The 144,179-nt window shown below is 38.7% G+C and overlaps 2 long non-coding RNA genes across 3 annotated transcripts; one reads left to right on the forward strand and one right to left on the reverse strand.

Annotated features, from left to right (window-relative positions):
• Positions 1-14,656: 14,656 nt before the first annotated feature.
• On the forward strand, positions 14,657-66,855 carry LOC125742675 (uncharacterized). Of its 2 annotated transcripts, none has more exons than XR_007398165.1 (3): positions 14,657-14,900; positions 15,346-15,407; positions 66,191-66,855. It is a non-coding gene; the product is annotated as an uncharacterized LOC125742675 (long non-coding RNA). The 2 variants fall into 2 exon arrangements; XR_007398166.1 differs by lacking the exon at positions 66,191-66,855 and adding an exon at positions 55,794-56,596.
• LOC125742676 (uncharacterized) lies at positions 62,127-81,566 on the reverse strand. The gene is made up of 3 exons (XR_007398167.1): positions 81,357-81,566; positions 77,276-77,387; positions 62,127-64,124 (listed from the first exon to the last, which is right to left on the reverse strand). It is a non-coding gene; the product is annotated as an uncharacterized LOC125742676 (long non-coding RNA).
• Between the last annotated feature and the right edge of the window lie 62,613 nt (positions 81,567-144,179).

Consider the following 144,179-nt stretch of genomic DNA (forward strand, 5'->3'; position numbering starts at 1 on the left):
TTTAACATAAATCCATCCATTTTCCAAACCGCTTATCCAACTGGGTCGCGGGGGGTCCGGAGCCTATCCTGGAAGCAATGGGCATGAGGCAGGGAACAACCCAGGATGGGGGGCCAGCCCATCGCAGGGCACACTCACACACCATTCACTCACGCATGCACACCTACGGGCAATGTAGCAACTCCAATTAGCCTCAGCATGTTTTTGGACTGTGGGGGGAAACCGGAGTACCCGGAGGAAACTCCACGACGACATGGGGAGAACATGCAAACTCCACACACATGTAACCCAGGCGGAGACTCGAACCCGGGTCCCAGAGGTGTGAGGCAACAGTGCTAACCACTGCACCTCTAACGAGCTAAGCCAACCCAAATAAAGCATTAAAGTTGTCGCTAAGTCATTTACCTACTAAACCTGTAAAATATCTCTTTTAAATCATATTATTTAATTGTTTTCCCTACAATGATCTGGGACCTCACTTCAATGAAATCCTAGTTCATCTGCGTTGCTGTATAAACACTGCAGAAATAGCTATCTAGCCTAACCTAATCTAACACATTTTTTTAGGCCAGTAGTTATGCAAAAATATCAATATGGCATTACAGACTGATGGATTCGATAAGACCACAGACATGCTTTGCACAATATTTACCTAATAACCTAATGTATGGTTATCATAAAAGGGAAGTAATTAGCTGATCTAACACCTGGATAATACCAGGTATGTGAGTACAATGGTCAGTCTATGAACCAGATATTAATTTGGATTAATGTATTTTTAATGGTTTAAATATTATTCTAAACCCAATTTTTCTTTGGGTCACTGTAGACACACCTTCAAATGTTTTCATTGAGCAAGCACTGTTATTTAATCCAGTCGTATGTATTACTTTTGTGAGCTTGATGCTTGAAACGCCATTAATATAGTATTTCCTGTAGTATTTCCTAATGCTTAGAAGATAGGGATAAGCTTTAGGATTCAGAACCATACCTTATAATCCGTCGTTTAATCATTCCATTCTCTATAACCTTTCTCTTTTAAACAGAATCAAATGTTTCTTTTTTTCTGCCAGGGGTATTATATATACACAAAAAAAATCATGGTTAAAATTCCAATAACCTTTTAATGACTGAGGCATTTTAAGCAGTTTTCTTTAAGCCAGTACTGTGGTAAATCCCAAAATTGGACTTTCCTCTGCCCACCTACTGGTGAATTTTGTCGGAAGATGTTTTCTCAGTCATCGTCTGGTAAAAACCGGCATGCCTACTGAGACACGGTGATATGTGCACTTCTACACAAGTGGGAGAAGGTGAATATGCAGTATGTGCTTCATATGGGCCAGTGGGTACAACCAAGACAAGCTCAAGCAAATCAATCACACCCAGCTATGCCCACGATAAAATATCTCTGTCCTTTGTTAGCGCAGGAGGCTGGAGCGAGAACCACGGGGAATTGAGCTTATACAAGCTAAGGCAAGCAAAGTCAAATCAAGGCAGGAACAAGTCAGGTCAAGTGGGTTTCATTGTCACCATCCATGTGTCGGTATACCGTGACACCAGATAAGGCCCCCCAAGGACCGCTCTGCGTGTGTGGAGTTTGTATGCTTTGCCTGTGTTGCGTGGGTTTCCACTGGGTACTCCAGTTTCCCGCCTCAGTCCAAAAATAAGCAGTTGGTGAGCCGGTGTGAGTATATGTACCCTGTGATGGATTAGCATCCCATTCCAGATGTTCTCCTACCCAGCGTGTCTTGGGATAAGCCTTGGGCTCATTATAACCCTGTACAAATGGCTGGTAGTTCTCTCAGTCCAGACTTTGTATAAAAGTGTAGTCCAACTCAAGAATTCAAATGTTAAACATGTAATATAAATATGGTAGTCTATTGACATAAAATGCATAATTACATATTGTAATGTTACTTGGGCTGATAATTTCCTATTAGTGTTGTAATAGTATTATTTGTGATGGTAGTTTCATATTTGGATTAAGACGATTATTGCCATCAATAAAATTAGATACTGCAATTAACTGCTATTAAATTAGCATATTGATATGCATTTCCATGCATAAGGATGGTTAATTATTTTAGTTTAGAAACAATGAAGGCAGTGCCACGGTTAAGCTATTGTAGTCACCGAAGAATCACTTTTATAAGTCTATAACCATTTTTAATTCAACAGTTATGTAACCTTAAAACAGATATGCAGTTTCCCATGTGAAACGCTTGGAAATCAATACCCTCAGCAACACAGCTGTTGTTGGTGTACATTGGTTTTTCATTGAGTGGGGATAATTTTCAGGTTTATTTAAAGATGCTGCTTCTTATCTCAGCAGGTCTGTGGTCACTAGACAGAGACTCAGACAACCTTTGACCCTTGAATTTTGACTAAAACAGCCCTTATCTTTCTTTTACAAATGCATTAAAACAACGGGTGTCACACTTGAACACTGAACCACAGTAACTATTAATGCTGCCTTAATAAAAGTTGAATAAAACTACAGATGCTAACATTTATCATTTTTGTTCACTTTTCCCACAAACATCAACGGACGCACATTTTACATTCATAGAACACAAAGCCTGATTCAGGATTAATTAAGGAATCAGCCTGACTGATTTCATTTATTGTTGTCTTGTGCATAGTCGTGCCTCTATAGAGAGATTACAGATTTAATTAATTATACATAAGCAAGGTCTTTCTTGCATGGAAGATATAGAAAACATGTTGAAAGGAACAGTACCTCTTCCTATTATGTTTTAATCAGTCCTCTTTGTTTTCACTATCTTATGTAAACTTGTAGAAAATATAGCTTGCTTATGCGTTGAAGTAAAACGTTGCAGAAATGGCGAATTTCAGCGGTCATGAACCACAGAGGCATTACCTTCAGGCAGATGGGAAACAGGGGCGTATGTTTTCCTGAGCTCTGACCTGGAGGGAGCCCAGAGTCTACTGATCTAGTGAGGAGATCCCACCCCAAAGTCAAAATATAAAGAAAGGCCCCAAGGTGACATGTTGAGAGGGGGCCCAGGATTCCTTGCTATGCCCGTACTGGGAATAATGGCTTGGTGGGAGCACAGCAGAGGCGGTGAGACGAGCCGAGACCCAGCCCAGCACCTGATGCTACCCTCGTTTTGAGGTACTTGAAATGAATGAGTGAAAATATCTGCCTATATAAACCGATGTAAGTCTAATGCTTTGCATAATTCTGTCAGGTGACTCATGGGTCGTCATTTATTTAATTGCAATAAAATAATTATAATAATTACAATACGATTATTTAATTGCATTGTTTGAATACAAATTATAAGTATTATAATTATAAGTTATCATATAAGTATGATATGCCAGCAATGCACACACCTCAAATATACTTGAATGCAGGGAAACCATGAGAACATTTAACTAACCGTATCACAGAGGGCAATTGTTGTCTGAACTGTAAACTCCACCGATGATTATAAAAAGCACTTCTGTTTCTGAATTATATAATTTGGAAAGTTAGTAGTTTCAGCCAGAATGACAAGTTTCACAATGCATAACAATGTTGAAATGCAGTAAAATACCAAATCATAGATCAATGGCCATTCATTTTCACAGAGACTTAAACACAAACCGTACAATATCAACCAGGAACGAACGGCACAGCAGACGATACAAATCGAAGAGGAATGCTGTTGATGTACCATTTTAACTTTACTTTCTCCTCACCCTAATTTAAACTTGTTCTTTCGTGTGGCCTTTTCTAATTGGGTCAAGCACAGCCAAGTTTTATCTGGCCTACTTATTTCCTGCCAAGATAATCTCATCTCCCTTCTGGCAGATGTCTGTGCAATGCTGCATATGCAGCCTCTTCAAGTCATTCACAGCCTCAGACTGCTATTCTAATTACGCTTATAAATTATCCATCTACTGCACTGGCCTGACTGTATTAACCATTCTTTCAATGGTGAGGTTTTTGAACCCATAATAATGCGCATTTATCAAAATGAGGTTCAACGCAGCCAAGCCCTGCAGGAGATGAGCAGCAGCGCTAGTTCAGCCCTTCTCACCAGTTCCAGTCCTACCTGATTCTGCATGTGAAAAGACTGGATATTTTACACACCATTGGATGTATATCACTCATTGTAAAGCTGTATTTTTAGGTATCTTCTGTGATATTTTTTTTTTCCTCCTTTGCTATCTTAAACTGTTGCTCTCTATATAAAAAAGGACAGGCATTACACCTTTGAGTGCTTCTAAAATATCCCACGAGTGCTTTGCTATCTGTTCCCACAGGCACTAGTGTAGGTTGACTAGTTGGGCTGATCCAAGCTGGGGGAATTACATCTCCCAGCTGGCCTGGGAAAGCCTGGGGATGCCCCAGAAGGAGCTGAAAGAAAGAGAGGTCTGGTGACCGGCTTGGTGTGCTTCTCCTGTGACCCTCACCAGGAGAACTGGCCTGAACAGGCACAGCTGTTCAGTGCATCTGTAAACATTCACCAAAGGGTTAAAATGACTCAAAGTCAAGTGCATGTGTGTCCATGTGAATATGCCTGGTTGGCTGGGCTTGATTGTTGTTACCGGTATAGTCTCTGTTTCCTTTGCTCTGGTACCAGAAGGTGAACGTGGAATTTGACCATTAGGGTTTGCGATGAAACAGAGGATTTTTATTTTATCCCACCTTCTTGTCTAGATGTTTAGAGGGTGTCAAAATGTTTGGGGAATTTTATTTTTGCGGTGTGAATATTGTCTTTGGAGAATGAATGGTGCTCTTTCCAGCATGATGGTAAAATGCAGAAATGGGAAGAAGTCATTGACTTTTAAGTTGCAAGCCAAGTCCAAAGTCAACAAACCAAAGTCTTAGTATGACCTTTTTTTTATGCCCCATCTCCTTGCCATAGCTTAGGTCACAGTGCAGAGACAGCCAGTGTGCAGTGGCCCTGAAACTGGAAGGGTTAAGGGTCTTGCTCATGGACCATGTGACTGTCCTGCCAAGGCTGGGGCTCAAACCAGCAATTGTCTGATCAGAGGCCCAGAGGCTTAGCCTGCTGAGCCACTCATCCCCCCTGATTTGGCTCCCTTACAAAGAAAACTGATGATCATTTCACTTGCCTGCAATGCAGGTAATTTGGGGGCCATAGGCTATTGTCTATTCTGCCTATAGCTAGAGCTGACGATGTATATAATATATATATATATATATATATATATTTTTTTTTTTACTCTGGCTGGACCCCTTTGTATGGATCGGACCCTAGGCAGCTGGCTAATTTGCCTGTGCCCTAACTGTTATCGCATTTTTAAATTTCCCTGATTAATTATAGCCTTTAAATTGAACACAAAATTCACTTAAAACAAGTATTCAATAATAAACAATGATAAGGAAATCAAGCCATAAGTCAGTACCCTGAACATTTCCCTATACATTATTCTGACCTACGATGATATTAAGCGAGGCAGGTGATGCAGGATTAGGGGAAAAAATTTCGTCAAATGGAATTAGTTTTGCAGGCAGTTCAATGAAAATGCCAAAATACCGACTGTGAATGGGAAATGGTGAATGAGCACAGTAAAAGCACAGGCATTCTCTGAAAAAGTGAACAATGGATGTTACCATGTACCCACTGGGATAAACTGAATCAAAACAGAAATGGAACTAGTGTTTGACAGTCCAGTGTAGGCACAATGCATCCTGTTTCCTGGTAACGTAATGGGATGCTGTCAATAATCTGCTTCGCAGGAAAAAAGTGTATTGTTTTGGTTTTGACAAGAAAAAACAAACATTTATTTTTACAATGAAGGTTGCACTGTACTACCAGTGTTTCGTGTCTGTGTGTATGTACCAGCTGATACTTGTAAATCAACAACAGAAATTGTATGTGTTTTTATTAGATATTTGTTATTGCTATGAATATAGTGAGGTAAAATGGAAAAAGAAGTATTACACACCAGAGGAAAAGGCAATATTCCCTGAGGATTATGGCCCTGATTATTTGTTATGGCCAGTTTGGACGTGATGTTCCAGTGTGGACACTATGTGTGTATATATATATATATATATATATATATATATATATATATATATATATATATATATATATATATATATATATACTGCTTATCATTAAAAGGTAAATGTTAGAGAATTCATGTAAATGCATTTTCAATTTAAAAGTTTCTACTTTTATAGTCGTGAAATTGTAGCCCTCAGGGCTTGCAGCACCAAATCGATTTACGATGCAACCCCGACATTTTTTTATTGCATATTCTTATGAACTTTTGTCAAAAATACTTTTGTGTTCATTCAGAATCTTACGTTTTCTTTTAATGTGCATTAGATATGTATATACAGTATTACCAACATAAACAAATTATTTGTCAACTTACCATTCCATTCATTCTACTACATGCGGTAACATTATCATAACGACTTCTACTTCTGGACAGTGAAAGGATTACAATGCGCCCAGAGCCTTTTCTTGGAAACGCAGGGCACTGTTAATATATAAAAGCCGATTTTCTTACAAAAAAAAGTCCTTATACAAAATCTGTATATATTTCTGCCTTCTGCTAGACCTAAATCCCAAACTCCCATATCACCGATGATTGTCCTGACAGCAAGTGCAAGGCTGCTGATTCTTGTAGTGTTACATGGTTTACAGAAAATCCATAAAAGTGACATTTTGTAAGTTTTATTTACTCTTAAAGAAATTTACAGGTTAAGGATCAATGTACAACGTTCCCATAAATTAAAAATAATGTAGTGAAGCGTATTATTCATACATGTATAACTCGCTTCTAGTTTCTCTGTAGAATCCAGTGCTGTTCTACCTGCTAGGGAAATGCCAGGTGCAATCAGGGTTGACATTAATTAAGGCACCTGTCAGCACTGTGCCGGTGATCAGTCCCTATGATTGCGCTCAATCCTGCACTCTCTTGCACTCATTCTGGAATTGTTGTCGGTGTGATTGGATTTTTGATGACGCCGATGACAATATTGTGGATTATATTTGATGACTGTCACGGAGACGAGAAACTCACGGGATGGGTCCTGGTGCTGAGATTAATTCCAAAAGGCAAAACATTATCCAAGTTCAAGGTTGAAAGCCAGGAGCAGTAAGATCAGGTGCAAATAGAGTGCGGGGAGAGAATCCAAGGTCAAAAATGAGGAACAAGCTAAGAGGACAAGCGCCAGCGAAACCAAAAGTCAACCCACATTCTGTGTAAGTAAGGGATGTGGCACAGGTGCATGTAATCTGGGACCAGAAGAGTTCATCAGTATTCAGGTGTGGTGAATGGCTGGAGATTCCATGCAGGAAAATATTCCGTCTGAGAAGGCGTGACACTGACATAAGTGACATAAGTGTGTAAGCTTAAGCCATAAAATATCACCAGCATCCAAACATTCTCCATAACTGCTTATCCAATTACTGCTTATCCTTGGTCACAGTACAGCTGCTTATCCTGGACCTCAGCTACCCTGGAGCCCATAGATCTCAGGAAGCCCTGGAACATGAGAGAGGATGGGATGTCATTCCATCATGGGTCACATTCACACACTCAGCGATACATTACAAAACAGATTATAGGCACCAGTCCATCTGCACTTATATCTTCATTCTGGGAGAGAAAGCATCGGATCCAGAGAAAATCCACACAAACAGAGAAGTTAGCCCTCAGCTCTGATGGTTGCAGGCCACAGGATTAGCCATAGTGTCACCGCAGGTCATCAGCACTCTGTCCATTATGCCTCATGGAGAGTAAGGCCACACTGAGTCACTTTGGTCCATTTAAACCTATTTAGTTCCTTCCATTTAAACGTTGCCCCATATAATCAGCCGTATGCTGTTAAAGTTATGACTTCACAATGAACACTAACAGCTTATAACAGGGACCTCTGGTATGTGCTGCCATTTATACACACTATAATTAATTTCATTTTTATGTGCATAATGCTCAGGTGTATTAAAATCAAGCAAGGCTTACATGTGGTAATAATGGAATCATATTTTTTTTCTTGCAGTTTTAGCAGCATTTCAGTGGTTATCTGTGAAATTATCAAGCTTAAATGGGATTGCTTGTACTTCCTCGTTTATTTTTTCCGTCCATAAGAACAGAGATATTTTATTTGGTTACAAAAATACCTTTCCTGAAACCATATATACGCCGTACCAGACCTACTATCCATTTTTATCTGTCCCGTTCCTAGTCGTGTTTAAGGTGTTTGGTCGTCTTCATAGCCACAGTCCATCTGTGGACTGTCATGAATGCCGTCAGTTAAACCTGTAGCTATTTTGTTTCGCAGTTCTTGCTCCCCAGCTCGCTTTCACTCCGTCTTTCACTCTTTTCCTTTCATGATGTGTCACCTGATCAATGAGCACTCAGCAGCTTAACCCCCAGCAGCACCTTCCCACCATGGGTAGTCCTCACATCCGCAGTGACCATCCTGTCAGAAAAGCCACACTGACCTCTCAGTGCGAAACGATGCACATGTACCATCAATTTTTATGTTGAACTACTTTTGTGAAGTTTTACATTACGGCTTGTTACGGGGTCAGCGGAGAATCTTCCAGTTTTCATGAATTGTCTCTGTTTCTTTTCTTTTTAAAATCCCGCTAGGAAATGTTTTCTGTCACAAGCTGTGAGACAAGCCACTTGTAAAAATGTTCTATAATAAAAATTGATTGATTAATCCTGACGGTGAGGCCATTAATCAAGAATAATGAGCGATTATTCAACCAAAACCCACTAGCCTTCCTCTGCAGGTACCTGTAAAGAGAATCTTTTAAAGGTCAGATAATTTGTCCATCGTTTGCGAGAGGGTAACTACACAGCTAACTTCCCTTTAGCTTATCATCAATCTTCTGAACCTGGGAGGCCTGCAAAGCTGACTGTTATTCTTTAAATGTTGGATTGGTTGCCAGAATTTTATTATCTGACAGGCACTCTTTAAAGAAGAAGACCCGTTCGTTCGATATATTTCATTATCCAGCTTCAGCTTTAACAGACCTGGAAGTGAAGTTTACTGTCTGTAAGACACCAAGCAAGGAGGCAAGAAGGAAACATCTGCCTACTGTCTTCCTCCACCTGGTCCTGCTGTGCTCCTTCATTGCTCCACCAACACAAATCTGTCTCCTGATGAAACTTGAGGAGGGTGTGGATGTTTCAGGGAGGGGCAAACTCTGGGGACAGGCCCGTCTTCTGAGCTGTGATTCATTATTCAGGATTATAAAAAGGTTACTGTGTGTTAATTGAGAGTGACTGGAATCAATGGTCCAGCATTTATAGCTTTTCCTACCTGTGCGTTTAAGTCAGAAGGTAAGTAGTTCTGTCGCATGTTGTTTCGTTTTCGTTTCTTGTTCCTGCATCCCATGACTGCGTCCCGCGGATCAGTTCATCACTCGAAGAACCCGAGGTGTTACATTCTCTTATTAGTGGGTCTGGCTCTGGCTGAGGTGCTTTTCCACAAAGCATCCACACCTGCAAGCATAAAAGGCAACAGAAGCCAGAGCCAAGATGGTGCAGTGAATCTCGCTGTGCCACAGTGCACACAGCTGTCAGCAGAGGCTGGTGGAGGAAGCCTCATGAGCTGTAATGAGCCTCTAGATTCCATTATGCATTGTAAGGCTGCACTCTGGGGGTCTAATAAACGGTACCATGTGCCTTATAAACCAACCTTCTGATCACCCTACACTTTGATGTCTCTGATGTTACACAACGTTCACTGGAGGACCAGAGCTGACATCCTCTTTTTGTATGTTAACATCTATTGTTATTACAAATGTGGCTGGTTGAAGGGCAGAGCCCTGTCATGTGAGTAGGTATAAGGTATAAGGTGAACATAACACCAACTAAAAATACCCAAGCAAACATAAGACAACAAAGCCCAAAAGGTTGTGGTCGTACCCTAAATCATCACGAAGACTATACACTTCCACCTCTTCCCTGAAACTGCCCTGACCACCTGTCTGACCCTTCATCAAGTCCTAACAAGCGGATTAGTCCAGTCTGTGCAGGGTTTCAGAAGCAGATGCGGGCACAAGGCTGGTGATTGATTGCTATGGAAATGCAAAAACCTAAGCTGAGGCTTGCAGCCTTTCTGTGCCTCTCACCAGCTCCGCATCTGAAATACAGTCGGCTTGAATGCCCTTTTGTTTTCCCCTGATTTGGGATATCGAATCCATTTCAATCGACTCAGGTCGTTTTACGCATTGTAGGGCAGGAGAGTAAGCGCTGATTAGAAGCCTGGCATAAGCTTGGATAACAGGCAGGTCCCTTCCAAGTCTGCAGGAGGCAGTGATCCAGTGGGTATTAACAGAGGACTGCTAAATAAAATCCAGCTGAGTTACACATGCGGTCAGTGACAGAAGCCAAGCTAAACCTGCAGTGACAGGCATACTGAACAGAATTCTGTGCAAACTTCAAAGTGTGAACTATTTCAGCTGAAGTGTTATATTTTCAAAGACAAAATCAACCTAAATAATGAATATACAGTGTGACTGGATATTATGTACTTTTCTGTACATCTGTGTAACATATATACAGGAATTTATGCAGTAAAAATAACATAACATTACTGTCACCATAAAAATGTATTATCTCCATGTAAGAAATGATGCTTAATTGTACAATAACTAAATAATTCTTACATCATAAAACCAGAATCACACAGAGTTTCTGGGGTTCTGGTCTTCCCTCTAAAATACTGTAGCTACATTAATGCATGAAATTGCCAGAAATTCAGTGTATGAAACATGAGTCACTGTCATAAACTGAGCCGTAGCAAGAGGCATTTCATTCATTTCAGTTTTCAATTTCAGTTTTACGATCAAAGTTCCTTAAGCCCAAACAGTGATGAACATCATGTTCTAGTCCTTTATCTTCGTATGTGAAAGTTACTCATTAAATATTTCTTAATATCTCTCAGCGAAACAATTACCAGAGCTGAATACATTATTTGTATTTGTCGTGCTTATTTTGTTTCACCATGCCCTTAAAAATTCTCCCTGAAACACTATTCAGTGTTATACTTATATATTAATTATAAAATGGCATGTAACTGTGGAGGGGTGGCATGGTGGTGCAGTGGTTAGCACTGTTGCCTCACACCTCTGGGACCCGGGTTCGAGTCTCCGCCTGGGTCACATATGTGTGGAGTTTGCATGTTCTCATGTCGTTGTGGGGTTTCCTCCGGGTACTCCGGTTTCCCCCCACAGTCCAAAGATATGCTGAGGCTCATTGGAGTTGCTAAATTGCCCATAGGTGTGCATGTATGTGTGAATGGTGTGTGAGTTTGCCCTGCGATGGGCTGGCCCCCCCATCCTGGGTTGTTCCCTGTCTCGTGCCCATTGCTTCCGGGATAGGCTCTGGACCCCCCACAACCCAGCAGGTTAAGCGGTTTAGAAAATGGATGAGTAGATGGATGTTACTGTTGAGTTTCAAGTGGATAGACTGCAGGAACACAGCTTCTGTTGACCGACAATTCTGCACTTCGGTCAAGTATAATCAGCTGGGACACCACACATGTAAAGGTGAAATTTAAACATATAACATGAGAAAATATTCATGACTCTTCTATTCAACTTTAATTGCAGATAGGTGTGGAATCTATGTATGAGTTCAAGATATGATTTGATGAAGAGGTGGTATTCGATGGGATGGATAAAGAAGGTAGCTTATTATTCAAGTGTTCATTTGTAGGCACATCAACCAAAAAGGATGGTGTCTGCATCATTGCATTGCAGAGCATGAGGACAGAGAGGTCACCTGTTTTGGTAAAGGAAAGATGCTAGGAGTTTGTCATGGGTGTGAGCATGGATGGGAAATGTGGAGATTTATGGTTATGAGAATAAACAACTGAAGAAGAGACAGTAAGTAGGAGAGGTTAGTCAGCACTAGGAAATGGTGCACATTTGTGTAGGCATCTTGAGGACATAGACAGAGTTTTCTTTATGTTGTGGATTGTCTCCTCAGGAACAGAAACTTGTTATTAGCTAATAGTATCAAGCAATGCAGCCACTGTTACCCCCCGCCCACAGTACAGGAAAAGGATGATGTTCCTAGTTTTAATATAATTTCAGGTTTGGTCTCCTTCATTTCTTTCTGATTATGCTATAATTAAGGAATAATAATTTGAATTAAAATTGTACAGTACTGTATATGCACACATACATATACATATATATATTTCGCACAGATGGCGTACAAATCCTGATAGGTTTCTTGTGAAATTCAATATTTTCCCAACCTGTTAATTTGCAAATGAGGCTGTCAATAGTTTTAACACCTAGAGTTAATTTTATCACTCCTCACCGCGTCGTCTTCCAATGCCAGCATGTAGATAATGCTGATTATTTCATATGCCCCTGCAGCTATTTCGAAATCACCATCAGTGTTCATTTGCATTTTCTCCAGGTTGGAAAGAGCTGTAAGCAAACAATATGGGCTGTTTAATTAACATGTTAGAAGCATCTTCATTTGCAGGCTATTTGGGGGAAATTAAACAATAATGGAGGCACTCATGTCCCTCTGTTACAATCGTGGCATAAAATCATAACTGATCGAATAAACTGCCATCTGTCACCTTCATGTAAATTAGGCCGTTCTTTTGTTTTTGTAGTTGGAACTATGTCTCTGGGAAGTTGGGAACATGTTATCGTAAAATTCTGAAATTCGTCCTTCAAGATATATTATCCAAAGGGAGTCACAAATAACCGATTTGGTGTCTCTTAAACAGCTGGACTTCCTAAAATGTTTTCTATGTACAGAATATCTCCACAACTATATTATAGTACATTGTATAATACAACATATAATAGAATATGGTGGACCCCTTCAATCCCATATAGGATAAGTGGGTATACAAAATGGATGTTTTATATGTATATATATATATATATATATATATATATATATATATATATATATATATATATATATATATATATACAGCCATCCATCCATTTTACAAACTGCTTATCCTACTGGGTCACAGGGGGTCTAGAGCCTATCCTGGAAGCAATGGGCACGAGGCAGAGAACAACCCAGGATGGGGGGCCAGCCCATTGCAGGGCACACTCACACACCATCCACGCACACATGCATACCTACGGGCAATGTAGCAATTCCAATTAGCCTCAGCAAGTTTTTGGACTGTGGGGGGAAACCGGAGTACCCTGAGGAAACCCCACGACGACATGGGGAGAACATGCAAACTCCACACGCATGCAACCCAGGCAGAGACTCGGACCCAGGTCCCAGAGGTGTGAGACAACAGTGCTAACCACTGCACCAACATGCCGCCCGAAATTTATAATCTTTCCATTAATCTTCATAATTGTGTTAAATTAACATTTTAGATCATGTTACTTTTTGTTACAGGACTGCAGGATGCATTCAAATGTTGCATACTGCAGAATCACATGGCATTTAAATTACGGAAGATAACAAAATGATCTGCTTCTTATAGCCACCTTATAATAATTACAAAAAATAACAACAACAATCATAATAATGGTAATAATAATAAGCCCCTGTTCCATCTAAGAAGAACAAGGGAATCTAGCAAGAAACTGATAATTTACATTAATTTTTTTACAATGACAATAGTTTTCCCTTATCTAAGTTTCACAATGAGAACTTGTGTTATCTCTAAGTGTTTGAAATGAGCTTTGTGATTCACTGCTAACAAACGCTTTGGAGTAGATGTCAGTAATTGCATAATGGTAACGCTTTATTATTCCCATGTCTGCATTGTTTATTACTGGAAAGTGGCTTCCAATTTTCCAATATCCAATCTGTTAGGCATATGGGAATGTATTGGAGCAATTTAGACAATGTATCTGCACAGAAGTGATAATTAGGGAAATTAGTGTGTTGGTCCCTTGCTTAGAGCATCAGATCTTTAGCGGGATACAGCTGTTGTACCCTTTAGCAGGTCACTTATCTGTGTGGGCTTCAGGAGGAATCCAGTTTGATCCAGTTGTCTTTATGTGTATTAGTCAGATCATTCTCGCTTAAGGCGTTCACTGAGTAAACAGAAGGATAAATAAATGATGAAGCGTAACACCAATTCAGCCATTCAACCTTACATTTCATTCAACATGCTTTAATTCTGTCTAAGCGTTTTAATGGGATATAGAGTAAAATGAGCTTAAAGATTAAAGAGCACAATATATTGCATAATAGAACAACGTAATATACCACAGGAAACCATGCTGGGGATATAATCCCCAGTGTAGGATTGTACACATCAAGTGCAGTATTGTACACATCTAAAATATCTGAGGCATAATGGAATAAAAACTTAATTCTTTATAAATAATTTTGTTTTATTTAGAAAATGAATGGCAGTAATATTCTAGTTTCTTCTCTTTTGAAACGAAGACTAAGACAAGGACGAATGAACAGTATTTCATAGAAAACAATTATAGATTATTTTCAAAGGGGCAGAAGCATAAAGCAGCCGAATAATATACACAGCAGAGGTTTCTATTATGATTTTCATGAGTTAGAACAGGCCGCATGGGTGGGAGAGCCAGTCCAATGTCAATATACAATTATAATTAATTACTGTGAAAAAGGTGATGGGCGATCTAAAGCTGAAACCAAAGCAGGCAGAGACCTGTCTTCCTTTGTGTTCAGCTGGATCTCTTTAATCATTCCTGTCATCCACAGTGTCAGGAACTACCCGTGCTTCATTAACCATGAGCGGTGCACATAGGACTGATGCGTCAGTCCGTTGCATTGGGATAAACCTTCTTAAATCTGCAGTTCAGATACTCATGGACAGCTGATGTATAGACAGAACAGGAAAAGTCAAGATCCTTATTTTCATGTCTTTATTTTCGTGAAAACTCAGCAAAGAAGGGTATGACACGAAGAAGAGGATACGTCACACTATATGTACAGTATTTGTGTAGGTATGTATGTATGCAAATATATGTATATGCATATACAGTAGTGTGATATATAGTGTCCTGTTCATTCCTGTATTTGTAATTTGTTTTCAAAGTGTTTACATTCACTTTTCTGAATTATAGTAGTTGACCAACATATCCATGGAATTTATTGGTGAATTATTATTGTACGGTTCAGAAATATCAGTCGAGTTCCCAGAACTGAAAATAAAAATCATCTGATTATTGTTATAATGGGGAATGGACTAATGGGGAATGGACTAATGGGGAATGGACTAATGGGGAATGGACTAATGGGGAATAGACTTCAGCACAGATTTCCACCCGTGGTGTATGACAAAGAAGGGGAACTTGCTTTTCATTCTGTAGCAGATGCCACATGTCTCATCCAGAACACAAGTCTGACATTTTGCTAAACCTTTAGAGATATTCTTCTTGTCCTCCTCAGCCTTGAATCCCAGTGAACAGAGCAGCAGCTGTAAAGGAATGATGTAAGAAGAGAAAAATGAGGTAAGAAGCTCAGACCAGAACAAAACAAGAGGCAAAAAACGCAAACAGTGGTTTTACAGAGAACCAAAGTGCCGGTATTTTTGCATTTTCTTTAAAACAATCTCTAAAGGTATTTGTTATACAATAGAAAACCAAACCTTGATCTATTGATCTCTACAGTATGGGTGAAGATCCTAAGAGTAAAATGGGTTGATAGATGTTAGGAAATGGACTGACAGGTGAAAGGTGTTCAGTTGATTTGTCCTGGCACTTCAGTCCTGCTGGAGAAACTGCAAAGGCTTGGGACAGGCTACACTTTTAGATGCTGCTTAAAGTTCTCAGTGGTTTTTCTGTGTTAAACTGACTTCATCAGGAAGACAATTTATCTCCTGACAATAGCAGCACACCCCCTGTTCCGGATCAGGTGTCATCCAGCTGAGCAGTAGGTGCTCATCATCTCAGGTCTGAAAGCTGAATGGTACCAAATTGGAGAAGTAACTGTTTTTGCCACTGACTTTTTTTTTTTTACTGAGTCTGATTGGCTGTTCAGCATTCATTTCAGGACTCTGGAGCCTGACGACCACCTTTGCTGCAAAATCAACCTTGTCTGATTGACTCATTTACTTTAAACTCGTCAAGGATAAATTTTAGAGATGCATGAATCTGCAACAAGTTTAAGGAAGATGTCTGTTAAAAAAAAAAACGTTTGCCTGCCAGCATAGTGCGTGAATTTCTCTTCAGGTGTGCACAGCATGATTGCTGTTCAAATATATGGTGCACAACCGGCTGCCACTTGTCAGAAATAGCACCACACAAAGGTTACTTTAAGGCTTAAATTGGAAGCACGCTGCCTGATGTTGATAACGAATATTAAAAGAGGAAACCAAAACCCATTTTGTGATTGGCCTTTTAAAACAAGACCCAGTCCGTGAGATTGAGAAGGAACACCAAACCTTTATAATATATAATCTCTATAAGAACACTAATAATAATAATAAAGATAATAACAAAAATGCTAAGCATCTTTTTTCCCCATCGCCCATCTCTAGAATGACTGACCATATCTGACGTTACTGCATTTCCATGTGCAATTATCTGTCCATAAACAAGACAAAGATTTGCATTGTAGCTCTGATTATAGCTTGGTTATTTGTGCTGCTGAGACAGGCCTTAGAGCCTGGCCTTCCCTGTCTTAATTATCCATGTGGACATGAAGGGGGAGAGCTTGTTATACATATTTATCGACACAGCAACTGATTATTCAACATTGCTATTATCTATTATATGACTGCTGTTGTTTTATATTGGATTCAATGCTTGCTTTCTGCAACTTTTTTTGAAATGTTGGATTTGTTCATTATGAAACAAACAAAAGCAACCTTTGCTATGAGGATATGTGAGGCCGCTATGATTTTCTGATAAAGGCAGAATAGTAATTGACTGCTGCTTATTATTTGCTTGCAAAAGGCATTGCATAGTGTTCAGTTGTACAATACCACATTTCCCCTAATATTTTTTGATAACACAGGAAGTGGCATAATTTTTTTCATTGACTGTAAAAACACCACGTCTGCTTTTGTGTTTTGTGCAGAGAAACACAGAAATATTTGGGTTTTTTTTTCTTCTTGTAAAAGCACAGGAGATGAGTTTTTTTATTTTTTTGCCTTAGCAAGTCTTCAGTTAGATAACTGATAAAAGCCACATTTATCTTTTAGTTGTTTTGTAATTGAGATGGATCTTCACAAAGAGGATTTTAATGTAATTACTGAAGTGTCATTGACTGTGTTCAACTGATGCTGTATCATGATAGAAAGTGCCTAATGGTCTATCGATTTTTAATTTGTGGTATATTAATGCACTCTTACGAAACAAGGACAGTTGTTTCGAGTGCTGTATAATTGTCACTGGAAATGAGCAGAGAGCGATATATATTATCCAAATGGCACTTATTAGTAATTGATTATGGTAACTATATGACACATTGTGTGTGTGTGTGTGTGTGTGTCTGTGTGTGTGTGTGTGTGTGTGTGTGTGTGTGTGTGTGTGTGTCTAAAATCCAAAAGAAATCATTATTTTCCAAGTGCTTTTCTGGAGTTACAATACTGGTATTTTTTGACAATATTTAATTCAAGAGGATTTACTTACTTAAAACCAAGCCAACACATGAAATCTCAGTAATTTTCCTTCGAATTTATGGAAAGAAAACCTTAATCAGGTGAAAAGCACTTGCCGTTATGATAGAAGCTGGGAAACTGCACAAAGCATTGACCCATTTTACAGTGAACTTACAGTGAATTCTCCATCGTTTGGTTGCAATATATTATAAATTTATAAGTGTACTGAAACATTTTTTGAGATATTATGTGTATCAGATGGCTCATGTTTAAAAGGAAATGCTAATGCATCGTATAAAAATGGTCAAAGAACATTTCCCTAAGGTTTCTCTTTAGTTTTTATCTAACAAACTACTGCATCATGGTAAGCATATTCAGGCTCTGGTTCCTGTGACCTAAATAGAACATCCCAGAGACACAAAAAGCTAAATTTATGCTAGTGGGATGTAAACTGCAAAATTTCAAGAGGGTTCCCATACATAAACCTGTGAGCTGGGGCTCCCAGTACAGTATAAGATGTACAGTAAGCGATTCTCATTTTAATTGAATAATGTTTTCTCAAAGTAACCAGACTGAATTCTTTGAAAAGAATATTTTTGATGAGGAAGGAAAAGCTTCATTCGGTATGTGTCATATAACAGGCATCACTTGGTGGGGGCGGGGGGGGGGGGGGGGGGGGGCGCAGATCCAGGGCTTTTCTTCGGCAATGGCAGCCAATTTAAAAAGCCTATTGGGTGAAGGTGTCGGGCACAGTCCCTGGGGGGGGGTGTGCATATCCCAGATTTGGGTCCATGGCTCTTCGTTAATCTAATTAAGGTGTATTATTTTGACATTTTAAATAAAGATTTCATTGCGTATTCAGGAAATAGCTGTTTTGATGATGTACTTGAGGGAAAACAAATCAGCCATCATTAACTCTGCAATATATATACATACATACATACATACATACATACATACTGTACATATACTTACACACGCACAAACAGACACACAGACACACACACACACATATATATATTTATATACACATACATACATATACTTACACACGCACACAGAGACACACACACACACACATATATATATACTGTGTATATAAGGATCATGTCACATCCCATTTGATGGTGTTTCTCAGTTATAATTCTGTATCTGTACTGCATGAGAAACTGCCTGCTGTACTGGAGCTTATAGAGGAGCATCTGGGGATTCAGCACATGCTGCGTTACGCTTTGGCTGCTGCTCTATGCTGTTCTAAATAAGGGACATTTCTCATGAAATTATCAAGTGTTTTTTTCTTCTTAAATGATACATACATACAGTACATACATACATACATGCATAAATATATGCTTACGTACGTAGATGACTACATACATAGCATGCTGGTATCCCCTAAAAACACGCATGCTAAGTGAGCTGGTGTCTCTGAAGTGTGACTAGTTTTGGCCTGTGATGGAAGGCATAGCATCTGGGGTTTAGTCTGCCTGCCCCAGTGTTTTCTGGGACTGGCTTCTGGCTCACTGAGACCACCCATTGGATATATGGTTATGGGAAAATGAATGAAAATGAATGAATTACAAAATTGCCATTGGCAATCTCAGTCAGTATAAATTCCCACCAGCTCCCAGCTGTCTTCAGATGACAGAAGTGAAATAAGGTGAGAAAATCACTTTTTTTTTTTTTCCCCCAAGTCTGCAGCGCGACCCACGCAAGGGAATCTGAGCCAGTTCACTTTTCCTGATGCTTCTTGCCGCACACAATGTTGGGATTACGTCCATGTACACCTCGCTTTGACTGCCCTATGGCGCAGAGGGTCATACGTACCTTGATCCCAATGGCAAATCCAAAACACCATGAACAGAACACACAAAAAGATTCATTTATATCACTTGGTCACTCTTTCATGGAATGACTTGAGTTTATTAATTTAACCAGCTATTTGTTTTTCTTGTCATAATTAACAAATTGACCAAATCATGCACAGCTGAATGGACAGCAAACGGATGGATTCGTTGCCACTCCAGGTATCGAAGACTCGCAAACATTAAAGTGTTTATCCTAATTTAGCAAGTGAACCATGAATTGTCACAGACAGGAAAATGTTCTCTTTCTTTCATATGATGCTGGCTCGTGACTTAGAGGAGCGCATTAACCAAACACAGGGTTTAGAAGAGAATAACCAACTAAACTCTTTCCAAATGGAGAAGGACCAATAACACCACCTCTTACTGTATATGATTTACAAGAATTATAAACAAATAAATAAAATTACTTCCTTTTGAACTGTCTTGCTAAAACTGGTAATCTTTGGACAAGTTAGAATCCCCCTTGTCATCCCAACAGGAATCCGGGGGTGGCGCAAGCAGTGGGCTTTCAGGGCGTATGCCCCCAAATGTCACTGTCACAATGGCCATTTCCATGCTACAATGTGTGACAGTTTCTGGGATAAACCCAGGATATTCTATAACCCTAATAACAAAATATAACTTTTGCTTTATGCTTTAGAAACGCAATATAACTATCTTACCTAAAGTTTGAAGGCACACTGAATAGCTTTGGGGGCGGCATGGTGGTGCAGTGGTTAGCACTGTTGCCTCACACCTCTGGGACTCGGGTTTGAGTCTCCGCCTGGGTCACATGTGTGCGGAGTTTGCATGTTCTCCCCATGTCGTCGTGGGGTTTCCTCCCGGTATTTTGGTTTCCCCCGACAGTCCAAAAACATGCTGAGGCTAATTGGAGTTACTAAATTGTCCATAGGTGTGAGTGTGCCCTGCGATGGGCTGCCCCCCCCCATCCTGGGTTGTTCCCTGCCTCGTGCCCATTGCTTCTGCCCATTGCCCATTGGATAGGCTCTGGCCCCCCCGCGACCCATTGGAAAATGGATGGATGGATGAATAGCTTTAGGATGGGTAATTCCTCATGAAGGTGAGTATGTTTGAGCTTTATACACTTTTTTCACTTTCAGAAGAATAGCGTACCGATGGATGCAGGGAGACTTTATGGCTTTGGGGGGTTTTACTCTAGCATATCCACCAAGTCCTTTCTGTTTTCTTAATTTTCCCTTCAATAGAATTTTAATGATTAGTTGCTGTTACAACCATTACTGAAACATTTTTTATATGTTTTGCAGTTGTATTTGCCACTTGTGCATGTATAGACACTATGTTGAAGAAGCGCTACTTGATTGCTGTCTTTGAAGTTACATGGGAAGGGGGCTCTCTTGGCTTTTGGGTCTTCAGTACATCGACTACATGGCATGTTTCCTGCCGGTGGTTATAAACATGACAGTTACTGATGAACAGACGGTGAATGTTCTGTACTGGAGATGGTACTGTGTAAAAATGCATAAATTCTGTTAAATGGAATTGTTTCTTTGTACTTAGATTATTCCTGTCATAAAAATTTTATTAATAATGTTTCATGCCAGGTTTACCACTCTACGGACCAACATGAATTATTTAACCGTTTAACATTTCATTATTTATTTACTATTTAAGAATAAGCTTTAGTTGGTGTTTTAACTATGCATGACATCTTGAATAGACATCTTGTTATACCAGTGATTTAATGTTTCTTAGACACAGTTCAGATATCAGATAAGGAGAATTAACAGAGGTTATTTATACACTTTTCTGATACATTTAAATGGTCCGGTTACCATAAATAAACACATATCTCTACATATACATATAAATTTACAGCATATACTTACATTTTTCCTCAGTGAGACAATAATGTGCAGGTATTCGCTGGACTTAATGCAAGTGTAAGTGCCCACAGAAGCACATGTTACTAAGCTTTATTTATTTATTTATTTTGGTCTTGTGCTTGTCTGCGCTTGTCAACTGAAGGGTAGCCAAGGTGCTTATTAGGTTCCAAAGCACAAGTGCAACAGGTATATTTTTCTGGCACATCCTTGCCTAATAACATTGCAGCCTACTCACTCAGATACCTTACTGTAAGTGCAGAGCCAAGGCAATTACAGAGGTTAGACAAGTAGGTCTTAATTATCACTATTTAATCTGGCGCCTTGCATCTGAATGGTATTTTCCTTTCTTCTTCTGCTCCTCCTTGCTTTGTGGGAGTGAAATGATCAGACAGCGCGGCTATGCAAGTAGATTTATGACGTGCCACCCGTGTCTGCACTTCAAAGCAGCTCTCCGCTTGCTGTAAGGCTCCTCCATGCATGGCTGCCGCATCTGCAGACAAGCTGCTACAGGATCCCAAGTTCTCACACGCCTCGTTCCAAATCATACAGGCTATCCAAATTTCGTAAACCTGCACATATTCTACGTTTTTTAAATTTTTATTTTTTTTATTGCAATACCACAAAACCAACAACGTGTTGCATAATTCTAGATATTGATATAATTACATTTTACAGAGCTGGAAAGGAGCTGATGAAAGAAAATCAAAATTGTGGCCAATATTTTGTATGTTAATCTTCATGGGGTTCTGCTTAGTGCCTTTGAACATAATTGTATACTTAAGAATAGATACATAATACATAATCATCTCTGTCAACTGGTGAACTGTAAGTTATCTGTGTTCCTCCAGCAAGAGTGAAAATTCAAGTTCAGTCAAACTTTATAGCTATTTTAAAATATGCAGGCATAGAACTGAAATAAAGTAGAATTTATTCGAGATTCAAAACAGCTTTACACATAAGACGGCATAAGACACACAAGACAATAATAAATTTATTTTTTTTATTTAAAAAATAAAAAATATGCTGAGTAATATAGTTCTGAATAATAATTCATGCAGTGACTGCTGAATGACATTTATGCACTCTGGATCATTTTATGCTACTAATTAATCATTTTCATATTATTAAGCAGTTTATATTTTGTTGCATGATGTATGATTAAAACATTCATGTGCACAATGTTGTTAATCGACCATAAAGCGAAAGTCGGAAACATTGTGTGGACAAAAACTTGGATGAAGTATAACTGGCTTGCAGTTTGCACACGTGGGAATTTTGTTTCAAATAATCTGCAAAAACAAACCTTTAAAACTGTGATTTTATTGTTTGGGCTCTGGCTTCTGCAGTCAGCAGTGACCATCGCTCATCAACAGCCAGGCTCTGGAAAGCAACGCTCTGCAAAACATCTGTGCTCTCCATGGACTGATTGTGTCTTCACTCATGGCTGTAATATTGCTTCATTGCAGCGAAATACATGTACTAATTAATGCCTGTCAGAATTAATTCTGCTCCCTGTCAAGAGGCTGAGTGCTGGGCCTAGGTAGGGGATTCAGACGATAATCAGGGAAAATTAAGGAGACTTAATGGATGCTGCGTTTAATTTTGTTGAGCAGTGTTCTATATCCTTTTTCCATCTGTAGCAACCTACTGCCAACCTTTTTTTTTATTTTAATTACTAGAACATTAAAAAAGCTCATTAAAAATTCGGAAGCCATTTGAATTGATTATGGAAAATATCATGATATGTTGACTTCAATATTGCAACCCTTACCTAATCATTTCCTGATCCAAATAAAACAGAACATGTTGGTAATGCTTGTTGGCATGGTCCTCAAGAGACAAAAGGTCCTCAGGCTGATCTCCGTCATGAAACTTCCATCTTCTGTTAATGGGTAACGTCCTGCTCCCCCTACAATGATAATTAATTTTCTATATCAGATCTCTTTAACTTAAATTGTGTGCATGTGTGTTTAAAGTATACATTTAATCTGTGGCCTAACAAAACATGATCCTACATGCCCCTTATACAATACTTAGGTAACAGCAAATAAGAGTAAATACAGAAAAAAACTACAAAGGTAAATCTACCAATACCTCGGCACCATCTCTAGGTCACATGGTCCAGGACACTGCTTTCAGTGCCTTCTTATTCCATTAATTTTTATCTTGCACTATTGCATTTGTAAAAATATCTGCAGTATTCATGGAACGATGAGATCAAGCAAAATCATCTTTATATCTCCTTTTGGTTAATGCTCTTTCTGCAAGTCTCTGTCCTTGTGTAAATCTCAGAAACAGAGGTGAAAAGGTTTGTCTTCAGGGAAACCCTATATCTTCTTGGAGAAGTGGATAGGAAATAATATTTTAAGTGTAGCAGCTTTGCTATCTGGGGTGCAGTTATTATTGCGCAAAATGAAAAACTAAACATTTTAGAGTAGCCCTTCTTTCACACCCCTGTGTAAATCTTGTTTTCTAAGAAGAAATCTATAATTGTAAGTTCTTGCTGGGTTTGCGCATCTGTGCCATTGACACTGCGAATGTCCGTAAAGCATGATGATGGTCCTAAAAAAATGTTCATGCAAGTAACAGAATATAGAATGACAACCAGACAATGACAACCAAACAAGACCTGTACTTCTATCTTTCCCCATTAAGATAACTAGAAAACTATCATCAACGATAACAGCAACAAATTACATAAAATTCATAAAAACTCTTTAGATCTAAGTCATGTAAAAAATGTTTATTTGTCAATACTCACATATGATCTTAACTGCCAACAAATCACCCGTCAGTGTCTGGCATGTATCAGGCTTACTCAAAATCTCCATCTTTCAACCCCCATTGACCCTGATCAGTGGGGGAGGAATAGGACACACCCTGGATGGGATAGCAGTCCATCACAGGGCACATGCATGCAGTCAAATTACATTGGCAATTTAGCCCAACCGTGCGTCTTTGGACTGTGGGGAAAAATCAGTTTACCTAAAGGAATGTGTACCAACCAGGAGAACATGCAAGCCCCTCATAAACAGAGCAGAGGTGGGATTCAAACAAACAACCTTGGACTTGTAAGGCAACAGTACTACCAATTAAATTACCGTGCTGCCCCACAAGAAAGCAATCAGTTTTAAAGATGGGAACAATAACTGTTCTCAGACACTAAAAGAATGACAGGCTATGCACTGAACGTTTGGTTTACAGTAAGCTATAAAACAAAACTCTACTGTATGTAAAGCTTATCATGTACTTCTAGCTAGCTGTAGGCTGAGAAGGTGGCATGATGCAAAAACAAATGCAAACTGAGATTTTTTTAATATTAACTTTATGTTTTATTTATTGTGTATTCTTTTGCAACATTTATCAATATTAAAAATAATAATAAATTCTAATAGTTTGAGGAGTTCTGTTATGTCAAAATCCAGTTTATAGTAATATTGTATGTAGATTTTCATAGATATTTTTTGATAACATTAAAATATATATTAAAAACTATGTGGTATAGCTTGCATGTATTAAGCTTTCAAAATACCCTCCATGAATGGGAAAGCATTTGTCTCAATAGTAACTGGTACTTAAACTATTCAGTTGACAGTAGAATAAACTTATTAGTGGCAGCTAAACACTCTTTTAAGTGGAGTTCTAAACCTGTTTATCTTAATTAAACCAATTACCTCTGTTGCTTGCTTTGGGATCGATATTTAGAAATCATGTTCAGAAATTGACACATAAAAACAACACATGCTAAACATATAAGAGCACTCAGAGGTAAAAGGTAAATGTTCATAAAGAATGGTATTGATTTTATTATTTTACTCTATACTTTACTATAAAACAAAGACCATCATTTTGTTAGTCATTTCTTACTTGAGATTATATCGGCAATTCATCCATCCATTTTCCAAACCACTAATCCTACTGGGTTGTGGGGGGTCAGGAGCCTATCCCGGAAGCAACAGGCACGAGGCAGGGAACAACCCAGGATAGGGGGCCAGCCCATCGCAGGGCACACTCACACACCATTCACTCACACATGCACACCTATGAGCAATTTAGCAACTCCAATTAGCCTCAGCATGTTTTTGGATTGTGAGGGGAAACCGGAGTACCCGGAGGAAACCCCACGACGACATGGGGAGAACACACAAACTCCACACACATGTGACCGAGGTGGAGACTCGAACCCGGGTCCCAGAAGTAGGAGGCAACAGTGCTAACCACTGCACCACCATGCCGCCCCCTATATCGACAATTGTCACTCAAAATTAGCATTTTTTGACAGTTTGTTGTTTAAATCAGACATGTTTGGTGGGAAATTTAAAGCAGACTTAAAAACAGGTTTCACTGCAGTTAGTATGTTCCTGGTATTAATATAAATTTCAGCTTGAGGCTTGTTCGTGGACTTCAAGAGTGAAGACAAAATCTCTACATTGCTGAAAGAATGAGAAGAATACAAATGGTCCCTTATGTGCTGATGTGAAGTCAGCATGTCTGTAAACAGGTTAAACTCAAAGTATGTACAGTACAATATATGGGACAGACCTTGCTGCCGGGACAAGGGAGTGAGGACTATCGAAATATTGTATCACTTCATCATAACGAGATAAAACAATTGCTATTTTTATGCCTGCATGGCTTTATTTAACGGCCAGGGAGCTGCTGGATCCCTGGGCCGATGGGATCCGCGTCGTACTGGGTGAAGCGGCAAAGCGAAGTGTGACATCAGCTGGATTTACTGCTTTACATGAGCAGGATGGAGAGTGATGAATTAGCCACCGAGACAAGCATTTGTCATTGGGCACGCGGAGCCTTATCACGCGGAAACAAAGCAAATTACTTAGAGTAATTCACCAATAAACAGTGGGTGATTAAAAACGACGCAAAACTAAAAAAGTCGACATCCACAGCTTGACTGAGTTTTCTTAATGTTACTGAATAGTTCGATTTTAGCAGGTGGAACTTTGTTAATTGCTTAGAAAGCTGAATTCGTTCATTCATCCATTCATAGTTCCATCCATCCATTTTCCAACCACTTATTCAGTACACACACACACTATGGTCAGTTTAGAAACACCATGTCACTTAACTGCCTGTATACGCATATTTGTAAAATACTTGTATTTCTCAAGTGTGTTATGCATTTCCAGTAGTCTAATTTGCAAGCAGTCCTTAACTCCTCGGGTGCTTGAAGTTTGTCTACGGTTTCACTTGAGTCAGACTGACTTTTCGCAGTACACTGCTTTTGTTAAATGTACATATGTACAGTACCGAGTATCACAGAATGTTCCACGTCTGTCACCTGATTTGAGCTGGGATCTCGTGTTTATCATCTAAATTTGGAGAAGGCCTGGCTTCCAGGCTCTCATAGCTGGTCTTGTCCTTGAACATTTTTCACAGCAGTCTGGCAAAGCAATGTTCTGTGTAATCCGAGTGAATTGTACCAATGACAAATTTGTTTGAGACAGTCAGCCATAACGATCCAGCAAGTAACTTCAGTGAGCCATGACCATGTACTTGGTGGAAGCGGCTTCTGCAGTCACACTGCCGTTTAGCTAAATGGGCAGAGCAGTTATGTTTCTCACAGATCATGTACCCCGCATTGCTTGGAAGAGTCTGCACCCTGTTAATGCGCAGTGCAGGAAGAATGGTGGGGGGAGAGTACAGGACAGGGACTCGGCGTTCAATATCAGCACTTGGCTTCTGCCACACTTTGCATTTGCTGCATTGGTGAGTGTCTCACCCAGCCATTATTATTCCTAGGCAAGCCTCACCACCACAGGGTTGGGGTCATTCTGGAATGAATTCGTCAATTCCAATCCTAATCAGCAAATTGAACTGCAGTTGGAATTTAAATCTCCCCGAAATTTGAATTCAATTCCAATTCCGTTCCTCATATATATATATTTTTTTACAATCCCAGCTCCAGTTCCATTCTGTAATGCCCCCCCCCCAGTACACAATTGAAATTGGGTGGTGGAGGGCCCTGTGGTGAAGTCTGAGTGGGGGGTTCTCTCTCAGAAAGGGGTGCCTCTAGTTGGCCGCCAATGTCACTGGTCCTGTTTAGACCTCTTGAATATGCAGTCAACAGGTCCGAAAATTGTGAAGTAAAGGCTTTAATGGACATGCAGACTCATGTATGCTATAGTGGTGGATTTGTCGATCAGCAGAGAGAACGTTAATGTGCTGCTGTCTGGGGTATGTCTGCTGTGTGCCTGAGAGCAATTCGACTGTGTGCCTGTTTGATTTTATAGATTCGGAAGAGAATTATACATTATTCTACTATAATTTTCACTAGAAAAACATTTAATAAGTGATCCACTTCACCTTACATTACATAAAGCTCAACATTAAAAAAGAAATCATTTTTGATACTGTACATTGATAGTAGATCTGATTGAATAGATGAAACAGAAATTTTAACAATACTAAAACAGCCCTGCACATACAGTAGCTAAGGAGTCAGACTTGTCATCAAAATTACAGAATATAATTTTCCATTAACTGAAACAAAATCCTGCAGTTTCAAGTGGAACATGGTTACTTGACAATGAAGCCCAAAATATCAGATTGGACGAGTGTTTCCATCTATCCTCCTTCTTACCACTAATTCTGGCCACGCTGGCATGAGAGCAGGGGGCCTGGACCCCATCACAGTCAGTGCAGGGCACCCGGCTGGATGGAATGTCAGCCTATTCCCAGGCATATACACACTATCATACTCTACGGGTAATTAGGAACTCAATTAGCCTAACCGCATGTCTCTGGACTATGGGAGAAAACCCACATGGCACAGGAAGAGCTTGCAAACTCTACACACACAAACTGGGGGTGGGGATTTAAACCCCCAACTGTGTGAGGAGGCAGAGGGAACAGAGCTGCCCACTGAGCCGCCGTGCAGCCCGAAGCCTTTCCTCATACAGTAGAAATTAAACTAGGACAACAGCCTATGAAAATAGCACAATCTGGCAACTGATTGTAGAAGCTAAAAAAAGAATTTCATTACTCACAAGAAGCAGGGGGATTTCAGTGATGAACAAGATTTGACTGTAGATTCTTTGCATTATTCGGATTTGATTTTTCTTTCTTTGGAAGCCTAACTGCGTGTCTTTGAACTGTGGGATTTTTGCTCTATACGTGCTGAATAGGCTGCTCTATGGGTTATTTAAAAAAAAAATGTGCCAGCCATAATCAAAACAAGTTACAAGGTGAGAATTTAATTCCATGTAAGATGTAAATTTTACAACATATTAATGTCATGCCCGGCTCGTCCGCTCCTCCTGTGTGCCACGCCCCCTGCTTACCCACGTGTGTTTCCCGAATTGTACCCAGCTGTTTCCGTTTGCTGTCATTCAGTCTGGTGTATTTAAGTCCTGGTCTCCCCAGTTTGCTTTGTCTGTCATTGATGTAAGTCGGCGTTACATGTCTCCTGCTCCCTGTCGTGTAATTAAACTCTCGTTAATCCCCGTATGCTGCTTGCCTGCATCTTGCTTACCCGCTCTGCCCGCTATCGCCGATCGCTTCCCGTGACAATTAACTACAAAATAAACTATTTATTTCGTATGTTTGAGACTCAAAGAATTCAGTAAAAATTGTTTATTTTTTTTCTTAAAACTGAAAAGAAGCAAAACCCAAAACATCAAAAAGGACTGAAGCCCAAAGCAAATGTAGCTTTTCAGTTACATACTGATCCGGGGACCTTTGCACCTGATTATGTCTCAGCTGATATAGTTGAAACTGATTCTTTTTCATCTCTGACAAATTAATTGAAAGGGTACAAAACAAATAGTACTTTAGTGCAAAAAAAAAAAAAAACACTATCATGGTGAACATCAGATATGCACATGACAAAGGTAACTTCTAGGGGCCTGAACCTGAACATGAATCACTTGCTTGTCATCATGGCATGTAGAAGCAGAGGATGGTGTTTGCATCATAGGAGGCCTTTCCTGGGAAGACACACAAAAAAAAAACGTTGCTGCAGAGAGAGCTTGGTCCTGCGTAACTATTTCCCTGTCATGTATTGCCCTTTTGTAGGAAAATAATTCAATGTAATCTCAAGGCACTATTAAAATTAAAGGATTTGGAAGGATTTGTGGGATTCCACTTAGAAATCTCCTGCATTGTTCTCCTGACATGTACTGTGAGAATTATGTACTGTAGCTCCAAGCTGTGGTTTACAAGGGAAAACACTGACGGCATCTAATTTTGCCATTAGCCTCATTAGCATGTAGGGTCATCTGTTAGAAAACTGTATAGGTCTGAAGGACATGAGTGTTAAGTTAATCGACTGAGTGATCAAGAGTCTCTGCTGGAAAGACAATTTCCACAGTCAGTTGAGGGGGTGCCTCAGAAGGCATTTTGATCCGTAGGGTTATTACATTTGACAGGAAAGGATAGAATACAGTTTAAGAGACATCCAAGTTTAATAACACACTCAGTTTATCAAGGTGCACCATTAAGAAACTTTTTATTTATGGGTAGGTCTTCTGAGAAACACCACGATTTTATAATGTTTACCTGCCTAACAATTTTAAAGACTTTTTCTTCTTTATTGTTACTGCTGAAAGGAGAGCAGAACAAAAAATGTCTGGAGGAAAAGCCGGAGCGAGATCAGAAACAAACACCTCTCCGTATAATTTGCTTTTTGATGAACAACACCTTTTTTTCAGTCTTCTGCCTGACGGCGTGAACAAAAGTTTCCAGAATATACCAGAACTTGCCAATCCTGGCAGAAACATCAGTAACCAGAGAATGTGCTGTTTGCTGAGAGCAAGGTCTACACGTAGAAATGTAACATTTCTGCGGCACTGATCTCAGTGATGACTATGCACCACATCTGGTGTTCTCTACTTAAAACATGAGCCTTAAGTGCACCAGGGTATCCCATGGTTAATGCAATTCATCCATGGGTACAGTAGATATCAGGCAGATGAGTAAGGCGACCTTCCCAGCGACTCATGTTACTTCAACAGCCACACGGTCAGATATTTATTCGACCTCCTCTTGTTCCTTTCCATCCCTAATCATACTGGATTGTTTTCTTCCCAAAACCCAAACACTCAAGTCCCTAGCTTTTTATACATAGTTTTGTTTACTGTCAGTCCTTCGCCACTCCTTCTTTGCTCTCCCATTCACCTGCTCTGCCATGAAAATGAGAGAGAATTGTATAATAAAGTACAGGTAGTGCTCCCCTACCCCCTTTGCAAAATGGTTCGATCCTTGAGCTAAAGTGGCTTTCCTAGTTTTAGGCAAAATTTCTTTCTTCTTATTTTAAATTACATAGCATGCTGTTCTTTTCATGATTTTATTTTATTTTTCAAAAGTTAGGAATGCTAGGTGTTAGGTGGCATATTTTCAGTGCAGGAGAGGAGAGTGCTGAGGCGTTAAGTGAACGTGTGGGAGTATAAAAAGCTAACTGAAGTTTTTAGGACTGATGGTTAGCTATTGCTTTTGTGACAGACAAGCGTTGCCAGCTCACACTAGCTCCTCAGCTCTTCCCAAGTCAATCACAAAGAACAGATGTAAAGCACATGTGTGCACCATATTGTAAAATGGGTAGCAGACATTAAAACGCAAGATGATCCTGTGTCGAATGGTCACTTACAGCAGAAAATCCTCCACAAAAGGAGAAATAAAGAACAAAACTGGAAGCAGCAGATTCTGTTCATGGAACAGCATAAACGTCCAAAGCTGCAAATAATACCGCTTGCCAACAAATCTGCAAGATTTTATTTTTGTTTCAAATGGCTGAAGAAGTACTTCAGTTGTGTGGTCTGACCCACAACATGTCTTACGAAATCTAGTTTAAACTGCATTGCTCAGACATGTAGAGTGTAAGATTGCATACAAACCTAAGAGAAAAAGGTACATTGCAATTTTCAGCCATCCCAACTGTACTACTGGCTGACTAATCAGTTAATTACTGTAGGAGCAAATAGCTGCTGATTTGATCTTAATCAATTTGTCACATATTTCAACATTGCATTTCAGTTTGACAGATTTCTGGGTATATGCATCTTAAATGGAAATATCTTCTTTCAAATGAGCTTATTTCTCTTTTTTAATCTTAAGAGTTATGGCAAATGGTAAAACTTTCAATAACATATTCTTAATTATTAGAAAAGAACCAGAAATAAAAGCATTAATTATAAAATGTTATAAGCTTCCACATATTTGTTTAAAGGACACAAGTCCATCAAACATTCAAACATCTAACACTTGAAGGGCTTGAAAGAGCAAGTCGCTGGTATTTATAGGTTTAATAACAATCAAGAAACGATAACTGGAGGTTGGTTGGAAGGAAAAGCAATATGTACATGGAATCCCATAATGACCGAAGCACTTTAAGTTTCAGACTTTTCATCATATGAGTTTACATATTTCAGCGCACATCACTATGTGACATCAGTTTTTATATGCAAAAAGCGCTCTGTGTATTTCTTCTGTCATCAGGACCTGGTTGGTTTATGAATAGCAAACAGAGAGGGGTGCATGAATATTAACTAAACCTGCAGCTCAGCTTGAATTTTAGTGAACATGTGCGGTGCATGTTAAGCATGACTCATGGTCTTTATCAATGAAATTAAGTAGAGTTCTGGAGGGAAGGTTTTATTACTTTCTCTTCCACAAATAATCAAACTTAAGAATAAATATGAGTAAATCTAATACAAAATGTTATTTTCTGCGTATAATATATAACGGAAAACTGGAAAAATGTAGGCTTGTCTGATGGATCTTGATTTCTGTTGAGGCGCACAGATGGTGGGGTCAGAATTTGGTGTCAACAGTACGAATTCCTGAACCCAACCTGCCTTGTGCCAACAGTCTAGGCTGGTGGTGGTGGTGTAATGATGTGGGGAATGATTTCTTGGCACGGCTTGGGCCTGCAGATTCCAATTGATCGTCGCTTGTATTCCGCAGCCTATCTGAGTACTGTTGCAGACTCTATGCATCCCTGCATGGACATGGTTTGCCAGTGTGTTTTAATGGCTGCTTCCAAAATGATAACACACCGTGTTGCAAAGCGAAAGTCATCTCGAACTGGTTTGGTGAACATGACAGTGACCTCAGTTTTCAGTGGCCTTGCCAGTCACTAACAGAATATCCTTAGGATGTGGCAGGACGGGAGACTGACAGTGTGAATGTGCAGCTGAAGAATCTGGAGAAACTCTGTGAGGTAATCATGTCGGCATGGAATAGAATCTCCAAGGAATGTTTCCAACATCTTGTGGAATGCCAAGCAGTTTTGAGAGCAAAGGGAGCTCCTATCCAGTATTAGGCTAGTTTTCTTAATAAACTGCTCAGTGAGTGTATACCCAGTGAATTATATCCGTCTTACATCAGTTGATTACCACATCCATCCTGCATCCCTGCCTCTCTTTCCCAGATCATGGCGGGAACTCTGAGCCATCATCCTAATGGCTGGGCACCATTTGCCTCATTGGTGTCCAGTGAAAACAATGTACAGGCTACTGGTTTGTTACTAGCTATGTCTGGACTGTGCGTGTGAGATTGCTTATTCTCTCAGTGTTTGCAGAAGTATCCCACATGTTGCTTATTCATGAAATTAGATGAATCTGTGCCTGTAGATTGTCCATAATATATGATTGCATGCACCCTCAGGTGGATTGGCATGCAGCCCATTGCTCTGTGCTGACTGGGATAGGGTCCAAGCCTGTACTAAATAATGGGTCATGAAAAAAGAATGGATGGATGATGGACGGGTGGATGGATAAATGCTGATTCATGTGAAATGTAACGTCTAGTATATTAGCCAAATGGGAAAAAATAATGTTAACGGAATGAATAGAGCCAATAGGGTTTAGATTAATGTGCAGGAGCCGCTTCCAAAATTTCACAAATCTGGAACAAGTACTGCGTACTAAGTTTATATTCCTGTAAATTGTTTTTAATGAACCGTGGCCTTACTCAAAAATTTATAACATATCAAGTATTTCCTGAAACTGAAATGTACAAAGGAAGTAGCTCTCCTCTTTAATCTGTATTTCTCTTCTGTGTTAGGGGTCTTTTTGAGAGAATGTCCATAATATACATCATAAAAAGTAAGAAAATGCACATAATGTTGTTGTAATGGTATCTCAGAATGAATGATAAAGAATACTCTGAATGCCCCGGCTGCTGGATTATTACGATTTTTAGAATACTACTAATATATTAAATTTAATAAATGTGTATATATGTCATAACCGGGTGAGCTCGGACCGGGGAAGTTGAATGAGCTTGAATGAAAACAACTCGAAACAGCAGGCAAACACGGGGAATTCACACGAGGTTTCCAAGGGGGGCGTGGCACACAGGAGGATCGGACAAGCAGGGTGTGAGAACATATGTGATCACTTGTGATAATTTTCATAGTAAGCAGTTGGAAGGTGATGCGATCATACCGTTGTCTTACTATAGCGCAACAGTTGAATGATATTGAAGATATTTTGCCAGAGTAAATGCAGGGGCAAGAATCCTAACCCGGGTCAATCCTGATGAAGGCAATGAGCCCAACTGCAGCACCCGTAAGAATAAACCTCTTAGTGAGACTCCTAGGAATGCTACACTGCCCCCTACTGGGCAAAGCCATCACGTGTCTCCCACCGTTGGCCTTAGATCAGATTCAGTTGCCGTAGTAGTAACACGTTTCATCAGCTGTAGTAACTAGGGTTGGTATGGGAACCAATTTGAATGACTATAGGACCGTACCTAAATAATCTTTAGGGTCCTGTAGGCCTCATCCTGCTTCTGGCACCAACACAATGAAGCCAGTTGGCCATGCGGCTGGAATCGCTGCCTCCAGCACGAGCTTCGCCATGGAATTCCTCCCAATTAAATTAATACAATATCTTAAATCCAAATAGCAGTGTGGCTTTTTGAAATAGGAATCCTTTCTGTAATAGTGGACTTGAATACTGCTCTGCTCTTTGTTGCCCCCGAATAATTCCAGCCAGTGGCTTAGACAGCTGATTATGAATCCAGCCCATGTCTTGAGTGGATAATTAAGCATAGCCACCATGTTAACTCGGTGTTATGCATCAGTGTGGCGTGATTCCTCCAGGACCAATTTAATGTGGCTGGATTCTGCAGTTGGTCTTCATTATCTGGCTGACAAAGAGGATGGACAAGCACTCTGAGAATCCTGCTACTGTGTTTTAAAGATTAGCCCAGTAATGTCCCCCTTAAATGGAATAAATGAAGATCTCGTTTGAGCTTCCATTGCAATAAGTAGTTTGAAAGCATCGAAGGATGAGTCTGAATCAGCAGGGTATTATTCTTAGAAAGTTGTATAATCTCTGTTGATAATGTAACTGCACATTATTTTGTGACTGATAGGAACCTAATCATGAATGTAATAGATCAGCATTACATCAGACAAGGGTAATTAAACTTACTTTCATGTCAGAATAATTGGATTTTATGTTTGGGCCCTCGAAACGAAGACCCTGATTTGACCTAACAATCACGAGAGACAAAAATCTCTTAATTACGAATTGCTTAATTACAAATCCCATACAAGACCAGAATAGAAGTGTTATAGGGAAATTGGTTTAAACACTATATGCATTGTCCTATGTCACGTTCATATAAGTCTGTTTGGGGGGTTTTTGTTTTAGGTTTAATGGCATGTAATACAGCCTTTCGCTCACAATGCAGGCTACACGATCCTATTGTTCTCCAATTTAAGGTGGTCACACGCACAGATCGACTGTCATCTACCCAGGAAAATGGTTGCTTTCATCTAACAGAAGGGCAGGCTTACAGCTATAGTGGAGTAAGTCAAATTTACCTGCACTGTGCATCATCATTATTCTGTCCAAGCCAAGTACAGTATCAACACCGATACAGTGTACTTCTGCTTGCCATCTCTCACTCATGTAATGTGTTAAAATCACATCCCTATGTAAGAGTGAATAAGAGATGAATAAGAGCATAAGAGATGGACCCAAATCAGAGATGGTTCCCCTAGTTCCCCAGTTCATAATCTTTTTCTATTAAACCGTCATACTCAGAGGTGTCTAGCTCAGGTATCCTATATGGGAACTGAATGAACTGAATGAACGTGGTACCTGTTAGCAGTAGTCCACATGAAAAAGAATGTTGTTATTTGTGAAAATGTATGACGTATGCGGTGCTTTTTTAATACACTACAAAACATTTAAAAACATTCGAAAGTAGTGATTACGTAACATTAATAAAAGTACGGTTAATTCTCCTCAAGTTAATTTACACATACCATTATCCACACGGTATGGGAATGAATAAATAAACTCTTTGAAGTAAAAGGGCATATAGGTGATTCTCTTTGAACTAGGCCCTTACAGAGAACAAAGCGAGAAGGACAATAACAGCCTGATATCAGGGTTGCACAGGTGACAGCCTGTCATAATTAGAAGTGATGTCTGTGGCTTGAAGAGCTGCCACACAGAAGTTATCTTCTCCTGATGCTGGGAACAGGGATGGCTGCTCTGTGGCATTTCTCAAAGATCGCTTGCCATCCACCAGCAGAATATTTCTGTGCATGAAATATATAAGAAATGCTGGAGAATTCATGGAGATAGGGCCAATCATGTGGCCAGGAGTGGGTGGCAGTGTGTTTGGTCAGGTTCCACCACTAAATACATCTCGACTGGCCTCTTAAAAAAAATGTAGATTAGTGTCTGCGTCTGTGACAGTGATGCTGTTGCTCTCCGGTCATGAAAATTACACTTAACCATTTTGCATATCTTCTGCGTTTTTTGGTATGATGGTAACAGCAATAATTGTGATCAAATTTTTATTGAATGAAACTGAAAGAAAAAATGAAGAAGCGTTAAACAATTCACAACTGCAATCAAAATTTGAACAGGCCACATGTATTTTGTCAATACGAACCATACTGTATAGAGATACTGTACGTTATATTTTCAGGACTGGGAAAACTGTAGATATAATGTTTGTTGTTTCCTGCAAATGTGCTTATGTTACTGCTTAATGTAGGAACAAATGTCTAATATCAAGGTATATATGGTTGCTTTTGTACAGATGCATTAATCTAGTTCCATGAACAGCTTAGTCTTGTTTGCTATGCTATTTTATGAATGAAGACACTCAAATGCGATGGGCACAAAAGACTAAAGAAGTGATACATGTGTGAAACTGGTGGCTTTTAAATGATGAATCACAATAGATCAGGAAATGGAACTGAGACAAAAAAATAATTCAAACCATTGCTACTGTCACCATCTGCCATGCCCAAAATCCATTCCTGCATAGAATCCTATACACACACACTGTACGCTAAAAACCAGAACCATTAGTGACATTAAATGCTTAAAAGCATTTAAAAGCTAGACTAAAGTTTGATTTTGCCTCGGAATGCACCCTTCAGCTAATAAAACATCCTGCCTAATCAGAAGGTGAGCAGAGTACCTCCCTGCACTGAAAGAAATGAAGGTCTTTATCGCACTAAGCACTTTCAAATGGAGATTGGGATTGTATTGATGTTGGAGTTATTAAGGTTATACTGTATTAATCATGAGTCTGGAAAAAGGAGGAGGATAGGAAAAGAAATGAAAGCTCCGTAGTTTTATCAAGGGACTAAAAAAACCTTTGCAAGTCAACGTCCAACCAAAAGTCTACGGGCCCTAGAGCTGAAGCCTTTACCAGCAACAGCCGATTTATTTTTTCTAGGAATCATAACAAACCCACATCCTGTGACTGGAGATGGTGATTCCGGCTTCGAATTGCTTTTAAGTGGCAGAAGTCTTTTCAGTCAAGTGGGACACATATTAATTTCCAATCTGCAGAAAGGTATCTTGGGTACGGAGTTAAAATGGGAATACACTGTTGCCAAGGGTTTCCATTTGAGCCTAACTGTCAGAAATCTTGGCCCAGGAAAAGGGTGTCTGACTGTACACATCATTAGTTCTGCTGTTAAAAGTGGAGTTTGAATTATGAGCAATCTGGAGAGGAGTCCCCTCTATTTCGCTGTGACCGTGGTGGGCTTAGGCACCAAACTGGTGACAGACGAGAAAATGCTAACCAGTCTAACCATTCTCTCTGTTACGTTACCAAGATCTATGTCATAAGTAAAGCTAGTCCTTGTCTGTTGATGCATACAAGAGGGGCAAGTTATAGAAGTCTCTGCTGTTTTCCTCTACAGAAAAATGGAATATAAAAAGCCGAACGCAAGCAAAAGATGAATTTGCAAACAAAGGGGGAGAAGACTGCATTCGGCCTGTAGGTTCAGATACAGTACGTGTCACCCGGCCTAAGAGTACAGTTTCAGTCCAAAGTCACCTTTAATCCTGCTCAGTGCATAAGAACGGATGTAAAGCAAGAGAGTTATACATTATAGTCACAATCTCTGAAGACAATTCTATGTATTATGCCAGATAAATCACAGACACTTTGTCATTAAAGAGCAACTCTGTTACACTAAGAACTGAGCGAATACAGTTTTTAATTACCTAAAGTATTACCTTAAAAGTATTACCTAAAACTTACCTTAAGTATTACCTTAAAAGTATTACCTAAAAATTACCTTAAGTATTACCTTAAGTATCTACACCCCAGTCATATTCACAAAAAAAATGCTTCTCCTTTCCATTTAACAACAGATGAATTGGTATCAAAGCTGTTTGAGCTGTTACTCACTGTACCGTCATTACTTCAGAAAGGTGAGGAACAGCAGTTTCCTGGGAAAAGAATTTTGAAATATATCAAAATGCACATGTTTAAAAAAGTAACAGCGTGTAATTTGGTAATCTTCCGAGAAACACCTCTCTGTGGACCGAACTTTAACTACAGTATGTTAGACATATAATTTCAGTCAGGAACGATGTTTACCTTTTTAATGGGAGAACATATATTTTGAATCAGAATATCAGACCTTGGGCTGTGCTGTGTGGCTTTTTCCGTGGCTAATTTCTGTGTGTCTCACACATAGGCTTCACTATGCTGATTAAACGCAGCCATCATCATTAGCGTGAGTCCGGGCTGCGTTTTGTTCTAAACGTCTTTGAATTAACAATACCCAGATTTTCCTCATTCTCATCAAGTATTGTTTTTCTTATAGAGATACAGTTTCCTGGGGTTTATTAGCTCTATCCCCAATAATTCTAGCCCTATATAACTTTGGACATTCAGACGTCTCCATATGTCATAGTATATGATGGCGTGAGATAAATAAGCGTGCTGCAGGTGTGCATGAACTACTCCTTCACATTCCTATCCCCACTGCTCACATTGCATGGAATACTGTCACGCCTCTGCATCACTATAAATGTGATGAAGATCTTAAACTCTTGCCACCTCTCGTGCTTATTTGAGACAATGGGAACTGGCCTCAGAGAGGCTCGTCAAGCGTGAGAGTAAATCTGCAGTAAGCACACCTGCCCAGCGGCATCAGCAACAAAATGCCCTCATTGCAAAAGGACTATCGAATCCTTTACCTAATAGTAGGAAAGCACAAAAAGACCCATTCTAGATTAAAGCTCTAGCCTGAAATGATAATTTTATCGATAACTATTTCGAAATATTCTGAGGATATTTGGATCATTTAGAGCTATCTATATAATAAAATACCATGGGGTGCAGTTTTAAATGAAACAAAAAGGACTACAAATAATAACATGAATACTACAACATTACATAGGCGAAAATGAGCGAATAAGACAAGACTTAATCACAAGACGTGTTATTCTCTGATATAACAAAAGAATTATCTGGGACTAGGTTATCATCTTTGAGGTTACCTTGATCAAAGACAGATGAAGTTACTCCCAAATGGGTTCCAGCGCTGGCCTCAAAGAAAGAAATTAATCACGAAGGTTTGACAGGACCAGGTGACACATCCTCGACACTGCCCTTTACCCGCATTCTGCTGAGCAGCACTCTGCGTCTGACTTATCACGCAACACAATAAAGGCCCCAGGGTCCCTTGGTATTGGTGTGATGACTGTGCTCAGTGACAGGCGAGTGTTCCTGACTTTGTGGGGGGGGGGGGGGGGGGGGTGTCATAAAAAGCAAGTGCAATATTAATATGTAACTTTTAGACTGACTGTTTGTTCTGTGCGTGCATGTTTCCAACATATTAACAGGACATTCACTGCCTTGGGTGGACATACGGATAAACCTTAGATCAAACTCCTCAAAAGAGTAACATCTGCACGATCAGTCCTCAAAATACAAAAACTTCCACGACCATCCAAAGAGCAGCATAAGGACACAGTACAGACACCTTGACTTTCACTCGCGAGTCTGTGAGTTCTAGCAGTGGTGTTTCTGGCGTTCCGTCACAGAATGCTAGAGAGGATGAGAAGGACATTTTGGGCCAGACACTTTCCAGTACCGCCTTTTACAGATATTAGCAGAGTGAGGGGAGAACCATGGCCAGGACCGCCTTGCAGCTGCAATGCAATTACATCTTTCCTAAACAACTGGAGTCTAGAGCTGACCTCCTGTTCCAGCGCCCAGGCTTTTCAGCATCAAGCGCTAATCCCCTTGTTAGGCACTCGGTGACAGATCCGTTTAAAGTGCTTAATGACTTCCGGCAGGCTGCTTCTGTAGTAGCTTGACTTTCACTCCCAAATGTAATTTGTAGGCAATAGCGTCTCACAAGGTACTGTAGGTCTCTGGTGAGTGAAATATCGCCCCAATTTGTTGCGTTTCCATTTCCCCCTCCTTATTGAAAAAAGTGACAAGGCTAGTTAAATGACGTTTGACATGAAAGCCCGCAACGGCGTATTCTCTATTTTTCCATTGAACGAATTCATCTTCCCACCTTGTCAGTGTCTGATTGTCAAAAACAGGCACCTGTCAGGAGTGGAGATGCAAGATAAACCCTTATGTTTTTTAAAAAAGTTATGTATTTACCGCGTATGCACTTTAGTTAGTAAACATTGCACCACAACATTTCATTTTAGTGATGGTTATGTTAACTGACATCGGTTTGCTTCAAGGATTCAGGGGTTTTATTTGTCACATGCAAAGTATGCAGCCAGACCGTGACATAAAAGCATCTCTAGGCTAACGTTTATTTCTCGAGTTTATAAGTCGAGGGTTTCCATGATATTCTTCAATCACCTGGACAGCAGCAGTTTCTTCAAAAAAATCTTGACACTTTTTATAAAGGAGAAACTGCTGGATCAAGTTTTATAAAAAAAAAAAAAAAAACAACAAAAATAAACTGGAAGTAATTAATCAGAAAGTGAAGCCTGTCAGCAACCTTAATTAAAGTGTTCCTGATTTGGACAAAGCCCTAATTAATCCACTTCATTGATCTCAATAGGGAACAAACACGATTGACACACATTCACTTGGTCTTCATTTATATGTAAAAAAGAATTTTTTTATACATTACTATTGTAGAGCATTTGTCTTAAGCTGTGCTACAAAAGGAGCCAAGTCCAAGCATATTACTTGACACGTAAGTGATATTTGAGTGTTTAATGTATGAAGATATGCTTTTGATGGAAAAATAATTAAGATATTTAGTTTAACACTGTTAATAGTAACAAGTATAGTTTCAGTTTAACGTTGACAGTACTAACATGGGGGTAACATCTCAACTCCATGGGTAGCCCCCTTTCTTCCTTCTGCCAAGACTGGAAATGGAATTGGAAGATGATATCATTCTGAACTAGTGCCATTGGTTCAGGTACTGTATAGCCCTAATTTTCACACATCAAATTACTGTGCCATTCCCTCACTACCAAAGCTTTAGCTATATAATAAAAATTAATGAATAAAAATTCCATCTACAAAACTTTGGAAATTCAATGATACCAAATAGTCTTCCAGTAATACTGGGACTAAAAAACAGGTGCACAGCTAAACTGGAACATCGATCCATTGGCATATCAAGCAATCCGTCTCCCAGCTGCTTATATCTGCCAGGGTTTGGGGACTAAACATGTATGTCATGGTCAGGTCTCTGAATGCTTCATCTGAGGCGTAACTACTGCAATATGAAGAACGACTGGGGAAATGAAAAGGAAAGCAGTATCCTTGCTCTCTGTAATTTTCATTCACCTTTAAAAATGCATGTCAGCACCATGAATACAATTGTTAAACTTGAATAAATTTGTATTTTTCCTAAGGCAAGGTTATAAACAGTCTTGTTCTAAACATTATGAAATTTCTCAACATTTATTTGCATTACCCTACAGATGACCTGCGGCATTCTTTAATGTTTAAAGATGATAAAAGGACAGGCTACTATACACAAGGTACAAACATGTCCAGGACAGCGTGTAAATAACAGGCTAATTGCTGCTGTCAAGTCTTATGAGTAACTGGTTAAATCTCCATTGAATATAACAGTTTCAAAGTGATTAGCTATGACAGTGAGGATGCGAGTGTCAGTCTTCCAGTCTGCCTTCCTTCAGAAACTCTGATATGTTCAAATGAATCTGGCTAAATCCAATTAAAGAAGCCAGAAACGCAACGGCATTTTCAGTAATATAGTTCTTTACTTACTTCAGCAAAGCCAGCAAAGATTTACAGTACTTCTGATGCTAATCCTGCAGTTTATATTCATTTAAACATTACATCGCACACATCTGAGCCGACAAACCGGTTTGAAAGACACTTTTCCCAATAGAAAGGCATCAAGTTTGACTTAGCAAAATCTGTATTTACGGTTCTTTAAATTGTCACAGGAAGGCATTTTTGCTTTAGTTTAATTGATCAAAATTGTAAATACACTACTATATAAGGTATATAAATAAACAGAATAAAACAAATGTGTCACATTTTCAGTGAATTCTGGCCATTGCATTTTTATTAACGCTATACAAACTAAATGAAATTGTAAACCTGCAGGTGATGGGGCCTATTTCAGCCAGATGTGGTTCATTTAGCACCATTAAAAGGTCCATTGTACAAAAACTTATCCTCAGGGCTTTGGCTTTTTCGGTTATTTTGTTTTGGCACTTTATAAAATCTTTTTATGACTTCACTGAACATTGAAATAAGTTCAAAGCTTTTAATTGTTACATATTGAATATGAAGTAGCATATTATATTTCGTATGTTATGTCAGTTTTTTGTGTATGCAAGTAATACATATTTCTGCTATAAAAAACGTAAACAAATAAAAAATAAATAATAATAATAATATTAAGAAATGTGCATTTATATCCTAGTTATGCAGTAAATCCTGACTTTGTCATTTATGAGCCTATTTGCAATTCAGTGACTGTTTGCTTTTTTCATTCGTAACATTTTGTCTGTTAATATCCCTGGCTATAATTTACTGTTGTTCATATCAGACCATTATTAGCTGTCTTGGGTTGATATAAATATGCACAGGACAGAGCGTGTAAGACAGACTAAGGACAAATGTGATGCCTGGGGAAAAGGAACCCGTGCTGCTCCTGCAATATGGGATCAGAAGTTTCTGCTGACCTGTGCTGTAGCCTGCAGTCTACTGAAGGGACACGACGACAACAACAGAAAATAATCAGCAGGTCTTATCAACAGAGGTGGACTATCTGTGGCTTTCCAGATACATTTTTGTTTTCAGATCTGGTGACAAAGAAGAATACAGAGCACAATGGATAAAGAAAGACAGACAGACAGACAGACGGACGGACGGACGGACGGACGGACGGACGGACGGACGGACAGCCAGGCAGGCAGACAGACAGACAGACAGACAGACAGCCAGGCAGCCAGGCAGGCAGACAGACAGGAAAAATGTCATCCACATTCATATTTAATTTAAACCCATCTACAGATCCTTCTAGGTTTTGCTTGTGCTTTGAATTAATGCATATCCCAATGAGGTTGGGGAAGAGGTTATGCACCTCTGCCCACTATTGGTCTTTGCATGCAATTTCCCTCACTCTGGCTTCAGTGCCAATGTTGCCTTAGACACTGTTGCTCATGAAAATACTAGCTGAGCTTGCCTTGTCATTAAAAAAACCTGCCAATTGGGACTCAAAAATCATCCCTCCTTCAAACCATCCAGGTCTTCTCTTTGCAGCTCCGTTAGCTGTAATTAGAAAAAGCCCTACCCGCTATTATGCATAGTACTGAACACGCTGGGAAGGCATTTAATTAATGCTCAGGAAGCATCTCTGTGGGAGCCCTAGGTTTTGATTTGCTAGGTTTCTATTACTCACCGCAGTACTCCCCTTTTGAATTAACTTAATAAATTCTTTGAAGGATTGATATAGATTTGTTGAAGTACACATTTGGCAAGTTTGTTTTATTCTGCTTTGTAAATGCATCCCTTTCCCATAACTGCTTATCCAGTGCACCGTCTTTGTTAGTCTAGAGCCTTTCCCAGGTTGGCAGTCAGGGTGGAGACTGGACAGGGTGTCAGTCCTACAAAAGCCACAAGACAAGCAATTCATAGATATCATTTCATGGTAACAGTGTGTTTTTGGATTGTGACTGGAAGCCAAGTCAAATTCAGAACACTACCATGCCACCCCTTGACTTTGCCTTTTAATGTCTTTTAATTAAATTGTTGGACTTTTTACGCACTGCAGTGACCAGGGCTGTTGCTAGGATCTTATGACATCCGGTGCTTAGCCTACAGACCTAATCTGTGAGAAGGTTCTCAAAGTAAGACCATGATGGTTATACATCTCAGCTAAACAAGTCTTCCGGGGCTCTTTTAGATCTACAAGCCCGGAATGTCTTGGGCTTGTGACACGTTTGGTGATCTATGGTAATCTCTTACGTTCTGGTAGTTTGCTTGTGATCTTATACTGTAATTCAGGCATGTGTAGGAGAACAGACATGATACTGGTCAGCAGTGCATGATCTCACGCTTGTAGCTCCTTCAAGCGAGATTTACACAAAAGTCTTTGCGGAGAGAGGATTATAAAGTCACCAACTGGTGTTTCCTTTAAGGTGATGAACGAGCCAGGCACCTGAGAAATATTAGAGCACAGGTTCTCAAGGAAAGTTCTAGATAGAGAATTATTGGTACCACTTTACAATAAGGCTCCCTTTTGCCACTTACAGGTATAAACAGAAGTAATCATTAATAACAATAATATATTTAGCTGCTATAACTTGCTCATAAACGTCTATTCATGATTTACAAAGTGTTTCAGCCTAATTAATAATGTTATTTATAAAAAATAGTTTACTTATGTGTAAAGTTGCATTCAGATTTAAATTAATCAAGTCTGGTCTTGCTCACCCGTTTGAAGAGAGAAAAGGTAACTTACCTCCTGTGTGATTAGGGGCTGGTCAACTAGTCCATCTTAAAGGACATCACACTAATAATTGAAAAAGAAAGATCCACATGTCTTCTGTGTTTGCTGCATCCACATACTTCCAGATAAAAAGAAATGATCTTTTATTTATATAAATGATGCACTTTGTGATTTAATAATGTTTACCCAAATCCCACTCAGTTGATCTTTCTAGGCTCCACCAGACACAGTAACAAAATCAAACTGCCATATTTCTTTCTCTGTGTGCGTTTTGATTTATACACTTATTTCATTTAAAGATTTTATCCCTGAATCACTCCAGATGGGTCAGGTCACATGACAAACAAATCAATTCTTATTTGGAAGTTGCTGGATTTGAAAATTTATTGAATATCCTCGAAAGGCCACACAGGTCTCAACTAATTCAAATGCTGCTATGCTTCATACTGCAGTGGACTGATATTGATCTCAAACATACAGCCACACTGGGCTCTTAGTTTAATATATCATGTACAGTAACCTGTCTGTCTACAGCATATATGTTGCTTACAAAGAAAAACAGGGAAAAGAGATTTATGTATATGCCTCACTGGAAACTTCGATGGGGTTTGTGAAAACCAAAGAAATCTTACGTGCCGGTACTTGTATAAATGGCTAAAAGACTAAAATACTCATAGAATAACATAAGCTCAATGTTAATGGGTATGTATGGCTAGTCCAGGACCCCACTTTTACCTTCAGAACACCTTCAAGGGTAGATAAGTTCATAGAGGCCTCAGAGGGATGCAAACCGCTGTTGCACTGAGCTGCTATTTTTGCACTTGTGGACTTACTGTTAGCTTTAGCGGGTCTGGCTTTTCTCCTCTGACCTCTCGCATTAACAAGGCGTTTTCAGCCACAGAACTTCTGCAGTGACTGAGCTTCTTGATCCTGCCTGTGTGCTGTGTGTCTTCAGCTACAGCCACGTGATTCGCTGTTTGGAGCAGCAGACTGTTTACATTAACAAGCAGGTGTACATAGTAAACTGACCATCAACACACACACCAAGTAGGACTCACTGACCTCCGTCCTGCTATGGTCAGCTGCTGCAGTGTCCTCACAACAATACCTCTATCATTTTATACAAAAGAAAGTCTTTTGCTGAATGTTTGTAGATTTTTTTTTCAGATAGCTGTCCCTGGTAATTTTTCGTTTAAAGTAATTTTTTACTTAGAGTAACGAGTAACTTAAATCAAAAAGTTACCAATGAGGCTTCATACACACTATTTGGGTAAAAGTATTGGGGCACACCTCTTGATCATTGAATTCAGGTGTTTCATTCAGACTCATAAAATGAATTAATGAATTTAAATTAATTCATTTTCATTTCAGTCACATACTGTACATACATACAAATACATACATCCATACATAAACATACATACATATTGACCGAAAAAAGGGTTTAGGTTGAAGCTTCAGCTTATTATACCTATCCTTTTTACATAACATTTTCTAATAGGTAACCCTTTCACCAAATCAAGCACCGGACCATGCAGTCAGGTTTACAAACATTTCTGAAAGAATTGGTCATTCTGAAGAGCTCAGTGAATTCACGCGTGGTGCTGTCACGGGATGCCACCTTTGCAATAAGCCAGTTCATGAAATGTCTTCCCTACTGGATATTCCACGCTGAACTGTAAGGGGTGTTGCTGCAAAGTGGAAACATTTAGGAACAACAGAAACTCAGCCATGAAGTGGTAAACCATGTGAAGTACCAGAGCGGGGTTCGCCGAGCGCTGACTCGCATCGTGCATAAAAGCTGCCAACGCTCTATTGACTCAATAACTGCAGAATACCAGAACTTCCTCTGGTATTAACTCCAGCAGAAACACTGTGTGCTAGGAGCTTCATGGAATGGGCTTCCATGGCCAAGCAGCCGCATGCAAGCCTCACATCAAGAAGTGCAATGCCAAGTGTCATTTGGAGTGGTGTAAAGCATGCTGCCGTTGGACTGGAGCAGCAGAAATGTGTTTTGTAGAGTGATGAATCATGCTTCTCGGGCTGGCAGTCTGATGAGCAAGTCTGGGTTTGGCAGGTGCCAGGAGAACGGTACCTGCCTGACTGCATTGTGCCAACTGTAAAAGCTGGTGGAGGAGGGATAGTGGCATGGAGTTGTTTTTCAGGGGACTGGCCCCTTAGTTCCCGTGAAAGGAACTTTTAATGCTTCAGCATACCAATACATTTTTTGACAATTCCATGCTTCCAACTTTGTAGGAACAGTTTGGGGAAGGGCCTTGTCTGTTCCAGCATGACTGTGCCCCAGTGCACAAAGCAAGGTCCATAAAGACATGGTTGGGTGAGTTTGGTGTTGAAGAACTTGACTGGCCCACACAGATCCTTAACCGCAACCCCACTGAACACCTTTTGGGATGAACTGGAATGGAGATTGTAAGCCAGGCCTTCACGTCCAACATCAGTGCCTGACCAGACAAATGCTTTCCTGGATGAATGGGTAAAAAATCCCACAGACACTCTCCATAAAGTTGTGGAAAACCTTCCCAGAAGAGTGGCAGCTGTTATACCTGCAAAGGGGGACCAACTCCATATTGATATCTATGAATTTAGATTGGAATGGCATAAAAGTTCCTGTAGATGCAAGGGCCAGGTGTCCTAATGCTTTTGTTTATATAGTGTAACTGAACTGACTTCATAAAATTTTGTTAGGAATCTGTTTGGCAGTCTTACGAAAACCTTATGCATACCATACAATTTCCTAAGGTATGTTCTGCTTATGGGTAGCATGGTGGTGCAGTGGTTAGCACTGTTACCTCTGGGACCCAGGTTCGAGTCTCCGCCTGGGTCACATGTATGTGGAGTTTGCATGTTCTCCCCATGTCGTCGTGGGGTTTCCTCCGGGTACTCCAGGTTTCCGCCCACAGTCCAAAAACATGCTGAGGCTAATTGGACTTGCTAAATTGCCCGTAGGTGTCCATGTATGAGTGCATTCGATGGCCTGACCCCTCCATCTTGGGTTGTTCCCTGCCTTGTGCCCGTTGCTTCTGGGATAGGCTCTGGACCCCCCGCGACCCAGTTGGATAAGGGGTTTGGATAATGGATGGATGGATGCTCTGCTTATAATCCTTTGCATAACTAAAAGTGGATCTTCTTCTTCTAAAGTGGATAGGAGGCCATTGGTAATAACTGTGACTGTTCATTGAGCAAAAGGGCATGATTCCAGATGAATGTTAAAATTAAGCATGCATATTTTCTCTTGTAGAAATTTAGACACTTGAAAATAGTGACTAATATGTGCAGGGAAGAAAAAATGAATCCATGTACAGGCCATGACAGTCAAATCTTACATCTGTGAAGCTAAAATCTGAAAAGCTTCCTCACACAAATAAGCAAACACTATCTGCAGTTAAGTTAAATTAAAATTAGAACTTAGAATGTCTAGATAAAATTAGAACACACTAGCAGTCAATGCTATTACATCAAACAGAATAAAATAAAATAACATCAGTATTATACATGGTTTTCTTTCATCCATCTAGAAATGAGTGACCCTTAGGTCTTCCTTGAAACCAATAGTCGAAGATCTATATATAGAGAGCTCCCATCGCGTCTGCCAGTCTGGAATCCAGACTTTGTAGACTTGGATATGTAATTTATTTGTTTGGTTTTGTCTTTAAGTCCTGTTCTCCTGGTCAGCGTGTCTTGGCTCACATTCTCCCATTCTGCCAACCATCTGCACTCGAGTCCTTCTCCAGCACACCTTATACCGGAACCGTCTATCCGGCCAGCAGCCCCGGCTCCCTTTCCTGCCTGATTCCTGCATGTACTTTCCAATAGCCTCAAAGACTGCTGGGCAGAAAATGGACAGTGTGGGTGGCACAGGCCATCTGGCATGCTTTGCGTTTTGACCAGTAAGTGTTTACTGAACTCCAATCATAATTAATATGGCCTGCTGAATGTATTTCAGATTCATGCACTTAGATGAGTTATATGCATTTGGAGCTAATGTCTATACTGTATACACACACACACACACACACGCACACACACACACACACACACACACACACACACACACACATATATACACACACATATACACACACACACATATATATGCGCTATATTGCCAAAAGTATTGGGACACCCCTCCAAATCATTGAATTCAGTGTCCCAATCGCTTCCATAGCCACAGGTGTATAAAATCGAGCTCCTAGACATGCAGACTGCTTCTACAAACATTTGCGAAAGAATGGGTCACTCTCAGGAGATCAGTGAATCTAAGGGTGGTACGGTGATTGGATGCCACCTGTGCAATAAGTCCACTTGTGAAATTTCCAATCTACTAAATATTCCACGGTCAACTGTTAGTGGTATTATAACAAAATGTAAGCAATTGGGAAGAACAGCAGCTCAGCCACGAAGTGGTAGGCCACGTAAAATCACAGAGTGGGGACATCGCATGCTGAGGTGCGCAGTGTGCAGAAGTCAGCAGCTGTCTGCAGAGTCAATAGCTACAGACCTCCAAACTTCGTGTGGCCTTCAGATTAGCTCAAGAACAGTGTGTAGAGAACTTCATGGAATGGGTGTCCATGGCTGAGCAGCTGCATCCAAGCCTTACATCACCAAGTACAATGCAAAGCGTCAGATGCAGTGGTACTGCATAAAGCACGCCACCACTGGACTCTAGAGCAGTGGAGACGTGTTCTCTGGAGTGATGAATCGTGCTTCTCTATCTGGCAACCCGATGGACGAGTCTGGGTTTGGCAGGAGAACAATACTTGTCTGACTGCATTGTGCCAAGTGTAAAGTTTGGTGGAGGAGAGATTATGGTGTGGGGTTGTTTTTCAGGCTTGGCCATTTTGTTCCAGTGAAAGGAACTCTTAATGCTGCAGCATTCAAAGCCATTTTGGACAATTTCACGCTTCCAACTTTGTGGGAACAGTTTGAGGATGGCCCCTTCCTGTTCCAATATGACTGCGCACCAGTGCACAAAGCAACATCCATAAGGACATGGATGAGAGAGTCAGGGGTGGAGGAAGTTGACTGGTCTGCAGAGAGCCCTTTGGGATGAACTAGAATGAAGATTGCAAGCCAGGCCTTCTCATCCAACATCAGTGCCTGACCTCACAAATGCTCTCCTGGAAGAATGTTCAAAAATTCCCATAAACACACTCATAAACCATGTGGACAGTTTTCCCAGAATAGTCGAAGCTGTTATACCTGCAAAGGGTGGGCTGACTCTATATTAAAGCCTATGTATTAAGAATGGGATGTCATCATGTGTGTGTAAAGGCAGGTGTCTCTAAACTCTTGGCAATATATATGTACTTATATATGTGTGAAGAATATTAATACAAATAATTAAATGGAGAAATTGTCATGTGGTAAGACTGAGTACCATTTACAGATACATATTTCTTTATTACTGAAAAAAAGAAACAGGACTTATTGAACATTTGAAGTAGTTCAGTTAATTAATTACCCTATATTGAATTTCAGAATGGGTTTAATGCTCTAATAGATTTAACAGAATCACCACGTTTGGATTCTTTTTCCACATTCGCATTCACTTAAGTCCTGCTGTACCCTCAGTGAACAAATTTTAACAGACGTTCATTTGTTGCAATCCTGAAACTCACAGAAGATCAAAAACCGGTTTATAACAACTGGTAAGGTTATCAACACAGAAGTCTGGTATAAAGTGTATATATATATATATATATATATATATATATGTATGTGTGTGTGTGTATACATTCCATTTTAGAATTCACCATTTCTATTGGATAGAAATCATTGTGCATTTAAGAGACAGATGCTATTTTTTTCCATCAGTTAAACACATGGTATATAATCTCATGTATAAACCATCCAGGCCCATCACTACTGACCAGAAAATGCTCAATCCATGACACTTTCTGAAGACACAGAATGCTTTCCCATTATTTTATCATACCTAACATATTTGAAGTTAGGCTCGGCTCGCAAGAAGGAGCCTAAATGTGTAGCGAGCCGACTGAAATTTCCCTAATTAACACTGAATGGCCTTTTTCAGCCTGAGCGCTTGCAGCCGAGACTTATCAGGAGACTCTCCTGGTGCTTAAGTTACCCCTGTAAATCCCGCAAAAGGGCTGTTTGAAGAACTGACCCAAGTCCATTCCAATTTACTTAGATCATGGGATCCTCAACTACTTTTCCTCGAGAGCCAAATTCCATCAGCAGCACAAAGCCAAAGTACATGACATCCAGGGGGTCGAGGGGGGAGCATGATAAAATTCACCAGCTGGGGGGGGGGGGGGGGGGGGTGTTCTTCAATGATGAAATTCACCAACTGGGGTAGATCTTTCTCAGTAGTCACTGGTTTCGAAAAGGTTTGGTAATTATAGGGTATTTGGCCATTCTCTCAAGATGTAGCAATATCTAAAAATATTAGACTCATATTCATTTTGAATGATTGATTACAGTAGTAGATGGGTTAAATGGGAGCCAAATGTTATGCTATAAAAATACAGAATATAGCCTGAGAAAAGTAACCAATTGACATTGACCTTTCAGTTGCGTATGAATATCCTTGTAAACCTTTTCTGCTTCAGTGAAATAAAACTTTATTTAATAATAATGAAAAAAAAAACATTTTTACACTTAGGCAAAAACCATGTCACACTGTCAGTCAGCTCAAATGCACCATAATCAGCCTTATGGCATATACTCCTGCATTAAATTCTTACATTACTGGCTTCCTGATAAAACTGACAGTGATATGAACAAAGTGCTCAGCTCAACATTCAACAAACAATTATTAACTGCCTTTTACATACAGACATGCTTGAATGTATAGTTAAGGAGATAAAGGTAATTTTTAAAATAATCTCAAAATTACAATAATAAATTGACTCAGTGTTTATATTAAGGTCCTGGTCTAGAATAACATCAATATAAGCTAAAAACTGACCTTCAAATATTTTCTAGTAAAGTGTTTTCATCTTAAAATTAGAGTTTATTAATCTGGCAAATCAGTAAGCAGTTCAGGCCACATCATAGACATGCACAAAGCATTTTAGAACGAGATAATGTTCATAAAAATGATACAGTGGTGTTCAGAAAGTTTAGCCTGCACAAGAAAAGTCTTTTACCAGCTTACCAGTTCATGAAGGAGCTCCATACATCATTTAAGGTCCAGGAGTGAAAGCTCAGTCCTTGCACTATGTGCTATACACTGCATTCTGTAAATCATCACACTCACTAGAGTTCTGTGTTAAAGGACATTCAGCTCTCCCTGTGCAACCTTGCAGCCGCAAACTCAAAAATCAAGGCCGGCTCCGTGGTAGAACTTACTAGGAAAGAGCCATTAATCTATGATGTTACACGGAAGATGGTCATACATTAAAAGCCTTTGAAGGGTTTTGAAGGTTATTTTCTATGAATGACAGCGAAACATTTTAATAGAAGAACTTCCTTTTTTAAAGCAAAGATTTATTTCGTGTTTAATTACAGCTCACTTTACTAATTAGGCAGGGTGTTAACAACTTGCATTTTGTAAGCTTGGAAATAATTTTTTGAAAGAAAGACCAGTTGAATCACAGTTTATTCTTTACTCCTTTTATACATATGTCAAATTATCATTGTCATGAGATGCTTAAGACTTCCACCAGAAAATGATGAAGGAAACCCTGGATGAAGGAAACCCTGGATGAAGGAAACCCTGGAGGAAAGTTCATGAGTGCAGTTGTGTTATTATGAACTCATAAGTGATTAGCATCTTGCAGTAAATTCTGCTTTTGATGCCCCTTTGAAATGCAACTTGACATTTCCCTTACCTCCTCTTTTCTGGCTCTCTTTGATATGTACTCAGCAGAGCTGTCATCCACAGACAAATATATTCTGCATTCACTGTTCAGGTTCAAGATGGCCTGCACACTTGCCAGAGTCAAGGAGGCAGAGCGATGGGCTATTCAGCTAAGCAACTGTGCCTCTCCAGTTGTGGCTCCCTGGTCTGCTAAGTTTCTGAGAGATTTCTCCCCTTTTCGGTTTTCACATTGCCTGGATTCATATAAACTTGGAATCATCTTGGAATATTAAAAATAATAACAAGCCACACTCTTTATAGCTGTAATTCAGGCTTGGAACCGACATGGACGGCATGTATCGACTCGGCAAATGAAGCAACTGACCAAGTGAAGTCCAAGTAACTTTATTGTAAAATGTTGCATAGTTTAAATGTACTTTTTGTAGTCGTGGAAGGAATGAATTAAAAAATATAGCAATATACCATATCAGAAGCATTTCAGATGGGTTTGCTTACTGTACACTGCCTTGCAACTTATGTGATATGATAATATCCAGTGAGAAAAGGGGCAGAGTAGGAAGGTAATAAAATATTAAGCACTTTAAGGGACCACAGAATCATTTTGTTCAGATGGAGATTCTCTGAGAATTTCGACCCAGAAAATGGAATTTAGATGATGCTGTCAGTCAGGTTTCAGCACATTGTTATTATCACCATTATTATTATTGTTATTATTATTAATAATAATATTATTATAAGTAGTAGCAATACTGTTTTTCCATGAATAATTCAAGCATCGGTATATTTTATATGGTATATTTTATATGGTACATTTTATATGGTACATTTTATGTGGTACATTTTATATGGTACATTTTATATGGTACATTTTATGTGATTTGCCCCTCCAGTTTAACCTTGCTTATTTTTCAATATACTGTGAAAATATTGCGGCAAATTTTCAGCCTTTTCGAATCTGTAATGCTTTTCTTTTTATATAGGCTTTAATGGTAACAAGGACATAATGTGTTCTTTAAAAAAATATATTAATTGCAATAGTGTCTGTACATTTCATAAGTGTTGGCAGTGATATACAGACTGCAGGATATGGGAAGCTAGTTTGGCAAAGGGTGATTTTTATTAATTGGAGGTACATAAACCAAATTAAAGTGATCGGAAAATGTGTTTGAATAATGAGATAGCTAAAGCGATCTGGCAAAGAACTATTGTCATCATCAGTGTAGCGTATGAACAAAAAAAAAAACAAACAAAGATAGAAAAACATGACACCGCCTACTGCTTTGGGAAAACAAAATCAAGTACCGTCGTACATTCAACCAAATAAACAACAACAGGACCCGCGACAGAATCAGAAACTATGCAGAAAGTATTAAGGATTTTTTTTTTAAAAAGGCCCATATCCACTCCTTTAAGTGCATTCTTTTCTCAGCTATGCCAGCAGAATTTGCAGCACAACATAATCTATAGACAACTTACATGCTGAGCAAAGCATGCTATTAATCATCTGGGATTTGTGCAGACTCAGAATCTGTCAGCCACTGATTGATGAACAAGTTATAAGCATGTGGGTATCAGTCCGATCTGTCACTTAAGCACCTCCCCTCATCAGGAACTGGACAATATCTCCAGAATAATAGACTCTATTTACTGTAGGAAAGTAGATTAAGACTTACACGTGTTCTGCTCCTATACATTACAATACAGTGTAAGGGAATCTCAAATAAAAAATACATTTTACAAAAATGTAATATTGCTACATTAGAAAATGTGGTTTTTCTAGAATAAAATCCGACTCTTCAAACATGCTAATACAAATAAACAGTTCAATATGCAAAATCACTAAATATGTACCCAAATGTATATTGGTAGAATAGGCTAAAAGTTATACACAATTTTCTCTTTCAATTATCAATATAAAGTATACTTCACTCGCTTGTACATATAAAGGATCAGTAGATGCTGTAGAAAGTAGATGTATTATATAAATATTTATGTTTTGTTAGATTAAATAACAGTACTGTGTTTTGTGATTGCATTGAATGTCTTTGAACTGAAATGAATACAAGCATTTTTCCTGTCAGTTCAATTCAAATGACATTTCATTTGTGGGGTGTGGCCAGTTCAATGCAATAGGTGTGTGGGTGAGTGGTGGCTGGTTTGCAGATGTGCTGCTTTGGATAGGAAGCAGTGTGAGACCATAGACTGAAACTGAATCAGGGGTACAGCAAACCGAACCTAGGAGGCTAAGCTAAACAAGGAGAACAATCTAGCATAATAACCAGAACCAATACAAATCACTAAGCCAAATAAAAGCAGCCCAAGATGCCAAGACTGAGGAGATCACCAGAACCCAAGCCAAGACTATGCAAGAAAGCAGTGACTGCAATGAGAGAAAATATAATGTGATGTCTGGCAGACTGCGGTATTGCTGCAGTGGCGAGAAACAGAGACTCAGTTTAAGGGGGAAATGCCACCCTTTTATTAAACCCTTAAAAGTACCATCATAAGCATTGAACAACCACTGAACACACACAACAGGGAAATAGAGGGAGGTCTGACACCGTGCGGTAAGGTAAACATTGTGGGCAGTTTATACAATGGCTAAAGACACGCGAGGATCGGACAGGATTCATGCAACGCACAAGCAAGGGCACACATAACATTCGAGAACACAACAAGCATTAACAACAACACAAATAAGGGGCTATTTACATTTTCCCAGCATGCTCCGCATACAATATCAACAGATTGCTAGACTGACCGCAGGTGTGAATGGTTACTTAGTGAAACCACATTTGGGAGCTGGACATGGCAACAGAGGACAACCACGCCTATGGCAGGTAACACGTGGTGTGGAGTTTGTACCAAGTACGACAAATATGACAATTTCAAGGTGGGGCAGGGGGTTAATATTCCAGTGTTATGGATAAATTTCTCCCTGTAATAACTGATGTAGGCCTAATTAAAATTAAATGAAATTAAATTGCAATCAATTAAAATAAAATGTTCTTTAGATTTCTGCAAACTATTCAATAAGATTTTATGAACATAGTCTTCGTTTATCTTATTCAATGATAAATATTCTGCGAACAGTAGCGTACATTAAATTAGTATAATGCTTAATGACCTTTAAGACATCAGCAGCTAAGGCTCTAAAAAATGCAGATGGTTCGGTGAATGTGGGTATAAACTAACTTCTGGTGGTGTTGAATGTACTGTACTAAGATTGCGGCTGCTAATTAAGCAAAATTCTATTAAATACCCAGTAAATATGTAATGGGGTGGGTTATCAGTATAGCATGGATTTGCATGACTCACGATATGTTTAACCCTTATTTTAACGTATCATTTAATATATTGTGTGCCATGCAAAATAAGTAGAAAATTTATGAGATTGTTATTGTAACAGCAACATGCTTTAGAGAAAACCAAATTGCTTGTCTATAATGAAGTAGAATTAAGAAGTACTACAGTACAGTACTAATATTTCATAATACATTTACTGAATTAATAAGCAGCCAGACTTTTTATATTAAGACATTTCTCATTATGATGTTATTAAATCCATACATCCATCCATCCTTTTTCTGTAACCATTTGTCCTATTCAGGGTCACAGTGGAAGTTGTGGGCAGAAGGCGAGGCGAGAACAACAAGGACGAACCCTGGTCACAAAGATGTGAGGCAATAATGCTAATCATAATGCCACCATATCAGCCCGTGTTATTAAGTATATAGCCTATTAGCTTATTTTAAAACATATGCTATTATGTATTACAGTTTCACACCAAGGTGGATAAATGTTAATAAGATTCTATTCGTTTCCGTTTATTTCTGAATGTACAGTAACAATAAAGAGATTTTCGATTGCTTGGCAATATGAGTGCTGATACAGTATGAGCAGTTCATAATGTTAGAAATGTATCGATAACAGCAAGAGAATTAACGCTCTTTAGGGCCCATGTGTTATCGAATACACCGATTTTATGAGGGCAAGTTGAACAAAGTACTCGAAGGCGGGTCTTAGGCAAAAAGAGGTTTTACTGTATTAACTGAACAGGAGCAAGGTAACAAACGAGAGCCCGAGTGGTCAGAACAAGAAGTCCAGCACATGGAAGGACACGGACATAGAGGAACAACGTCAATGACCTAACTAGGACTGACGAGACAAACAGGTACTTAAATACAAAGACTAAGGAGGGGTAACAAGCAACAGGTGTGGCTCATCAGGGTCACGTCAGGCGGACATGATGGGCAGGACGTAACAAATGCAATTCATTAACCAGTCAAAGGCCTTCCATGTACCTGTCAGGCTCTTTGTTCCAAAGTAAAGTGTGTGATTCCCATCCCCCAGAACTCTCACGAAGTCCAGGTACTGTCTCTTTCCTCTCTACACCATTGTCTACTAGACCATTGTCACCATTGTCTACTTCAGCAGATATGTGACCGAAGCCTGGAATATTCTTTACAGTCCCTTGCATGATGGTTGTGTTTCTAACCAGATATCCGGTTGTCTTACAGCTTTCATTAACTCATTACCTTCGTCTTGTTCTGTCCATGGTCCTCTTCAGTCTCTATTGATCTTGTCCCTTCTGCAGCAGGATCATCCGTTTTCCTTACCCAATAGTTGAATACAGTAGTGTATAAACCTTGCATCCTTAATTTTTTGCCTTTCATATTTCCTTTTCCTCTGCTACCCATTTCCTAATATCATTACTGTCAAGATTTATTCACAGAATTAGGTTTGTGGAATGTCTCTGCCTGGGGTAATAGTGCATCAAGGGTAATTAAAAATGATAATTCCTAATAGTTACAGTGCTGCCCAGCTCAAGGTTTCTGTCCTTGATACTGCTCTAAGTGCCCTCACCGAACCTTCTACCAGAACCCAAGATGCAAAATCTCAATGCCCCCACTTACTGTTCTCACCATTGCTGCCAGGCTTCAGTGTTTGATCTCCAGATATTTTCAACCCAAGCCCTGTACCATTTCTGTCATGGTTTCCCTGCAGTCTGCCTACCTTCCTATTCAATTTCTAACCTGTATGCAGTAGAAGGACTGACCAAAACATGTCAGGAAAATATCACATATAATAAATATATTTACAGATATGTTTCAGTGTGTATGTGTCTATGTTAAAATAGAAGGACATTTTCAGTGTTCTCAAAACTATACTATAACATGTATTTTTTAGGTTTCATTGTATGAAGGTCAACTAATTAAATTGATAATAACAGAACTACTTAGGTAGGGCCTAGCGCTGTATTACTATAGTTTTTCTAGAAATAATAAACATAAAACAATATCGCGTATTGGTGGTCAAAAAAAGTCATTTGTGGTTGATGTCCGTCATGGTGCCTTTCCAAGTTTAATTATCCCTGGGGATTCATTTCCTGTTACACTCTTATCAAGGGATTCTTTTCATTATCCTTGATTTTGGAGTTTTGGGGTTAACAAAAGTGCACTGTAGAGTATAAATTGATTTTGCTCCATAATAACAGATTATACAATATTTCTGATTATTCGTTTTACCAAATCTGAAAATGTGATAAACAGACAGATTGATAAAGCATCAAATTTGACATAAACCGCAGAATTTATGAAATAGTTCATCAGTGGTATTACCTGTTTATTTTTCATTGAGAAAAAAGTGATTCGAGTTTAATGCCATCCATCCCTCTTCCAGCCACTTACACAGCAGGATCAGAGATTCTAACTACTGTAAAAATAAAATATCAAACCTAAAATAAGTAGCTTCCTAAATTTTTCTTTGTGCTGTCTACTCTCCTCGACTCCCTTATGGCCAGGTTCATTTCAAGCCATTTGCTCACATGTATGATTTGTTTAATATAATTAAGCAGAAAATCTTCATTATCCTCTGATTTGCAAGTATATTTTACCTTTTAAAAACATGCAATTCTGGTACTTCTGGTAAACTGCAGTTTTTCTTTTAGCAGAAATAATAGCATGCAAGTTCTGTAGTTGAGAAACCTCAAGAACAGTTTAAAAACAATGATTTAAATCATTCAGTGCATTCAATGTAAATTGATTTATTTAATACTTTGCTAAGCATTTGGAGCAACTATCTAGGTGAGCTGTAACACTTCTGTTAATACTTTATGATACATATGTCCATTTATCATTTTCTATATTAACTTATTCAATTTAGGGTTAAGACATTTTGGAAAGACTCAAAAAGAGGGAGTGATCCACACTTTTGGAGTAAAGGTTGGAATAAACCACGCTATCTTCGAAGTGTGGAGACACCCTTTGATGGAAACATCTGAGGGATGCTCTTAGGAACTCAATAAGAAATGCCGCAGGTCATCAGTAAATGTTTATTTTACTCCTCCAGTAAAGTAACTCTACTTACATACGATATTACAACGCAGAGAGTTAGCGATATTCTATAATTTGCGCATATCTTTAATGGCTTTAAAAATTGGGGTTATATCATTCTGGGAAAGTTACTTTTCTCTGTTAAACATCTAGATATTGGAAAATTAAATCAGGTTAGAAAGTGGCTGTGGACTTCTTTCAAAAAGCACCTGAAGCTAAGTCTGATGTGTGTCCTGAATCATCAGCCATTTTTAAAGAGACTCACTCTGTGAGGCGTACGAACTGGCTAGAAGTTTAAGTGTTAATGCTCGTGGCTGTATAATAATTTTATATCATTATTACAGGTCTGCTTATGAACTTGCAAGTCAATGTAGCTACAAGCAGCCACCATCCTGGGGTGAGAACTAAATTGCATGAGCTTAACTGAAGAAGCACCCTCACACTTTCATTAAGAAGTGCTGAATGAGCCAGCTTATCAAAGGCCAGCAGTTTCAACAAAACCTATTTGTGAAGCTTTTTCGATGGCCTTGGAAGGCTTATTAAAAATGTAATTTAATTGGAAATAATATTTGGAATGGGTCTGAAACCAGGTGTGGGTCCTATCCAGACTCCTGACAGATAGCAGCAACATTTATAACGTTCTGCCTTTTGTTTGCTTGCACCATAAAGACTTATATTCAGTATAATTTGTTATTATTATCACTGTTGTTTAATGCTATGTTTTATTCAGAGGAGTGTTACAACTCACCAAGAGGTAGGTAAGGAGCGTACACTGATTGCAGTGCATTGCCACACCCATCACATGACAAACCGCCTCAGGGATGAGAACCTAAGTGCAGCCATGTGGCAGGTGATGCCTCAGCACCACACTGGTCCAAATGGACCAGTGGGAGTTTTTCTTCTGGTGGCTGGAGTGCTAATCCTGCCACCAGCCCCCAAATTTCCCTTTAAGTTGGAGGACTTCTTTATAGAGCTGGATGTAGATTAACGTCATACCCAGGACAAAGCAACTGCAGGTTAAGAGTCTTGCTCAAGGGCCCAATGGAGCAAGATCACTCCTGGCTTCCGGTTGCTGGGACAGATCCCTAGACGAGCCACTACTCCACCACCTAGAGCTTGCGGTAAATGATAACATTTCATTGCCTGAATTTAAAACGCAGTCATGCTCTTCTCTGGACATCTTTGCGTACAAACAAATGAATCAGCAACAATTGTCCATTTGCTTAACAATGCCAAGCATTTTTAGCTATTAAGAATCTAATAAAAACAGTTACAGTTTTACAGTTCCTGGCCCAGATATAGTTATATTTTTCCATACTAATTTCCTTGGCCATGGATATAAAAGAAACATTTAATTGCATCAACATTTTTCTTGTTTTGGTGGATTATAGGATTTGTGGAATTAATATGGTCGTCTAACAGCCTCAGAGCTCACTCTGTGTGTACAGTTTGCATGGTCTCTGCATATCATATCCAAAGGCGTAACTGCTTGGAGTATGTCAGTCTCTGTGTATGTGCCACCCATAGCAGCACTCCAATGGCTGGGGGTTAAGGGCCTTGCTTGTCCACAGAGGCAGGGTTTGAACCAGCAACCTTGCAGTTATAAGCACACAGGCTTAGCCCACTGAGCCACTCACTGGCCCCTATGCTTGATAAGCTTGCAGACTGGGTGCTATTTAACCATTTACCTGCATCTGTTGTTAGTGTTCTATCTTGTATTTAATGCATGAATCCATTACAGTTTCATTACAGTTGTAGTTAATGGTTGTGTCACAGTCTATTAACTGTGTTCATCTTCACTGTTATATATCATGAGACACTGTCATAGAGAGCAAAGACAAATTACTCTGACTCCCTGCATTGACATTGCAGTATATATATGATTTTCCTTACTTTGCATAAGTATATTTAGAATGCAGCTCATAGGGGAAGCAGTTACTGTACCATCTGTATTACAAAAGACGCTTATATAGATGCTTCATATACAGTAAATGCTTTTTCTCACCGTTTGGTGGGAGACCCTTAGTCCTGTCAGATACATTATCATCCGTAAGAGGTTCGGGTTTCTAACATTTACATAAAATAATAGAATTTTAAACCAAGACGTCTCAACTGTAATAAATACTGACACCTAAACAAGAGGCATATGAGACCAGTTTGTTATGACATTGCAGTTTTTTCTGCAATAATGTATTAAAATCTATCTAATCAATTTCACCTAATCTGCAACAATGTATCCAAATCAATTTGACCTAATTAATAAACAGTGAAAGGCAGCATGGGAGGTACAATGAAGAATGTATGAAGCATTTAAAATGAATGCAGCCACATTCATTTTCTAAAAGGCAAAAATTAAATGGCAGCCCCTGCTGTACCTGACTAATAAGACATCATTTCAAAAAATCAAATGCGTAACATGATTGCAATTGGGGGAAGGCAATGATCTAGCAAACATCCCGCTTTGCTTAAAGGACAAGTGGGATAGGACGAGATATTTGTGCACAATTACACTTTTATCATAGTTCTGCTCAGGAATCCTGCCTCCTCTTATCTATAATACACTGAAAATTACATTGTCACTTAACTATTAATGAAGACAAGTGTAAAGGTTCTTATTCAGCTTGCTCAGATTAATATCCACTGTCTGTCAGCCTTCATTGCTACAGTAGCTATCTGAACTTATATCCTGAACTGATAAGCATCTTGACCAGCTTCAGGCTGTTTAAGTAATCAAGCTGTCTCACGTTGTCTTCGCACATTGTGTGAGTTAATGCCTGGTTCCTACAGCTTTGCCATATGCCACACTTTTGTTTTGTATTGATATAGCGCAATCTTCGGATAATGAGATGGAAGAATTCAGAAAAATATGACATGAGGAAAATATGCAGAGCTCTCACAGGAGAAAAGCACTCTCCCCTTAAGTGTTTAACTTTGAAATCAAAATTTTGTAATTACTAATTCAATTACTGGATTGACCAATCTTTGCATGACATTGCAAGGACTATTAGCAATTCTTGCAAAAAGCCATATTTTAATGTTGTAACAATTAGTGTTCATTAGTGCGAATGGCTAAAAGCTTGATAAATACTGTCTACATCATTACATACTGTATAAGAAAAGCAGCAGGGAATTGTGGTTATATAGTGGAGGCATCTTACATTTTGGTCAAATATTGGCCGCTGTTGTGGCCAGAGTCTCATTAGCTAGTGATATAATGGATGTGAGAGCAGTAGGTGATGGGGATTTTGTATTTTGTCCTGTTATTTAACATGACCACTTCCCAACTCAAATCCATCACTGAGGTATACTATTCTGCCAGCAGTGTTTAGTGAATTTTCCGGATGTCTTCTTGTGCAAACAAACAAATCAGCGATTACATGATGTGATGTGGGGCTATTGAAGTTCCCATAATGGACTGATATGTGAAACATATTTGGACCATATTCCTTTTGGTAATGGTGTTCTCGGTTCCTATATCTCTCGTTTAAATCCTTAACCATAGTAAGAGTGTAATCTAATATAGGTGGGGAAAGTACCATTTGAATAGCCATACTTAATTATTAATATAACATGAGATACACGACATATCTATCTTATACAGTCATTAAAGCTTCAGTATCAGTTGGTGTCTGCTTCTCATAACCAGTGGTGGTCACAGCTAAACAAAACCTTATCTTAACTGCTAATGCACCAACTGCAAAGTTTAATTTGATAACACTAAACTGATAAACTGCAAATAAATAAATAAATTAGTGGAAGCTAACGATAATGGCATGGTTTTTGGCTCTGAAATTCTACTATGTTGCAGCTTAGACACAGAGCTTTCCAACCCGGTGGAGCATGCCAACATCAAATGATGATCAAGGTTTACACAACAATGAAATTAAACATTAGTCAACAATCAACATACAGTTTATTTAATGCAAACTTGTAGACTCAGTAAACCGCGCTTTCAGTCGTGCACGTGGAGAAGTGATGCAAATTTTGTGAAATGTTTTGGTGCACATGGCTGCAGGTGTATACCAGAAGTGTTTATCAATATGTGTACTTGACTGTACTTGTGTACCATTGAATACCATTTCAAAGATTCCTTCAAATTTGGTCTACAAATGTGTCCGCATCTTGCCAAGTCACAAAGGATCCACCTGACGGATCCTTCACAGCTCAGCATATCCCAGCATTCACTGGGCAAAGGTAAAATGGGCATGTTCCGGCAAAGCAATAGGATACACTCAATTGTAAGGGTGGGAAGAGCTGCTGATGCAAATAGGAAATTATCCATAGACCAGATCATCTCATTTGACGACCCCTTTTGGTCGACCTTCGAAGAACGCAGGACCGATCACAGTTGTTATGGTCTGAGTAGCCGCGATGGGTAGTTACATTTCTGGGAAGGTGCAGGTCAGGTTGTGGCATAGGCTACAGTGCAGCATAGGTGGTTATGACGTACCTATGATGTTGATTCAGCACAGAAGTATAAATCAGCCTTTAAGACTGTCACGCTGTAAACCAGCTGAACTGCACGGGTACACTGTGCCGCTTAGCTGCTGTTGCATTGAGCAATCATGTCTTGTGTTTACGTGTGATCAGCCAACAGACTTTTTCGGTCTTGCTCACAACAGACACGAATAAATATGCAGGATGTTAGGGTTTACAAATGTTTTTGACTCTACCTGTGAAAAAAATGTTGGTGGATTTAGCGGAACTACATTTAGAAAAAGCTAACCGGTCATAGCTTTCCAGGTTAGTGTAAATGCTAATCCGCTAGAAAACCTAGCTTCGCTAATTAGTGGTTAGTGGATTAGCAAAAACTCTGCCGCACAACCCACCTTTTTTTTAACAAACAGATTCATTTCATGCCACGGATATTCAGTATGGAGAGAAGTACCCTCATTTCCATCCCAATCTGAATGCCATCGTTAAACTATACTCTTAAATCGCACTTTGCCACTACCTCTGACACTCAAAGGCACCATTATTTATTTATTTGCCACACAAGCAGCTTGTTTCTCCTTTTTTGTCTATTACCTAACTTTATTGCAAAAAAAAGCTATTTTGTCACGGTGTTGTTGTGGTAATATTGTGTTTCTTATGTGTTATTTGACCGAAGGCACATTTTCATCCAAACACACCATTTGAATAGACAAGAATAAATATTGGCGAGAATTTTAACCACACCTTCCTGCGCTAACCCCAAAACAGACACAACAATCTCAATATCGAAAATCCTGTCCCCCAGCATAGAGAAGTAATTAGGTTCTTACGTTTACAGTCTAGTATAATTATATTGAACCCACATATAAAGTAATCTCTGCTGAAGATTGTCATACAGTGGAACAATCAAAAAGGAGGAGAGTGATATTGGGTAATGATAGACATTCCTAGTCAATCACCCTCTTTGCAGTAATGACTTTAATTGGCATAGTTACCTTACATCCCTAAAGTGTCTATTCGCCGAGCCTCATAATAATTTTCAATCTTCTGTGTACGTACACAGGATCTGTCAATTGTCATACAGTACAATAAGGTCCTGGAAGACATCAAGGTGTAAGAAGCCTACTTTCATTTTCATAATGATGTCATACACTTCCAGATGGCAGGCGAACCTAAAAAAAAAAAAAAAACAGCTGTCAGTTTATGGAAGCAATTTGCAAAAGTGTGAAACACATAATGCTTGAAAGGAATTATGTTCGATATGTGTGCAAAAAATATTGTTTAGCAAGACCCTGTATGGGTATGGCTTAGTTTTATTATTGCTATTTTTCATACCTTTAGATGTGCATAGTACATATTTTCTCAGAATGGTTCATTCTAACCCCCCCAGAAGGTAAATGTCAATAAATACAACGGTATTCTGGGTGATCATGTTAATCTTGCTCAGGGGAGTTTTACCTACACAACATGTTCTGAGGGCAGAAAGAAAAATGACTGGTTCAGAGTGATAACAATCAGATTGTAAAGGAGGTGGGTCCAAGCAACTGGACAAAGTGGGACCAACCAATCAGATGTCTTGGTCCTCCCTAATTTAGTCGTTTGGACCCACCTCCTCTACAGTCTCATTGGTTATCTCTCTGAACCAATCATTTTTTTTGTCAACACTTGTGAGTAAGTAAAACTCCCATGAGCATTAATCCTTTTGGGGGCAGTATGTGGCTCCCCTGCTTAGGCTGCCGTGCCTGTGAATGTAAGGTCACTGCTTCCAATCCTGGGGTCAGCTGAGTGATTCTATCCAAAGCCCCGGGCTCCCAGTGGCTTTCTCAAAATGTAAGCTGCTTCGGCTAAATAAATGAAATGTAATTCTTGCACTATTCTGAATCAAGATTCAAAATCGCGAATTAGACACATGCTTACCCATGTTCAGTTTTTGCATAAAACTTTTCAAAATTAAAAAATATCTTAATATTTATATGTGAATGTTGTTATCACTTTAAAACAGCTAGATGAAACATGACATGTCAAAGAGTGTTACCTCATTTATGTTCTTTTATATTTAGTGGTATTTGGGAAATTAGTGTTACAGTAATTAGTTATTCCGAGTGGTTTTCTATTATTAGCAGGCTTTAATGTAGACAATGAACAAAACTAATGGTATCATTATGTTTTAATTACTATAATCAGTTTCATAAAACAGTTTTCACAATTCTGAAACTGACATTACAAAAAAGTCGACATTTATTTATAATGTGGCATACAGTTTATACACTGCATAAAAAATGCATAGCTTTTTCAAACTATTTTGTTGAATAATTGCCTTTATTGATAACAATGTCTTTTTTTCTGACGTGTTTCTGTACACATATTTAGCCTTCAATGTTGGTCAACATGCATAATATCATAATTTGATTCAACAATGACAGCCAGACCGGAATATATTAGTGCTCATATGTGAAAATAACACCATTTATAATTGGAAGTGAAGCTAACGTTCCTGTAAACCCACAAGTGGGTATTGTACTGGCAATGCAAATGTTTGAGGATTTGAGTGTCTGACAGCACACGTGGACTGTGACCCTTAGCTCTTCTATACGTTTCTTTGGATGCAAGCATTAAAAAAATGTACAAGTGAAAGTAGAATTCGACTGACTGCTGGTCATTTCGTTGTACTTCCTTGGGTCTTTCCCTCCTGAACCAGCCATATGACACGTTTGTGCAAAAGGGACCTAGAGCTCATCCATGTCAATTATATAGAAATATTTAAGCTTAAATTGAGCACCAGTGTTGTGGGAGCAGTTTTCAGCACATTAACAGCCAATCCTACCACACCTGCCATCATATGATTATTTTCTTAGTTACCAGTAGGCCTTCCTAACGTTCTTGTAGTCTTATTACTCAAGAAGGCTATTCATGCACATTAAAGACTCTTCCTCTGAAGTTTCACTAACCGAAACTGAGGTCAAAAATGGACAAATGGTTGAATGTAAGCAACTAGTAAGTAATGTGTTAATCTGTTTGGTACAAATTTTAAAAACATCATTAAATATTGTGCCCTTTTTCAGAGGTGACACCTTCCAACTTATATCTGTTTATCTGGGTCAGAGTTACCTGGAGCCTATCCCAGGCAGCACAGGGCATAAGGCAGTGCTGCACCCTGGAAGGGATACCAGCCCAGGACACACGCAGGGGGCAAATTAGAGACACCGATGACCGTCCCTGCATGTCTCTTGGACTGCAGGTGGAAACTGGAGATCCCGGAGGAAGGCCATATGACCCAGGGAGACTGTCCAAACTCAACACATACAGGGGGAATTCACTGGTGTCAGGCAACACTGTATATAACATGCTAATAGAAAACATATTACGGGATATTGTTTTGCTCTTCTGTTGGCTTTAATTAAGAAACTTAAAAAGTGATGCTGTAGCTGTTTTTGTTTCCATTATTAAATTACTAATAAAACAGTATTTTATTAATACTATATCTACCTGCTTGACTTGTACCATTGAATTTTTGATTTTGCTTATTTTTTTAAATTTTGTTGATTACTTTTGATTAATGAATTAACAAGTGAGAAAATTACTGTGTTGGACCATACAGACGCTCCAGCCCCTGCATCCCTGACCAGGATAAACAATTAGAGGATGGATGGATGGATGGATGGACCAACCCCACTGCAACTATCAGTTGATGCCAAAGTGCATTAAGCATTAAAAATAATCTGCTCAGACAATATTCAAATGTATGTAAATAATTTTGATTGACTTTTTTGTTATATTATTACTGTATATTGTAATGTGCTATCATAAATTAGTTTTCCTTATTTTCTTATTTTGGAATTTTCAACATTTTTATAATTCATGTTCATATAATTTCCCCATATTGAGATAAACAGTATTTGAACAAAATAATTCTGGCATTTTCTTTGCATAATCGGATTTGAAACCTGTCTTAGAATAGTCAGTAAGCATGAGGATATGGATGGCTGACATGCATTGTTAAATGGCCAGTTTATTCCTGCGGCCCTTAGATGTACTTTTGGCCAGCAGACGCTGCCTACTTAAGCCCACGGCTGCCGAGTGCCCGGGTGAGCAAGTGCTCATTGACATTCACAGGACTGCCTCTCCGATTTAGCAGCAGGCCGCCACAGGAAGAATGTGGGAAACAGCTGAAATGTAACATTTCCCTGCTAATGCCTGGGGCCTTGGGATGCCCTGGAGACCAGCCATGGTCATGTTTAAACACCTAAAAGAGAACCACAACTTGACCCAACAAGGTCCACTGGGACCGTCTATTTTAATTGGTAGGAAAACACTGACTGACTGACTTTTAGGTGCATAAAGGTTTTTTCAAAACTCCAGGCAGACAGATCTAAGTCTCGCCAGTTTCCCAACTAGACTGTTTTTTAGAGAAATTAATTTGACAGACACCACCGACTGATCAGCTGTGGTGGAAAAGTGTTTCCATCTGTGTCCTGCGAGTTACTTTTGTACATTTCTCCAATATTACCTGCTGATTTTGTAGCAATCTGCCAGGGCAGTATTTTAAACTTTACTTCACCAGATAAGGTCAGCTGACAACCAGCCACATATTATTACTGTTTTGCTTAGCTGGCTTTTTCTTTTAAACACACATGGTTTTCTATATGTACTTATGCCTTGACATTATACTGAAGAAGTTCAAGTTAAACTTAAGGTTACAGCAGGGAAGGTCATTTGCAAAAAAAAAAACTTGTATTGTACAAGTAACAAATACTTGTGTGCCCACAGTTATCTATTAACAGTGTAGAGAGTTGTTAGTTTATCTTTGGACTATAAAAGGAAACCTACCCAGGCACAGATAACATGCCAACTCAGGGCAGCATGATATGGGGACAGAACCAAACCAATAACCATGGACCTCTGTGACTTCAATACCATCTACCACTGCAGCATCCCACACTGCTGCTTCCAAGGAAAATAGCACTGCTGATGTTCCCTGGTGGTCCTCACCCCTCACCCCTCACCAGCATGCTCTCATTCTCTTCACTCTACTATCTTACCAGGGACCTTCGATTAATTTCTTACTTGTTCTGAATTGACAGAGATACTGAACAGGTACTTACTAAAAATGCTACAGACTAAACAATCAACAATCAATAATCAATAATTAGATGGACGGACCTAATCTAAAGAAATTACTACTTGAGTCAGTACATTTCTTAGCTTGTCCTCAGGATATGAACAGTTAGTCTGTTCTTACTTGCCCCACTCTGAATTAAAGACAACAATTCAGACTAATCACAAAAAAAAAAAAAATTCTCACCTACGGTATGTGAAAAAGAATGCCAGTCATAAAAACAGTAGAGACTCGTTTCGCTCTGTAGTATTTGACACAATAAGGTAATCAGGCAGACAGGCCTCAATTGGTCGTTTTTTAACAAAATAATGTGATTATGATATGTTCAGGTGGGTTTAAGCCAATCAGCATTCAGAATCAAACAATTTTACAATCAGCTGTATGCAATGTGAAAACACCATACACTATTTTTTCAGAATTCCCTTAGGTTTTTTTTTATATGCAGGTGTGGAATTTTGCTTATCAGTGGTTCCACAAAAATGCGAAAAGGGCGACTAAAATTCACTTAGCTGGGCATCTTTGTGACACATGAGAGAAACCTTAAAATATGGCATACTGTATATACATATTTATAATCACGGATGTCGTGTCCACAATGAATATAAGATGTATCAATCTAACACAGTGGCATCCAGGAACAGGCTGGCTGACATCTGCAGGCAGAGTCACGGCGGGTGCAGACCTGGACAGACAGTAAATGGGGTAGTGAAGATTAGCACCCAAAACTGCAGCTTCCAAGACGGAGAACCTAAACCAGCCATGAAAAGAAAGACACCCCTAGTTGTGTCTGGAGAGAGATTTGGGTGGGGTTGGGGTGTATTCACAGCCCGGACAGACAGTTAAATACCCAAGACAGTAGACTGTATGACTGTGAGGGCAGAATGTGTAGGTGGCAAAACCACGTGACCCAGACATCCAACAGGACAAGATGCTTGAGGGAAGAGCAGGTGGCCCGGCACTCCGTGCAACCAACAGGGAACAGGAGCCATGGCTGATGGGAATGGAAAAATCAAGACTGCCAAGCAAGTTCAATGCCTTGATCTGCCAGCATTGCATCCCGCTGTAAGTCCTTTTTGGCTTTTGCTGGTTTATCATTTCTCTCTCACTACTGTCGAGAGCTTTAAAAGGAAGATCAGATACTCCCTTCATGGGTGGTTGGGACTACTATGAAGTCTGAGCAGCGCAGTTTTGTACAGACAGAAGAATGAGTTATGGCTTCCCTGACTGACCAATCACGATGAGCTGTGCTGCAATTCAGAAACTCACCTGACATCAATCTCTTCATGGCTAGGATAGCACTGAGGACTGGGAGAAGGTGGAGGGCACAGGATATGGTGTCTAGGCTGAGTTGTATGGTGAGATCAGTGGTATCTGGATGGGCTTACTACAACAAAGCAGAAGATATGAAAAGGCACCAACTGGTCCAGGAGGCATTATGAACAAGTGTGGAAATGGTGCATCCCAGCAGAACAGTAGGAATGCATCAGTGGGGGTGCATGGACTGGATGGAAGCAAGCAAGGAACTGAATGATGTCTTAGTCAGAGTTCCTGGAGGCTAATCTACTCCACATTAAGTTCCTGATCCAGTCTGTCTATGGTGATGTGCCCAGCAGAGCCAATCAAAGTAAAGCCGAGACACCCATTATACCAAGGACGTGTATCCCTGGGTTACAACCAGGTCCTGAAAGTAATAGCAGATGCCATCAGCAAGGGGATCAAGTACTGCCATCCAACAAAGATTATATCTGACTCCAGGTAAAAAGGTCTTTGCTCTTGTCTGGGCAGGGAAAAGCCACAGCTGCAGTCAAAAGCAACGTTTGGGTTCCTTCCAGCATGGGACTGGTATCTGAAGGTTGGTACTTAGTGGGCAGGTGCTGGACGCGAGGCCAGTAGGTGCAGTCTTTGTCTGAGGCAGGCTCTCTACAGTATAAGCTCCATAGCATCACAGGTTTGGTCAGCAGGAAGGCCATCATTACAACGGCTGCAGAGAGAGCCTGATGATCATTGTGGATCAGGAGCAGCGATCTGTGGACCACACAGCCAACCAAGATACAAGCTGGGGTCTAATCATCCCTGGCTGAGTCACCTGAGTGATGGTTGCTGAAAGACCAGGACCAGAAACAGTCGATCAGCAACGGTACTCTAAGTGCATTGCAAGATGTATGAATGAACTTTGTCAGAGAAAATATAAGAATGGAGTTATGTAATGTTAATTCCTTTAACTTTGCTTTTCTCATCCATTTGTAGATGCGTGTGAAAAATTGAGAGCCCTGCAGTTGGTTGTCTGTTAGAATATTCTGAGATGTAAACAAATGAAAAAAGCTAAAAGCACTTTCACATAAATAAATAAATGTGCATTCTATTCCATTCCATCTTTTCTGTAAGTTGAATATACAGCCTTTAATCCATAATTTGACTTTTGTTCAATTCATGTTATCGCAGAATGAAAGACTGCACTCTTTTGCTTAAGTACGTACAGTAATATTAAACAGAATATGAACAATAAAATGAAAAATACAAAAAGCTTCAACTTCAGTAATTATACAGAGAGGTTAGTTATATATTGGCATTCCATCCAGAATGTGCTCCAGTCTTGTGTCTTTTTCTCCTAAGACCATAGAAAATGGTCCTCTGTGGTGAACGTACCTTTATTGCACTTTACCCATAGACCAGTTGTGAATTTAAGAGGAGATTGTGGGCTTTCTGATGATGTCACCTACTGTATGTCAGAGTGTGTGCTGCAGTATTTAACTGTACATGCCAAACAACATTTATAGGAAGCAAAAACCAAGCTAGATGTTTGTTTGAATAAAGCCTTTTTAGTATATTATTGATGTTTTTTTCTCATTCAATAAACATTTCATTATCACTATCATAACTTTTATTTAAAAATGTTTTTAATGAGAATTATCAGCTTATTTTGTTAACTGTAGTAGACATTGTGATACTACCCACAGATTTTTGCATACTAATGAAATATTTTGTAAGAAACAGATCACAGAGGAAGCAGAGAATATTGTGGTAACAAATCACTTAGGATGATTCACTTTAACTTATGAGGAAAATGCAGGTAAAGGGGGCAAGGCAAGGGAAGAAGTATCTCAAATGAAGATGCAGGCACTTCATCTGAGGATGATGCCATAGATATAGATGAAGATGCAGCAGGGCTTTATCCACTGTGAAATGTGACAAATGACAAACCTTCTGAAAAATATTACAAATAAACTACATTTCAAAAAAGAGTATAAACAGAGTAATGGATAAGGGTAGGTATGTAGTAAAGTTTTATCTTCTCTATATATGCAACAGGAATAAAACAACAGCAGTTTTATCCTATGAGATCTTTTGAGTGTTTCTTTTTTTTTTTTGCCTTACCGAAATATTTTCTTATTCACAAAAGATTCAAGTCCATTCCTCAGGTACTGTACCTCCTCATGTTGATGATGACCCTGCACTGTTTACCAGCTAAAGTCCAATTCTGTATTTTAAGCAGCACATTGATGACAATTTCCTGAGGACGTGTTAGGATTCATACATCAGCATGAGGTCCTTCAGGAAATTCTCTGAATATCACGCCCAAGGAGGCTTCCTTTCTCGCGGTGTACCAAGTCTGCTTGGAATACCCAAAGCCTGAAATGTAATTGTCCAAAAAAGAGAGTGCCCATTATAGTCAATGGTAAGAGATTTTTACACTGAGAACCAAGCTGAAAGTAATTAATGATTTAGATGCTGCTGAGGAAAGAAAGACTTACTTTTGATTTTGAAGTGTATCCGGGAAAGAATGTATTCAGAAGACATAAAAAAGAACAGGGTTTTTGTGCATCAGCAGTCCTTTGCTTGGCACAAACTTCTGCAAGAGGGAGGTAGCCCGTTTTTACTTCACATCAGTCAGGCTCCTTGATATGTCGCTGGAAAAGGGGCTTCCAACAACAGGAATAATGAAAGCGTGACTTCCAAAAGAATGCAAGCTTATTGGAGACAAAGTTTTGTCTCAAAATCGAAGAAGTTCATCCGAGATGGTGGCAAGAGGCTCTATCTATCTATCTATCTATCTGTCTGTCTGTCTGTCTGTCTGTCTGTCTGTCTGTCTGTCTGTCTGTCACCCCTGTGGAAAAAACGGGGTACTACACTGAGGTGTAGTGGTATGCTAGCGCCAACACAGGGTGCCCCAAACAATTCACTAGGGTAGAGCGATAGGTGCGAGAGGGATATAGTTTATTACATCTACATGCAAGCATAAAAAACCAGCAGTCCACCTGGAATAAGAACAATTTGAGCTCCGGTGAGTTAAACACGTTCCGCTAGGTCATGTAAGCCATATTAGGGAGAGTAATGTTAGGTGAGTGATGTTAGCCTGCATTTTTCCTCATATGAAAACCAGTTAGAGCATGGAAACGCCTGAAGTTCGCGTTGTATTCGGGAGTAATTATGTGTAATGACGATGATAGTGCTAAAGATGGCTAACCAAGCTGCTTAGCTATCACTGCATGTCAGCTGGGTAGCGGAGCGATTAAGCGTACTGCTGCTAAGCGTAGCCTCTACTGTATCTGGGTACTATTAAGGCTTTTCGATCTAAATTGGCAAGGCTGGTGATAAAGCCATGTTAAGATACTGTATCTAAAAGGGATATGTTGCTGCAAAAAGGACTGGAAGGAAAGTAATTTATATACCTGCACGTTTATTAAAATACTAAGCTCTATCTGGATGTAAACTATTCATCTCATAATGGAAATACATGTTATAAATAATTTGAGTTATAACACTAAATGTTGCTATAATGTATTCCGCCTCATAATAATTGAATGCTTCTTTATTTTTGGTCGTACAGATTGTAAGATGTGTGGAAATACAAGAAGTCTCATGTTAGAGCAGAAAACGGAATCCTTATTCTTTTGCACTACTTGTGTAGACTGGTTTTTATTTTGGAACCACCTGCTGGAAGCTGAAAGATGTAGGTGGCGAGCCAAGCCCAGCAAGACTGAGGACAACCTCCTGAAGAGTTTGATCTGCACGATTTCTTCACCCGTCTAGACTGCAGATAAGATTCATTCTCTCTGCCATTTGCTGCACATGTAGGAAGGGATATAATGGTTTACAGCCAGTACACACCCAGACTGGGACAGGGGTCTGCGTCGGCTCGCCTGGCTAAGTAAAGGACTGAACCAGGGAGAGGGATATATTCTTTTAATTTCTTTTATCATTTATTTTTCTAAGAGCTCATCCTTTTCTTATGCACAAAGTTACTAACTGCTGTTAAATGCAAGGCAATAAAAGTGTCCACTGTTCAAGCCAGTCAGCTCCCTTCTTGAGCTGAGTTGTAGGACACCTCTCTTCAACCTAGGAACCTGCAGAGGTGGTGACGCCTCCATGCATGTAGGTGTGGGATCAGGGGTGCTATCTATCTATCTATCTATCTATCTATCTATCTATCTATCTGTCTGTCTGTCTGTCTGTCTGTCTGTCTGTCTGTCTGTCTGTCTGTCTGTCTGTCTGTCTGTCTGTCATATGAATTGAGGATTCATAAATAATGGACCTGTTGGGTCAGATGATCCAAGCAATTCGCTCAGATGACTGTTGTTCCTGTAATTATTAAAGGATTCGTCGTCCTTCTGCCTCACCTTGACTGGGATGTTCTCTTGCTAAAGCAATGCCTATAACATATTGTGGTGGTCAGTCAATGTGTTTATGGCCTTACATTGCAAAGACAAGGCTTCACAATGGACAACATTCATCTTTAGCAGTGGAACCAATTTTGTATTCTCCGGCTGTGTGTAATTCTTCCATTAGAACCAAAAGTGGTAATTTCTTTGGCTGTCACAGTCAGGTATAAGTTCATGCCTAAAAAGCCTGCCGTTACATTCTCCGTCACTGTCATCTGCTTGCTGTACATATTGCCCTTTTCACCCAACTTCTTGTAAATCAGCCTCAGATAACATTGTCCATTCATTGGTGTTGCAGGGTGATCATGCCTACGATGCTGGAGAAGACTAGAGACAGTACGCTGAGGCCAGCTGAGCACATCAGGTCATTTATCTACAGCACAACTCATCGATTTAGTGGTCTGACCATTTCCATAACTGGTTCCAGGGAATCGTCTTAATATGCAAACATTAAATACCATGATTACCAAAATATAAATTGATGTATATACAAATTAATAGGTGTATTTACTGGATATCATGACACTTTGCATATTCACATAGTTGTAATGAAGTCTTTCACCACATCATCATAAACCCTCATCTTCTGAACTGAACCTTTATCGAGCTATTAGTTGTGAAATGTAATATGACACAATTTGGGGCACAATAATGAAAACTCACCACTCTGACAGACGCAGGAACATGCTGCCAGGCGATGGCGCTGATAACAATGAATAATAATGTATATTTTCTTATCATTTACTTATCATTTATGACGTTTATTTTGATGCATCACACATATGGGACTCCAGGAACAAAACCAGAGGAATTGCAAACCTAACTACAGACTGGGGGGGGGGGGGGGGGACAAGTGTATCATTCGGAAGAATCAGTTCACTGGAGAAGATACTTGATCAGCATTACTTGAATTGCAATTTTTTCCTGCTCAGTGTCTGGTAAATCAGGAAAAAAAACAAAACTGTTAAGGTTGTCAGTATAAGTAGCAAGTTACTGAATCCACTTATGTTTTGGAAATTTTTAATAACGGCATCCTACGCACCCAAAGTACTTCACATTGATCAATATGCAGAACAGGAGATTGTGGCCAAGATCACAAATGTGTACTGAAATATAATTAATGCTGTTGTAACAAAGATAAGGTTAATAATGAAATAATTGTTTGTTTATTACACATTAAATGGCTATGACTCCACCTCACAGACTGGTTCCATCAGATAAAGACAGGCAGTGATAAATAAAGACGTATTATAACAATGTTTATCGACAACAGGTCCCCCCACCACTGAAAATTAGCTTATCATAAGCATATGTATAATGTGACTAATTGCAGAAAAAGTGCACTTTTTATTTCTCTCAGTATTGAATGAAATGTTTGAATGGCTGATCAGGTTGTATACATGCTGCATTACATTATTTTCTGTAGTGTCTTATAGTTATGAGTCTTATTATGAATCGTTATACTGCAGATTTTAGCCTATTATTTTCCATGCAACATATTACTTGCCAAAAAGAATTAGAGGTGGGTACTCGAGTCACTGTCCTGCGACTCGGACTCAAGTCACAAATTTGTTGAGTTGTGACTTAACAAAACTGACAGAAAAGACTTGGATTGTTAATAGATAGATAGATTTTTTCATAACACAATAATAATTTTATTATTTCAGTGCATATTAATTCCCTGCTGTCTGCATTTTCAGTTAATGCAAGGTCTTCTGAGATAGTTTGTTGGAAAGATGCATCATTCCCTGCATAAACACGGATGTAAAAACTGTGTGAGGACATCTGTGAGTGGACTCTCTCTTTTCAACCTATCACTGCCTATAAAGAACGTATCCTACAATGTACTGTGGCAGGCTTTTGGTCTTTTAATTACTAAACATAGAAAAAAACATAGGAAGGGACTCAAGTTACATGACTTGCAACTCGCCTTGGACTTGTGGCTTGACAGTAAAAACAATGAAAAGACTTGACTCAAATGACTTAAGACTTGACTCTTGACTCGCCAAGGAATGACTTGGTTCCATCCCTGCCAAGAACTAAAACAAATTCCACACTTAATAACAGCTTTTCATTGATTTGTGGATGGATATTTGTAAATCGGGATCTTTATCAACCATTACAACTTCAAAATAGTAACTACAGGTCATCGTCGACTGATGCAACTTATGACTGATCGGCACTGCGACCATTTCAAGACCGCACATGTGGACACAATTACATTGCATCTGTCAGCGTGAGTGTTTGACAGTTTCCTCCCCAACTGTTGGCAGCAATGAACTAAGAAAATGGTGGTTCAAAAGGTTGAAAACACCAAACACCTACAATGTTCATTATGATTATTGTACTGAATTAATACTCAGCACACATTATAGGAACAAATAACCATTTTAATTTCACTATTATCTAGATGGTTGTTTACCCTTTTAGCCTGACCTATTCACTGTACATGGTCTACGATTTTTTTATTATGATTGTAGTTACATTTTTTGTGTTCCCTGTACGTTTAAAGTTCTGTATTTTACTATTGGTCTCCTATGGCAGTCTAATAGTAGAGCGTTTACCGCAGGTAATGAATTTCACCTAGTTTCGTTGACCCTGATTTACATAAATTGTTTAATAACACAATAATTCAAATGATTTTTAATGGTCAAACCAGTCTCCACTGGTGAAAGAGACCATTCCCTAAAGGGATTTACATCCTTTAGACCTTTATATCCTCTCACCCAATACTACTGTAAATTAACAGTAGATTTACAGAATACATTCTGCACTCCTGTGACCCAGAGCCAAACTATTTTATGTGCTTAGTTATATTATTTTAGAATTATTTTTACAATAATTTCCATTCTATTATCAAACTAACTGCACGTCAACCTTAACCTCATTTTATCACCCTAGACCAGTGTTTATAACCTGTTTCTGCAAAAATGTGGACTGTCTGGTGGTCCTCAAGGACTGGGTTAGGAAACTCTACGCTAGACAAAGACTCATCCCTGGTCAGGATGTGTTGCCATGCCATTGGCTGTTGATCAGACACAATGACAATTTAAATTATTACCTTATGACCCTGACAGATTACTCTCTTCCAGAGCGGCAGGTGATAGAAATTGTACTTCTGGTTTGGCGGCTTGATGCATGGTGATGCATTCAAGGCTGAAAGTGTTCCTCATAATTCATGCCTCTTGCATGAACATCCACATCAATCACGTAAATCAAATGCGTTCGGACATTAGTTTGTGAAGTGTGAGCAAAATGGCCATCATGCTGTCTCTTGGAAATCTGGAATGAAGCACCTTCTACCTGCTGCCAACAGACATATATGAAATATTTACTTACCTTATCCCGCTAAAATCAATGCAACTCAGCCCTGAACTTTATTCAGGGCGGTATCAATTATTAATCATCACTGCAAAGCTTCCTGCATGAAATGGGTTGAATGACAGTTCAAAGAGAACATGCTATTTAGTGAAACATCAATGAATGTAGAAACATATACTGCAGTTAAAATAGTTTAAAGCCCATTGAACTGACTGTTTTCTTTTACCTTGACTTTATTATCCTTAAACCAATTTGTAAAACTTGGTTGTTGCTTCTTTGACGGCGGGTAGGCTGTCCATGTCATTGCCAAACATTGGCCAAACGTTTCTTCAGTGGACCTGAAAATACAGTGAATACAGTATAGTGATTCAATTATCAATCCTACATAAAGTTTACAAGCAGGCTACATAACGAAAACGTATAAATAATATCATTCCCTACATTTTTACAATTGCAGATCCATTACCTTTTCTAATAATTTTTTTGGATGCTTTTTTAAAAGAAATTCTTGAATTTTCAAAGAAATATGACTTGAGGAAGTGGGTTTTTGTTGAGACCTCAGTGGTTTAATGACATTTCATGATAGAGTTTTATTTGGAGTGTATATTTTAGACCCCTTAGTATGACTGTATAATGTATATGCTATTCTAGGAAGAGGTCATTCTTTTTCATGTGTGATACTGTGATATATCTAATCATCTTCACACATCATGCAAATTTCAGAGTGTGGCTTTTAATAAAATACCTCTAAAGTATGATATTTTATGATATTCTGCAGTCCTTTGTTTTTTCTTAATAAAGAATAATATCGGTATCTTTCTAAAAATGTAATTGTTTTCTAAGGCAGTGTTGAAACAGTGTAATTTTTATAATAAATATCTTAGATTTATTACCTCATTAGCAATATCCTGGTAAAGCCACTGTGTCAATTAGTATGCTATGCAAAGTATTCTTCTGTACATGTCAGTGTAATTCAAGGCAATTCAGTTGGTGACTCTAGGCAATGTACTTTGTTATTAATTAGCAATGGGCAGTGTAGCTTGAATTATTTGTGTATAAATGTGTTTCAGTACAAATGATTGCACTACAAATTCAGACGTCTTTCAGTTAAGATTTTTCAGTCATGCATGTTTCTCTTCACTGAAAAGTGGCTTGAAGTTCTGCACTATCAAAAAAAAATACTTGTTGCAATTGCTGATGTAAGAGAATTTGATTGAGATATCTATTTTATCTACAGCAATCAATTTCAAATCAACTGGTTTATTCTAGCTCTTGCACTCTAATGGTATTGATCCATGCAATATTAGAGGAGTTAACTTTGTAACCGTAGTGTCTTTGTGTGTGTGCGCTCCAGGTAGGCATTACATTGTGGGGACCACATGTTATTTTGACGCTATGGGGACCATTTTTTTTCCAGTTCCCACAAAGGGAAATTCAATTTTGCAAAAATCTGTGGGTGTAACCAGAAAACTAAAAACGTCAGAATACTTGTACAGTATTTTGTTTCGTTACTTATGGTTAAGGTTCGGGCTAGGTAGGGGCTAAGGCTGTCATTGTTGGATTAGGGCTTTGCTAATAGAAATAAATGGGCGGACCCCACAAAGATATGAGTACAGTACAGGTCTGTGTGTGTCTGTGTATTTTGGGGGGGATTTTACGTGGGATTTCTTCCCTCTATCTTTAAAACACTTATCCTGGGATAGGTGCATATTTCAGCAGTAAATTTTTACCCACATAAACAAATACAGCTGTATATAAACATAACCTTTACACTGAGAAAAGGCCGCTATCCCTCAAACCCACTACCAGAAGACATCTACCCACATGATATTTCTCACATTCCATCACATTCTGGAACAAACCATGATAACACTTTACATAAGGCCATATTTTTAGCAATTTATAAACACATTCATAACAAATAATAATGCATTCATAAATTACTCAATCATACAGCTTTATAAACAATGCTATAAATATCTATCATAACACATTATAGCCATGTATATTATGCATAATGAATGCTTTATGAGACCTCATCTATAATGTACTATATAAACCTCCATAATGTGTTATACCTGTAATGGTTGGTATAAACATTAATGATGCTTTATATTGCATCATGAAGGTATCCATAGAGGAGCTTCATAAGGCAGCCATAATGCATAATAAACATGGCTATAATATGCCTTTTTTATAAATATTTATAGCCATGTTTATAATCCTTTATGGATGCATTATAATGTATTATGAATGAGTTCATGAATTCCTAAAAACATGGCCTTAAGTGTCACCCAACATTCACTGTAAATATGTTTCTTAAACAAACTTGTATAATTTATGAAATAAAAATGTAATAACGTCCAACAAATACAACTTCAAACTTTAGAATCAGAAAATATTGTTTTCCTTTAATAACATGATGCATATCTATTTTAACTATAATGCATTGTAAATAGCGTTATTCAATAAGCAGCCTTAAATTAGTAATACACACATTCAAAGGATTTTGTCTGGCGGTAATGTATATCAAACTTCTATATCAGTGGTTTTCTGCCTTTCTTTGACTTTTTGTCCCTGTGGACTAGCTGAGGGACGACAATTGGGATGTAACATGGGTTTGGAAAAAAGGAATAAGGAACAATGTTCTGGTAGATATTAGAAAATAAAACAGGTTTCAGGTTTAAAATGGGCTACACTGATATTCATTTTCTCCAAGGTAAATACAATGTGTAATACTGATGGAAAAGTATAGGTGGAGTGAATGAATGTGCCTGTTGCTCCACCCGGTAGTACTATAATCACACATCCACCCATCCATACATCCATCCATCCTTGGCCTGTCCTTGGGACCTCCTACCTTGCAGATTATATTATAAGTGTATTATAGACATAACTAAATGCAAAAACAGAAAATTTTCAGTTGTTTTGCTCAGGTTACACATACATTTAGGTCACTTTCCTGAGCAGTTATGCCTCTATAAATAGGCATATTTCCCTGCATAATTAGGAGATATGGTTCAGAATATTAGGTGTATAAATTGATGTCAGATTTTATTGCTTGGTAGAAACTGTACAAATCAGCATGTCATATATTTGGTTACACTTTACATGAACTGCACTTTCATAAAGCATTCATTATGCATTAATAGAACATTCAGTGCACCTTCATAATGCATTCATAATGCATTTATAGAACACTCATAGTCAGAGTGTATCTATACCTTAACATCGTAAAATACCTTAACAGCTTTAATATACATTAATAACAAACATTATCAGATATTAAGGTATACTTACATGCTTCTTATGAATGCTCTATAAATGCATTATGTAGGGGCACTGAATGTTCTATGAATGCATTATAAAGGCACCATGAAGGTGCAGGTAATGTGAAGCGTTATATATTTTTCCCTTAAAATGGTAGTTTTTACGTTACCAAGCATTGCACAAATATTTTCAAATGAAATTACTGTAGTATTTTGGTACTTGCACCATCTTACCATGCTTCTGCTACACTGGCCTCACCTGAATAAATATGTATGGTATAGTGACAATCAATGAAATTGTATATGCAACATGCAAACTAGCACATTTTGAAAACTATTAACGCTGAAAATTTGATTTATTCTTTGGATTGATTTCTTTTAGCATTGTATAATTACTGATTTTTCATGTTTGTTTTACAGTTGCTCGCAAGGAAGTTTAATTACTTTAATATCAATTTAATTAGGGGAGCATATGCCTAGATTTAAATCACTGGTGTTTGACAGTATGTCTTTTGAAGTTAATAGTTAATGAATGCAGGAAAAGACTGAGGTTAAATTTCCGTCCTTTTAATCTTGCCATGTGATCATCCACCCTGGCTGAGCTATAAACCAATATAAACAGATGGTGACACCACAGTGCATCTGGACTCAGGACAGCATGCTCTAGATCAAGAATTCCCAGTTCATCATACATTAAAAATTTGTAGATATACACCTTGAGTTGGACTTTTTAAAATAAAAATCAGAAATGTCTAATACCTTTCTACCCCAAATATTTTAAGTGATAGCACAATATGAAGCAGGTTTATGTAGTGAAAATTTAAGTATTATTATGGGATTTTGTTAATTGTTGACTAACTGCACTATATATGTCAGGTGGCCACATGAAATTACTCAGAAAGCAGAACAAAGCACGGCATTCCAACCCTTTAAGAATGCCGACCTGTAGCGCAACGAATACAGATTAGTACATAAGAGTTGAAATAAATAGCAAACACAACTGAAAGCACACAAGCACAACATTAAATTGCCGCTCACAGCAGGATGGCCATTCCGCCCTCTGCGCTTCCACACTCCAATCCCAGATAACGGGACAATAATGCGAGCACTGACATGGCTCCTCCCTGGGCAGCCTTCCACGGAAAAGGTAAACGCCCCTAGCACCTCCAGCCAGCATGCCACCTGCCCCTCTAGCCTCCAGAATCCCAGCTGCTATGGCAGGGACGAGTGGTCTGTTCCCAGCAGGAAGGCATGGCCATACAGGAACGCCGAAAATGTCAAACCGCCATTACACTTCCAGCATGTTTCCGCCTGCTGGGTATTAATTATGCTAAGGCATGGGTGGTGCCAAAATAAGACACCACCCTTTCTCTGTCTTAGGTCAGACAGGAAATCCCACACCCCTGCATGGTCAAACATACTGTATAAATACATTCTGAATTAAAACCACAACACTAAGAGTAAATTTAATTTCACGATGCTTTGGTTTGAAATGAATGACATTAAATGTAAATATCAAATGGAATCCTACAGTACCAAATTCCTTATTTGTGTGCTATTCGTGTTAGTCCTGTATACTACATCCAGTGTTCACATTATATCTGTATTAAAACTGAACAAAAGAGATATTTTTTTTGTCTTGTATTAGTACTGGAAATTACATGTGTTTAAAAGTTTTGTTTGCTAGTTCTGCCTTATCCAATTCTAGGATTGGACCCAGCCCCCGGTGAGATGCACAACGTCATAGTAATCAATTACTGTTGCATTTCCCCTAGGTCCTAGTGCTCAAATCTTGGTCTTATTAGATACAATGTTATGTTTTAATGGATTTAAAGCATGAGTGGAGCATGATGTTTGCACTTGGGAGGGCAAAAAAAAAAATCTTGCTTACCCTAAGTGTTAACTCACATATCTGATGCACACATAACATATTATTTTGACTGCCTATAGTGTTTCAACAAACAGCTTATGCAAAGGTGCCATGACAGAATACAATTATAATCTCACAACACATCAATTTACTGAGCCTTGATGACAAACAACTGCATCCGAACAATTAACCAAAACAACAGCTGCTAAATCTGTGCATAATAACTTCTGTCAGCTACCTAGGTAAAATGCTTAACACTAAGGGTGTGACGTTTGTGAATAATTTGTTCTCGCTAAAGAAGTCCGTTACAGGAACTATATACACTGAAATTCACTTCCCTGCTCAGATTTGTTCTTTTCGTTCTTCCGCTTGTCTTCAGAAATGTGACTTGAAAGCTTCTTTCCTCCTTGACTATGACCAATGAGAGCCAGTGATGCATGTGAGGGTGAACTCTAAGTGAGCATGTGGCTGGCTGGAAACTGAAACTGAAAGTGAATGCATATGCCTCTTAAGTACAAACAAGAAGTGTGAACGAGCGACTCCCTCTCTTGATGACTTGAGCAAGTGAGTGGGTGAAGGAGAGACTCTGATCGGCTCCCTCTTGGTCATTACTGAATGAGAGACCCAAAGGAGTGACCAGGTTGCTGAGTGAGTGGGTGAATGAGAGAGTCTCTCAGTCACTCATACAGGTCTTCTGGTCTTTCGTTCTTGGTCTGTACAGGATGCTGAAGGAGTGAACGACATGATAAGTGAATGGGTCAACGAGAGAGTTTCTCAGTCACTCTCTTAGGTCTCTCATTCTCGTTCTGAACGAGAAACTGGAAAGAGTGAGCGAGTTGGTTGTACCATCTACTGCTTATGCAGTGACCTCCCGTATGCTGCAATTGGATTTTAGAAATGCGACATTTTCATGATTTAAAACAATTTTAACCAAGGTTCGTTAGCATTTGGTCAGATTAGCTCACAATGTGATGACCTGTTTGGTTTGTGTTTTTAACAAGAGTAGCTAAAGTACAATGTTACCAAAACTTAGACTATAATTCAATATCAAAATTATTTTTCTCATATGACTTACTGGTGGGGCCGCATGGTGGTGCAGTGGTTAGCACTGTTGCCTCACACCTCTGGGACCCGATTTCGAGTCTCCGCCTGGGTTACATGTGTGGAGTTTGCATGTTCTCCCCATGTCGTCGTGGGGTTTCCTCCAGGTACTCCGGTTTCCCCCCACAGTCCAAAAACATGCTGAGGCTAATTGGAGTTGGTAAATTTCCCATAGGTATGCATGTGAGAGTGAATGGTGTGTGAGTGTGCCCTGTGATGGGCTGGCCCCCCATCCTGGGTAGTTCTCTGCCTTGTGCCCATTGCTTCCGGGATAGGCTCTGGACCCCCCACGACCCAGTAGGATAAGTGGTTTGGAAAATGGATGGATGGATGGATGGATTAAACAGTGTCACTGCTGCATGCTAATTTGACTAACCAAACACTATAACGAATTTCCCAGTCACTAACTGTGCAAGTCCTAATGCAGGCTAATCGTTACGTCGTATACATTTTTACTTGTTTTACTGTGTATGGAAATACTTTTGTAAATGATGTGAAAACGCCTGTGTGGATGAAGATCATTTTTGTTTGACAATTTCATTCTCAGGGTGAACATAGCATAGATGTTCAAATTGCCAATGAATTGCAATTTTGACTCGGGCGACTGGGGTGGCACTGCTTTCCCCCCAAACTCTGACTATGATTTAAAGGGAAATGAATGAGAACACACTATGTAAGTGTATTAATGCATAGTCCCAGTGACACCCCTCATAAGGATGCAAAATATGATGCACCACTCTCACAGAATGGAGGAGATGTAAAGCACTATTTCATTGGGAAATTTAGCATAATTTTCGCATGTTATTTTAACTGAAGACTTTATCATCGCAGTATTAACTTTGACTGGTGAATGATCGATTCTGCACATACAGTAATGTAGAATTTGACACCCCAGGGAGGCCTGCAGGATTTTATCCCGGGTACGCACCCAACCACACACATGCACATACAGAAACATAAATACTGGCTTGCCTATTGTACAGGACTGTGTTGCACCATGGACAGGCAGGCAGTGTACTGTAGAAAGACAGGTGTTACAGTATCATATAAAGCACAGAGGATAGTAAAGTTTTATTCTGCATTTCTTGCATTTGGAAAAGACCTTAAAACCAACCGTTTATTAAAAACCAAGAGTGTGCCCTTTCTGTTCTGCATAGTTGATGTAACAGTCCTAATTTCAGTAACAATCATACTGTAGTGTTTGTTCCATTGTCATAAACATAATATGTAATGTAAAATAGTAAAAAATATAGGGACATAGAGTATTGCGGGGCGGCATGGTGGTGCAGTGGTTAGCAGTGTTACCTCACACCTCTGGGACCTGGGTTCAAGTCTCCGCCTGCGTTACATGTGTGTGGAGTTTGCATGTTCTCTCCATATCGTCGTGGGGTTTCTTCCGGGTACTCTGGTTTCCCCCCACAGTCCAAAGACATGCTGAGGCTAATTGGAGTTACTAAATTATGTGTAGGAGTGCATGTGCCCTGTGATGGGTTGCCCCCCCCGTCCTGGGTTGTTCCCTGCCTTGCACCCATAGCTTACAGGATAGGCACCGGACCCCCCATGACGCAGAAGGATAAGTGGTTTGGACAATGGATGGATGGGACATATTGCTTCAGAATCATGAGAGAAAATTGCAATCTTGATTCAGAATGAAAAAATTAATAGACAAAACAAAAATAAAAATATACAGTACCAGTTAAAAGTTTCTTATACAGAATTAGGGACTGACCAAAAGATAATTTCTTTGGGGAAGCAGCTCAGTGAATTGGGACTGCTGGTTCAAATCAGCAGGGTGAACCTAATTTTGGGCCTTTGAACGAGGCCCTTAACCCCAATTGCTCTGACCCTACTTTCTCCTTTGCGCCAGTTCCATGAGGTGGCCTCCTGGGATGCTTTCCCAGCAGTCCTGCAGTATGACCCACAAATATGCTGAGCACCCATTGGCTGCTTTTCCTTCACTTTCTGGTCAGACTCCTCCAAAACCATCTCTGTTTTCTTTAGGTCAGGTGGCCTGGTCATGTGATGAGACACTATCACCCCCCTTTTTAGGTGCCTTGGCGTGTCCAAATTATTGACTGGTACTGTAATCCAGATTGCAATTTCTCTAATGAAAAATCAGTATCAATAATGGCCTCATTAACTGAGAATATAGTGTTAATAGCAACTGATGTAACATGCTTCCTTGCTTGACTGTTTTTAAAGACATCAATGGATTATGTATAATTCCAATAATCCTATAATACTGACAGATCACACAGGCTAATACACTGTAAATACTTCTCATTTTTTGTTTTATATTGAATAACCGTCATATAATGGCAGAATTGATTTCCACCAGGGCCTTAATTGAACTCATCAATAAATGCTTGATTAGAGTTTGTTTAGTATCCTCAGAGAAGTACTAAATACAGTGCAGCGATATCGCACCGACATAATTTGTCTTGTAGGAGTAACATGTTTAGCGTTCCACAATATAACTTCCACATGTGATCTTGGCAAAATGAAAAATGTAACAACATATACTCATACTACCATTCTACAGCTTTACTTGTCTTCTGAAAGGCTCATACAATTAATCTTTCTTTTTTATTATTCGTGCAGCATCACCTGCAAAGGGTTTTTCTTCACGTTCACTGCCACAGAACAAGGTGTCTTCTTTTGGATAATGTGTGGTTTGTGATGCTCCAGCACATCTGCTTGTGGGCATTATGATTAATCACAGGGCTAAAAATAATTTAGCTGTTCTAAATGCATGCATTTGTTATACTGGAGAGAAAAGATGCCAAAGAAATGCAATTACACTCACTTGGTAATAATAATAATAATAATGGAGACGTTAAGGGTGTCACTGTGATTTTCATGACTCTGTTCGTCTACTTCAATCCTTTTGCATTTTATATGGTTTCCATTTACTACAGTAGTCCCTTGATAGAATCTGTGTTTATCTTTCACACAGGAAGACAAATCAACCAGTGAAGGATGCAGTTTTAGTGGGGCTTTAGATTTAGTTTTCATTCATTTTAATTAAAATTAGAACCCCCTATTGAAGGCTTTGTCTCCCTTTCAGGGTCACTCAATCTTATAGGTGGACTTAAAATGAGGTGGAGTCAGTGCGTTGATGGCACATGATATTGAAGCAGAGAAAAGAGATTGTGCTATTAACCAACAGAAACCTGTTCTAGGGCCCTATTTTAATGATCAAAAGCACATGACCTACAGCGTACGGTGGGTCCCACGGGAATGCAGACCCCTGCTTTAGTGGGATCCTGCTGTTACTGTAGATGGTCTGCTTGCGCGCTTTCACTTCATGCAACATCAGATCCATTTCCTCTGCAGAGAAGCATTTTCAATTCAATTCTTTCTTATTAGTATCTGACAAATCCGCTTTTACCAATCTGCCAAGGTGCAAGCACACCTGGCTCTTAAAGGGAGTGGGAGATGATTTTCTGATTAATTTATAGCATTTTACACCCCAAACTCACCCATGACTAGAAATATGGGGCTAAGTACTGTACAATCATTTTGGACCAGTCACCATGTGTTGCAACTGATTTTCTGCCATTAGACCAGCAAAAGTGGGTTGGTCACGGCCTAAGTGAACTTACAGCAAGTCCTTCTGCATCAGATATATCAAATAAAAGACAATTCAACATTTTTTACAATTACTTGTCAAATTTACAAAAAATCTATTTTTGTTTTTGCAATTATAATCAATAAAGCATATTTTCTGTAATTTTTGTGGCAATTTTAGATGGAATGCAACATTTCTTTTGATCTGATCTTCCGCCTCATATACTGAAAGCTATAGTACAAGTTTCAATTCTGTGAAATCCCCTTTATAGATATTTAATATCGCACTGTTGCCTCACACCTCTGGGACCCGGGTTCGAGTCTCCGCCTGGGTCACATATGTGTGGAGTTTGCATGTTCTCCCCATGTCGTCGTGGGGTTTCCTCCGGGTACTCCGGTTTCCCCCCACAGTCCAAAGACACGCTGAGGCTAATTGGAGTTACTAAATTGCCCGTAGGTGTGCATGTGTGAGTGAATGGTGTGTGAGTGTGCCCTGCGATGGGCTGGCCCCCCATCCTGGGTTGTTCTCTGCCTTGTGTTCATTGCTTCCGGGATAGGCTCTGGACCCCCCACGACCCAGTAGGATAAGTGGTTTGGAAAATGGATGGATGGATGGACATATTTAATAATTGTCTTATTTATTAGTATTCAATTTGTGGAGTAAAGTGTATTTGTTTTGGGGTAGGGCCATTTCCTACACAGGAACTGCCTTTAAAGATGTGAGGTGGCTGCACAGAATGGTTGTATGAAACTTACATTTTGTGATGTTTTTATAAAGTATAAAGGGAGATAATTATCATTTGAAAGTTGCACTATGCTTCTGGCAATGAGACCCTCTTTCCAGTAAAGGTTACATGACAGTCAGCAGGCAGTGCTCTTTATCCTACTTCCCCCTTCATCCTTAAGTAACACACATAAATACCAATTATTAGATAACTGGAGAGTGATTATTTATAAATTTGTATAATTAAAATTTTTTTTTTTAATTTTCAGTGGTTTCAGACCAGTACCTTTTATAAGCATGTCCCATCAAACAGTACTTGAATTTTGGCATTTTTGGCAAATATGCACATTTCACTTATGCTGAACACGAACATTCTCAAAGGTGGAGAGTCGAGCAAACTATATATTAATGGTCTGTTTCGGTTTATGCTGGAAACCAAAAATAGTGAGTGGGTGAAGAAGGATACAGACCATACAATTATTTGTTTGACAAGCATATACTGAGCGTCATACCAAAACTTGCACGCAAAGCTTCATATCTAAACATCTTACTGACATGATAATTCACACTAATGCACAAAGAATTTATTCTTCCCTGTTTCCACCTAAATGTAGCGATGGAGTGAGAGTGTGGGCATGACACCATCCATTTGCAGAAACTTCATTGTCTGGAAGCAGGAAACATAAGTTAAAGTACACCTTGCATTGATATGCACACACCTACACTCACTGAAATTTAACGTGACCAGTTTGCCTGAAAACTCTGCACCATGAAAATAATGCAGCCTCAGCTTTATTTCTCAAAAATGGAAAATTAGTTTGAGACCTCAGAAAGGTAAATTATTATTACTTTTTTTAATATCTTCGTTAATCTACCACATAGGGAGAAAAGAAACCTGCTTTGGTAATGCAAATTCGATGACATTCAATAATTCTTTTCTTAGTACATTTACCCTTCATTATACTGTCGGGTAGAGGAGGAAAAGTCTGTAAGAAGAGAACCAGGGTGTCTGTCCATTGTCTCCCACCTATAGACCAAGGAATCAGTCCTACCTCTTGGAATACAAGGGCTAGTTTTTGACTGTTTCAATACAAATACTTCTCACTCATGCCTCTGATCTCATAGCATTGCAGTTTCATCAAGAAAAATAATTATTTTCTGGAGGGAAAAAAAAAGCAAAAAAGGTCTCACTACAATCACAGCACTCTGATGCATTAGAGGATATTCCATTAGGGAGGAAATGGCTTGACCTTTATGTGCCAAGGAGCCACTTAAATCTGTTCTGGTTACCCAGGCATTCCAGCCAAGTCCACAATTTGTGGTAATTATGCTAGTTTGAGCTTTATCTCTACGCAGTTGCTGGCCCTGGCAAAAGCCATACTAAATGTGTATTAGACAATGTGTTTGTAGATTAAACGGGGCATGTCTTTTTCTCTAAAGTCTGATAATTGCATGATTTCCTAGACTTATAATTAAAGTATTTCACGTTGTTTCAATTTCATTTGTGTCATACCTTTTTTCGAGAGATCATACAGTATATATTAATGAGTGGAAGTGGCTCTTACTTTTATGCATTCAATATGAGTTTTTTGTATTTTTATTTTAATTTAAAAGTAACCGGACAACAAGAAATATTTGCTGATATCTTGTATCAAGATCATGGAGAGACCTAGTTTTTTTCTAGATATTTTAACAAAAATTGTCATGTTATCAACAGTTAAAAAGGTTTTGGGAGATTTTTTTGATATCGAGTTAGAATTATACAATTAAACAAAATATAATTTCTGAAATATTTTTTTGGACCAAGGGAACAACATACTAGTCAAATTGTGATCCTAGTCGAGCAATAAGTGGAGTACAATACTGTAGTAAGCTCCTAGTATAGCTGAGGATTAGCCCCTTTATGGAATCGTAAAAACCTTCAGATAGACCTGACATGATTTCAGAATGATACCAAAAATGTATGCAGAGCAAAAGATGGATATTATTTTGGGTAGAAATACATACGTTTATATAACTAGTTGCTAAGACATTTACATTTAGGATAAAATAAACAAAATAGATATCAGTATGAGTACCGGAATACTGACATATTCACAGAGAAGTTCCAGAGAATGTTTACGAAACAGTGGGCACCATCCATGACAAAGTGCTGCAACTGACACTCTGCACTGTGCGCCGAGGTTGGCTGCCACGCGGCACAGAGTCCATTCTGGGGGAAAAGAAGCAAGGATCGACTTTTCTCAGAGCAATCTTAAAGACATCAAGCACATTGTTGAAAGGCTCTGATAGATTCCGTGCCACTTTCTTACATCAGCAGATAGCAGCTATAGACTCCGGAGTGCAGTGCAAGAAAGAGGAGTGACGTGACACAACTCCAGGTTAAGATTGCGTCACACCGTGACACAGTCTGACTGACATGGAGAGACACCGAGTGACGCAGAAATGCTGAAGATGCCCTAGAAGGTGCTCATTTATTTCGTCACATCAGTTTTTTATGTTAAGTTTAAACTTTAGCACAGTATATGAATGCTATTGTTTTGCAAAGACATTACCTATTTTAAATCAGAATTTATTAGAATATAGTATTTGCACAGTATTTGTCCTCTAATATCAATGATGAAGCCTTCATTCTATGTATGTATTTCCGTGCCATAACATGCACTTGACTTATAAATTCTTTAAGTTAAGCTAACCTGAAAATAATGCTTCTTAAAAGATTTCTCTATCCAAATATTGGGTGTTACTGTAAGTTCTGGGAACGATGCATGCTTACTGTATAAGTAAAACATGCTTTCACAAAAATATTTTGGGTTGCTATGTTTCCTACCAGGTATGATGTGTTAGGATTAAATTATGATATTTGATAAAAAAGTGTGCCACAGTAACTTTTCTGGGCAGCATGATAGCCCAGCCATAAGGTTGTGGATTCATATCCTACCTTGTGTTTGTGTGATACTTATCCTTCTCCCCTACAGCCCAAAATCAAGCAGTCTCTAAATTATGTGTGTCCTACAACAGACTGACATCCTGTCTGGATTGTTTCCTTGCCTTGTTCTCTATGCAGCCTTTGATGATATGGATGGATGAGCTGAATATCAATGCAAACACTAAGAACATAATATCAAAAGGCAGAGACACAATTTAGATCACCATTGAATAACCATTTTTGGAAATCATCACACCCACTGCCACTGCCACCAGTGTGCTGATCAGTCAGCACTGTGTACTTACTGGTAGGTAGGAGGTACACATTGTACTTAATGGGACAGTGAGACAGACAATGCTGAGAGTGCATTTTGCAATGATCCAACAGTTTGTTATGACAGCGTCAATTGATTTGCTCTTAGAGATTTGCTGTGCTCTACTGATCTTGAAATATATACACATATATGTAGACCGGTATTCTGTGTGTGTGTCTGTATATACACACACACACACACGTCCCAGTCAAAACTACCAGTCAAAAGTTTGGACACGCCAAGCCACCTATAAAGGAGAATGGTAGTGTGACCCGGCCACCTGATCAAAACGCAGTAGTTTGGAGTAATTGGAATCCGCTGCAGTTACTGGAAAAAATATGCAATTGAATTACAGTTACTAATCAAAATGTTGGTGATTACAAAAGGCTTATGGTCATGACCTGATCGCCTGCGCCTTCTGTGTGCCACGCCCCTCGTTAACCTCGTGTGAAATCCCCGTGTCATCAGCCGTTTCGAGTTGTTTTTCATTAGTCTTGTGTATTTAACTCTGCGTTTAAGTTTGTTTCCCTAGTCCTGTCATTGTATTGTTATGCCTTTTTGTTTTGTATGCCTCTTCGTCTCCCTATTAAATCCCTTTTTACCCACTTTTTATGTCCTTCGCCTGCTTCCCTGGCCCGTGCCCGGCTGTTCGTAACACTTATATGTAGAACATAACATTTGTTTTGTTGCTTTGCATTTTTTCACTGGACAGAAATGCCTTCTTTTGACATTTTACAGACAGTAAGGGTCAGCAAAGCCATTGGGACTTTACTGCCCAGCTTAAAACATTTGTTAGAAAAGTAATAAAAATGTAATCAGATGTAAAAAGTTATATTATTTTGATGAAGTAACCAAAACATTACTTATTAAATTTTCACTTTATACCACTCGGCCCATCAATTCACCCTTTTATATTTTACAGCTGCAGGATTGACTGAAGTCTGAGACCTGAAATCCAATGGCAGAACACTGCTGTTGCACAGTTCAAGGTTGCTGCCCACAACTGGCACAGGTAGAACCCAACTGTGATATACTCCTCACCACTAAAGCCACACAGTTCTTATTTGTCCTGGATGAAGAATCATGACAATTTAAGAGATCCTGTTCTTCATTTGCACTTGAAATCCAAATGACTTCATGCAGTATGGTGTAGTACTACAGATGTACCAACACAGTGTGTGCTAGAAAGGCTATTCATTGAAAAACACACACACACACAAACACACATATTTGTCATTTTTAATTTATGGGCTGCGGAAAGGGCTTTGGTGCTCTTTGAAAAATTAACCTGTCTTATCTGTCTTGGTGTTTATATGCCCCTTTACTCTTACTTAAGGCAAAGTTTACTGGCTTAAATTAAACCCACGATGCATATGAAAGTTTGAAGGTGGCTCATTTATTCCACCTCAAAGGAAAAAAAGCAGCTTGTGAAGAACACAGGGGCCTTGAACGGACCTTAAAAACAGAGAGCAGTTCGAGGAGAGAAGGAAAGAGTCGTCCGCTTAAACAGATGAAGTTGCAGCCATTTAAAAATCTTTCTCATACTTCTCAGTCGAGGATTAGAAACCAATTTACTTCAATCATTCGGATAAATTGCCAGTTATTTACCCCCGTGAAACAAACACCATTTCCATTTCAATGTATGCACTTGTGACCTGCCCTAATATCTGCTTTCAATTACAAACAGCAGTGAAAACTCCCAAAAACTACTTTGGAAAAGAAATCTGTGGTCAAAATAAATATTGCATTTTTATTTACTACATTAACAAGTGAAACAATTATATGTTTTATTGTGTTTCTGACCTTGTTGGTGTTATTTCTAATTTCCATAATGCCTGAAATGCCTGAGAAAACGGAGCAGCAGCCTTGAGTGCTTCAAATCAAAACATACACACATGCTGTTAATCGTAACAAAGCCTTATAACCACAGGTGCAGAATTATAAATCCGTGTGCACTGTAGGTGATATAGCTACATACAAGGAATTTTAAAATTACCATAACATTGAAGAAAATGGCCCCATTCCATACTCTCTCTCTCTCTCTCTCTCTCTCTCTCTCTCTCTTGCTCTCTCAATCTCTCAATACACACATATATAAATCTTTGCATATTGTGTTGCATGGCAACCACTTAGGATGGAAAGAATGAAAGCCATTTGTGACACTGAGGGGGGAACATGATTTTCCATCTTTGCATTAAGGGATATATGCAACATGAACATTATTAATAGGTTAAAAACAGGATGCTATATTTTATACATACATTATTGTAAACTTCATGTATTTCATATACATAATCATTATGTTACTTTTTTAGTTTTTTAAGTATTTTCTATGCAGTCAAACCTCGGATTGCGAGTAAGTTGGTTTGCAAGTGTTTTGCAACAAGATAAAAAATTTTAAATAAATTTCGTCTTGATAAACAAGTGAGGTCTTGCAATAAGAGTATAATGTATATGCTTTGTCTGCCGAGCATCACGTGATCACGACTGAGCCGATGGTTCTTCTCTGTCTCTCACTGCAGGATTGTGGGTTATTGTCTCCCATGCTCAACCTCAGTTGGCGCGCCACAATCGTATAGCCAAAATTTAGTAGAAAAGCACCAACCGAATAAGGGCGTAGCAGTGCGAGCAATGAATCTGTTTAACGACAATGCAATGTCCACATTTTCGTGAAATTGAAAAGGAGGCAAAAGCGGCTGTCATTGGACAGGTTCCTAGTTAAAGTCTCACAAAAAGAAAAAGATTCCAGTGAGCCAACAGATAGCAGTGATTCCGTTAGTTATAGTGAAAGTTGTCGTACAAAATAACCCTCCTCTTCTCCTCTCTCTCATCTCCCTCACACCATCCACAATTCTTTTCAAAGGTAAAGTACAGGTTAATTTGTTTTATATAGTTTTACTTTATATTTCGTATTTGTCATTTATGTATGAATATTTTTGGGTTGTGGAACGAATCATCAGAGTTTCCATTATTTCTAATGGGAAAATTTGCTTTGATATACGAGTGCTTTGGATTACAAGCATGTTTCTGGAACGAATTATGCTCGTAATCCGAGGTTTTACTGTATATGAAATGTACTGTAAGATATGAGGCATAATTAAGGTCAAATCTTAAATCTTAAGCATAGAGTGTAATCTGTTGGTGCCCATTTTGCCCACGTAGCTACCATCTGAGGTCACTTTAACCTCAGTCTGATTTTATCAGATATATAGGAAAGCCTCATATACAATTTCCTTTTTCCTTTGACAGGCCGGTGAATCAATGTGTCTTAAGCTATTTGAATTTAAAGGAAATATACTACTATTATGGCAGTAATAATTCCATTTCAGAGTCACAGAAAGGTAGGTTATTTTAATGCCAGCAGGACAATATGCAATTAAGATGAAAATTCATGATTGCAGGGATGGTGGGTGAACTATGTAACTGTAAATGTATAGCATTTCCTATTAGTCATTTCATTTATCTTCACACTTGACTGCAAAATTTTATATTCCTTTTTAATAACATGCTCAGAAAAAACTTGGTGACCTGATGTCCAAATAACCATTAACATTATAAATATATTTAGTTCGGCTTGCGGGATAGGCTCCAGACCCCCCGCGACCCAGTAGGATAAGCGGTTTGGAAAATGGATATATACAGTTCGCAATCAAGCCGAGTTTTCCATAATCAGTAATTTTCCATAAATAAACTAACATTTAAAATGACTACAAAATTATAAACCAATATTGATTCTTTCACTGCATGCTTTGATCAATGTATACAGGTAAGTGAGAGAACAGGCAGAACTAAGGTAGCTAATTACTATATTTTAAATGTTGTGTTTTTTTTTTGCTTGTTTCTTTGTTTTAAATCCCAGTCTGTTTATTATTAACAGATAACGTCACACACAATTCTTTACTCTTCCTTCCTCAACAGCTTTTTCTTATGCTGCATAAAGACTCTCCCCTAGAGAAGCAATATGTAAAAAGACGTTAATTGTTACAAGCTGGAACACTGGTGAATCAAAGTCTCAGGTGGAAGCAATAGAGGCTAGAATTTGAAGGGAGGGGTTTGGGGAGGTGAGCAGATTTTTTTTCTTCCTTCATGACCTTCTAGTCCCCATGAAGTGTCCTGTTCTATTTCCTGCTGACACCGACGCGTGCTGTGAGGCCCTGACACCTGCTTGGCATGATGCAGAGAGTCTGTCTCATGGCAATTTCCTTGTCACACTCGCTGCTTCTCAGAACACCGATGCACCCAGTTATGGCAGAGTGGACAATGTCACAAAGCTTTAAAGATTCATCACCCTGCAACAAAAAAAAAAATCCCTCTGTGATTAACAGCACTTCTTTTTCCAAAGGATTAAAAATAGCAGCCAACAAATTTGCAGATACGATAGCAATCACAATAAAATACACAAACGCTATGATATGAAATTCTCATTTTTGTTGATGTTCTTTTTTCATGAAAACTTCCTGCTTGGTGGCCGACTGTTATTCAAGGCCCGTCGATCAGCAGAGGATCATGACACAACTGGGGGACAAGTGCGCTGATGTCATAACTCTTTTCCTTTTGGGATGGAGTTTTATTTGGGACTGCCCTTTTTAGGCCAATTGGTTGGCTAGAGTAGGAAGGCAATAGGGCAAATATGACAAATAGCAACTGTTCCTACTACACATACCTAAAATTGCTATTAAAAACAACAATGACCACTGTCACTTACATGAAGGGAACTCTGGGCCATGGTTACTGGTGAAAAGGGCCAATACAGGCAAACGTCAGGAACAATGAACAGGTGGGACAAATTAATAGAAACAGCTCTGATTACACAATTTTCCGTACCGGCAAAGAACCCCCCCCCCCCCACCGTCCCCATTTTGCATTTGCATGAAAAATATAGGTTGTTATGCTGTAGGTGGCAACTATGCGATGAATTAATTACTCAACAGGACGGAGAACAGTTGTTGCTATGTTTCTATTCCATCATGGATGTCATATTACAAATACATCCATCCATCTTCCAACTGCATATCTATTTCAGGGTCACAGAGAACTTCAGATACAAGGCAGCAGAGGGCATGAGTTTTCAGACACACACACACGCACACGCGTGTGCGCATACACATGTTTGTAGAGACTTTCCATTCGTTTCTATGGGGAAAATCCTAATCCCAACATGACGACCTTAACCCCTACCCAGTCCTAACCTTAACCATAAGTAACCAAATTAAATAGAAGACTTCTGGCATTTTTAGTTTTTTGAATGCATTCACAGATCTTTGTGGGGACCTTGACGCCATGACGGTTTTTATTACACTGTGGGGGACATTTGGTCCCCACAATGTAAGTTAAACATAATACACACACACACACACACACACACACTTTCACCTCTTTCACAATATAAAGTCAGTGACCAGCTGCTTTTCAAGGGCTGTTGGTTGGGAGGGGGGGAGAGACAACAGGGATAAACTGCAGTGCTGTCGCAGCTGTTTCCCTGGGGATGTACATTTATTTGATTTCTTTTCTAAATGCCCATGTTTTTATTCAACTATTTATTCAACTTTATTCAAATGTTGAGGGCGTCCTAAATAAATGAGGCCTTTCCTTATACGACTAACATATGCCTTCCATCTTGTAGGTGTAGCTGAGCGGTTAAGGCACTGGGCTACAAAGCCACTGGAGTCTCCTCCTAAGGCTTTGAATCCTGCTGACTGTGACAAACTCCCTGACTGAGCTTCAACAGAGCATCAGACTTTTGAGTCTCCCTGTTCAGGTGAACTTCTGTTGGGGTGCTGTGCGGCTCTGTAGGTTAAGACTCTGTGCCTGATGGGGATTGGAAGGTCACTTTGAATCCCATACCAGGCAGACTGATCATATCGCTGTTGGGCCATTGAGCAGGTCCCTTAACCCCAAAGCGTGCTCCAGATGTGATGGATTGAGGCGTAACACTGTGATCTGACCCCAAGCTTTGCTCTCACCTACACTCTCAAAAAAGGGTAAAAATTTCTACCTTTGCTTGTCAGTGGGGCTGTATCCTTGTAATCGTACCTTTTCAGGTACAGAAATGGACTCTGAGGAACATCCCAAAATTACTGTACAAACAGCATTAATGTACCGTTTCTGTAGCTTACAGTAAAAGGTACAATTACTTATGGCTGAGGGTACAATTGGCAGAGCCTTGAAGGTACAGCCCCAGTGACAAGCAAAGGTACAAATTTTTTATTTTTATGAATGTCTCATAGGAGAGTAAGTGTGAAAACGTAAGATGATGGATGACAGACAATACAAATGCAACAAAAAAATGCATAAACAATTGACTCAGATGCTAGTTTTACCAAAGTTCTGTTTTTTCCTGTTATTTTCTAATTTCAATGACACATAGCGATATTGAGAGTACTGGGGCGAAATGTACTGCTACTGTAGATGGATAAGGAGATGAACGCTGAACGGAGGAGCTGTGATCACTGTCCATTTTCTTCAGTTCTTTTATTTGTACTTCATATTATCTGTCTTTTGCACAAAGTACTTTTCTGATCAGATTTGGAAATGCAGGTTTTTCTCGATAAGCGCGAAGATTAAAACAATCTCGTGTGTAATCTTTTCCTCGCACTGCTCGTCAGCGTATCTGTGACGTGATCGGTAATTACTGCATGCTGCGCACTATTCGCCCGTGCAAAGCTCAGTGGGGCCAGCTGTGAGAGTGCAGATTAGACTTATCCACACTGCACCTCCTAACAATCAGATAAATCTCTACAATGCTAGCGAGATCAATAAACTCACAAAGACACGATTTACACACATTTACAATGGTGTTGATCCATGACCTTTGTTCAGACGTTAATTCTGGGTTAATACAAAGTGGTTCTTCTCATAATGCACTATATGACACTTAAACTCAAAAGTGAAATCACATTTGTGATTGGTTTGTTTCACTATCGCTCTGCACTATACTATACAGCTGGACTCAGAGAATCTCCTGGACTGAGTGAAATCACTGTAATCACCATACTGTATCAGTCATCAAAAGAAGGAGGTGCCTATTTTTGTCAATCAGTTCATGCAAAAATGTAAGAAAATAGAATAACAGACCAAAAAATATTGCATACAGTATAAGTAAAACAGTTTACAATTGTTATACTTTTATTTATTTATTTATTTATTTATTTATTTATTTATTTATTTATTTTTAATGGATTAACTTCTTAAAATTACCAGGGTATTCAGAGAATACTGGGATGCCCCTGACAGACCATCACTGCTAAAAAAGATTAATTATTGCTAAGCTCATAGTTCTAACTTCAGGTAAGTGAATGGAAAAAAAAGATGGTATCGCTCAAAACATGCAACAATAGAAAATCGGAATTCCATTGGGCTCCATTTGGTCTAAGTTGGATATTCATTTCTTTGTTCAATTATATTTTCACTACTAATTAAGATATACCGTAGTATCACTGTGGGGCTGCTTCTGGCTCATTTAGAATATGTAAAGATGTAATGTTTCTGGTTCCATCTTATCTGTGAGACATATGTAATAAAACATATAACATTTAACCCAAAAGACATATTTCAAGATAAATGAACACTGAGGAATTTTTAAAAAATACATGTGGTGCAGATCAAATAGGATGATAACTAAGAATCGTCTACTGAAGGGCACATAGATACTACATTTGAATTTCAGAATATGTGCTACATGTCTGTTCATCTTAATAAAATAAAACCATACAAGATCTTGCTCAATAATGCTGTATGTATATGTATGAGTGCCCTGTAATGGATTAACGATCCATCTGTGGCAAACCTTGTGCCTTTCATGCCTGGTTATGAATCACTACAAACCTAATTTACCTAATTTAGGATCTTTTAGCTAGGCAGCGCAAAAATTCTAAGAACTCTCGTATTGTGCATTCTATTCTTTCTCAGACAAAGCTTGTATCCAGAGCAACTCAGAACTGGGTAATTTCCATAAGAGAAAAGTTTATGTGGGCCTATTCCTGACTTTCAACCTTCAAATTTCAAAGTCCACCCCCCATATTCTCTTTATTGCGATCAGCCGCATCCAAGAAGCTGGATAGATTATAGAATGTGAAGAACTGTGCACATGGATTTAAAAATATAATCCACCTGTAGCGTGTTCTGCTCCACTGTCCCAGCCAATCAGAAGCCCCGTAATCCGTCTGATGTGCAGAACGATTCCGTGAGCAGCCAGCAGTTCAGGCTGAAGTGCATTGTCCCCCTCTAACATATTCAAGTGAACATCGTGGGACTTGGTGAAAGCAGCAGCCAAGGGAGCGTGACAAAACAACTGTCACGACACGAAAAGTGTGGCAGAGCAAAGAGGCTTTTCTATTTTTCAGCCTCCCCGAAAGTGATAAATCATTCCACAGTCATGGGAGTGGGGGTTGTAATTTTTATATTTAGGCATTTGTATTAAATCTTTTGGGGGCAAGCCACACTCCATTAAAGAACTGAATAGTTCATCCCCAGCCAACAGATTGAGTACAGTACTGTACCAGCCTTTACATGGTCAAATCTTTTGGTGTCTATATGTCTGTTTTTGTTCACAATATCTTGTATCATATACAATATAATGTGAAAGATACTGTAGCAGTTCTTTACATGCTACTGATGTACATTGAGTAGCACACACTTTACAGGCCAGGAGAAAAAAAAGTATTTCAACAGATGTGAGGCTAGAACAGGGGGTTTTAATGTTTTATGTATTCTTGACATTTGTAGTTTCATTTCAGCTGATAATGGACACTTTACTGTGTGTTTGGTTTTACTACAAAAAAAATCAATGATTTCAGATTGTTCTTCCTTTTTTATGCCAACGTATTTTTTCATTTCCTTAAGGCCTCAGTGGTTCATATAAAGATTAAGCTGATAAATTCTTAGAATATTTGATTTATTCGCAGGTACATCTACAGTTCTTGACGAAAGCCAAAAACATTTGAAAACTTTGGATTTTTTAGTGTCTCCTTTGTTAATTTCTCGTGTCGCTGATATTCTCCAAGACTAAGGTCTTCTCTTTTTATGAAGAAAATTGACCCAAGAAACACTTTTCTGGAGGTTTTTTGGAAACGGTTCAGGTGGTGAAATCAGAACAACATTAGCAATGGCTTGAACATTTATGCAAATGTCAGTAAATACAAATATCTGCAACCAGCATGTTAATGGAATAGAATATAGTATATGGCAAATTTGTAACCAGAATGGGGTCATTTCCTGCATCAGATCATTCCCCTAGATTTATGCACAATAGGAAGGTCAGTCTGCAGAAATCTTCTCTAGCATAATGAGGAACAGAGAACAGCACGTTCTGGCCAATTTGCATAGTCATCCACAGGAGAGGCAGCCGCGGAACAGCTTGGCTGAGCATTCCCAGAAGAGTGCTTCTTGGTGCTACAAACAACAGCAGCAATCTCAGGGTATCGAGTTCCTCTCCTTCACAGATGATGACTCTTCATTCATCTTACAAGTGAAAGGCACAAGCAAAGTTATTAATAAAACCACTGCCACACAACACAATACTTTTTCCTTTCAAGTATAAGTAGATATTTCATCAGCTAACAATAGTTCTTACTTCTTACTTTTGTATATTTCTTCTCACATGCATACACCCTTTTTAATTTTTTCTGTACCAAAGTAATTCTTTATCACTGTATGTGGGACTTTGTTTTTATTTTCATTTCATGAAGTTTCATTCAAGTTGAATAGCTACTTATAGTTAAATTCTTACTAATATGATGTATACATATCTGAATGTATTGCATATACAAAATAAATAAAATGGTTATCGTGAGTCAATGATAACATACAGTATATGAAAGGGGCATGTAATTATCAATTTAAAAATATTTAGTAAAAACCTATTGGCCATAAATTATATTGCACATCTCTCATTGAGTCTACAACCAAAGTTGCAACAACCGCATTTTCATTGGTTCTCAGTGACATCTGTGTGACTTTGACTCAAGTCCCAATGACTGAACAGTAGATGAATCATGTTCTCCTGATACACCTGTCACAGATAACTATGATCCCAATGACTCCAGAAGGGTGTGCTGATACCTGAAGAGATTTAATTTCACCTTATTTTTACCACAGTGATTGTGACTATCAACCACTAGAACGAGAATCTCAGGAATATCCAATTGAAAGTGAATGAATCAAAAATAAGCCGGTTTAAAGATAAATCATATGTTAAAACTTAATACCACACTGAATAGCTTTAATAATAGTTGAAGGGTGATACTGTCATTTTCAGCTATTCCCATCTAATGAGCAAGATGCCCTCCTGCTTCACCTCAAAGGCTTAAGTGTAAATATTGGCAGCAGAAGTCAGTTACTGAACAATGCAGCAGTCTGGAGCATAGAAACCCATCACCAGGATCTTCTCCGTTCTCATGTTTCACTGACATTTGTGAGACTTTGCCATAATATCAGAACACGTGCTTCCACCATACTTTACCAATGAATCAGTTTAAAAAAAATAAAAAAAAACACAACAAAGAATTCATATATCCACATTCCTTACAATATTTAATCTTATTTTAATGAAAATGTACTCATAGCAACATATGAGAAAAACAAAGTCTTTGATTTTCATTTCTGCTGTGATTAAATGAAAGCTACATAATAGCTTATTAAATAAATACTTTCAAAGCAATCATGAAACCCTGAGCTGAAATCTTGCTGAGGTGAAAGAGTGTTTCTTTTATTTGGACATTAGGATTAGGGAATTTACATTCTGACTGAGAATAACAGTTTATAATTAAAACAGAAAGCATAGCTCAAAATAGCTTACAGATCTAACGAAGAAGAACTGCAAAGTAAATGGTGGTGAACTGAATTGTTCTGAAGGAATATAAATATGCAGTTTATGTACATATACAGTAAAGCAGTTCACTTATTCAAGTTAAGCAGGGAAAACTTAAAATGATATTACGTGTCAAATGCCACATCATCCACGTTACATGTCTCTAGTTACTGACCACTGAGGTGATAACACAATGCTTACTCGGAATATTCATGTGCAGCTTAAGAAATCAATAATACCAAACAGTATTCAAGCAATACTCCCGCATGCTGGTCCTATCAGCTTGTGTGGTTTGTTTCTATACATTTTAATGGAATTTAAAGCAATAAGTGTTAGGAATTGTAGAAATTATATGTTACATAGAAACCTTCACTGACGCGATAAAATATGTCCTTTATTGTTCTCATAATAATTTTCTGTTTTTCTAATTAAACACATACAGTAAGACATGAAAAATAACTATTCATAAATTATTGAAGAACTGGCAACGAGACATTCAGGCAAATTCAAAATTAAAATGAGACCTTGAACCTGGCAGATAAAGCAGAGTATTACCTTGGAATTACCTTATCCTGACCGTAAATGTCAATTATCATAAGGAAATATGGAGGGGAAGAAGAAACACCTAAATCCTACACATACGGGTAACGTGGACGTGTTTGCTATTCCATCTGTACCAGTAAGGACGTCCCATTTGTTGAGCCTCATGCACTTTGCTAAGATTTGACTGCAAAAAACCAAGCTTTTTCAGACTTTTTTGACTGTTTTGAGACACACACACACACACACACACACACACACACACACACACACACAGGTTTGAGAGCGAAGCTTTGGAACTGAGCACAGGATTGGGTATTTAACCAGCCGCCCTATCAGAAGGACTTTGCGACAGGACTCAAAAGCAAATGTGGAACCTATCAGATCATAAAGTTAGACAAACATAAGTCAAAGTCAGGATGCCCCAAACTACGGCGGAACACTGACTACTTAAGTCAACAAAGATTTCAAGTCTGTACACAACCAGAACCAGGACAACAGGAAAAGGTTATTGACAGATTTTGACACACAAAATAATAGTTCTACCCCCAGATAAATATACTTTTCATTGCTGGCTTGCAACTTTTGCACAGCACTGTAAAAATTATGTGACATATAATCAGTAGGGGCTGACATATAATCTAATTAAAACTGCTCTCATATTTACAGCTGGATATTCTATGAGAGAAATTCAGGTATGAAACAGTACTTGAGATGAAGCCCTGCAGGGACTGGGGCTGCAAGGACAGGCCTCTAACCACAATATGTGCTGCCTCTCCACTTTATGGTATCTTACAGTAATCTCTCTTCAGATGTTCAAGTAAAGTGAAATGTCAACAAAACTCTGCAGAGATCTATTTTTGGAAGTAACAGGCTTCTGCTGTTTACAAAATATGCTTTTGCAGAAAAGAAAAAAAGCTCTTTTTGATGACTATAAAGTCTATTCTCTGAGCTGCTGTGATGCTGCAGAAAGGCACATTTCCGGTGCCCTCAGAAAACACTCGCGATGCAGAAAGTCAAAGGCACTCTGCTGCGTACGACTGCTTGTTTGCCAACGCCCATTACTTTTGAAGCAAAACAAAAAAATCTGAAATTTAATATTCAATTTCCACCTGTTAAAATGATAAAAGTTTGTTGTTTTTAGCTTTTTTTTCAATCTGGGGGATAAAATCCAAGAAAACAAACTGGCAAAAGTAACTGGTAGATACTTCATTAACTGGAATCGGCATAAAAGTAAATTCTCTCTTCCCTCCATTAGGTCTGAAAAAAAAATCAGATTTACTTCAGTATAAATTTACAATTATTTATTCCATTAGCTAGTAGTTCTTCTCCAAGTGCAATGGCTCGCAAAATTAGAATGCTTATCTGAATGTTCCAGCCACTCCACTTTATTTTCCAATAAAATGTGTAAATTACATGGGATATGCTCCCCTGCAGGGTTACATACAGTAAGGGCATTTGCCACATTAATCATTAGACTATTTCTATTGCTATTCTCCTGATGTATGTACATAGCAACACTGGAAGCCTGAGTTAGGTTAGTGGATCAGAAACATGTAGAAAGGTTCTTGTACAGTCACTTAAATTTTTTTATTGCCTGTTTCTTACCTCGGTCATGCTACAGTACTCATGAATGTGAACAATTTTATAAATAGCAATGCATTTTTAAAAAGAAATAATATATGAGTGCACAATAACGCAAACCCAGAAGAACGTTATGTTGCTGAAATACTTCTCTAAACATTTTAATCCACGTTTGTCTTTTTTTCAACAAAGGTTTTCCGGGAGTTAGAGGAGTCATAGAAAGGTCTTCTTAAGACTGGATGCTTGGTGGTTCAGGCTTCAGACTCTGAATGTAGCTTCCGATTCAATTTTATACCCATTTCTATCAGCATTTCAATGTAACAGAATTTCACATTAAATGCAAACACATAAAGCATATATGAAGAATTTACTGCAATGGGCTGAGCATGAGGCTGAGGACCATGCTTCCCCTCTAGGTTGCTGGACATTTTGAGTTTATTAAGCTCCTTTGTTAATTCCTTTTTTGTTATCCCTGCTCATATTTGGTTTAGTCTAGTTTAACCTTTGTCCCCAGTATGCCCTAGCATACTGAATCCTTAATGCTTTGTGATTGTTAATTATGCTCACCTGTTCCTTATAGCTCCAAGTTTCTACTGTTCGGTCAATCTTCATGGCCCACACCTGTTTCTCATGTGGACCTCGTCATCCTTGTATACACACACGTGCTTGTCTGTTCCTTGATCCTCTGTCGGTAATTGAATGTGTGCTTGTTCCCTGTGGTATACCTGGATGTTCAGGTTTAGTGCACGAGTTACTTCTTGTACTTTTCTCAGCCCTTTCTGCTGTTTGGTGTAATCTTTGTTACCTTCTGCTTTTATTACTGTCTAGACCTCTCGTGCTTCCCGTTTGTTTCCTGTCCTGCCAAATTCAGTGTCAGTAAATCTTCCCCCTCGTTTGCTATGAGGTAGTACTCTTGACTGTCAGTCCTTTCCTCACATCCTCACGTGAAAATGCATGTGTTATTGTAGCACTGTCGATATTTCCCTACATGCTGATGAGCCATGTACTGTATATACAGTAGCCCCTGTGTATATCTCGTTGTATATAGCTACTGTATATGTCTTTGTAGTGTAAATACTTGCGCTGCCAATTATCCCGTGTACCCTGTGTTGTATACTGTACTGTATGTGTAATCCGGACCTGCTCTAGTGTTGTAAAATGACCTGCCGATTTAGCACATACCCATCCCGCGTTCGCTTGCTATGTTGGTCTCTGTGTTGTCGTTGCTTGTGTGCGGTCCAGTTAAGGGCTCTCAGTAAAGAGCAACTTCTCGCAAATCCATCTCTCCTGGTCTCCTTCGCCGCTGCTGCGATGCCTCGGTCTGCCCAGCACTACAATATTAAAGCTTCAATGGATGCATGATACAGAAATCATATATACAGTACAGATACAGTACAGTGTCACCTGTACAGACGTCAACATTTATTACATGTTTATTGAACGCAAGTTTGATGAATATCCATCAAAAAGGAAACAATGGACTAGGTTTTATGAAAAAGATGAAAGTTACTGTACACATTTTTAGTCAAACATAGCTACCATTATTGCTTTTTGTTTGCCATACTGTATTCACATAACATTAGGTTGTTTTATTCATCTAACTTTATTCATTTAGCAAAAAATAAATAAATCAGCCATGTTATTTTATTCATTCAGCCAAACAGGTCATTGACAGCTTTTAACGATCTTTCCCATTTATAAAAATCTTTTATACATTTTCCTAGAAGAGTGCTCTGAAGGTTTAGTTTATTCTCCATTCAGTGACTCACTGTTTTTTTTACATTACTACAGTGTACTCTGCTCATTTATTTAAAAACTACATCCATTAAGCTACATTGTTAAGGTATTTAACAAAAGGGAATATTGGTGTACAATGAATAATGCACTCATCATTGAAATAAACCAACTATTTAAGTGCCCAATCGAGAGTTTGCGAGCAGAAAGACCAGATAGCACACAAAAGCAACTCCAGCACATCTCAGAGAAGGTCATACACCTACATGGGATTTGTGAAAAACTTATGAACTAGACACACTCCCATTAAAGTACTGCATGCCTAAACTTGAGGATGTGAATGGTTGATTTGTTGTTCCATGACAGAGATGGTTTCTCTATGAACCACCTCGATGTCACCAAAAATTTCCTATATTCTTCTGCAGTATATTAGAATGAATAGTTTGGATTAGCTGTGTAGGGATACTGTCAAAACGTGTTGTATGAATATAGATTGAAAGTCATATATTGCTTTGAGTTATTTATTCTACATATTCATGTATACTGTAGTTTTTTTTGTGTTAGGTATTTTCCTTTTAACGTGTGTTTGTGGAGGGTGTTTTGTGACAATATTCAATAAATAAATATGTAACTTAAATGATTATTAAAAAAATCATTGAAATAGTTATTGAGATGATTACTTAAAATACAATTTAAATGATACCAGCAACCACTATCTGTCAAAGTCAAACTAAGTCACAACAGATCGAGCTTGATTGATTTGTTATTTAAATCTGCATTTTGTCTGTTCTGTCCAGGGCCTTTATACACCCTAACTTCCCAAAATCCTAAATATACTCTCCTAACCGTAGAGTAACAGTTAGGTTCCTAAAATTCACTGGCCATCATATAGTGTTAGCTATAGCTAATCTTATTTAATCTGTATGGCTGCTCTTTTATTGCTTTTACACAACCAAGGAAATGTATGGAGCTTCGCTCATGACATAATGATATAAAGATGATGTATATCGTGCGCACGTTATGATATATCATGGGAATGAATTACAGTAGTCCTCCGCGGGGAAAAAAATGTTGAATGTGTAACAGTATGTTTTTCATAGTTCCCTCGTCCTTTGATGGGTATAAAAAGCATGATTTGCATTTCTCCATTGTCCCTTGATACGTATTTTGCCATTGCTCTAACATCTCTTAATAATTAGGCTAAAATGTCAGCATCCCTTTCATTCGAGAAAGTACAGTACTGTATAATAATGTATAATGTATGTTAATATTACTATATTTAATGTTGGTAAGGTCTTACTATGTGTAATTATCAATTAAACTGCACGAAAATCATGCTATATATCAAGTCAAAGGATTGTTTCCGCTATCTATGGTAGATCGTTGAGCGTATCACCCGCTGACATGGGGGAACAACTATACTAGTAAAATGCGGTCTTAGCATAAGAACAATAACTTCATTAAGAACTGTTCATCTGTAAGGGCGTTTTCCTAAATCAGGCTCTAACCTTAGTTACTGTTGTTACCAAACAGTTAAGACAGGAGTTATAAGTTAATAAGTTTCTGTAAAGCGGCCCAAGGATGGACAAATTCAATCGATTAGGCGAGACAGATCTGTTGTGACTTTCTTCTGCCTTGTAATCAAAGAAATGTTTGGTTTTGTTTAGCGCCCATGCACTGCATTTGATGAGTGACTTTGACAGGTAATTTTAATGGTTGCTGATACAATTTAAACAGTACTTTAAATAATTTAAATAATTATTTAAAAAATCTTTTAAATTACATATTTGTCGTGTGACTTGCTTGTCTCCTCACTGATGTGGCCCTGATGAGCCATGCTTGGTGTTTGTTAGTCCTTGTATTTAAGTACCTGTTTGTGTCGTCAGTCCCAGTCCAGGCGGCGACGTCGAACTTTCCCGGCGCCTGTGCTCTTCCTGGTTGCCCGTCCTCCCATTTGTGATCCCTCACCAGTCCTGTTTGTTTCTGGTCTCTCATCACTTGCTTCAATAAACCCCCTTTTGCTGACCCACAGCACCTGTCATTGAGTCCTTCATTCCTCGAGTCACAACAATATTTCTAAACAATCATTTAAATGACTATTTTCACTGCAATTTAAATAACAATTTAAGTAACACACCCTTTCATTGAATGTTTTCAGAAAACACCCTCCATAATTTTTAAGACAGTGCACACTGTTTTTCAAAAAAAAAAAAGCCAAACTGTTAAAACAATTATAAAGACCATTTTGACCAATATATTGGGGTTATATGGTCTACTTCAACTGACTCTGTGTCGTAAAAGGAGACAGTGGAAAATGGGGCAATAAGAACATGATCAAACTCTGCCTGATAGCTGGCCTCAGAAAAATGAGATCTGCACTTGATGACTTTCACTGAGACGGAATAGGACTGCTGAGCTAGCGCCCTTCAGAGGGGATTAGGAACTAAATTGTGTCTGTCATGTGGATGGAGATAATATTAGTTTTGACATTACATTAGCCTTCTGAAGAAAATAGAAGCAATAATATATTCCATTTTAAAGGCTTGGAGGAAAAAAAAGGCAATTTGATGTTCATCTTGCATTTTAATCCATACACTTCTGTTATAGATAGAGTTATATATTCAAATCTGTTATAGATTTGAATTTGCTGCATGCAGAATAATGATGTCATTGCAATGTTTGTCATGTCGAAACATTCCAAAAACAGATTTTCTAACACCTGAATAGCTACTTAAAATATTCCGGTCCCAATTCAATAAGCCATAAAAAAAACACTTGTAATAGATTAAAATCATATTTGCTTTTCTTGACTGAGTACTCAATGTGCTTAAAATTTGTGTGCAAAAGCTGATACATAAATGACTATTGTAAAAAGATACATGCAGGTCTCTAATTAACTTCCTGTATCATTTAGAAGTTCGATTAGTTCACCAATTAAACATTTGATTTTATACTAAAAATCCGTATCATGAGAATATTTTATTACTGTACAAGTCATGTCAATGTGTTCGGGGTTATATAAAAAATGAGTACATAAGAAAGACAGCCATAATTGATTAAATGTTTATTCACTGGAACTGGATTCGCATTAAAACTTGCAATGCCTGAAAATTCTAAATAAGGCATTAATAAATAAGTAAGCCTGGAAATTGCTTCAAGCACTTATATTTTACCAGTATTATTTCACGGCCTGCAGGTTACTAAACAGACAACATAGATTCAAGTGAAAACAACAAGGCCTGGAATCCAAAGGACTAAGACTAATAGTGTACAGATGCAGCCACCTCAATTTTCCCCTCCAAGCCGGCTGCATGCTACTTACTCTGTGGTACTTCTGAGTTGTTGACTATAGCCCATAGAATATAACTGGATATTTACATGTCTTCATTAACATCAGTATATGGCTTTTTATGATTTTTTATATGGTTCATTGTATCCATTCTAACATTTTGCTTAAATTACACAACTGTAAAATACTACACAAAAACCAAGATGTTCTCATGCCATACAATCAACTAATTTCAACTTCCTGCGAAAAAGTTAATGATGAGCTCTTGTGTTACATGACAAAAAAAAGGTAATTAACTTATGTGTAAAGAATTGTTTCAATCAAATAATTTTTAGAACAGTACAGTTTAGTTATACCACATATATTTTATAACATATTTGCACAATGTGCAATAAAATATCTGTTATGAAGTAATAGTGGTACATTTAATGTATTTGGGGGGAGCAATACAGGTAGTCCTTGTTAACACATCCAGGTCACCTTCAGGTGCTCACAGCCTTATGAAGTAGTTAATTAGAAGCAGAAGTTAGCTGTTTGCTGCCTACCAAGGCAAAGTCCTGCAATGCAGGGGATTTGCGAAGACTTTAGAGAGCCCTATTAAATGCTCCTTTGAGTCACCTGAAGTGTGCATCTCTGAGGGTGGAATTTATGTTCTCAATTACCTCAGCTAAGGAAGTAAGTGAACTGCAGGTATTCCCAATTTACTGGATCATTTTTATGTTTTTCCCCTTTGTCGTCGTTGTCGTCCAACTGATGCTTCAGCTTTCTATTAACCAGACTGCTGGCCTGTGTCCATTTCGCCTCCCACCTTGTTTGGGAACAGTGGGTACCTGTCTTTCTTTCTCCGTTTACAACTGTGAGAATACATATGTAAAGTACAAAAAAAAAATCACAGTCGTGCCATTTATTTCTTATAAACCTGGACTCTTTATCTGACCATTTTCTAAATGAAGAACATGTTACTAGATTGGGAATAGTAAAGAGAATTACACAAGCATATGTTGGGGAAAGACATTGTGCACATTTATTATCGCGTGCATATTCATTTAGGAGGCTCACCTGCATCGCAGGGGGGCTTTTGGGGAGTGCATTTATATACAGCTTACTCAGCCCCTCCTGTACTTTCCAGATTCCACCAATGCAACTGGCTCCGCCTCTTTTGAAAGTATAATGAAATATAATAGTCCTCTGCTACAGCTCTCAGATTCTGCTATTATCATCATATTAGTGTTTATTTAACTTGAGAGAGCTGAAAGCAAATAAAATAGAATGGGTGCACCGTAGATGAAGCAATTATTATTTATCTTGTAAAATGTAGGGCAATGCAATTTAATTCAATGTACAGCTGCCAGTATTACTTGCATCCATCCTAACACATTTCAGTATATAGTCTTCATTCAATTTGAATTCTGCAAATGGTTTGTCAGGTCTCAAGGTCCAGCCTTCACAACAGATTTACAATTCAGTAGATTTCACAGCATTCCCAGCCAAAAAAATATATATAATTTTAAATTATTTATTCTCTCATTACTGTGTTACTGTTACAGTAGATTGTTGATATTTATAATTATTTCTTTGCTTTTTATAATTATTTTGTTGCTTTACGTTTGTACTTTCTGGGGGAAAAAAAGAGCCCAGTGTTTATTCTTTGCTTCTGAGATACAGTTGAGGCCCAAAGTTTTATATTTGGATTTATAATTAAAAAAAAATTAGGTAAGCTGCTTACATAATTGTCATAAATATCATGTGAAAGAGTATATTGACCAGTGATGGATTCATCAAATATTTCTGCTCAAATAACAAAATCCAAGGACAACTGTGAAAGACAATTCTCTTTCCTCAAATGAATTTCATTGTCATTTCATTCTCATAATTTTCATTATCTAACCATCGAACCGATGTTTGCAGAAAACCACGTCATTTACCCTCAAGCCCAAGTCTAGTCCAAGTCTCGAGTCATTTACCCTTAAGTCCAAGTCTAGTCCAAGTCTTGAGTCATTTACCCTCAAGTCCAAGTCTAGTCCAAGTCTCGAGTCATTTACCCTCAAGTCCAAGTCTAGTCCAAGTCTCGAGTCATTTACCCTCAAGTCCAAGTCTAGTCCAAGTCTCGAGTCATTTACAGTACCCTCAAGTCCAAGTCTAGTCCAAGTCTCGAGTCATTTACCCTCAAGTCCAAGTCTAGTCCAAGTCTTTCCATTAGTTTTGCCAAGTCGATTCATGTCAGTATATTTGTGACTTGAGTCCCCGCTTCTGACAAATGCATATAAAAAACACGTAATACTAAAGTTACACAGTGTACATTATCTCCCGCAGTTTAATCCTTAAAACACACTTTACGGGATGTCTGTATTCATTAAGGTTATCCTTGCCGTCGTGTTGCAGCAAACCAACCAAAATTGGGCAAGTGTAGTGCAAGGCATTGCTAAAGTATTGAGTTAAAATGCAAAAGTATTGCGAGGGAACGCAAAATTAAAAAAAAAATTACTTTCACACTCTGACATCTTAGGGGCTCCGTAGAAAAACAATAAACTGGTGATATTTAAAAATGTTAAAAGTATTGGCATGCCCATAAGTGTCAGTGAAAAAATGGTAAATTCTATACTTTAGTGTTCCTATTTCACTTTATATAGCTATGATAGTCCAGGACAAGATTATAAATTTAATTATGAAAGCATAACTATGAATTGCCTTTTTCATAGCACTGATATGAATATCAACTGACAGGACATTAACTACACAGCCAGTGTAATCTGTTTGATGAAAATATATTAAAAACAAATTCCAGGCATGAATAATAAAATAAATGATGAAATTAATTTATATTTGCTTCTAAAATGGTTCAAGGTATCACAGTTCATATATTAAGCTTAACATTAACCAAGCTTCGATGCTGTTCTTGGCTGTGTGTTTGGTTTGCATGTTCCCTTAGCCTTTTTCCTGGTACACTGGTCTCCTCCCATGAGTCTAAACACATGTGGTTTAGGTAAATTATTGTCTTTACACTCACTGCCTTTTGTGAGATCTGTGAGATAGACCATCATCCTGTCCGGGGTGTTTGTGTGCTTTCTGGGTTTTAATTCCAAACTTGTCTCAACCCTGCAGTGGGGTACTGATTATTGGAAGAATTGGTGGCCTTCTGGATGTGAACCACAGTGCAAGTGATTAGGGTTTGTTTTTCAGTTAAACACATTCATTATTAAAATGAACATTTGTTTCTTTCTTCGCTTTTCTTTTCTTTAGTAAGGAAAGCTATTAGGTGAACCTGGCATTTAAAAAAAAATGCACGTCTATTTAAAAACAAGAATTCAGTTATTTATACGGAGTTGTTGTGCTGTTGATTCTTTTAAGAATTCGTAGAAAGGACAAAAATTGCATAATTACTGTGGATTGTGAACATGTGGATTGTTTCCCTGTCGCAGAAACTGTACATGCAAAATTAAAAAGTTATTTTTCCTTGCATTTATGTTTTACTATATCTGTCCCTAGAAAAAATAATTATGAAAGGAAGTGTGGTCATCGCAGTGGCACATGACCAATAACACTGCTGCTCTCCTCTTATTAATGATTAAGAACACTGCACATATTTGAGTGCGCATACATTATTCATATACATATTCATATTTATTTTGCATATATGTTTAAAACCTAGGTTTAAAAAAAATGTAAATTTTAAGTAACGCCGCTTTTTCAGTATTATCCTCCTCGTCATCCTTCAGTAGGGAAGGTTGCCTATAGTTCTGCCGTCTTGACATGACAAAGAGCCAATTTGTAAAATGCATGGCGGCTGTGACTCTGCCTGCTGCCATTTTTCATGTACCTGTAAAATATTTAAGGGGAATATTATGGTATCCAGGCATTAATCAAGGTTAAATACATTTACAGGCTGACACCAAGGCTACGTTGCCAACAGAGGACAACATTTGATCTAGTGTACCTCTTAAGAAGACATTTGACCTTTAGCTAGATTGATAATTCAGATAAATCTCCAGAACATTAATCTGACTAAAACTGGACTGTAAGCATTAATTTGCATGCAGAAAACACATACTAGTGTGGCACTGAGGAGCTCTTTTGCTTTAGGGGAAATTAATTTTTCTGGAGTTGAATTTCAGTAAAAGTGTACGGTTTTGTACTTTATATTGTTATATTATTTTGAACTTGCTTTATGGTATTTATTATTATATTTGACATTTTTTTTTGTTTCTTTTATCCTGCTCTTTTGAACTGCTCACCTTGTACAGAGCTTTTACTAAAGCATAAATGGAAACTAAATAAAACAAACTAAACCTAGCAATTTTCTAAACTAAAATTATTTATGCGCCCTTAAAATAAAACTGTGCTTAAATAACAGATGAAAATACATAAACAAAATTAATAAAAACAAGCCTTTTCCAGCACTGTACTAAAGAAGCAGTTGGCAGATGAATGGACAGACACATTTAAAATATCATCTTCAGTTAAGCTTTATGTTGCAAATTGAATTAATGTTTCTAATATTGTTAGTATTGATTCTGAACAAATGCTGCATAGCTCTAACTATGGTTGGTCTTCCCAAAAACTAAAGGAAAAAGCTCCGCAAGCCAGGCATTTGCTGTAGCAGCCCTGTTTATGAGCCCTACCTAATTTGATTTAGTGCAAGTCATGTACTCAACTCAACCATTTTCAGCGTCATTGCATTCATCATCTTTAGACGATGAAAAGCTTAAGATCTACCTCTGCTAAAACCAGTCAGTGGAAATGTGATGCTTGACTTTCCCCAGTGCATAATTACAACCTCGTTGAGATACAGCCGCAGCTGCTGTTTATAATGCCATCTATTCTGCACACTTGTGATTACTAAAATAAACCTGCCCCGTAGCTTTAACTATAGGGAAACTGAGAAGGCATAGTGTCAGATGCTTATGGTCAAGGAAGTTCAGCTGCAGTCATGCAGAATTATATCATTTACATTACAATTTACAAGCCATGAATTATTGAATGATTAACAGGGACATTCATTTTGACCCCTTCTGCATCTAGCAACATACAAACATAAATATATGGAATAATTCCTTAAGGTTATTAATGTTTTTTTTTTTTTCTCAACAAGCCTTACTTATTTTCATTTTGAAGTTGTGTCTGGAAATTACCAACTTTTCAGTGCCTAAGCTAAAGTCCCCTTTGTTGTGGATAAATAAATAATGCTTAAATATGTACAATGAATACATTTTCTACAGCTTATTCATATGGAATACCAAATTGCCTGTTTTGCATATATTAAATTAGCCTTATCAGCATGATGTAGGTTATTTTCTCTTTAGTCAATAAAGTCCGTAAAGCACCACACCAGTTTTGTAGAATAAAATCTAATTAAAGGAATATAAACATATATAAATATATAAAGGATATACATATAGAGATACTAATAAAATAGACATAAATGTTCATGCAGTAGAAGCACAAATGTGGTATGTGATGGTTGAGGGGATTCTGGAATCTGAGGTTTTCATACTTTGAACAGTTTCATGCATATTTGACTGGCACTTCATGCTACAGTAAACGTGAATGTGTATTCTGATGTTATCAGAGACTTAATGATGTTCAGGAGACCTGAGCTGATCTATCAGCAGCCCTGCTTGTTAGGATGCCTTTTTCACATGGGCGTGTAGACTTTAATAGGCACAAGACCATCTATAATAAGCATTGCTAATCACAGTTCAGCACAGTGTCGCACTGTTATTCCCATCCTTTTTAGAGAGCCATTGTCAGTGGAAAATGAATGGGGGGGGGGCAATTTAAATGCGCAGAGGGGGTGGTGACGTATCCCTTTAACCTGCACCCCCTATTTAACAATATCACAAGCAACAGGACCTTCACAAAATAAAATGCTTGAAACACACAAACATGCCCAAATATGTTCTGCTTTAAACCTTGACAGTCACGAGATGCTATCCAAACACAAATTAATTCCTAAAAGTTTTACTTTGAGAACTTACGCTCACAGGAATGTGGAATTGCCATAGCATTACAAGCATTTTTGGAGATTCCACCCCAGGTCAAGCACATTATTTTGAAAGCTCTGACCCACTGGAAGAATCGAAGTAAATCTTGTCTCAATTAGTTCAGCCACTGCTGCGTTCGGTCACCATTTCCTTAAATTAATTTGCCTTAATGTATTTTATAGTAGTTTTCCTGCTTAATTCCATTCCTTGCTTTGTATCCTAAGTTTTAAAAGTCATTCCCGGCATCCCCCCTTGGATTGGTCATCTACGCCGGTGACAAGCGGCATGAAGCTGTTATGTGGCATAGTTTTTACATACTGTAAGGTGGAGCTTGTGATGTATCATTGAACTTGTCTTTTTCTGGACTATTCATTTCTTACTGTTTCATGAACCTGCAGTTATCGGTTGGCTAAGAGGTCCATCATAAGTGAGGGTTGGTGTAATGAGGTGGCTGGATGGAAACTCTTGTCATATAGCGAAAGCCGAACGGATAATCCTGTACACAGGCACATTTTGATAAGTAGGCTGAGAGTGACACATTCAATGCTGTGAATGGTGTGTACGTGCAGTGTATGTACTGAAATCCACAGGGGGAAACTGGCAGCACAGACACTGTATTTACAAGGGTAGTTTTTTTCTGTTTCTGACCATTTAAACTTGTCTTTGGAATAAAGGCCTAAGGCGGATATCGATATTTGCACCTTGATGGTGATACGAATACTGAGATAAACATACTTTGTGTGGTGAGTGTTATTTATGTAAAACGGGAAACATATAGTTCCCCTAGTGGTAATATTGAAATACTAACAATTTTCTTCTTTTCTTTTCACATTTTAAAAATATGCACAATACGGTGTATGGTAAATTTTTACAATGTTTCTTTTGCAAAAAGAAGCTGCTGAGTTTAACTGAACCTAACTTAACTTCGTGAAGGTAGAACACTAAGAAACACCGTGAATGGAAAATGATTAGCATTTAATTGCTTATCTTCCTTACCCACACAGAGATGTTTTTTTTTTTTTAATCCAAAGAAGACCATTCAGACTGTTTGCTGAAGCGTCTTGGAAGCTTGTCATCTTGTGCTGACTGTGCATGTAATTTCTTAAATATGTGCAAAACGACATATTGCAAAACAAACACTAATATTAAAATATAACCCACAACTGGGCTCATGGTACATTCATGAAAAGATTATGCATGTGGGTCTCTGTCAGCAATATTGTTTGCTGCAGACCATTTGTTGCAGAACATATCTCAAGAAGAACATTCCTTTAGCACTCTGAAAAACATCTAAGTGCAAGGACTTTTATGGTGGATATGTGCTTTTCTCCTCCCCAAGAAGGGTGGTCAGCCAAATGTCCTCTTCTTATTGAATGTTTGAGTTATGATAAGAGCCATCATACCTGAGAGTCTGGAAGCAGCCAAATCAGTGTGAAGCTTGAGGTTAAAAGGAGGTTCAATTTCTATCTGCTTTCTCAGCATTAGAAACAGCACCCTAACTAAATAAATTTATACAGTCATTGTTTTTTTTTTTTAATTCAATTGAAATGATTGGCTTACAGATGTATATGATCTTCACTTACACTTCCCCATTCCTCTTGAATGCAAGATATTCATATTGCAGTGCAAATACATTTTTTATGTTTATTCATCCATATTTTATAAATGTTTTAGTTTTTCATTATGTACTTATACTTGTGTGAAATGGCTGAATCTGCAGCTTAACCCAGAGATGGGTATGAGAGCATAATGGCATGGATCGCTCGTGGAGATGCTGCCAAGGAAGAACAGCATCTCACAGGCCTGAGAAAATAATTACATCATAAATAATGGAACAATGAACAAAATATTATATTTTATACTTAAACAGCATTATTTTTGCAGATTGGGATGTATAAATATTGTAAATGTATATTAATAGTGATATTTAACTAGATTACCTTTCATTTTACATATATACATGTGTGCTTTTCCAGAAACAGTTTTTTTCCCCCCGTTATGAGACAAATGTTAAGCAAAACATGTGAAAATCTTTGCTTGAATGCAACAATAATTATTCATCGAAATATAAATATTTCATGCCGCTATTGTATTTTGAAGTCTACTGCATGTAAAACAGGCCATATACAGTAAGCACACCCATTATGATTAAAAGAAAAATCCATGTCCAGCATTTTTCAGATCAATTAGCTTTACATACTTTTGAAACCGAGAACAAACTGCTGATGGCTATACATTTTTGGTCTGCTACTGCCTTACTAAGCCGTTGTTTAGATATTGATTTAATAAAATGTGCTGGAAGTATATTCTGAAATAGTTGAGATCTCTGGGAAGGCTCAGCCCAAGAACCTGCACATACACAGACAGAGGATGCTTGACATTCTTTTGAGCAATAATTTCATTATCACCCAGAAAACTGCTACAGTATAATTGCACAAGCTACATCTTTAAAGTTCCCCTAAACAGACCTTATTCTAATCAGCGTTGGATAAAGGCCAGCACATTCAAACTCCTGCTCTTCTGTCAGACATTATGATGATTGTGTTCTCATTAAGCTAAGTGAATAGTGTTTATTGAATTCATTTTCCACATATAGAACTCAATAAATTGCTGTCACGATGTGGATATACCTGGCCAAACAAGACCAACTTAGCCAACATGATCAGCAGATTGCCTGTACGCCTGAATGATGACATGTAACTAGCTGAAGGCTCTGATCATTTTAGGTGACAATCTTTGCCAATATAGTTTTGTGTAGAGATACTGCTTATTATTTTGCAATAAGCAGAATACAGACGCTCCTCTACTTACGAATGAGATACGTTCCGAACGGCCGTTCGTAACTTGAAATGTTCGTAAGTCGTTATTCAACATCATTTAAGGGTATATGCAAGTACTAAGAACTAGTATGCTGGGAGTACGAACGCTACGCTGGAGTAGCGGCCAGAAGCCGTACTAGGCGGAATTGGCGCGCAGAAAAAAAAAATTATGTTGCGGACAGGAAACAGGAGTCCAGTGAACACAATTTGGACTTACAGTCCTCTTCGTTTGTATGTCTGAAAGTTCGTAAGTTGAAAGTTCGTAAATAGAGGAGCGTCTGTATGTCAAACCATAACAGAATATGTGTGTGATTTAGTCACCCAGTCTTAGGCTCAATGGAAACACTGTTTCATACCTCCATGACTGGAGGCTAGACTCCCAACCACCGCTCAGCTCTGTGTGTCATACCCATGAACTCCTCATCTTTGCTGAAGTCTAGTCTGGTTTTCAGCCATAGGCTAAAAACATGCATTTGAATGAATGGGTGTCGAAATTACCCATAGTGTGAGTGTATAATGGACTGGCATCCCACTCATTCTTTCACCTGTCTTGTGTCCTCTGCTTTCTGGAATAGACTCCCAAATATTGTATGCACATATGGTCCATTTTTAATAACTGCTTATTAATTTTGCAGGAGTCTGAAACCTACAGTAGCAAGCGTATTAAAGAGAATGAATATACATTGAAGTACATACAGTTCCACAATCACACACCATGGGAGACTCACGTGCTCAAATAAACATGCTTTTGCACTGTAGGAGAAACTGCAGAAGCAATCACACAAAAGTATGCGGATCAGTTAAAAACTAGGAGTCATGGTGGGGGTGGCATGGGGGAGTGGTGGTTAGCACTGTTGTCCCACATCTCTGGGACCAGGGTTCTGCCCAAAGACATGTTGATGTTAACAGGAGTTAGCAAATTGTGAATGGTGAGTGAGTGTGTCCTGCAATGGGTTGATACCCCATCCTGGGTTGTTCCTTGCCTCACACCTATAGACTACAGATCCACCTGCAGCCATGGATGGGGCAAACAGTTACTGAAAATGAATGGGTGTATGGATGGAATGATAATGATTATACAACGACACAGATCAGCTCCATATACTGCAGCTGATCTGTGTGTGTGCGCACTTCACATTCAGTAGCTCAACTGCCTTGCTTAAAGTCACTGGCAGTGAATGGACACAGTGCAATTTTTAATAAATACATATAAAAACACATAATTTTAAAGTTACATGGTGTACATTGTCCTCCATAGTTTGATTCTTAAAGCACACTTTACACGAAATATCTGTAGCTATTGCGAGGGAACGCAAAACTATTTCAAAAAATATTTTCCCACCCAGAGCTCTTGGGGCTCTGTAGTGGTATGAACTGGGCAAAAAAGCCACAAATTAATAGAATGGAAATCAGAAATGTAATGATCCACAAATAGGCAGTGATCCACGAATGTGCAAAACACATTTCACATGTACAAATCACTCCGTATTTTCCTGGATATGATTTTACACAATACAAATTTAAAAATAGGTCTACGTATTCATGGAGAGTTAAATATTTGTGGATCACGGCACATATTTGTGGATTGTCTTCTGTGGATTATAAATAATAAAGTCTACCAAATGATGAGAAAATGTCACCATAAATAATGTAGCTTGCGACACCACTAAATAAATGATATTGCATAATATGAAATGATGTTTTTGTTTCCTCATCCGATTTACAGTATATCGTCATATTACACAGCCAAACATGTTTAAAATTCTGACCCTGATGATGATATCAGACTCATTCAGAGACAAGGACCAAAATTATTTACTATTATCGAAAATAAGTGAGGCCCCTGCTATGGTCTCAAGAATGAATGTATAACGGTGTGTCTATCTGCAACAAACAAAATTGTGGTCCTGCAAGAGGATAATAAACTAAGACCAGTGATGAAATTGAAACAATTTCGTTCACATTATATTATAAAATGCACTGTATCTTGCCCTGATAACTATAATCATATTGTAACTTGAGGACTTACTGTACTTCCGCTAATGGGACCGTAGGTTTGCCTTGAACTGAGCTATTATTCAAAGCACGCAGTCTATCCTCATTAACATCAACCCTCAATATGTCTATTTAGATTTTACTGCCTACCTGTGTGGCTTTTGTGACTGCTTGTATAACATTTTCCTTGCCACACCCTTTCCCTGTGGCCTAATAGTTAGTCCAGTTAGAGGTAATGACTGATCTTTAGATGTCCACCTGAACAGAATAGCCAAAAATCAAGAACTTCTTCCTGCTGCTCACCTACTTTTCAAGTCTGCCAAGAAGCCTTTTGTCATTTCATCACTTCACCTGGAAGCAAGATGACTGCACCTGCTTTAGTGTTCAATTTGACTTTATTCTGCCTCAGTTATTAAATTAAAAGGTGGCTTTATAAGTATTTTTAGATTGCTTTAAACTTCCCTGCCATGCTGGATCACCAAATGTACGAGGTTCAGTATAATTTTGCCTGTGTCTAAAGCTGCATCCATTTTTACTGAATGTACTTGAGTAAAGGTGAAATACATTTTAAGCAATCTTCACATATTAAAGTCAGCATAAATGTTTCATGAAGGCATAAGGAGAATGCACTTACCCGAGCTCGGCACTTCAAGCAAGATAAAAATGGAGAGAAAATCATTTGTGTGAATGTAGGAAATGCATTGTGTATCGAACAATGCAAAATGTGGGACTAATTAAAACCATAAAATTAGACTATAGAGTAAATACCTTCTGTTGGGTGTTTAAGAGTGTGTTTACTTTTATTGGGTTTCATCTTAGAAATGGGAAGCAGAATAAGAAATAACGGACGATGTAGAATGGGGTGGCCAATCTTACCTGTAAAGGGCCGGTGTGTGTGCAGGTGTTTGGGGTAACCTTTAGGTCAGCTGTTCAAACCCAGGTGTGAGGACTCCTCAGCCAATCAGTCCTCTGATCAGTAATCTAATTAGGCAGTTGCTGCAAAACCCTGCCTACACAGTGGCCCTTCCTGGATAAGACTGGCTACCCCTAATGTGGAACGTGACTAGGGGGGCATGCACTTTTTTCTCATTTGATTTACCTTTCGGGGGTGGCATGGTGGTGCAGTGGTTAGCACTGTTGCCTCACACCTCTGGGACCCGGGTTCAAGTCTCCGCCTGGGTCACATACGTGTGGAGTTTGCATGTTCAGTCCAAAAACATGCTGAGGCTACTTGGAGTTGCTAAATTGCCCATAGGTGTGAATGTGTGAGTGTGCCCTGCGATGGGCTGGCCCCCCATCCTGGGTTGTTCCTTGCCTCGTGCCCATTGCTTCTGGGATAGGCTCTGGACCCCCGCAACCAAGTAAGATAAGCAGCTTGGAAAATGGATGGATGGATGGATTTACCTTTCTAAAGCCAAGTAATACTTCAGTTACTGTTCATTAGAGTATTAATTTAGTAAGTCATTGACTGGGGATAGCTGAATCCTCTGGTTGCAAAGCTGAGATAGAGAATAGTAATACTTGCTGGAGTGATTTACAAGAAACTGGGACAGCATTTTATAAGGGCCTGTTATTTTTTATATTTCTGTGTTCATTTTTTTTTTTTTTTTTGCTAGTACAATATAGTGCATGGGCTTGTAGACAGCATTTAATCTTCAATGGTATGTGTTTCATTCATTGTTACCCCAAACAAACCATGAACATTAAGCATTTAAACTGTTGTGGATTAATGAGAATTAATGCAGATTTACAGAAAAAAAGAAAAACATTTTTCCTTTGGGACAAAAATGGTTTCCTCTGAAACTGAACTTCAAAAGTTCTGTCTCGTGTTTTTGATCAATGTACAATGTAATATTGTGTTTATCTTAAAAAAAAATAATGATCCAGGCCCTTGAAGGAGCAAAAAGCAATATTTCCTTTTATTTGTTTATCAAAGCAGCATTCAAAAACAAGAACAAACCGGAGGCATTGCCTTCAGTCTCGCAATCAATGAAATCAAAACAAAAATACAGCATTCATACTTCATGTCTTGTAAAATAATTTTTGAAATCCTTTGACTGGGGACAAATGAATTCATTGGTTGCAGGACCATTAAGTGCTTGCTGAGCTGAGCTGAATGACAGGGGTAATGGAGTGGTTGGAAAGGAAGGAAGTAGGCCAGTTAGCTATAAATGCACTGTGTGTGTGTGTGTGTGTGTGTGGATTAGGTTTGTATTACACTGTGGGGTATGTGAATATAATCAAAAAACTAAAAATGCCAAAAGCCTCATATTTTGTTTGGTTACTTATGGTTAAGCTTAGGGCTGGGTAGGGGTTAAGGTCGTCATGTTGGGATTCGAGTTCTCCCCATAGAAATGAATGGACAGTCCCCACAAAGACATACAAACCTGTGCATGTGTGTGTGTGTTGGTTTACATAGATCATATTTGGGAACCAAAATGTCCCCAAAATGCAGTAAAACCTGAAACTTCCATACTTTTGGGGACTTTTTTTATCTTTTTGGTCTCTAATGCAACCAAAGTTAAAATGCCAAAAGCCTTGTATTTTGTTTGGTTACTTATGGCTAAAGTTAGGCGTGGGTAGGGGTTGGGTTAGAGATGTACTGTAGAGTGTCGTTTTGTAGCACAGTTGTCTCACGGCTCTTGGGTTGAGGGTTCAACTCCTACTGTGTGTCAATGGAGTTTGTATATCCTCCCTGTCTTGTATGTCTGTAGTTACAGTAAGTGAATTGGAGTGTCTATTTGTAATGAGGATTATTTGTCATGTATACTTATGCAAAATATACATGCAAGACCATTGTGATAATTTTTCTCTTTCTTCAGGCGGCAGAATAAAGAAAAATGAGGATATTCAACAAAAACTGAACCTACATTACCAGTCAAACGTTTTTGCACACCACACGTAAAGAAAAGAAGTTTCCTTTATAACAGGGAAAAAGTATATAACGGTGAATGTCAGACATCCTATTAACTGGTTGTGTAATAAGTGCATAGTCAAATTCTGTCCTTTAACTTTAAATGCAGGGCTTTAGTATCCCATCCCAGGAAACAGAGCAGTATTTAATGTCCCTTGCAGAAAGAGTGCCTTGAATTTTCTCTGCTGTTGTACAGTAACTGACAGGGGGTTACTTTGATAAATCAGAGATATGATATTTTCTTGCTATTCAAATGGTGAGCTGTACATGGATGGTACTGTACATATATTTGAAAGCAAAGAATATAGAGTGTATTTTTTAATAAATGTTGAGTGAGTAACAGGCAAATGTAGAAAATCTCTGCGTGCAAAACCTTTCAGAGGTAGTATATAGGTCTACATACAGAAATATTTCGTACACTCCTTCATGTTACCCAGAACAACACATACTGCGTTTCCTATAGATAACTGTTGTCTTCATTTCACAGGTGTTGTTAAATTAATGCAAAGACTTGTTAAGTACAGTAACATATATATTCAGTGAGTAGTGGGCTTCTCTCTGAGGGATTTAACATCCCAAGAACCATGCAGCAGCCCACAGATAAGAACACACACTTGTGAGGTGAAAGTTACCAGGAGTGAGCTGAATGGCGTAAAAAAAGGTCCAGGCCTTGCAATAAAACCAGATAATCTGACACCTAGCTTGCATTTTTATACGGCTATAAATCAACGATACCAAAAATATGCAGAGCAGATAAACATTTTATGAGGAGGGAAGTGGTACAAAAACTATATATTTTAAGAGGAAGTAAAAATCATTACATGTCTGAAATTAACCCAAATCATTAAAATATGATTGGGCTACAAAAAGCACGTAACTTTTTATGACAAGTAGTGTTGTTATGTTTATTATGTGGAAAGCGGATAGATTTATTAGACACAAAGATAATTTATATCAAATATATATAAAAACATACACCACATGTGTATGTTCAATGTTATTTATTAGGTTCATTATAACGCAAAAGACGTCTAACTATATAAAGTAAAATTGCATATAATTTCTATCCTAATAGCCATGGGAGTGAACATTTCCCTTTCAAAAAGGCCCTTAACCCCGACTGCTTCAGGAACACTGTATGCTGTCTGACCTCCAACCTTACTCTTCCCTTCATGCCTGTGTCTCTCACAGAGGGCTGAATGGGGTTTGTGAAAAGTAACAGATTCCTATGCGACTACACATAAAATAAAGAATAAAATAAGATAAATTTAAATCTGCTTCAATTTAATCCCTAGTCATAGTAAATACATTTCTTGCTTATCCTGTACTGATTCAATATTCAAAGAAAATATTTTGCCTCATATTCAAAATGCATATTCATAAATACAAATTAAATTTTATTTAAGGTAAACACTGTTTAATAGGTCTTTTTTCTCTTTTGTTATTGAGAGCGGTTTTATGGATGACAATTTATGCACAGTGATTATCTCATCCGACACGCACGCATGTCTTTCCCATAAGGAAGTGCTGAATCTTAGATTCCGGCATGTACATCTCTGTCTGTATTCAGCAGTCTTGTGTAGTTCAAGATGTGCTTTTCATGATATTTACATTTCCTTGCTGGGGCCAGGGGTGGTTTGAGTTCTCTGGAGGCCCTAGCCAGAGATAGGTTGGGGTCTACTAAGTGGGCCAATTGATAAATTTTAATATATTTATTTTTATAAATCGAAAGATGGATGAGAGGGAATTAAAAATGATGGAACATCAACACCCTGAAAATAAAATTGTGCGGTGCCAAATGTAAAACAACTGGTAGTGGGGATAGGAGTGCTGTTGGCTCAATTTGCCAATCGGGGTTCTGGGGGGGTTGGGGGGGGGTGCATCCAAGGGTGTAACTTTGGGTTGAACATTGGTGGGGTTGAGTTCTCTTAATTATTGGAGTAGTTTCAGCCCCCCCTTCATTTTACGCCCAAGGGAGTATCACACCAGCAGATCAACCGGCCAAATTTAATACGTTTAACCGTTCCCTCCTTGCCCTTGCTCAGGCTGAGGCCTACAATAGCCTCTATCGTACTCCACCCCAGAGGCTAATGTTAGTCTCCAATTTTGGCATACATTCATGTAATTTGTTCTCTCCACGTCTTTTCACAATTTCCTTACCACTTCAGTAGGACAGTAACACACGGGAGTTGTAATGTTAGTTTTGTATCTATGTTATGAAGAAGGATTTCTGGCTTAGCTGGATAACTTGTCAGAATTTAGGTAGTATGGGCTAAAAGTAAGTGAACAAAGACAAAGTCTATTTAACCTTTGTCCTATATGTTAGCTTTCTGCCCCTATCTCTTGTGTTAAATCAACCATAAAATACCCTCAAAACAATGATTTATCATCCAATTTGTTTCTTACCTCTTAGTTACCTTGTTAAGCTTCCTAATCCATGAAAAGATTGGTTTTAATATTTTTTTTGTGGCTTTCTGGACCTTTTTTGACAGCATGCCTCTCGTTTTCAATAAAAAATAATGGTAAAATTAACCTCAAGAATAATAAACTGAATTGGTCTTATCTCGCCTTATTGGTCTTATCATGTCTGGGCATGCCTTGCCTAGTGAAAAAAAAAAGTTTGTTTTAATGTATTTTGTTTAAATGGAGGTTCCTGACAAAGTCAAAAAGCCTTGATGCAGTACACAAATTTATGTGGTGCTTGTATGCATTTTAAACTTAAAAGTGAGTTGGTGCCGACCCGAACACCAGAGCTGTTAATTTAAACATTTAGTTTAAATAGTGTGTGGTATCTGTGAGCCAAGCACTGCCTGGCCTATTTGCATATGTCCCAGCATGCCACACTGTCATACTGAAAATAGCCGCTGTCTACGTCATGAATGTAGCTAATGTTCCTGGTTCCATGCATTCTGTGTTCTATACTAGTGCCCTGTTTAAGCTTTATCCCCATGTGTTTGACTGTGTATAAATTACCCACCATGTGTAGTTCCCATTGTTCGTACAGTGACCCTTTCCCTGGTCTCTAGTTAAAGGAAAATCACAGATGTACTTGCTTTTGTCTTGTTAAGGATTACAAATAAAAGAGCTTTTACTACATTTTTGATATGGCATTATGGCTAGAGATATTGGATTCCACAAGAGGTTCCTGATCAAGTTAAAAACCCTTGATTTTACGTGGCGCTTTTGTGCATTGTAAACTTACACACGGGTTGGTGCCGACCCTAACACGATAGCAAGATTAAACTAAGGTACCTTAAATTTCATAAGATGTCCGACTATGTAACAAATCCAGCTTTGTGATACAGCCTCCTATTCTCCACTTAGTTCATGGTACCCCAGTTCTAAATCGACTTTATCTCCGTTCACTTTGATTTAGCCTGGACTGTCTTAAATCCGACAAGTTATCGACCAATCACGTCTTCTGTTCATTCCTGTTTTTACATAGTCAGCCAACAGCAAGATACATAGATTGCTGCAGACACACTTACAACAGACAGAAACAAATATGTATGATTTTAGGGTTTACAAACATTTTTGACCATTATTTATTCACTTCACCCGCAAAAAAAAATGTAGGCAGATTCATAATTAGTGGAACTAAATTTAGCAGAAGCTAATTAAATCCACTAACAATTTTCAAGTTAGCAGAAATGCTAATCTGCTAACTGAAAAGTTAGCTTTGCTGTTTAGATGATTAGCAGAACCCTGCTCAGCAGTGTAAATCAGAGACATGTTGCTATAATTTAAATCAGCATATTATCTTATACCTATAAATGGAACTACTGGAAATTCTGTCTTCATGCAGCCCCTGGTATATGGCCGCCCAGATGGCTGTCTGCCCTTGCCTTTTGGTAGGTCTACCCCAGACTGGGGCACATCACTCTTTAAAATCAAACATTATCAAAGGATTAGATGCTGGTTCCAAAAATGGTCAGACTTATGCAAATGATGGAGAAGGAAAATTAATGAGCTTATTTCAGTCTTGTGGATATTAATGAGTTTTTTTTTCTCATCTTAAACAGTCAGTCAGCACTTTCTACAGATACAGCCTATATTTGTTTTCTCCCTGAGCCGTCTCTCAGACTCCTTAAGCACAACATTATAGTTTAAAAAAGGTCTTCGCACCATCTGATCTGACCTCTGCTCCTGTCTGTCACCGAAGCACAAACAGATGGGGTAAAACTGGAAGAAAAAAATAAAATGTAAAATGTAATTAAATAATTTCACGATTGAACAAAAGTTTACATCTCACTAATCTACATAACTACTTGAAAAGAAGGCAGAATAAGACTGATTTACTTTGCAAATATATTATTTCTCCGCCAATGAGCATTTAGATCTACTGCTCATGGCACAAACAACACAATCAGCAACAATAGATGGCTTAATATTGCACGCGGAGAGTTTTTCATGGCAAACAGCAGAACGGCTGTAGTTCTTAAATCATTCCCTTTTTAATTTGAATTGCAGAGAGATGTTGCAGGAGTTAAGGATTCTACATCCTTCTGTAAGTTCTCATCCATATACTTCCTCAGTTCCTGCTCTAAGCACCGAACCTGGAGTATCGTATCCTCTTGAAATCCGTCACTCATCCATCCCTATCAGCATACAATAAATGTATGAATGAAAAGAGACTTTAATACACAACATGACATTTTAACGCTGAAATTTTCACTTCAGTAATGAGGTGTATGAATATGACCCATCTGTGATCAATAGAGTGACCTATTTCAAGCTGTAAACTCAAGGCCAAAAGTAGGGGTGAGGAATGCGATAAAGGCTTACAAATCGAGGGTGCATGCGGAATAAAAAAGCGATCTAGCAGAGGTAGTTTATGAGCTGAGAAGCACTGCAGACAGTATCTGTAACTCACTATGGGCCAGCAGGACATTGTGATTTACTGACAAGGATTACTTAGAGTCGCATACGGAATGGAAAGTCTGACACTCTCAGAATGCATCCACAGAACTTCCAGCATAATTTGTCTGTGGGGACCAAAAGGAGACACAACTTCTGGGGTTGTTTTCCCATCTAGAAGTTGTTGTGCTAGCTTAAGCACCCATTGAGACAACCCTGAAATGAACCTCGACACGTAACCACAACCTAAACAAACAGCTTTTTTTGCAGCTACAGTCTTTAATTTTACATGCTACTTCCCCTGGTGTGGTGGAAATGGCTAAGTTTAACAAAATATAATCTTCTCAAGCTGCAGACAAAATACGCCTGAAAACACAGAGTTCAAAAGCACATGCTCGGGATGGGAACTTAGTTATGAGGTCTAGCACTATCAATTTATGTGTGGATTACTACCCTATAATATGAATGTTTATGCGACAATTCATATTTACATTGCAACAATGTATCAATTCTGGAATACCACAGTAAAAACTACTGTATGTATATATTTGTCTGTTGTTAGTTTCATGGAAATACAATGCGAAAAAGAAAAAAAAAAGTGTATGTTTTCATTCAGGCAGAAATATACGCGCTTATATGTGATGTTGCCAGACATGACCAAAGTTATTTGAAGTGCAGACAGCAGTCAAAGGCATATTTACCTGGGACCCACATTCCTCTCTGACTGCATTCAGTTGTGTAGATGGGTTGCGATGGCCATCTGGACATAAGGGACCAGCTGTGGGACGGTCAAGTGATGGGGGGGGGGGACGGTCAGCGGCAGTATAACTTCTTCCATGTCTTCTGGTGGCAGGTGATAATCTCAGCCCACAGCACTGACCTTGAGAGTCCCATCAGCATATCAGCTGAAAGTCACGAACAGCAGAAAAGCAGCACTTTGACATGTACTGCATACACAGAAAAGGAGCGACGAGCGCACGCCGGTTTTAGAACGTCTCCACCAATCCGGTGCACTAGCAGAGCATGATTATGAAAGCAGAGCACACCAGCATTTTTCAGCTGCACAGCAGGCTGCTGTCATGTTGGAAACCAAAATGGGTAAAGACAGCACTGAACAGCACTGGCATTTAATAAACTATCTATCCATTCATCTGTCTGCCAGCCACTTTTCCTGAACTGGATCGCACTGTGCCTGGAGCCTATCCCAGGCAGCACAGGGCACAAGGCTGGGGTACAGCCTGGATGGGACCCCAGTATTTAATAATCGATTGTTCTAAAAAGTTCACACTAATACACCAAAGTGATATGATCAACTATATCAAATATTTACTCAGACTGAGCTGGATCTATGCCATTTAGCAAGAAATGTGTTTATTCAGCTTAAAAACATTGCAGATAAAATAAGACGGCTGGATGAAAAAAAAATGTGTTGACAAAACCCCTTGGTCATTGATAAATTAAAAATGAGAAGCAATAAATGCAACCTCAACAACTGTTGACGTAGCAGAAAACAGATCTTCTGAGATACTGAGATATCTGATACTGCTTTTTTTGCAGATCTAGCTTCGGGGAAATGCAATGCAAGCCTTCAAATGACACTCTGATGGACGCAGGAGTGCAGGTGTAGTGTTGAGTGACAAGATCCTGTATAATCCTGTTAATGTCCTCAGCACAGTCAATCATGAACCATAAGCACTTAATCCAGAAGTTTTGAACATCTGAGCCATAGTAAAAAAAAAATTTAAGCTTGAGGAAAGTGACAAAGTGAACCAAATAGTGCAATGACCAAATAATGACCACTTGCCTTAATTCGTGTATTATAAATAGCATTGGTTTAATATTTATATTTTCTATGTCCTCTTGCTGATTATGCTGATTACATATATCTGAATGATGCTCAACCAATGCAAAATGAAAGCTACTAAAGATGCCATAATTAAAATGAAAAAAATCCCATTAGAACCAGAGAGCCAAAACGTGAAGGAGCCGGTCAGACAGGTCCCAGGGGAGCCTGTGTAAGGTGCTGTCAGTGCAGGTTAAATCTGAGCAGCTCTTTAAATTAAAGCCAGTGAACCATTATGAAAAGACAATTCTCATCCCCAGCTTCCCACGATTATAAAAGATATTAATTCCTCCAACATTTACCGCGCTTCTTTGATAAATGTTCTCTGCCAGGAACGTTAACGACATTCACCTGATAGGGCCGAGATTGTGCCGAGCCAATCAGGCCCTGTGCTGAGTGTGCTATCTACAATGAAGTGTGGAGCTCCATTCCTCCGCTCCAGCACATCGCTGAAGTCAGGCCAGCGCCCCTCCGCCATGCATTTCATTACCCAGGGAATGTCGCCAGCCTCCTCTGCTCTCCCTCCCCAGCCCCTTTTACATTGTTTCAACTGATTTTTTTTGGTGTTTGCTGTAGAAGATGTGAAATGAGAGACAGGTAGCAATTAACACTTTGAATATCATTCTTGGACAGCAGGGCCCGAAGCGTTAAATGCGGAAAAATTCACAGTACTGTTCAAACGTCTCAGCCAGCCAAATAAAATTATATTTAAATGGTTTTCATTTTGGTGCATTGTACTACCTGTACACGTGGAATAAGTCAAACAGGAGAATCCATCTTGTTTAGAATCAGAGGGGACAAAAAACAGTTGCCACTTGTTCTATGATTATATAGAAGCTGTTTTCCCATAATCCTTCGGGACTGTGGGCAGCGGCTAGAAGCCTTCCACTTCCTGCCTTCCTGCCAATGCAGAGGCAATGGACGTAACTGCCACTTCCACAAACGCTGCTATTTTTCCCTTCTGGCTTTCAGGTTCTTACACAATCCTCCCACGGCGACTGCGCTGATTGAGCGGCTTCCCCCACATACACACTCACTATATTGAATCCGTGAGAGTTTACAGCAACTGGATCCGAGATAAAAACCAACTGAACTACTGAACTATGCATTCTAAGGTGGTTTATTCCTATGCAGTATAAACAGTAGATAAAATGCAGAAAACTGCACTTTATATTATATAGTATATACAAATAATTATGTTCTGTTATACAAACACAAAAGGAGTGTGAAAAGGAGAAAAGAAAGACATTCCAAACACCACTTTTACAAAGTCATTATTTAAAAAAATTATTATTGTTATTACGAAATTAAATTTGGCTATAAGGCTAAAACCCTGAAAGTGGAGTCCGTCTAAAGCAAAGGTTTTGCTTCTGTCATATTCAGTCAGTTTAAAATACCTTGATGTTAGTTTACCTTTCTGAACTGATACAACAGACATAACCATGCTTTTACATGACCCCATAAACAACAATGTGTCTGGCACACAAAACAAAACCATCAGAATAACAACCAAACCAATAAACAAATACAGCTGTCAATCACAGATACAGAGATTCAGTTTATATCAGAGATAAAATCAATATTAAACAAAAGCATGGCCTTCATAGTCAAAAATGAACTTTCAAGAATAATAATAATAATCAATCCTTTATTGATCCCCATGGGGAAATTCTTTTTTTATGCCTCCCTCAATTTGCTCATTGTAGAGTAAGCTGGCCACAAAGGGCAGCCACCCATTGGGGCGCCCAGGGAGCTGGGAGTTAAGGGCCTTGCTCAGTGGTCCGCAGACGTGCTGAGGCTGGGTTTGAACCGGCGACCTTGCGATTACGGGCACACAGGCTTAGCCCACTGAAGATTGAGTCACACTATGAAGACTGATCACATTTTCATAAGTTACTTGTAGTATAAGAAATTTGACAGCATTCTTGGTGGTGACCATTGTCATTTTACTGTATACTGGAGCTGTCCTTTCAGATAGAGAACATAATAGATGATTGTCGTTATTACGTAATAATGCTAGAATCCTGTTCTTTATTATGAATTATGAAACACAATAATGCTGTTCGTATTATACTGGGAAAAATTTTTGGTTAGTTTAGGAAGTAGCAAAGTGTGTGGTCATTTAGTTCACTTAGTCTCTGTAACCAACAGCAATTTAATAAACTGCAGTTCATGGGTGAAAAGAGAAAACACATGACTGAGTAAGTGTCGGATTTAAATACCTCCAGAGCCCCATCTACTTGCCAATTATGTCCCTCTACAATAACCATTTTGGTCATTTTCCTAATGATACTCACCACTGACTAGCTTTTCTGAAGTCATGCAGGTTCACTGGCCTTTTGTTTTTGAAAACTTCTAATATGACCAGATATATGTCCTGATGAAAGAATTTTATATTAGGTATATATTGGTAAAACGCAGGATTGAGTTCCTTTGAAAGCTTGCTTGATATACATAGACTGTTACATGAGATGACACTGGCGTATACTGTATCAATGCTAATGTGGTTTCCAAACCTTAGGTCCCATCAAAGTGGTTGTTAAGATACGACTGTATGGAAACCGACAAAATTACAAAATCTGTCATATCTATAATGGAACAGCCCGCCACTTTATGTACCAAAAACAGACATGATAAAATACATATATTTATCTTGTGAAAGTAACACTGAAGCAAATGCATGAAGGAAAACCATTAACATTATGAGAAGTGTGTGCACACATTAAGCACACTATGAGAGCATTTTGCGAAACACTGAACAAGTTCACTAATTGAGCAAATCCTGCAGTGAAAAGGCACCTCTGGGTAAAGTCTTAAAATACTCAAACAGCAGCCTGAACTATCTGTTTATTACATGTGGGGAAATCTGAAAGCTTTAAATATCAAAAATATTATGCTTAACTAAGCATACATGCTTGATAAATAATTAGCCCAGCTAGTTAAAGATGATTCATTCACGTAGAGTTTTTAAAGGCATCTTTACATGAAGTAAACGTCCCTCCTCAATTTGATGAATGATAAACTTCTCTGCTTCCTGCCATTTCGGCAGCTAGAATCCAGTTGTATTCTGGCCAAGAGGAAACATATATTTCAAATAATTCCAGTTATTTTGCTATCGACACGCTTAACATCACAAGCATGTTACCATACATCAAGAGTATAATCATTCCTGCACATAAATATGTACCTTGACTTAAAACATTCATTCATGTGTAAAAAGCAATATAAGTCTGCAGAAATCCATTTGAGATAAGGCGTTATGCAGTGACAGCTTTTTATATATATATACAGAGTGAAAACTTTGGCCATTAGATGATACCCAGGAATCCCAGTATGCCATACACTGAACCTGACCATTTTGTTCCACTACACTAACACTGTCCCACATATTATTTCCAAAATCACTCGATCTACAGAACATAGATGGACCACATAGAAATATTTACGTTTCTACACAAGTACCGCAAGTACGGCTTTCGGCAGCAAACAGAAAAACAGGTGTAAGTTAATATTAAAATGCTCTTATGTGTGATAGCGTATCAATTAATATGACATTCTATCTTCTGTCTTGTGTTTCTGTGCCTTCAAAGGAAATGTGCCCATGGCGAATAGGATCTGTCTTCATTCGGTCCTGAGACCCCATAGAGTTGTACACGGTAAAATGACCATCTGTTTGCTTTAATATTTCTCAACAAGGTAATTCGACTTACTTAATGGACAGGGTGATTCACTGCTGTGTTATTTTCAATGAATAGCACTAGCAGGTGCTTTCTATTAGATTGCAAATGTAAACAATCCAAGAGAACTGCTTATTTGTCTGATTTGCCTGGAGGAATAAATTTGCATTAATAATGGAATTAATTCCACAGGACACAATGTGTTGCCTTGAAATAAGAGTGAAAGAATGATTTTAAAGTACAGTTTACAAGTGAATATATTCATATTTAAAAACCTGTGGCTTAAGATGAACTCTACAAATGAATATAGTAGATTTTCCTTCTACAGATCATGCATTCTGGACCTGAATTGTACTGCCCCATATGCAGTAATAGCTTGATTACCGTATATGTAAAATATTTCATTTCAAAATACAATGTAAATTAAAGGTTAAAACGGTTATTTTTAACTTGTTCTCTCATAGTGTAGCTTACAGTTAATCCTAACCATAGGATTGACTACTGTCTAATTGCACCACAGAGACTGTAGTGCTGGACGAAACATTACAATTCCCTGTTTAGCAGCCCTTCCTAACATTGTCCATTTAGCTCCTTTAATTAATTTTTTCTATTTTGCTTGCTGATAAATTATTTTAATGGAACTGCAATGCAATGATTGCTGAAATGTAAATATGAAAATATGAATATTTGCATTTATTTGTTATGTAAGAGTTGAACAGCACAACCTCTTATTTTTTTCAGTGACTGGCTATGAATACAGTAAGTTTAAAAGAAAAAGCATGCACACAATATTGGAATCACTGCATTGTCCATAAACCAATGAAGTATTGATTAAGGTAATAATTTGTGATTGCAGTGAGTTCACTTACCTATAATTTGACTACTTCACATGGAGCTGCTTATCAGATAAATATCTAATTACTAGATTACTTTGTAAATTTACATAAAGCAGATTTCGTATCACTGTACAGCACAGAATCAGTAACTGGAGTAAAATTTATTGGTTTTAAATTATATTTTCCATATTTACCTCAACTGGGAATTCAAACAAATAAAGTTAGATTTTTATAATAGAATTACAAAGCTAATCAATTGAATATCATACAAAATATTCTTTGAAAATGCAGAGGGGCACCACAATGGTACTAAAACTGCAAATGAATACAAATCTGCATAACTGAGGGATCTCTGAATCCATTTTAGAGCATAGGGTTGTGGCCAGTTGATAATTGCCTCGATCTTCTCAGGGTCCATTTGAACACTTTATGGAGAAATTATATATCCCAGGAAGTAGATGTAAGATGAATCAATTTCACATATTTTGAGTTTGACAAATAGGTTTTTTTAATAGTTTCTGAATAATGTGTCAGACTGAATCCTGAATGTAAGGATTGGAGTAAGTTAAAGAAAATTAGGATGTCATCCAAACAGACAAAGACAAATTGATTCAAGATTTGACAGAAAAATTCATTGGCAAAAGACTGAAAAAATGAGGGAACATTTACTAGGCCGAAAGGCATCATACAGTATAATTCTTATTATTGCCCTAAGGGTCTTAAAGGCTGACTTTCACCCATCTTCCTCTCGTATACATATTCAGTTGCATGCACTTCACAGATCAGGTTTTATTAAATTGGTGGCATTCTGTAGGGTCTCAAATTCATGTCATCAGTCGAAGAAGAATAGCATTTCTTGATGGTGTGTATGGTTATCAATACTATCTCGGACCCCAGCTCATCATTACCACTTCAGAGAGCTCATGATCAAATGTTTCGAAGAATTCCCCTGAATCCCATCTGCTCATGGTTACCAAGATTCTGCATAGTCTGCAAATGATCTGGAACCCTGGAACAACTTCAATAGCTGCCCACCTGTCTTGTCACTAAATGGTCAAGTACTTGGCACAGGGCATCAGTGAAGATCTTCAGGTCCATGCAAACCAAATATGAATGGTCACAGACTACTATTTCCTAGTCCAGAAGTCTACCAGAGAGCAGAGAAATTATGAAGCCAATCTTGGACATTTTGGAAGAAGTCTTGAGGCTGGAGTTTAAAAACGAGTGAACACTGCATTAGGTAGCTTTTATATCTCTCCCTAGATTACTGTTATGTTGCTGGGAACCAGCAATCTGTGGGTTTTAATGAGTGAGTTTAGATAAAATTGCTCTAGACTAGATGGCAGACAGGGATGATGTGCTCTCCAGGTCTAGACGGGACAGAAGATGATGCATTTATTTATCTAATTGCTTAAATGATCTTTGTCAGCTTTTGTGACTATTCCTGCTGCATTTAATGGGTCCTTATCTCATGAGTCTCTTTTTATTTAAACCTTTTCATTCTTTAAACACATTTAAAACTGCGTTAACTGTGACGTCAGTGTCTCATATCCAAAAGACACTGAAAAGGCAGGGGTCAAAGCTGGTCTTCAGTTTACTAAATCCATGAGATCACCACAGAAATATTAAGACCATAAAACAAAGTTCTTGTGGGGAAAGGAAATCAAACCAAATTCTAGAGAATCTCTGGAAGCCGAGGTGGTGTAAGATCAAAACCGAGGAGGACAACATTTTTAAGAATGAGACGTAATTAGGGCACTTATCTAGACGCAAGTTAAGGCACCAATATGTAGGTGATTAACTAATGGTGAAGTGGAATGACTTTGATGTTGAATCCAGATACCCTCTGGTGGACAGGTAGAGACGTGACAGTCTGTGGAATCCATTGACATATTAAATAGCCCATGAAGTGGATATGTACGACATTTAGAGTGCTGCATCTCTAGCAGCTACAGTCGAGAGAACTCAGGTTGAATAGCATAACTCAAGTGGTCAATGTTTTCTAGTGTTCAGTGGAGTGTGCAGCGCCAATGATTTTGCATGGTTGGAACGGGTTTATGAAAAACCATCAGTCACACACTCTGGGCAAATTAGAAGCTCCAGTAAGAAAAATGAATGAGTGTATTTATTAATCCATTCATCTTCTAAATGCTTCTGCACGTGAGGTTGTAGTGATTCAGTGCAGGATTATAAAACACATGGCATCATAAGTAAACAAAGGGCAAAACATCTATCCATCTATCTATCTATCTATCTATCTATCTATCAGTGAATGAAACAACTTATATCTCTCTAAAGCTTCTGAGTACGACAAAGTCATTAGGTTGTTCTACATTAATAGTATTCTGCTGTATTTTAAGTATTTAATAAAAAAAATGCATTGAAATTTATTTGTAATCTGTACTGCTTTCAAATGGACGGAGGAAGAAAAATGTTATGAAATGATAATTTTAGAAGAGCATAATCCAGAACATATTGATTATATAGGATATACTTGCATATGACAAAGGGTCCATGATTACAAAACCATTGTGACAGATTTAGTAAGAGTTTATCCAGTATATTAACGTCTGTCTTTATGAATCATTCATGTGATTGTCAAAAGCGAAAGACATGATATACTGGTTCTATGAAGGGAGAAGTTTTAATAGTTACTATTTTGCTTTAGCATCAGGTTGACTTTGATAGTACATTGTTGTCAGTATGTGCAACAGTGTAACAGATTTTTTACAAATAAAACCTGGCAAAAAAGACAGAAACTTTTGTTGAATTAGATTAGTCAAATGTAAGCAGAGAAAAAATATGTTCTTCAATACAAAGATGGAAGCTTTGTGGATATACACTATATGGACAAAAGTATTTGGACACCTGGCCGTTACACCAGCAGGAACTTTTACAGTATGACATCCCATTCTAAATCCATAGGCATCAATATGCAGTTGGTCCCCCCATTGCAGCTATAACAGCTGCCACTCTTCTGGGAAAGCATTCCACAAAATTTTGGAGTGTGTTTGTGGGACTATTTGCCCAATCATCTAGAAGAGCATTTGTGAGGTCAGGCACTGATGTTGGACATGAAGGCCTGGCTCACAATCTCCGTCGTAGTTCACCCCAAAGGTGTTTGATGGGGTTGAGGTCAGGGCTCTGTGTGGGCCAGTCAAGTTCTTCCACACCTAACTCACCCAATCACGTCTTTATGGACCTTGCTTTGTCATGTCACAGTCATGCTGGAACAGAAAAGATCCTTCCCCAAACCATTCCCACAAAGTTGGACGCATAGAATTGTCCAAAATATCTTGGTATGCTAAAGGGGCCTAGCCCAACCTCCAAAAAACAACTCCCATACCATCATCCCTCCTGCACCAAACTTTACAGCTGCCACAATGCAGTCAGGTAGGTAATGTTCTACTGGCACCCGCCAAACCCAGACTCGTCCATCAGATTGTCAGACAGAGAAGCGTGATTCATCACTCCACAGAACACATTTCCACTGCTTCATAGTCCAGTGGCGGTGTGCTTTGCACCATTTCATCCAAAGCTAGTGAGGCTTGCATCCAGCTCCTCAGCCATGGATGCTCATTCCATGAAGCTCCCAGCACACAGATTTTGTGCAGAGGTTATTGCCAGAGGAAGTTTGGAACTCTGCAGTTATTGAGTCTACAGAGCGTTGGCAACATTTACGCATCATTTGTCAACCTCACTCAGTTACTCTACATGGTCTGTCCCTTTGTGGCTGAGTTTCTGTTGTCCCTAAATGCTTCAACTCTGCAACAATAACACTTACGGTTGGCCGTGGAGTATCTTGCAGAGAAGAAATTTCACAAACTGACTATTTTATTGTGAGGGTGGAATCCCACAACAGTACTATGGTTGAATTCATTGAGCTCTTCAGAATTACCCATTCTTTCACAAATGCCTGTAAACCTGATTGCATGGCTAGGTACTTGATTTTATACACCTGTGTCAGTGTGTCTGAATAAAACACCTGCATTCGTTGATTAAGAAGTGTGTCCCAATACTTTTGTCCATAAAATGTATACTATAAATGTATATATCTAGTAAAACAGATTTAAATGCATATATTACATATGCATACTATAGTATATCCGTTTAATGGATTGTTGTAGAAACTGGTGTTTTGCTATTAAAACTCTACACTTTCAAAGGTAAAATGAAAACCACTACAGTGTAATCAGTATAGCAACTGAGAAGGTGAAATGGGAGAGAAATGTCAGGACTTCCTCAAAATCACGTTATAACCTTGCAGAGTCCCTGGACCTTTGACCTGGAAAAGCCGGAAAGTTGATAAGTCTATCACAAGAAGACAATTTAGATCCTATCTGCCTCACAGTCTCCCTTGGGCAGCCTGCTGGCATTGTGCACTATTCACAGTGAGCTTTTATAACCCACAAGTGGTTATTCCTGTTATCCTGTGACGTTTCTGTTATGCTTGCTCTGCACCGGGAGTTGAACCACTTTTTGGTCTTAATTTTCAATTTATATCTGAATCCTTGCTTTGGTAAAATAATTGAATGTGAATTTCATATTTATTGATGTTATAACTCATATATCCAAGTATCACACAGCTGAAGAACGGCCATTACTGAATACCCTAAAGTCAGGTTTTGTTTGCTCATAAAACACTAATATGCCCCACTATGCAAATTAGCATTGTATTTTACTCTTTTTATTTCTTTTCTTGTTTTAACTATCATTAAATATGTATAAGCTAAATTTATACTTTCTGAAGCTCTTTCGAGGGATTACTTTAGAGAGGTGTTCAAGGGAGCATTAATATGTACGGCACAGGACTATAAAGTCTGATATGATGCAAACAAAGCAAGAGGCATCAACGCACAAGCATTTCTGACTTGCTGGGAGGCAGAAAAACTCCAGTTGGTTTTAACCTCATTTTTTGGTCTGCAAAATTTCCAATTTTTATTTTTGTCCTCATCTTTGAAAGTGTCAGACGCAGCCATTCAGCATATTACTGTAACATAATGTGATCTTATGTTAAATATATATACTTATATTACTAATGCATCAATAATGAAATTTCTGGCCGATAACAATGGCTGATTATTTAGAAAAGTCACACCAATACCAATACCGATTGTTGGGAAGGTTTAAAGGGACACTCCACCCAAATAAATTAATAAATAAACAAATTACATTCCAAAAATATGAAAAAGTATTTATTTTTTGGTAAGAAAACACAAACTGAACAACAACAGTCCTAGAGTACTAGATTTTATACTTAAATACACCCTATATATTTATAAGATTTACAACAGAGAAGGGCTGATCATGAAGTCTGATAAACCCCATAATTTTCCAAGTAGTATCTTTTGATTGGGCACTGTCTGCACTGAAATGCTTACATTACTGACAGACTAACATTATTCGGCAGTACTGCAGCCTTTATTGGAATGGATTGGTTCTTCAGAAACTCTTCATACTCTTCAGTGTCTGACATTAAGGTGACCAATCAAATTTGTTCCATTGAAATGTTTATTAGTCGGTCCTCCTTGTGAAACTTTAGCAAAGCAATGTTTGCAAAATGCATATCTAACGTCATTTACGCTAATGTTAAAATAATTCCACATGGCAGACATTTTTATGACTGTTTAGTACGCAGGTGTGCAAAGCAATATGAGTCACCAATTTGAAGGGAATTATTGGCAGATATAGTGCATTTTCAAAGCTTGATGCATTCATAAAAAAAAGGCGTTTTTTCTTGTAACACCCTAGGGACAAAATGAATAGTCACACTTGTTTATTTTTTGTAACTGTACTATTTATGTACTCTATTAAATATGATAAAAGATGCTAGGAGGGGAGTGAGTATGCCAGTCTTCTATACTGTACGTTTCTTTACTGTTCACAGGTTGTGCAAAATGTGGCCATAAAAATCCAAGTCACTAATTTTTAGTGTTGTGCAAGTTACTGAAAATGACTAATTAGTTACAGTTAATATCATTCAAAAGCAATTCAGTTGCTTTACCATTTACTGCATATACAAGTAATTGGTTACTTGGGAAGGTAACATTTGCTTCACTTTAGTTCTCTTATTAATACAGCACATGTACAGGGGCTGGAGAATGAAACTGAAACACCACCTAATAGTGTGTGAGTTTCATGCCTATATATTCGCAGCCTGGTGGCCAATCTTCAGTGACTGAACATTCCATCAGTAAGAGCAGAGTGTGAAGGTTGAATTAGCAGAGCAACAGCAGAGCTGTACATAAAATATTGCAATCCACACAACATAATAATTGGAGACATATCACGGTTCGAAAGAGGTCAAATTCCTGGTGCATGTCTCACTGATGCATCTGTGACCAGGACAGCAAGTCTTTTTGGTGCATCGAGAGCCACGGTATCCATGGTAATGTCGGCATACCACCATGAAGGACGGACCACATGCAAGAGAAGTAACTGCGGACACAAGAGGAAGCTGTCTGAAAGGAATGTCCGGCTACAAATCTGGATTGTATCCAAAAAACATAAAACTACAGCTGCCCAAGTCACTGTAGAATGAAATGTACACATCAACTCTTCTATTTCCACCAAAACTCCAGAGGGTCAACATTCATGGTCAGGCTGCTATAGTCAAACCTTTTGTGCCGATGTCAAATGTCAGCTTCGATGGTGCCACACAGCAAGACCGGTGAGGGAGTGGTTTGATGAACATGAAAGTGAAGTTGAACATCTCCCATGGCCCGCACAGCCATAAGATCTGTACTGCATATTACTGAGTCACTTTGGGGTGTTTTGGGGTTACGAGTCAGGAAATGTTTTCCTGTACCAGCATCACGTGACCCAGCGTTTCTTCTGCAATATGAATGGTTCAAAATCCCTCTGGTCACTATGCAGGACTTGGGAGTTACTACTTTTACAAATATGAAGAGACATCGTACCAATGCATGTGTGCTGTCTGGGTAGTTATACTATTTTAGTGTTGCTGCTGTTATTCAGTGCAAAACAAAACAATTGTCAAATTTTACCTCTCACCCATTCATTGCACCACCATTAGGTAAAATGATGTTAGATCATAAACTTTATATTATAGCAGTAAGCTGCATTTGTTCATTAATATTTTCACGGAAGGCAAAAGTGACGAGTAACAAACCCATTTAAATTTCAGTACTTTTAATTGCGGTGTTTAATTTGAAAAGGAAGTTAGTTACATTAATCAATACCACCATAAGTAATGGAATTACAGTAATGCGTTGCTACCAGCCCTCCTGGTATTATAGACAACGGAGTTATGCAGTAGAAAAATGACACAAATTACGCAACCAACGGGAGATATACAGAAGATGTGCTATAAAAGCTGAAGCTTCAACCCCTCCTTAGAAAGTATTAAAAGCACCTGAAATACACACAATTTACCAGACGCCAACAACCAATGATACTCTTACTGAAGCCGCAGTGAAGAAATGCTCTTCCTGCATTTATTTGTTTGTTTGTTTGTTTATTTGAAAAATATTGTGATTCTTGACATTTTTGGTGTTGTTCAAAAGTCAACAATATTAATTTCAATGTGGTGCTGCTAATTAGAATACTTTTGCTTTGTTTTTCTCTCCATATTGTAGTTCATTTTCTATATTACCTCGTGCTGAAGCCTTTTATGGCTTTATTTATTATTCTGAAGACTGTAAATGAAGGTTTACAGGTACAATGTTAATCTAGGTCCATCCATCCATCCTTCCATTTTCCAAACCGCTTATCCATTTCCAGATCACCGTGAGTCTGACGCCTGTCTCAGGAACCACAGGGCACAAGATAGGAGACACACTGGATGGGCACAGTACCACATCACATGGTACAGAGTCATATTCCATAGGCAATATACATCCTGTCTTTGGAGCGTGAGAGAAAACCAGAGAACTCAAAGGAATCGCACAGGGAACTGGATATAAATTCCACACACACAGAGCTGTGCTTTGGAGTCAGACCCACAACCTCCAAGGTGGGAGACCACCATGTTTATGAAAGATGCAGCAAAAAACATATCATATATATCAGATGCGTGATGCTGGACTGTGGCAGCTATACATTAGTGAGTGATGTAAAAATGAACATAAACACCTTTATAGTGCTGGGCATCTTACATTATTAGTCTACTGTTAATTTTTGCTGCAACTTTTCTGTACTGACATATATAAAATGTTTTTCAAGTACTGGTACATGGAAGTGTCTTGCAAGGAATTACATTTGTTATCTGAAATTGAGGCAAGGACTCCAGTTTCACCTGCCAGTTATTTCCTTATTTAGGTGTAATGGAGGGGAATGGGGAGCGGTACCGGACCGGTGTGCGGTCTATTCTCGATGGATTTCAGTTTCAGGCTGAAGAGAAAACAAACTCCTTACTCTATGACCTGTGAATCTGAGCTGAGCGTTAAAGCAGAGAGCACTTTCTCCACCTTCTAATGCCCTGGGGGTCGAGGTGTCACGGTGCTAAAAATACCCCAGATATACCTCTCTCTAGATGGAAATCTCCAGTGAGCGCAGCTCCATGCCACCCGCACTGCATCCACTGATGCACGGTTCACTGGCGATCCTCTTCCTTTGTCAGGCTGCATTCTAACTCCTGTGCATCATTGCAGTTTTTTTTATTCTTTCTTTTGCATTTGCATTATTCAGCGTTGAGCTGGTAAATGAAGGGAATGTGATATCAGCTTTTTAATGCAGAAATAAATGCAGCAATGGCCCAACAAGCACAACAATGGGTTCTCACTTTTAAACGGCCGCTGCCAGCAGCATTTCGTATTCAGTGATTAGGCTACTGGGCAGAAGGCCTAGTGGTTTGGGTGGAATGGCTCAGTTTGGGATGTTTATATTTGTCTAAAGGCAGAAGCCTACCGTGATACAAATTTGTTCCATTGAGCTTCCTGAGTCTTGTCATGACAGGCCTTATGTGTTTGTTAATTCCTTAATTGATTCATTTTTGAATCATAAACAGTGAGATTTTCTTGGGAGATTCCCACCTCATTTCCGGACACATGTCCATGCATGCAAAGAAAGCCTCTAACCCTTAATGGATAATTGTTACACAAGTACTGTTTATCTCAGTGAAATATCCTTAAGGTACACAATATGAACTTTTATAGCCTTGTCATAAAAAGAAAAATTTATAATTGGACACCTGGACTGAATGAAACATACAGTACCGTTTACCTGGCTGTTGTTTGGATTTCGACACTTCATATGCAGGGTGACGTGTTTCAGTAATTTAAACAAGTAACACCAATAGCCTCCTGACATTATTCTGATCCATCAACCCTCGGTGCCCCCCTGCCCCATTTCCGTGGGCCCCCATGCAGCTGCACTGGGTGCACTGCCTATAGTTCAGCCAATGATTGTAGGTGATTCCTGCAATGTGGTTACATTTTCAAATTAAGTGGTATATGTGTCATGCCCGGCTCGTCCGCTCCTCGTGTGTGCCACGCTCCCTGATTACCCACGTGTGTTTCCCGAATTGTACCCAGCTGTTTCCGTTTGCTGTCATTCAGTCTGGTGTATTTAAGTCCTGGTCTCCCCTGTTTGCTTGGTCTGTCATTGATGTTAGTTGGCGTTACATGTCTCCTGCTCCCAGTTTGTATATTAAACCCTCGTTAATCCCCGACTTCCGCCTGCCTGCATCCTTCTTGCCCGTTCGCCTCGAACGATCGCCGCTCTGCCCGCGATCCCCGAGCGTTCCCGTGACAGAATGACAGACCCCAAAAAGAAGCGGAGAGGGAGGAAGAGGCTCCCACAAGAGCCGATCTCTCTCGGCGCCTGCTCGCTCTCCAGGCTTTGGCTTCCGGCGGAGGACGAGAGGGAGGTACCTGCCCTACCTCCAGCCCGGGGGCCGACCACACGCGTCCCCGATCCTGCGTGGAAGTACTGGCTCTCTAGTGAGGACGAGGACGAGGAGCCCTTCCACTACCCGGAGCCAGAAGCCTTTCTTCCACCGTCCGTTTTCACGGACATCGCGCCGCCTCCCGCAACCACTAGGCGCCAGCGAGGGAGACGGAGGAGAACGGCGATCGCCAGTACGGAGGACCTCCCTCCGTCGCTGCCGGCGGACCCCGCTCCCGTGCGGCCGCCGCCGCCTGCGCAGCCGCCTTCGCTGCCGCCGCCGCCCGAGGACCCCGCTCCCGTGCGGCCGCCGCCGCCTGCGCAGCCGACTTCGCTGCCGCCGCCACCCGCGGTCCTAGCTGACCGATACTTCACCCTCCAGGGGCTTTATTGGAGGGTGATGGGAGAACCGGCCCCACAGGCTCCCCTGGAGGGGGAAAGACTCGCCGCACAGCTGGGGCAGGACTTCGACTCCTTTACTCCAGAATCCCCTTTTTCAGATCTGGAGAAAATGGCTGAGGACCTCCGGAGGCTAATCCAACTCCGGAGAACGCCTGCAGCTCCAGGGCAGGCGCCCCCACTGCAGCCACCTGCAGCTCCAGGGCAGGCGCCCCCACTGCAGCCACCTGCAG

This window comes from Brienomyrus brachyistius, chromosome 5 (genome assembly GCF_023856365.1).
Source record: "Brienomyrus brachyistius isolate T26 chromosome 5, BBRACH_0.4, whole genome shotgun sequence".
NCBI classification, from domain to species: domain Eukaryota; kingdom Metazoa; phylum Chordata; class Actinopteri; order Osteoglossiformes; family Mormyridae; genus Brienomyrus; species Brienomyrus brachyistius.